The sequence below is a fragment of the Phaenicophaeus curvirostris genome, chromosome 9 (assembly GCF_032191515.1).
Source record: "Phaenicophaeus curvirostris isolate KB17595 chromosome 9, BPBGC_Pcur_1.0, whole genome shotgun sequence".
Taxonomy (NCBI): Eukaryota; Metazoa; Chordata; class Aves; order Cuculiformes; family Cuculidae; genus Phaenicophaeus; species Phaenicophaeus curvirostris.
Genome location: NC_091400.1, coordinates 33,608,044 through 33,749,255, shown reverse-complemented (window position 1 = coordinate 33,749,255; position 141,212 = coordinate 33,608,044). Strand labels below are relative to the sequence as shown.

At 45.5% G+C, this 141,212-nt stretch overlaps 3 protein-coding genes and 1 long non-coding RNA gene across 6 annotated transcripts; 2 read left to right on the top strand and 2 right to left on the bottom strand.

Annotated features, from left to right (window-relative positions):
- Window positions 1–20,277: 20,277 nt before the first annotated feature.
- LOC138723871 (microsomal triglyceride transfer protein-like) lies at window positions 20,278–32,483 on the bottom strand. The gene is made up of 18 exons (XM_069863307.1): window positions 32,314–32,483; window positions 31,019–31,200; window positions 30,673–30,816; window positions 30,059–30,166; window positions 29,318–29,434; window positions 27,563–27,702; window positions 27,118–27,271; window positions 26,254–26,411; window positions 25,569–25,734; window positions 25,016–25,123; window positions 24,677–24,889; window positions 24,347–24,561; window positions 23,616–23,713; window positions 22,428–22,549; window positions 21,792–22,019; window positions 21,374–21,498; window positions 20,903–21,073; window positions 20,278–20,634 (listed from the first exon to the last, which is right to left on the bottom strand). Exons 1-18 carry the CDS (start codon window positions 32,378–32,380, stop codon window positions 20,487–20,489), a joined length of 2,664 nt encoding a protein of 887 aa, XP_069719408.1. The 5' UTR covers window positions 32,381–32,483; the 3' UTR covers window positions 20,278–20,486.
- A 27,480-nt stretch (window positions 32,484–59,963) lies between these two features.
- SGPL1 (sphingosine-1-phosphate lyase 1) lies at window positions 59,964–83,822 on the top strand. The gene is made up of 13 exons (XM_069863434.1): window positions 59,964–60,162; window positions 62,275–62,342; window positions 64,301–64,448; window positions 66,080–66,159; window positions 67,654–67,782; window positions 74,765–74,853; window positions 76,329–76,434; window positions 76,917–77,015; window positions 78,067–78,216; window positions 78,463–78,701; window positions 79,338–79,484; window positions 80,514–80,634; window positions 80,731–83,822. Exons 1-13 carry the CDS (start codon window positions 60,030–60,032, stop codon window positions 80,869–80,871), a joined length of 1,650 nt encoding a protein of 549 aa, XP_069719535.1. The 5' UTR covers window positions 59,964–60,029; the 3' UTR covers window positions 80,872–83,822.
- Window positions 83,823–84,600: 778 nt separating this feature from the next.
- PCBD1 (pterin-4 alpha-carbinolamine dehydratase 1) lies at window positions 84,601–86,350 on the bottom strand. The gene is made up of 3 exons (XM_069863668.1): window positions 86,195–86,350; window positions 85,754–85,834; window positions 84,601–85,244 (listed from the first exon to the last, which is right to left on the bottom strand). Exons 2-3 carry the CDS (start codon window positions 85,820–85,822, stop codon window positions 85,146–85,148), a joined length of 168 nt encoding a protein of 55 aa, XP_069719769.1. The 5' UTR covers window positions 85,823–85,834; window positions 86,195–86,350; the 3' UTR covers window positions 84,601–85,145.
- Window positions 86,351–88,977: 2,627 nt separating this feature from the next.
- LOC138724023 (uncharacterized) lies at window positions 88,978–128,375 on the top strand. Of its 3 annotated transcripts, none has more exons than XR_011337962.1 (3): window positions 88,978–89,213; window positions 123,137–123,282; window positions 128,256–128,375. It is a non-coding gene; the product is annotated as an uncharacterized lncRNA (long non-coding RNA). The 3 variants fall into 3 exon arrangements; XR_011337963.1 differs by lacking the exon at window positions 88,978–89,213 and adding an exon at window positions 109,908–109,986; XR_011337964.1 differs by lacking the exon at window positions 88,978–89,213 and adding an exon at window positions 116,357–116,582.
- Window positions 128,376–141,212: the final 12,837 nt, after the last annotated feature.

The following is a 141,212-nucleotide window of genomic DNA, read 5'->3' as shown; positions in this document are numbered from 1 at the left end:
ATCGCCTCCCTCAACTGGCTAGCAGTGCAGGGCTTGGTGCCACCCTGGGCACAGTTGCCCCTCTTGGCTGCCAGGGCACTGTTGGCTCACGTTCAACCCCCAGATTCCTTTCCATGGGGCTGCTTTCCAGCCTCTTGCTCCCCAGTCTGTCTGCCCATCCAGGGTTGCCACGTCCCAGTTGCAACATCCAGCACTTACCTTTATTAAGCTTCATGTGGTTGGTGACTGTCCAGCTCTCCAATTTGTCCAGATCCCTCTGCAGGGCCTGTTTGCCTCCAAGAGTGTCAACAGCCTCCCCTCCGCTGAGTTCTGTGTCATCAGTGAATTTGGTTAGTAAACCTTCAAGTCCCGCATCCAGGTCATTTGTGAAGAACACTGGTCCTAAGATGGATCCCTGCAGAATCCTGCTGGTGGACTGGTCACCAGCCTGATGGAACCGCCTTCACTATGACCCCTTGAGCCCAATCCATCGGCCAAGTGTTCACCCACTGCATTATGTGTTTAACCAGCTGGATGCTGCTCAGGGTTTTTTAGGAGGATGCTGTGAAAGACAGTATCAAAGGCCTTGCTGAAATCCAGAAAGATTACGTCAACTGGTTTTCCTTGGTCTTCTAAGTGGGTAATCTTGTTGAAGGAAATTAAATCTGTCAGGCAGGACCTTCCCAGGCTGGCTGGGACCAATGACTGTGTTGTCTTTCAGGTGTTTTTTGGTAGCTCTCACAATGATCTTCTCCATAATCTCAGCAGGCACCGAAGTGAGAATGACAGGCCTGGAGTTACTGGTGTGATCCCTGCTGCCCTTCTTGAAGACTGGGACAACATTTGCCAGCTTCCAGTCAACTGATACCTCTGCGGATTCCCAAGGGCATTGAAAAATCATTGAGAGGTCTCGCTATGACATCAACCAGCTCTTTATGTACCTAGTGATGAATCCTGTCAGACCCCATTGACTTACAGGAATCCAGCTGGAGCAGCAAATCCCGCACAAGTTAAGGGTTAAGTGCAAGCTGCTGTAAAATTTATGGCAGGAAACCAAAGTCAGACTGAAGTTCTGGATACACTACTGTACCAAGGAGCAAGGAGTCTTTCTTGCACATGCAGGTGCTTTAATATAGTGTCAAAAGCCATAAATACCATTTAGAGGTGACAGTTTCCTCGCTGGGGTTCCAGAAAGCACCTGAAAGCTGTACTGAGCATACTCAGTAGCCGTGCACAGAGCTCAGCAGGTACAACCCAAACCTGAAGGCTTTGAGCGGGGAATGAGATTGATGTTTCCCTCAATATTCTTCCTTCCCCCTTCCAAAATACCTGTTCTTCCAGTATAAGGGGAAGTATTTTAAAAGTAGGGTACTTTTACTCTCCCAAAATTGCTTGAATGAACCTCACACAGGGATGGATATGCAATAACCAGAAAAGGCAATTTGGCATAAGAAATCACTTTCCTCCTCAACAAGGGCTGGTTCCTGAAATTCCAGCAATGACCCTCCCAACACAAAATTGTTCCAGACCTTACAGACTAACACAGATTTACCAAATGGGATAAATAAGCCTTAGATTTTTTCCACATAAGCTCAATGTGAGCCAGCAATGTGTGCCTGCAGCCCAGAAAGCCAACTGTGTCCTGGGATGCATTAAAAAAAGCGTGACCAGCAGGCTGAAGGAGGTGATGCTGCCCCTCTACTACGCTGTTGTGAGAGCTCACCTGCAGTACTGCAGCCTGTTCTGGAGTCCTCAGCACAGGAAAGACATGAATCTCTCAGAGGGAGTCCAGAGGAGGCCACAAAGATGGTCTGAGGTCTGGAGCATCGCCCATGAGGACAGGCTGAGAGACTTGGGGTTGTTGAGCCTGGAGAAGAGAAGGCTGCAGGGAGACCTCAAAACAGCCTTCCAGTACTGAAAGGAGTCCCACAGGAAAGCTGTGGAGAGGTTCTTGATCAGGGGGTGAGGTGACAGGATCAGGGGGAATATTTTTAAGCTGAAAGAAGGTAGATTTCGAACAGATGTGAGGAAGAAATGTTTTTCTGTGAGGGTGGTGAAGCACTGGAAGAGGTTGTTCACAGCATTGACGGAAGCCCCCATTGACTAACCCCATGGGTTAGTGTTTGCTGGGAATGGTTGGACTCGGTGATCCGGTGGGTCTCTTCCAACCTGGTTATTCTATGATTCTAAGCGCCACCTCTCGCTTGGAGGGAGAGCGGTGCAGGGGGGTGAGGTTCCCCGGCCGCGGAGGGCTCTGAGAACGGCCCTTCGGCCTCCGCCGTGCCCCTTAGCGCGGCCCCGCTGGGGCTCGGCCTGAGGGAAGGCGGCGGGCGCGGGCTGCGGAGCCCGGCAGCGGGGCCGGTTGTGCGGGCAGCGCCGCGGGAGCTGCTGCTCCGGCCGCTTCGGCGCCCGCCGGGGTCGATCCCGCAATGGGAGAAAACGGTAGAATTGGTGACCGCGGCAAAAACAGCCTCGCTCGGCTCGGGGCTGCCGCGGCGCGGCCGCGGAGCGATACCGGAGCGGCGGTTTAAAGAGCCGCCTCCCCACTCCTTTAAAAAGCCGCGCCTAATCCCGCCCCCTCCCGCTTTCTCATCCCATTGGCTGAGCCGCTCGTCCCTCAGAGAGCGCAGCCAATCAGCGCCGGCAGAGCGGGCCCCGAGGCGAGCGCTCCCATTGGATGCCCTCGGGAACGAGTGCGGCGGGGACTCAGTGCTGCCGCGCCGTGGCGGCGGGGAGGTACTGCAGCGCGGAGCAGGGCGGGCGCCGCGCAGGGGCCCCGTCGTTGACCATATATGGGCAAAGCGGGCAACCCGAGCATTGAAGCCACAGCCAATCAGAACACAGCATCGGCACCGAGGGGTCCAGGGCTGACCAATCAGAGCGTGGAGCACACAGCCAATCAGGACACACGGCTCCCATCCTTACACTGAGGCTCATGATTTATGAGCTGGGTTGTCTTTCTTCTGAAATGGGGATTTGTAAATGGTGGGATGGAGCTGTAATGTGTTAGAAACAAGATTAGCAACTGAGATAGCGACAAGGATCCTTATCTTTGTGTCCCCAGAGACATTGAGATTGGTCGCTCAGGTATGGCCACACCTTAACGGCTCTGAGCTCAGCTGGTTTCATTCCCCCTGGATATGCAATGAGGTTCCAGGAACAAGGATAATTGTCGTACCAGGGAAAGGCATGAATCTGAAAGCAAATTGTGACAATTGTGACATCGGTGACATTTGTGACATCTGTGACATCTGTGACATCAGTGACGTCTGTGAATATTGTGACATCAGTGAAATCTGTGACGTCTCTGACTATTTTGACATCAGTAACATCTCTGACATCTGTGACGATTGTGACATCAGTGACATCTGTGACGATTGTGGCATCGGTGACATCTGTGACGTCTCTGACTATTGTGACATCAGTGATATCTGTGGTGTCTGTGACTATAGTGACATCAGTGACACCTATGAAGTCTGTGATTATTGTGACATCACTGACATTTGTGTTGTCTGTGACTATTGTGACATCAGTGGCATCTGTGATGTCTGTGACGATTGTGACATTGATGACATCTACGACGTCTGTAATGATTGTGACACCAGTGGCATTTGTGATGTCTATTACTATTGTGACATCAGTGCAAACTGTGACTCTGACTATTTTGACATCAGTGACATCTATGATGTCTGTGATGATTTTGACATCAGTGACATCTCTGACGTCTGTGACAATTGTGAAATCACTGACGTCTGTGACATCAGTGACATCTGTGATGTCTGTGAAAATTATGACATCAGTGACATCTGTGATGTCTGTGACTTCTGACATCTTTGACATCTGTGACGTCTCTGACATCAGTGACACCAGTGACATCTGTGACATCTGTGACATCTTAGCCAAATGTGACATCAGTGACGTCTTTGGAGTCTGTGACATCTGTGACTATTGTGACATCAGTGACATCTATGACGTCTGTGATGATTGTGACATCAGTGACATTTGTGAAGGCACAGCTTCTGCTGGGTTAAGTACTGGCTGGATGGCTGTGCCCAGAGAGTGGTGGTAAATGTAGCTAAACCCAGTTGGAGGCCGGTCACAAGTGGCGTCCTCAGGGCTCAGTGCTGGCTCCAGGCCTGTTCGATATCTTTACCAGTGACCTGGATGAGGGGGATTGAATGTACCTTTAGTAAGTTTGTGGATGATACTAAGCTGGAAGGAAGTGTCGGTCTGCTTGAGGACAGGGATTCTCTGCAGAGGGATCTGAACAGGCTGGACCACTGGGCTGAGACCAATGGGCTGAGGTTTAACAAGGCCAAATGCCGGGTCCTGCACTTGGGGCACAACAACCCTGTGCAGCTACAGACTAGGAGAAGTCTGGCTGGAGAGCTGCCCGGAGGAGAAGGACCTGGGGGTGCTGGTTGACAGCGACTGAACATGAGCCAGCAGTGGCCCAGGTGGCCAAGAAGGCCAATGGCATCTTGGCTTGGATCAGAAACGGCGTCACCAGCAGGGCCAGGGTAGTGATTGCACCCCTGTACTCAGCACTGATGGGGCGGCAACTCAAATATTGTTTTTTCAGGTTTGGACCCCTTGCTGCAAGGAAGACATTGAGGTCCTGGACCATGTCAAGCAGAGTAACGTAGCTGGTGAAGGGGCGGGAGAACAATTCTTATGAGGAGCAGCTGAGGGAACTGGGGTTGTTTAGCCTTGAGAAAAGGAGGCTGTGAAGGGAACTTATCACCCACTGTCTACAACTACCTGAAAGGAGGTTGCAGCAAGGTGGGTGTTTTTCTCTTCTCCCAAGTGACAGGTGACAGGACGAGAGGGAATCATAGAATCATAGAATCATAGAATAACCAGGTTGGAAGAGACCCACCGGATCGAGTCCAACCATTCCTATCAAACACTAAACCATGCCCCTTAGCACCTCGTCCACCCGTCCCTTAAACCCCTCCAGGGAAAGGGACTCAACCCCCTCCCTGGGCAGCCTCTGCCAGTGCCCAATGACCCTTTCCGGGAAAAATTTTTTCCTAATGTCCAGCCTAAACCTCCCCTGGTGGAGCTTGAGGCCATTCCCTCTCGTCCTGTCCCCTGTGACTTGGGAGAAGAGCCCAGCTCCCTCCTCTCTACAACCTCCTTTCAGGTAGTTGTAGAGAGCAATGAGGTCTCCTGTCAGCCTCCTCTTCTCCAGGCTAAACAACCCCAGCTCTCTCAGCCACTTGAATGGCCTCAAGCTGCACCATGGGAGATTCATTTTAGACATTAAGGAAAATTTCTTCACTGAAAAGGTTATCATCGGGCACTAGCAGAGGCTGCGTAGGGAGGTGGTTGAGTTGCCATCCCTGGAGGTATTTAAAAGGCAGGGAGATGAAGTGCTTAGGGATATGATTTAGTAGTGGATAAGTATGGTTGGACTCAATGATCTCAAAGGTCTTTTCCAAACAAGTAGTTCTATTATTTTATTTTTATTTATTTCTCTCTGCAAGTAATTGCATGGAGCTCTGTGTTGCATGAGAGAGGGAACAGCAGTGTCACACACATCACCTCTGCCAGACCCTGGGGTGTTCAGGGAGTTCAGAAATCGAACTGGAGGATGAAGGTGCCGGCACAAAATAGAAATCACCCCATCCTCCTCTCTGGTTTTTGTTGCATTTTTTTCTCTTTTTTTTTTTTGGACGGCGTGCGATACAATTAATGAGAATTAAAACAAACCCAAAGAGGTTCCACTTATCTTTCATAGAGTATTTTTTTAAAAATGATTTCTTTCCAAATTCCTACTGGCATGTGTCTGTGGGGTCAGACAGGTGCATCCTTATTGCCCTTTTATCTAAAATTTGAAGAACTGAGAGAAAAATGGGGCAACTTGAGCCACACCATGGTCAGAAGCTAGGGACTCGACATCCCCTCATGCTAGGAGCATGTGGGATTGCAATGGGATGCTCAGAAGGGTTGGAGATGTCAGGAGGCAGGTGATGGATTTAGCAAGGGTTTTATTACAATTTAGGGAAAACAGCAAGATCTGCAGCGCTATGATAGTGTTTACAGAGAACAGGAAGGTTGAGATATCCAGGTTTGAAGGAAAGGTTGATCCATTGGTGCAAATTTTCAGAGGAAGTGATGGGGAGACACTGTGGACAAGTTAACCTGGCTGCATGTGATGGATAAATCCTTCCTATGGAGCATCTGATCACTGCCAGCAGTGGAGGGGTCCAACGTCCCCCCAGCTGATGGTGCTGAAAAGCTGATGCCTTCATTTGCCGTTTAATTGTACCTTAAAATGGAAAAGCAAACAAACACCAAACAGCTTCACAAAACAGAAATATTCCCTAAAACCACGTTCGGAGCTTTGAAACCACAGTAGGGGTTTTCTCCTTTGCCAAAGAGCAGTAATTTGGCTTTGACGAGATCGAAACATGGTAATATCCCCTGTAAATACAAATGACCCCACCATGTTAACACTGAAATGAAGAAAGAAAAAAGCATGGTGAGAACAAAACAGCCTCATCCCATCATAAACTATTAAATCCCTCTCCTCTCCCAACAGCTTAATTTTCCTTTTCTTATTTTGTTGTAAATAAAGACCAGAGAATACACATGAGCAAGCAAAACTAAGTAGCATCAGGCATAGGGAACTGTACTCTGCACGCCACTGATTCGTGACTACATTTTAAATTACTCATTTATTTGGTTTTAATTAACCTAGCTGCTGAAAATAAGAAAAGACATGGAAAGAAAACTTCTAAAAGTGCATTATCAGTGGGGCAGGGGCCTATGGCATAGGAAAAGGTTATTTCCCAGTGTAGCTTCATTTCCCTCTCCCCTTTTCACCTGTACCGCTTGGTGTTGATGAGCCAGTGCACAAAGTCCTTGGCCTTCATCCTGTCCAGGTAGCGGGTGAAGTCATTGGTGAAGGTGCCTTCTGAGTGTCGCTTGATGTTGGATGTGAAGCTTTGGGCACTTTGCAATTCATATGACTGCCACCTGCTTGAGAGAGAAAGTGGGCGATTCAAAACATGGTTTAATGGACATCCTGGATTCTCCCTGCATGAGGTCCTCCAGGTAGGGGCTATGTCTTCCAAAGTGCTTTACCATGTGAAACATTCTCTAGAAAAGTGACAATAATTCATAAAAATGATTTTCAGTTTCAGAGAGGGCTGTCAAGTCTGGCCAGGCTGGTTCCTGACATCAAATATATGCAATATCCTATCCCATGTTATTTGCCCTGAGTCTTGCTCGGCTCTACTGGGTTTGTGCCTCCGCCCTGGTATCTGCTTACTGCTCCTGGAGGGAGCGTGATGCTACCTCGAGGGTTAGATCTGCCTCCTCCAGCTACAGGAGATAGACCTGATGTTGAGGTTCATGACAGAAGGTCCTCAAAGGGTTTTCCTCTCACATGGCTACCAGTGTGGAGTGGGGCACAGCACCATGCCCAGATCATTGCCCCATCCTGACTCAGCCTATTTCTGGTCTGATACAGCTGAGAAATCATAGAATCATAGAATAACCAGGTTGGAAGAGACCCACCAGATCATCGAGTCTAACCATTCCTATCCTGGGGAAGGACATAGCTGTGGTCCTTTGTGGGCTAGTAGAGAGCCAGAATGGAGCTTGTCAGCATAATACAAAAGAAACAGTTATATCACGATAGCCCCAGAACTGGGGGAACTAGCAGCAGAGGTAACAGGGATGGCTGAGCTGCTCCATGCACCCCTAACCATGCCAGCTGTGTCCCCAGGCCAGCCCTGCCAATGCCCTGTACCTGGAGGTGTCATCCAAGTCCTTGGAAACCATTTGCCCCGCAGCTGGTATCAACATGGCAAACACCAGCCCGGAGAGGTACAGCCACCAGATGATCTGCATTTGTCTTTCTGGAAAAAAAAGAAGCTGTGAAACATCTGGGGCTGTAGCAGCCACTGATCCCCCAGCCTGAGTGGGAGCCCTGGCAGTGCAACATGGGACGGACTCAGTCTGGACAACCTCCTTCCCGCTCTGTTTTGGCAGCATTTTGATGGGTGCATGCAAAACTCAAATCCTCACAATTGGCTACTGGCATGCCTGCTGTTCATAGAATCATCGAATCATAGAATAACCAAGTTGGAAGAGACCCACCGGATCATCGAGTCCAACCATTCCTATCAAACACTAACCCATGTCCCTTAGCACCTGTTGCTTAGGTGCAGGCACACAGCCACGAGAATGGGTTTGTATAATCTAAAGATGTAATTCATTGCAATAAACGTTCTCACAAGCCTCCTGTTCTCTGTCTAGGAGCATTGTTTCTGCCTTGGATTTATCACCAGAGTGCTGGAGAACTTTCCCCACCATCAGCTGCTCAGAAAAGCAGCTTTCAGTAGAGTTGATTAGAGTTTTACATTTCTTATCTTTGCTGGATGCCTTAGCAGTTCAGGTGGATCAAAATGCCAACCCCGCATCCCTTATTTTCTGAAAACCAGACTTTTAGTTGACCACCGCAAAACACTTTAATTACTGTGCTTTAATTTCTTCAGAGATTGGTAGTAAAGAAGGAAAGAAAAGGCACTTACCTTCTCCAGAGACAACCGCTGCCCATGAAGCAAGATCTGATTTTCCTCTTTTGCGCTTGCTGTGGCTGAACTCTTCTCCTTCCCAGTGCTTTTAAGCTCGTTAGCAGGATTGCAGAAGCTGACGGGTAGGTCATCGGTACTCCTGGTTTTAGTTGAATGGGTCATTATGAGTCATTACAGGAATTTTTAAGCCGGACTGTTGCAAAAATAATCGTTGTTGCTATATTTTTTAGCTTACATCTTCAGCACAGGCTTTGTTGTTGTTGCTGTTGTTATTCTCTTTTCTGTTTTTTATCACTTCTTGGATCAAAGGAGCGACCTTTTGGTTTCTTCTGTTCGGGTGAGTTGGCCGCTCACTGTCACAGCACAAGTAGCATGGAGAAATTCTCTGCCTGCAAGGTTGACCTTTCCAACACCTTTAGTTTGAGTTAAAAAACTTTAAGAAAAAAGCAAAAGCAAAATTTTAAAAGAAGCATTTGCATACCCAAACCCTTGCTGCTGGCACCTGCAGAATATAATTCGTGTTCCAGCTGGACAGACTCCACTTCTGATCCAAGCCTGGTTTTGTCTCTCAAGGCCAGATCTGAAACTGGGATCCTTTAGCATAATTTTATTCATTTTGGGAATGATTGGAGTCACTTCAGGTAGCTGCAGATCTGAGTAAGCATTTTTCCCTATGGGACATCCAGGCTCAGCCCAGGAGCTAAGGGAACATCTGGAACTCATTGGGCCAAGGACAATAGTCTTGCAGAGGTATCTCCTGAGAACTGGGCTCACTTTTTAAAAAATCCTTGGGTCTACTGAAGGGAAAAAAAGGCTTAAGAAGACCAAAGCTGAGAGTAGATCCAGGTCTAGAGGGTGCTGACAGCTTTGGGTGGACACAGAGCAACACCCTCAGCCTCCTGAAGATTCAGTGAGGTCAGATGATCTTTGGAGGGCTGCTTCTTTGGAGGACTGATGGCAGGCTGTGTCCCTGGGGCAGCTTTGAGATGTTCAGGGAGCTCGTGGTGAAGGAAAGTCTGCAGTGCAGTGCTTGGGGGACTAAACGTGCCTTTTTCTCAGAGGTGTGGTCCATAGACAGGGAAAAGCAAGTCTTATGAAGCTGGGCCTTGCCAAACACCAGCCATACAAGAGGTGAGGACTCCAAGTCCTAATTTCTCTGCCATTTACTGTCCTAACCTCCTGGGACCTTTCTTCTTGTGGTTAGGTAATTATTATCATTCCAATAAAGAGACTTCTGTTATTATTACCACTGTCAAAATATGGCTGGTGTTCATGGGACACTCATCTTGAAAAGCCTTTTAATTAGGGCCAACAATGGCTTTATGAGAAAGCCTGACATCAGAGGAGGAAGGTGGGAGATTAATTAGCTTAACCTTCAGAGGAGAGGTCCAGATCTCGTACCCATCACTTGGATGACATGTTTATTAATGCCACCCAGCTGGCTCACAATATAACTGTTTGCGCTGTCCCCCTTGGCCCAGAGGACACACAAGTTATTGGCAGTGGTGAATGGCTCAGAAAATAAGAAATTCAGCTCCCTGTGTCTGAATATGTTGGAGAAACGTCCTACAGCACAAAGCATCTTTTTCAGGCAGACTTTGGAGCTGTGGGGCTACTTTATTTTCCCTTTACTTATTATTACTTTTTTTTTTTTAAATCGATGTCACCAACCAGCAGCATAATTATCTATTATATGAACCATCATTGGGCTTTGCTTGCTTTGAGGAGGGAGATTAGGAACAAATGGGCAGCAGTGAATCCCGGAAAGCAGAAGCCAAAAGTTTGATCAAGAGGAAAACCAGCTGCAGAATTGCAGTCCTGATGGAGCTGATAGAGAGCCTGTGGTCCCCATGTGCTGGAGAGGGAGGAAGCCTTGTTTTCACATGGGGTGCTGTGGCACATCTTTGGGGCAAGGAAGGTGGAAGCAAGAGTGTTTTTTATCCCCTCATTTGGACCTTTTCTGGTGAGGGTTCTCCTGGTTCCATGTCTGTCTCCGTGGAGCATCCTAACATTGGGTAGGAAGAGATGAAGGGACTGAAGCAAAGAAGCACCTTCAACCTACTAAAAACTGAGATAATGCCACTGGATCTTGTATTCTCCCCAAGTCTCTCCTTTCCTCGTTTCTACAGTGGTCCAGAAAGTTTGTGTTTCAGGGACTTTAAATGAGAGGGGCAAACTCTGCTGGAAGATCTCTGCTAGAGATCTTCCTTAAACGTATTGAAAGCCCTTAGATATGTAAAAAGACATAGGATACCTGGATTATCACAGCCTGTGAAAATAGTTGGGTTTTTCCTCTCCACCAGAAACAAAAGACAGTTTTGAGGCTGCGCACTAATTTCCTGCTAATGGAAGAAATACTCAGAGTGAGAACTAATCTGTGAAATTCCCTTAATGCAAGTAAATTGCTAATGGGCACGTTTAGGAAATAACTGTATTCCCCCTCTTCTTTATTGTGGCAAATATGTACAAGAATGATATGCTGAGGTGCTTTGGAGTAATAATTCCACTTGACGATATACCTCTAAAATAGGAGAAAAAAAATAGCTGGTAACCAAAGCACTAGTATAGTTCATTTTTATAACTAAAATCCTGCTGGATCTATATGCTGTAAGGAAGTATAGGCAGCAGTGTCAGTGTGGATCAGGTGTGTCGAGATAATGCTTTAGGAATGGAAACTCCATTTTCAGGGGTGAAGCTGGGAAAATGAGCGTGGCAGAGCTGGGACTGCGTAACTGTGCCCTACAGGTAAATCTTATACAAATGCACAGGGATTGTATCAGCCCTTTCGGTGCCTGCTGAAATAAGAGTGGGGTTTTTTCTGGTTTTTTTTTTTTCTGTTAAGGGAATGTTGAAAGGCTGGTGGTCAGCAATAATAATCTCACTGAAAACAGGGCCAAAGAAACTGGAATGTTTAAAAATGTTTGCATTTTTTATTAAACACTACTGCTTCCATTTCTGAGCTGGTGAGACCAGCAGGAGGACCTCAGGGTTTCCCAGATGCAACCTGGGCTCTGTCCCATGCCTGTCCTGGTGAAGATGAGGTCATGGCAATTGCTGAATGCCAGGATTTGGTCTGGATTAAAAGCATTCTCTGCCCGGGTTAAATGCAGCATGGGCCAGTGAAACCACGTGGGGAAGGGAAGGGTGTGTGTCACTAGCCTCACTCTGCTTGCTGGTGCATTAGACAGACCCATGTCTGGACACACCACAGGTTCTGTGGTTAGTCCTAATCCTCATCCTTCAAGTTCTCACTCTTCAAGAAACAGGGGATGCTTGACCTGTGTTCTTGCTGCTCCTTTCTGCAGCTCTCTGACTTGCCTATGTCAGGCTGAGGGATGATTTTTCAAGCTAAACTGAAGTATGCGTCAGCCTGCTCCTGGCTACACATGCACATTGTGTTCATGCCTGTAAACATCAGCTCTGAAACAGATTCAGAAAAAATAACATAAAATTACATAAAACAAATTCAGACAAAAAAAAATTTGTTTCCACTTGCAAACTTTTTGATATTTGCCCTTGAAAGTGTTTTTGGAGTTGAAAACTCCCTGGCAATTCAGGCAAATAACAGTCTCATCATTATTTGACTCATCATGAGTGCTGGGCAGAGAAGAGCTTATGCTACCTTATGCATATATTTCTACATGACAAGCCATGACCTAGATCTGAGGGGGTCCATCCAAGACAGCAGCTCTCTGCAGTGCAGGTCCCAAGCCCATCCAGGACAGAAGATCAGAGATGATCACACCTACAACTGCTCTCAGGCATTAGATGAAGGCGCTGAGCTGAGACACCATGTCCCCTGGGCCCTTGGCAGGAGGTGATGTGGGTGGGGGTCCCAGGAGAGGTTGGTCACAGCCAGTGAGACCTACGAGCATCCCCAGGACCCCAGAAGAAGCAGACCTGTGCTGCTTGTATACTCTCATTTAGACGTTTATTGTTGGCCACTTTGGAGACGCAGCCTTGGGCCAGACGGATCTTCACTCTGATGGAGCACTATTGCTCTCAGGCTCTCCTAGTTTAGCATGTTTTTCTAAGAGAAACAGCTCAGGCACTTCTAAACATGAGTTAAAAAATGCTGTGAATATTGTCAGGTACGAATTGTACGTTAGCAGCAAAGTGATGATAGGAAATATTTACTTCTTCAGTGGTTAAGTGGAGAAAGCCAGCAATAAAAAACCACAAGGCTTGACAGCAAACGTCTCTAAATCCCTGAAACAACGGGGGACTGCTGCCACCTCATGGGATGTAGAACAAAGACATGTCAATGCTACACTATAAAATATTTCTACTGCCGAGCACAAGTTTAGCATTTTAGATATAGAATAACCATAAATCTTGCGGGCTGGCTCAGTTGCCCATGGCTTCTTGTACATTCCATTATCCAGTTACTCCTAATTTTCTTACTTGACTTCTAAAAACTAGTTTAACATCATTTTATAAGTGCAGCACAATCATAATACTTTAATTTAAACTGTGGGGGAAGTGTCTATAAGCACTTCTTGCATTCTAATTCTGAGATGTTTCTCTGAGTAAGCGTACTTGCACAGTATAATGTCTTTCATTTATATGATGCTGATTGAAGTGGCTTGTCATGGTTCATAATTAAGGCTCACAGGGGCACTGTAGTAATAGAAACATATGTTAATGTTTGTATCATTAATTGTAATTAATTCTATTAAACACATCAGTAGATGTTTATATGATGCATTTAATAGCAACTTTATTGCATATTTCAGGCTTTTTCTGCTTTGTGAAGGACTCCAAGCAGAAAGACAGATTGCTTTATTTATTAATTTTTTAAAAAAACTCACTGTGTGTTCCATGTGCTGGTTTATCCTGCAAATCGATTGTGAAAAGTATGTCATATGAATTTAATAGAATGTAAGTTATGACTGGTTTGTCATGACTGACACTGAAAGATTTTTTGCTGTTTCCTCAAGCTGGCATGATTCACAGAAAATAAATATAGTTAGGACTCTTAATTCTTCTTGAGTGGTGTAAGACTCATTTAAAAAAAACCAACAAACTACAATCCCTGCCCAACTTAAGGTCTTGCATCGTCTCCTATTAGAATAGGCTGCTTAATGCATATAGCTTAGTATTGAAGGAATACGGTGTTTCTGCCTTCTCTCTTACTTTTATGTTAGCCTGTGGTGGAGGTCAACCTGGGATATTTTTGTCAGTTTGACCAAATTTTCTGCATTCTCTCTCCACTTCAGGTTGGACGTGTCCCAGCCAAAAATTTTGCTTGCCTCTTGGGCTTGTGAATAGGACTGTGAAAGCAAACAAAACCTCTTCAAAAATTCTGCCCATTAGGTGTGTGTGATAAGAAAAAAACTGCAGCTGCATAACCACAGCACAGCAAGATACACGAGATCTCAGGTGGTCGTTGGGACAGAGCTACAAAATGCATGTCAGGCAAGTTGTGTAACACTTGGCATCCTGCCTCGGGTTTATCTTTCCTGTTAATACTGGCCATCAATTTTGTTGCTCCTGGGGCTGACTGAAATTAATACCGTAAGGGAATAAAACATAAAAACTTGCTAGAAAGCCTACATTCTTAGGAGTGAAGCAGCAAGAGAGATGTCTGTGGGAGGCTTTTGGGCACAGAGGACAACTGTGGCAGAGTGCAATTGAGTGAGTAGGAAAAGCAGTGGTAGGAAACTACTGTTTTTATCCAAAGCTGGTGGAGTTAAATATGGTTATTTGCTTTTTCTGATGTACAGTGCCAGGTCCCTTCGGATGAGTGCTTGCTGCCAGGAATAGTCTCTCCCCAGGGGGGTGATCCTTGCAGCCCACCTGGCACCCCTCTGGCTGAGGAAGGCAGCAGCCTCTCCCAGTCCAGGGAGATGGGGCAGAGCAGGGACTTGCCCCTGTGGCCCCTTCCCTAGCCTTGTCCCATGCAGGAGCTGGGGATCTGGCTTTCCCAACACCTTTTGTGCTGCTAACCTCTTTTTCCTATATCACCACCTCCCTGCAGGGATGGAGCAGGGAGAACAGTTTCCTAGGAAAACTTCAACTTTTTCCCTTGGGTTTTAGCCTTGCTGTGCCTGAGGGTTTCATCCTGGCCATAGAATCATCATAGAATCATAGAATAACCAGGTTGGAAGAGACCCACCGGGTCATCGAGTCCAACCATTCCTATCAAACACTAACCCATGCCCCTCGGCACCTTGTCCACCTGTACCTTAAACCCCTCCAGGGAAGGTGAATCCACCACCTCCCTGGGGACCTCCATAGGGACCTGTTGCCTCAGCTCAGCTACTTCTTGCCTCTCCACCTGACTCACCAGCCCTGGCCTCCAGCTTTCTCCCACCCTTTTCTTGCAGATTTAACCTCAGAGCACAGCTGCCGTCGCTTGCCCAGCTGTACCCTGTTGCAGCTTTCTCCCTTCACTCCTCATCACTGGGCAGGTTATAGCAGCAACCAGCTGCAGTTCTTTGCATGCTCCAGTTTTGTAGTTTGCTTCAGAGTGACTTCATATGTGGTAGCACCCCCACAAGCACCTGTGTGCACGTCTAATGCTTGCAGGAAAGCCTTGCAGATCATAGAATCATAGAATAACCAGGTTGGAAGAGACCCACCGGATCATCTTTGATGGGAATGGTTGGACTCGATGATCCGGTGGGTCTCTTCCAACCTGGTTATTCTATGATTCTATGATTCTATGATCGAGTCCAACCATTCCTATCAAAAGTGTATGTGTGATGTGCGTGGCCCAAAACCCTTGCACGCTTGGTAGCAGGGGCTGGGGAGGTGCACTGTAGCCTGACTGCAGCTCTATGGGAGATCTGCCATTGCCAAACTTCTCTGTTCAGCGCTTCTTTGGTGCTTTTTTACAGTGCTTTTTTTTAGCAAGCTCCCCCAGCTCAGAGCAGTGAGGGTGTGATGTGGGTCAGCCCTGGTCCATCTCCTGCTGATGCAAAGTTCCCACAACCTTGGTACTGGTTGTGGGATGCCCCTGGGTGATGGGGCTGCTGTGTAGTTTCTGGCCTGACATCTCCATCAGGTTTGGCTGCAGCCACTGGAGGTCACTGCTGATCTGCAGCTCTACACGAAAAGCCACTTTTGGAGAGCCAGATGGTAACCCTTGCTCCCAAGTGCTCGCTGTGGGCTGCCCTGCCTTTAACCTCCCACAAAATCCCTGGGAGCTGGCTGGTTGCTGGCACGTAGGACCTCCAGTAGGAATAGGATCTGGTACCCTAGTCCTCCCCGGTTATGCTTGTCCCCTGATCCTGGATGGAAGTACCCACTGGGGACCCACCAACTCCAACTGCGCAGCTTAGTGTAGGGCTGCCTGGGAGGGATGCTAGCCCAGGGCACATCCTACAACCCCTGAGCAAGCAGCACTGCCAAATGTGAAATGCAAAGCCTGTAACTGGTGTTTTGGGAGGCGAAGGCAGAATTTCAGCAGCTAATTCTTCCCCTGTTGTTCTTGTCAAATGGTCAGTAATTAAATTAGCTAGCAGGAATAAACTCCATTTGAAGGAAGATGCTCTAATTTGTTTCTCCACATCCAGGCCTTGGCCTTTTCCTTCCCCTATTGATGGAGGTGGCTTGGTGTCCCATGCGGTGTTGGGTTCCGGCTGTGTGGGGACAACAGAGTCAGCGCTGGGCTGTTGGGGTTGTTGGGGAGGGTGCTGGGCTCTTCTCCCAAGTGACAGGGGACAGGACAAGAGGGAATGGCCTCAAGCTCCACCAGGGGAGGTTTAGGCTGGACATTAGGAAAAAATTTTTCACAGAAAGGGTCGTTGGGCACTGGAACAGGCTGCACAGGGAGGGGGTTGATTCACCTTCCCTGGAGGGGTTTAAGGGACAGGTGGACGAGGTGCTAAGGGGCATGGTTTAGTGTTTGATAGGAATGGTTGGACTCGATGATCCGGTGGGTCTCTTCCAACCTGGTTATTCTATGATTCTATGATTCTGTGATAAGTCCCTTCTAGGAGGGTGATTTTACAGAAATGCCCATGTTCCTTCACTGTCGTTTGTTGTTCAAGCATCGAACTAGAACTGGGAAAAGACCTCAAGAAGGCACTTGAGAAACTCTAGGGTTCATTGGCTCAGCAGGAGATCAGAACTTCCAGCAGCAATGCAAAATGGTAAAATCCCCATTGAAATATCCTCACCATTTTCAAGGGGGATGGACGCACCTTTCCAGCCCCAATCTCAGCTATAGCACCTGGCTCCTCTGGCAGGAGAAGTAGCATCCTTCAAGACTAGAAGTTCAGCCTGTTTAGGGTAAAGCTGTTGCTCAGCCTTTGAATACAACCTGGACTAAAATCTTCTGGGGTTCCCACACCCCTAGACACTGATGTCTCCTCATCTGCAGGTAGTGAGCAAAACCTCATCTATTTGTTTAGGGCAAAATTGATCTGCTCTCTGCTGTAAGAGCTCACTCATTGGCAATATTATCCTCTCCCCATCCCAAGGGGTAAAGGTGGCATTTTCTGCTTTAGACTGTGCAATGCAGACCTCAGCTGAATGATAAATCTGTCTCTCTAAATTACCTTTAGAAGAGGAGAAGGGTGAAAGAAAGCAATGGAAAAGGTCCTAAATAGCAGGTGGGTGCCTCCTGGCTTTGGCTGAGGAGCAAATGCTGAGGCTAAGAGGTTTGGGGTCCAATAAGTCCTCCCCAAAGACATAGTAGGGCAGCATGGTTTTGCATGGGGATTAAGGCTTGTGCAGGTCCATAGGTTGTTCCAGGGGTGGTGCCTGCCTGCAGAGGTTATAGCAACCCATCAGCATGTCTGAATCAGCTCAAATCCTCACTATGAGACAAGAGTGGGAAATGATAGGATGCTCCTGGTGAAATGGTGAAGATGGGGATCAAGTGGGACTCACTGCTACTATCAGCAGCTCAGCAGAAAGCTGAGCAATGCAACAAGAGAGATATGAGCTCCCTCCTCCCACGGACATGCAGGGATCCTCCCGTTCAGACCCAAGGGCAAGTCCCAGAGCAATTACTCTGTGTCCTTGAAGCCTTCTCGGAGTGAGACTGGTAATCAGCACAGCCTTGATGCAGGGGAAGTTCTGGTTCTAAGCTAAGTCTTGGATGGCCTCCAATACCTTCATAGCCTCTTTAGCCCCATGGGAACACTTTTGCAGGGCTGCTGTCATTCCTAACAGTGCTCTGGGGTTTTCAGGGAGCAGAGGTGGCCCTTACATTCCTGTCTTGAGGCCCTGATGAGGCATCTAGCTATGCATCTTTGAACACCCTAAATATGGACCTAGAAAAGAAGTCTCTGGGGAGCTTTGGCTGTGCTGTTCTTGCTGGAAGAGGTTATGCTATGGGAACTTCTCTCTGCCTCTTCTTCCCTACTGTATGTCCAGAAAAATTGAGCCCAACAGAGAAAATATAAAATTACATAGCCTTTATTGCTTGTAACTAGTGTTTGCAGAAGGAAAACCAGACAAATTTCCTCCTCCCAAACCAGGAGATACAAGTACATTGAAATGCTCATAATTTTTAAAAAATGCTCAATTTTCCTTTTTTTTCCCCTAAAAGGCATGTTTTATAATAAAAAAAAAAAAAAGAGGGGGGAAGAGGAACATGACATGGGGGACTAAAAATATCTCAAAGGCACATTCCTGTCAAGAAGGAATGAAGCAATACTGCTTTTTCCTTGTGAGCCTCCCTTCAGTGCTGAAGACGTGTTTGGTGGTTATGGCTAATAACAATCCAGCTTGAGAGGAGAATGCAAAATAGAACAATATTTACTTGAAGCTAATTGTAATTTTCACAAATGGTCATCAAAAGAGCCCAAATATCAGCAGAAAAGGGAAGCTACTGTATCTTTGTTGCTGGAATGCTGCCTTCCCTCCTGTAGGGTTGAGGCATCTTATCTCCATCTGCTGCCTCGATGAAAAGAGAAGGCAAAGCACTGTTCAGGCGATAAGAAAGCACTGTTCAGGCGATAAGAGAGGCCAGAGGCTTCTCCATTAATATGTAAACTTTGGATCAAAAAGGAAGATGAGACGCTTTAGGCAGAAGCCACCTCTCAGTAGATGGGTTTTGAATCTGCATGAACCAGCAAAAGTCACATCTAGTATGTGCTATCTTCTATACAGAGGTGGTAGGGGATGGGATGGAGGTGTGACCCCCACTGCTTAGCTTTTCCTGTTTGGGTTGAATAATGTCTGCCTGAATTAACATCTTTGTAATGTCTGGGCAAGCTCTCTGTGGCAGATTCTCAAATCCAGAAAGGAACATGTCAGTCAAACAAAATCTTTTGCCCTCCATGGCAACCAGCATCTGCATTTGCCCCATAAGATGGACTGAACCACCTCATTACAAAAATAATACCCAAGGGATGAAGACTCTTCCAAACACCTTGGCAGCTTGTGCCCATGATTTGAAATAATCTGATTCCCTGGATGAACATTACTGCCTTCAGATGCAGCCCTGCATGCCACCCCTACTAGAGCAGTAACTCCTCTATTTCCAGTGTCTTTGCCCCATGCTCAGAGTCCTTATAATCTCAAAACACCTTTTTAATCCACTCTCTCCAAACACGAAAATGCTTGTGCTCTTGTGGTTTCTAATTAACACGACATTTTCTATGACCTCAGATGATTCTTGCAGCTCTGCCTGTCTTAGAGGGAAAAATGTGGAAAAATTGATTGGAGCAGGAAGTAGTTGCTGAGTGTCAGCATCAGGGACATCATTTTCAGGACCAGGTTGGATGGGGCCTCGAGCAGCAGGTGTTGTCCCTTCCCATGGCAGGGAGGCTGGAGCAGGATGATCTTTAAGTTCCATTCCAACCCAAACCATTCTATGATCATGAGAGGGATATGCAAAGCTGTGATGAGATGCTTTAATTCCTTGGAGACACCAATGTCTCTTCCTTTCTTCCTTCAGCCAGGCCCTGCTTGAGTCTCCTCACATCTCCTTCCAGCTTCCCACAGCATCCAGTGGACATTTTTTTCTACGTTTTAAGCTCCATCCTCAATACAATCTCCCTGTTTCAAGATGAGTATTGAGACCGCTGGTTTCATATGGTCCCTCTTCAGGAGGGTCTTTTGCAATTTGCTGCACTCCCTTTTTTCTGTTTTAAGTTTGCCTACATTTTTCTATGTTTTGGGGAAAGGTCTGTAGGTTGCATTCCTCTGCCTTGCTCCTTTTTTTTTTGGCTCTGAGTATGAATCTGACCTCCACTGTAATAAAGGTCGTTCCCTCCCTGGCCTCATCCTTGCTGCCTGATGTGGAACCAACCACATCCCTGGCATCAGAGTGCAAATTCCCCCCCCTAGGAATAAGAAAATTGCACCAAGCTGCAAGGGAGCTAAGTTGCCTTCATATGCAAATAAATGCAAACACCTTCAATTAACCCAGAAAGAATATACAATAATTGACAACAGGTTAGGCAGCATTTTGCCTTGCTTCTCTTGTCTTCCTCCCAGAGTATTATTCTGAGGTAAACATCTCTGTGGTTTCATTTGAAAAATTATTTTGAACCATTGCATCTCCTCCAGAAATATTTTTTTCCCATGATCCTGGACAGTTTGGCAGTCACAAAACTGAACATTAAATGAGGGGCATTCACCCCTTCCATGGGGAACTTCCTCCTGCTCTCTCCTGACTGCTTTGATAAACAGGGAGGAAAAAATGGCATTTTGGGGCACAGGCTTGCAGAAAAGTTTCTTGGGCTCCGAGAAAATAATTCATTTGCAAAAGAAGGCTGTTTTCCACAAAGACTAGTTTGGCTTCCCATGGGCTTTCCCATGAAGAGGAAGAGTTTGAGCCAGGTTTGGCTCCTCCATCCCTAAGCATGGGGTGCCCCTGGCTGTCTTGCAGCAGTTCCTCTTGTGGTCTGTTCTGATGCCCTTATTGCAGCATTTTTCTTATTAAATAATTGTTAAAGATGGTTATGGAGGAGTTGAGCAGTGACCTTGACAGCTCAGCTGAGGTGTGTGGCAGGAGATGAGGCAGTTACCCAGTCCCAAATTGCTCCAACACCCCTATTCTCCTTCTGTGGTCAGCAAGAGGTTGCAGGTCTTGGAGTTGGCTTGGTGCAAGGCAAACTCCTGTCCGGGCATGGTGCCCTTCCTGCCTTTTCGAGTGGCGCTGCTGTGGTTCCCGGCAGATGTAGAAACTGTGAAGATTTCTCTGTGGGACAACGTGACAGCAAGATGGTCAGGAGGCTGAGGTGGTAGTGGACCCCATCCTTCTCCCAGACCATCTTCTGGTGGTCTGGGCGTGGTGCTTCCACCCATGTCATCATGAATTTTTGGTGCCCTTCTCCCATCCCTACTGGTTTTGACCTAACCCACTCAATAAAGGTAAACCCATTATTCCCTCCTCTCCTCAATAAGGCCTCCTTTATCTCAAGCACGTCATGATGCTTCTACAGTGTCTGGCCGTATCCAGAGTATACCTGTATGGGACCTGCTCCTGTCTCAGCTGCAGGCACATGAGCACTGGGCTGCTAGAAAATCTCAGCATGGTGTCAAAGTGGATTGAGGTCTCCACCTCCATCTGGCTTCTCATGGTGGCTTGCAGGAAAGGGGCATCTAATTCTGCCTGGAAATCAATGGCGAGGCTTCCCCTGCGAGAGAGAAGCACATGGGTCTGGTCACTGAGCAGGGGCCCCAGCCTGGGCACCATGTGCTGACACCAAATAACCACATAAGCATCTTAATTTTAGGTCTGACCATGGAAAAGGAGTGTGTAACCATTGCCCATCAGACTCCTACCCAATGTGTCTACCAGAAAGAGCTGGACCCAGCAGAAGAAAAGCAGAAGGCTATTGAAAGTCAGCCTAAGGTGGAGCATTCCTGGGCTCGCTGTGTGCTGAGCCTCCTCAGTACTCGCATCCTCAGAGCCAAGCAATTTCCCAACCACTGACCTTGAATTGATGCTGGTTTTCAGTTCCTGCTCCCAAATGCTCACATCCATGTCAGCTGAAATGTCAAGCCCCAGCCCGCCCTGGAGTTTGATGGCCACTTGGAGGCCAGACTGCAGAGAAATGACCTGGAAGATGGAGAAGGCAGAACTTACTGTGATCAGACACCGCTCTTGGCTGAGTAATCAATCCTTGGCTGCTGGGACTGTGCTAGGCTCACACGGGAGTAACTCAAACCGTGTGTGTTCCACAGCAGAGCCAAGCTATCCCACTGTTTTACCAATCCCAAGCGACCTCTGGCAGTGCCACCTTGCTCTTAGATGTGTGGCTGCAGTGAATAACATACCTAGAGGCCACTGATTCATGTTATGAGATTCGGTTGGGTTTGGCATGGAGGCAGATCACCCCCACCATGCAGTACCTGGTGATGGTCCATCAGCAGGAGGTTCCCTTTGACTATATTTGTGGGTTCTCCGCTGTTTAACAGGACCTTGGCCATTAAGTCTGTGTATCCATGGAAGAACACGACTGGCCGCAACTGAACATCGAAGAAGACGGCAGACATCCCAGCTGTGAGCTCTGGCTCCTCTTCCCCTTCCAAGATGTTCTCTCCCAGCATCGACTCCATCCCTTGAGCTTCAATAGTGACCTAAAACACAAAAGTAGAGATGTGCAAGCTGCACAGAGAAAAGCTGGAGAGTCCATTTCATGCCCTGCAATGCTATTTGAGTTGCTATATTTGTCCAGCCCTTGGACAGGCACCTTTTGAAGCAGGAGAATGGTGATGGAGTGGGCTGGATGAAGCATTCAAGCTGTCCCTGAGAACTGTGCAGCAGTGGTTTCGCATTCCCCATTTGTTTGTGTGGAGTGGGTGGTTCCCTTCTCCAGAACAGGTCTGTTTGGCTTCACATCAGTAATGGAGGAGGATGAATTAAGAGCTGTGAGCACTTATATATTTCTGACATGGGACAGGTTAGGATGGGGCAGACAGGGCAGTGGTCACCACTAGGTTAGTATTGTAAGCCCCCTATGCACACGTGCTCTCTTGCCAGCACACCTGAGCTGCACGAAGGCGCTGGCCACCGCTGAGCAGTGAGAAGTCAGAGACGCTCTTCCTCAGAAATCCACCCTCCAAAAATAGCAGGTCCAGCCCGAAGATGGAACGCAGGTCCTTGGTGACTGAAAGAGATTCTTGTAAGCATTCCCAGGCAATGCCTGGCACATGTCTTTTTGCAAATGAGTCAGTGAATGGTGGTGAACCACAAATGCCCTGAGAGCAGCAGCAGGGGATGAAGGCTGAAAAGAATATAGAGAGCCAATAGGTGGGATGTGTAAGACTGGGATCCCAACAAGCGTATTCCCTGTGCCCAGTGCCACCAAGTCAGTGCTCAGTGAGATAGGGTGGCTTCTTAGAAGAGCTGGTCTAGGTTGATTGTGAGAATGGGGAGGTCACTGCATACATCTAAAAGCAGGATCCTGAGACCTCCTTGATAATTTGAAAGCCTCCTCAACAGATTGTATGGCTACTCCTGTAGAGTTGTCCCATCTGTGGTCAGGGTGGCTGACCTGCACTGATCTCATATCAACCATTAAATATCTGATAAAGACAAATGATTCAGAGGTGAAAGCTTCTCTGCACAACCTCCTCAGTTCTTGCAATAACTGAAGGATTTAACGTAGCAATGTTTTTCTTCCAGGTGTTAGCTATCTTGCCTCTACCTCCACCCTACAAGGCTAGACTGAGCTAATTCAAAGAGAGACAAAAATGAGAGCTGAGGGGGAGATTTAAGCAGATATTTAGCAAGTGTCGCAGTGTGTTGCAGTGTCTCTGACATTTGATGATTTTTATATTCGTACAAGGATTCTCCTCTTTGAAAAGCTTATTAAAAATACCTAAGGAACTGAGGAATATCATGACTTATCAGGAAAAGCATAAAAAATCCCACCGGCAATCTACAATTGATTTAGTCTCCAGCTGAAGCTCCTCTTTCAAATTAGCAGGATTTGGGAAAAGTACATGGCACAGCCTAGCCCTCCTGCTGTAGGAGTGTCAGAGAAAGGTATCTATATTTCAGGATGTGGCAACTAGCCAGCCTCGGCTGGGTAGGCAGACGTGCTCAGAAACTTCACTTTGAGGTTTTGGGGCATTTCTATAAAGCTGTGTCCGCTTCTGAAAGCTTTCCCTACCAGCCTCTCCTTTAGCCATTAAAGGGGACCATGGGATCAGTCTCCTCTGTGGTGTCACCTGTCAGAGGTCCAGAGAAAGAAGACGAAATGCCAGCTTTGGAGAAGAAGTGGTAATTATTTATCCGTGGGTCTTTCATGATGTCTTTCATTATCTTCCTGGAAACAAGAGGGAAAGAGGATGTTAGCACCAGGAATCAAGGAAGTGACAATGTCAGTAGTCATCACAGGAGACTGTACAAAGAAGGAAACAGAAATTTCCAAATTACTTCCCTCAGTTGCCTAGAGAAGAGTAAGCAAAAAAAAAAAAAAAAAGCAGATGTGGGCTACCCTGGAATTACTCTCTCATCTGGTTTCTCCTCTGGTAGAAACCAGTCAGATATTTTTCTGCAGATTTTGCTTACCTCTGAAAAATATTAGTGCTCAGGCTCTTCTGTGCAGATAGGAGGATTAATGCAGTTACAAATTGTGCCCTGTCCTGTGAGCAAGAGCTTTGACCTCAAAGGTCTTTGCCAAAGCCACAAGCTTGGGTCCTGCTGCCACAGAGCAGGACAAGGAGAAACGCTGGGTTTTGGCTGGCTGGGTGTTATCAGCTTTATCAGCACTGCTGTTTAATTCCTTCCGCAACAGCAAACTTCCAGGCAGCCCCACTGGCAGCCCCAAGAAAGGATGCCAGCACTCTTGAAAGGCACACGGGGTCAAAAGCCACAGCTGGAGTATGGAGGAGGAGGGAAAAAAAAAAAAGTGATGTAGATGTATGGGGAAAAATGCAACCTTCCCCTCCAGACCCACCTTGCTGGGTGGTGGTCAGCATGTAGGCTGTGCTGGACCTTCAGCAGCAGAAATGTTGCTGTCTCCTCCTCCATCTCATTGGTGGCCAGCAGGATGTTAATGACATCCATGGGTGAGGGCTCATTATCTAGGAGGATTTCTGCAGCGGCCAGGCGACATGATTTTTCATAGTTCTTCCTCTTCTCATGGAAGATCCTCCTCATTGCTTGTTTCACCTGATAAAAGAGAGCAATTAAAATGATGCTGTTTGATCCGCAAATAGTGGCTCCATTTGCACCGTGATGGCTTCGCTTTGAATGGGAAGAGAAGCACCAAACCCTTGTTTTGTACCTTGCTGGAGATGTGCTGAGTGGGAAATCGGTGCAGGGCAGAGATGGCTGCAGTGGTGATGGCGGTGGGACCCTCTTCGACATGGTCCAGGAGCATGGGGATTGTTTCAGGGACCACTGCGTTCCCCAGGGCCAGTAGGTAAATGACCACCTCGGACTCCTCCTCAGCACCGCTTAGTCCCGCAAGGATGGTTTCCACCCCACGCTCCACCTCCTGCTTGGGGTTTGCAGGAGGGCAGAAGAGAAGGAGGATGAGGAGAGGGACAGGTGACGTTTTCAGCTCTTGCAAAGGAAGGAGGGGTCCAAAAAAGCCAAGCATGGAGGTTTGCAAAGGACCCACCTGCAGCCCACACAGCTTCTGCTGGCACAGCTTGCCAACCAGAGCGCCCACAGCAACTACCCCCGTCTCCCAGACCTCGGGTGCGAGTTGCTTTCCATCCAGCTTATCCTGGGCACCAGAGAAGGGTATTAGGAAACAAGGAAAACATTATGTGGGAAAAGACAGAGAAGGAGTATATTTTACCGATTATCTCAAAGTGTTTACAAAAAAAAAAGTAAGGAAAAAATAGATATCACCTGTCTTGAAGGAAGCCATGCGTGGTTTAATTGGATAAAATCCTGTTTTTTTCACAGAGGCTTTTAATTAAACTTTTATTATCTGTAATGCACTGACATAAATCACTTTCTGTGGAATGCTTTTCCTCTGAAGAGCATCTACACCTACCACATGTGTCCCATTAAAAGCACATAAAATAATCCCATAAGCAGGAAGATAGATTTTGACAGAAATATATTTTCTATTTTCAGGAAAATATGGTTGCTGTTCCCTCCTGATCAAAAGGGGATGAGGATCCATCCTGGAGTTGGGGAGGGAGAGAAATGTCTGTACTTACTAGCACCAGGTGGAGAAGCTCTCCTGAAGGACGGGGAGAGAAAGCTGCCGCATAAAGAAACTTCTCCAGCAGGGACTTGGGCTTCTTGCCAAAATCCAGGAAGTCCGAAATAGCTGCCAAGGATGCCACCGACTGTGCAGCCACTGCTGCCTCCACAACGAAGGGGCTGGAGCAAGAAGAGGGAGGTCATCAGTGACACAACCCACGGACAGAGCTGGAGAAGAAAATCAAAGTACCTTATTCAGACCCTCATCCCCCTTTCTCTTCTCCATGCTTTCCTCTGACTTTAAAAGTCACAGGAGCTTCAGTCATGGGTTAACAAAGCATAAAATGTTGCTTTGAACTCATCCACATCTATGCATTTCACTGCAGAGAGTAGTCTGGTCCCATCGTCCACACTGACAAGAGATGGAAGCTATGGGTCTAGGTGGATGGTCTGGAAATAACAGACCTCCAACCATATTTGCAGAAAGCCTTGCTGGACCTCCAAAGCCAGCAAAAAAAAAAAAAAAAGCCATGCATCATTTGTGCAGTATGGGCATTAAGAAAAACAGGGTACATTTGCATTAGTCAGGAGCTGCCTGGACCAGGTATGGTGCATGGACCAGCACCAAATGGCCCTTTGTGCCATGTTTCTACATGCACAGAAAGCCAGTATTGGCCACAGAGCTCCTGGGAATCTCACAGTATCTCCTCAGGCGCTTTCCTCAGCAGCTGCAGAACATCTCTCTTCTTGGCAGTGCGCAGCATCTGAATGAACCTCTGGAACTGTGATGTGGTTGCTGCCTTCGAGGTGTCCATTTTTACTCTCTGGCTGTTGAAAGCCTTCAGGTAGGCTCTCAGCTGCAAAGGTAAGGCTTCGTTATGTGGAATTTAGCCTCTCCCCTCCGCCCCCTCACCTGGTCCTGAATCATGGGACAATGTTTACACTCCAGAAATATTTAGGAGTGGGGGGGGCCTATGGGGGTCATGCAATTGCCTGCAGGCATCTACTGCAGCCTCCCACTTCCACCACTGAGAACTTGTGCTGAAGCCCAAATGCCTCAATTTGTGCTGTGTGCCAGGAAAAGTGCAGGAGAAACTTTGAGCATCACCAGTGCCTGAAAGCCATTGCAATTCCAGACTTCCTAGGTGAAAAGCCTGGAGGACATGAAGAGGCAGAAATAACCCCTCCTTTGTCCTTGCTAGCCTGGCCTGTGGTAGGAATGTTTCCTGACCCTCAGACCTGTGACAAGTCTAATCCAGCTGGAAGTACCAGGCGTGCACCAGGTTACTTCTCCAATCATGGAAACGCAGCTATATTTGGGGGGGACAGAGGGGTTCTTCCACCACGGGTAGCAACATTACAAAGTATTTAAGAGAAGTAACACGTCAGGCTGTTGCTCAACTGTGTTGCTGGGGCTGCATCCTGCCTCAACAGCAGTAATGAGCCCCTATAAAGGAACCACCATTGTTTAACTCCAAATCCTACCGCCTTCTCCTGCCTAGCCAGGTGGCCAGCTTCAGGGAGAGCACACGGTGAGTTTTGGGGGTAGGTAGCATCACTGACCGATGGGCAGCGGGTGCAGACCCTCCTGAAGGGCACGCTGGCCATGCCCAGGGGCTGGTGCTGTCCCTCTGTGCCAGCCAGCGCATCCTTGAGGCTTTTACCAGCCACCTCTGCTGGGCTGGGCGCTGGAGGAGACACTAGCTGGAGCTCCTGCCTGTGGAAGAAGAAAAAGCAATCGAGAAGCGCTTTGTCATTTACACCCTCCATGGCTCAGGGTCTGGTTGTGTTCATGCAGATTTGGAGAAGATGGAGACGGGGAGGAAAGCTGTCTAAAGGTGCCTGGTGTTCTCCTCACACCATGCCCCGTTCAGCTACACCCTGTCCTCCTTGCTGCCTACACCAGACTGTGCCAGCTAGGCTGGTGGGAGAGTAGCAAGCACCTTAGGTCCAACAGATCCCATGCTGGGCCGCCTGATTCAGGCAGTGGAATGAGAGCATCACTCACCTCGAACTGATTTTGATGCCAATGCTAGACCTCAGGGCTGGAGACAGCACATGGCTTTCTTCTACCAACACTGAATGGAGGAGGTTGCCTTTCACCACGTACTGGCTTCTGCTGGTGGGCTGCCACTCAACTCTAAAAATCTTGAAAATAGAAAAACAAGGATAAAAGCCACAACATTTCCTCTCTTACCCTCTCCCCAGGCGATTTCTCTCCTCTCTGTTAGGAGCAAAAGCGCTTTCCAGTCCACAGAGTCATTCACTTTGCTTGCAAAATGTAGGAAAGGAAAACAAAGAAGATCCCAGCCTCTTCCCAGTTGTGGGAGAAGGCAGCATCAGGTGATGACCACAGCATGAGGATGCTTTCACTCATGGCTGATGTAGGGAGACAGACTTGTGGCACCATGCAGACTTTCCTGACAAGACGATGTCACCCTCGCACAGCCACAGAAGAAAAGAGCAGCAGAGGGAGCAGGGCATGTTCCTGCCTGGTGTGGGTGATGCCTGGAGATCACGAACTGGAAATAAATGCCTTCCAAAGCATTGCCCGTCCTTCAAGCCCATTTGACAGCTCCATAACTCCCTCAACACAGCTGCAAGGCGTGGGAGGAGGTATGGCCCTTAATGCCAAAATGCCTCATCCTGATGAGCATCAGCAAGGACATCCTCTCCAAGAAAAAGAGAAGGCTAAGCAACAGCAGTTTCTTCCAGGCTCATGCCAAAAAATGTTTGGCTTCTCTGTTGTGCTGCATGATGATCTTGGGGAAGCTCTCTGGCTTTTTTCTTTCTGAAATAAATGGCGCACTTGCTGGGCTTCACCTCTACCTCATCTCCCTGCCCTAGTGAGGGGAGCATTGATCACACTGGGAGATATTATCGGAGCATCCGGGCTTGCACATGGCAGGTCTTGGGGAAGGGGAAGAGCTGGACTATGTGCAAGCGGTGTTTTTTGACAGCAAGTGGCATTAGCAAAAATAATATTGCTATTTTAATAGAGAAGTTTTTTTATCCATAGGCTTTGCCTTTTACAGGGCTGTGCAACGTTGTTATTTTGCTGTCACAGCTATAGATGCAGGCAAGGTCCAAGCAGCTGCCTAAGTCCATGTGGCTGAAAACCTCATTGCTAAAAATGTGCTGTGCCGAGTTTGTTACTTTCTTGGGTAAGTCTGCCAGGATTCGTACTCCAGAAAGCTTTTCTAATAAGAACACTCAGTGTGACTGCTGAAGCCTATGGACTCTCTGTGCAGTGATGTCTATTCTTATATTGATTGCAGTAGAATTTATATATTCGAAAACCCATCAATTTTAATTTTGGTGGGTATAACTTCATTAAGATCCACAGAGTTTCATCATTTATGTCAGGGCTTAACGTGGGCTACTGTTTGGAAGCAAACAAGCCTTTGGTCCTGTCAACCTAATCCCCAAGGTGATGAGACTGAGCTTTAGAAAACAATTCTGTATTTCCACCTTCCCAAGCAGAACTAGCTGACAGGTCAGCAGTGATAACAAGGATGGGGATGGGAAGACCCGGGGCATCTTTTCTGCTCCTACCCACCTCAGAATCGTGTATTCCTCATGAGGTATGTTGGTGCATTCCAATTTGGGTATGGGTCTAAGAACTGGATCCCCATTCCAAGTTGGTGCAGAAGGCTGAAGCCAGCTGGGTGTGGGACTCACAGCCCACCCGTAGGAAAATTTTGGGGACAACCTTGACCTACTTGATGTAAGCTGGGCCCACCACTGAGAGGAAGTGACTTGCTTTGTTTATGGAGGTGAATCCAAACTTGGGCTTTGCACATCTGAGGAGGTCTTTTGTCTTCAGGATGGAATCATTGGACATGGTGTACGTGACTTGGCATCTCCCAGAGACGTCCTCCTGAAATACAAATGTAAGTGACCATGGTTATGGGTGATAGACTTTAATCAAGCCTTAATAAAATGAACTGTGTAGAGAACAGATGCAAATTAATAAATAGAAAAATCAAAAAGGCAAGAAACTGAGTTATTTTTAGGGGTGTTGGAAAGATTCAAATCTATCTGGGCAGGAAACCTGCTCTTGCAGATTTAGGCTAACAGCAGCAGCAGCTTTGTGCCTGTATTTTGTGTTTTGATGTTGTTTGCAGGTCACTACAGCATCAGTTCACCCCTGGAGGAAGGGATTTCCCTTCTATTTGCAGGAGGCTGACTGGGCTCGGCAAATCAAATCAAACCAAATTCCAAATAAAACTTGGCAGAAATTTTTGTAGATTTTTTTCTTTATTTTTCCTGCTGTCCAGGGAAAGACGATGATTTTGTTATCATGCCTATTCCCGAGAATTGTCTTTTGTCTTTCCAACAGTTATTCTCGCTTATAGCCTCTGGAGCAGCAAAGCCCATGATGATAATCCTGAATTTTGCCTCTCATGAAGTAGGTGGCCTGGCTGTGCTTTGGGGCCAGCTCTCCTGCTGTGGTATTAGCCTCTGGCTTTCGAGCAGGGTCTGGCCCCAGCTCTGCACCTACCTCCACTGCGTTGCCAGCATGGGGCTGGAGCTGGAGCAGACTGATAACACCTCGTTTCAGGTTTGAGATCAGGATGCTTTCTGCTTCATCCCCATAGAAGGCTTTGACCTAGGAGGGTAAGAGGTGGTGTCAGCCTATGGGGATGGCTCTGGGGTCCCTGTGGGCTCCTTTGCTGCCTTCCCTGCTGAAAGGCATCTGCCCTGCAATCCAACTCAAAGATTTTTCAGAAGGACGACTGTATCCCTTGATAGCATGGGCTTTGTGGATGCATGCCCACAATTTTCCCCTGTTTTTCACCCAATAGCTTTCCCAAGCCTTAGAGGAGAAGGTCAGAGAGGAGCTCCTGTCCCAGAGTTAGGACCAAGGCCCTTTTCACATGGAATGCTGCAGGTCCAGCCAAGCCTGCAGCCCCTTTGGACAGTGGAGCTTCATCTAGGATCACACTGGACCCTGTGGGATACCTGTATTTGCCACCCTGTCCAGTTCCTTGTGCTCTAATATGAAATCAGAGGTGGAGCAAAAGTTTGTAAGGGCTTCGTTGCTAGGAAAGTCTGGGAAGTAGCCAGGAGTGCTTTACAAAGGGCATGAGCAAGCCTAGGAGGTGCCCAGCTGACCTTCCCACTGTTCCAGGAGATGAACACCGGCTGCTGGAGCTCTGCTCGTGCTTCCTGGCTCAATGCAATCTCTGCAGGGGAAGCTCCAGCACTGCCCTGGCTCCTTCCCTTTTCTGGATTGTGTTGGGCTTTCAGGTCGTGGATCTAGGACAGCAGAAGATGACAGAAAGCAATGAAGAAGCATGTCTTAACTCAGGCTGCTGTGCATTTTAGCTGCAGGTGATAGCTTGGTCAGAGGTGTCATTTTTCTTGTGGTTTGGGCTAGAAAAGGAAGGGGCTAAGGAAGGACAGCACCGCTGCTCCTGAGAGGAGTATCAGGCTGCAATGGCTTCAATACCTCACGCACCTGCACTTGGAGCAGCTCTTCCCCACCTTGGTCCTTCCATAGCTGCTGCAGGTGGACCAATGCCTCAGCCCGCAGCCAGGCTCCTTGCGGCGACAGCGTGGATGCATGGTCCAGCTGGATGTCCAGGGTATAGCGATACTGATACAGGGTCTTGGGCTGGAAAAAAAGCAGCTGCAAATCCCCTAAGGAAAGATGCAGATGTTGAAGGTCTGTGGTTGTGGACCACAGTCCCTCTGCTTACTGCAGCCAGCATCCTTCATCCTAGAGAGGCCTCAGACTTGCAAGGATGCTTGTGGCCTGCATTGCTTTGCCCCCTGGAAATAATGTTTTTACACCAAGCAGTAGGCATAGTTGACATATCTGGGGGAGAACATGGTAAGGTTTTAATGGGAAAATATTGATCCTGTGGTTTGGATATTGGGGTGTTCTCAGGGCACAACTGATTCCTGCTTGTGTTTCCAGTCCTACCTGAGAAATGATGGCCAGAGTGGGGACCCTTCTTGGGAACCCCAGGACGTTTTGAAAGTGCCAGGCAAGCACACTTTAACCCTAAAGTAAATTTTCCTGAGCATGCATGTAGACAGGAGGGATACCTCAAAGTGCCTTCTAAGCATTGTGCATTAACTGGGGCAAGGTTAGTGATTTTATTTAGGGGAGAAGAGGGACCATATTTGCATCAGAACTGCTATCTACTAGTTAAATCACTGGCTTTGTGATAGGGCAAAATGAAGTTTGTAGGGCAGCTTTAAATCAAACTTCCCCTTTGCTTTAATCTTACTTGTCTAGAATTATTTAATGCCCTTTCTCTTTTTCATATACAAATATGATTGGGAAGAGGGTTGCCTTTGCCAAGATATAACCAATCTAATCTATTTTCTGAAGTCACTTGAAATTCTCCTGCAAATCTGATGTACTTGTTGGGCTTCTGAAATGCATTACAGTTCGCTATTTTTGTTACAATGATAAGTTAATCGAGAGAAATCCATCTCACTCCCCAGGGCTTTCCTCCATGAGACAGACTGAGGAGTTTCTGTATTTCTGCAGTGTGTGCGGTGTGAAAAGCCCCAGCTCAGTTTCCCTCACCCCCTCAGGGAGGACTTCCACAGGGCCAAAGAAACTTCCCTGCCTCAGGAGATGCTCAGGCTGTTTGCAGCTCTTGTGGCAATAACGCTTCCCTCCCCAGCGTGCGTTATACGATGGCGCTGGGATGCTCTGTGCTCTAGGATGAGCATCCTATCTCTCATGGCATCCAACCCCGTCGTGTCCCTGGACCTGAGCGGCCCGAAATCTCTTACCTTTTGCCGTGCTCATGAAGGAAAAGCAAAGAAGGCAAACATATCCCCAAAGTGCCTGCGGATTCATGGTTAGCTCTGGCAGCAGCGCGGGAGATGGGGAAGGAAGGGGGTGGGAGAGGGACTATGCAACAGAAGAGGGCAAGATTTGCAGTGTTAGGCAACGGGGGCCCAGCCTTCTCCCTATCCCCGCCTCACACACCCAAGGAAAAGCAAATAATGAAACCTTTGCACCAACCCCCAGCAGCCACGGAGGGTTTGGAAATCAGCTGAGTTTTGCCAAAGACCAGTGGGAGGTTGGGAAAGCTGCAAAAAAGAGCTGCCAGCAGTATCGGGGCATGGAGAAATGGCCAATTCGCCTCAACGTGGGGGAGAAACGCTTAGAAAGCTTCTCCCTTCCTTGGTGAATTATGTCTTCCCTCCAAAAGGGAAAGGGAAAGAAATGGCTTTTTAAAAAAAAAAGACCCAAAAGGGGGATGGAGGAAAACTGTTTTTCCATCCTTTTAGTTAGAGACTGGGATTTGCAGCCCATGGGCTCAAGTTTCTTAAAGGGCCAGGCTGGAGGGAGGTGGGGAGGGCCTGCTGATGGCTCTGACCGTGAACATGGTTCCCCCCAAAAACAGCATGGGAAAAGGTTTAGGAGATGGATGCTTTGCTGATTGTGCTTCACACAGCCTGCTAACTCCTTGGCCCACCATCTGTGTATTTCTTTTTTCCACACGTGAGCTTCTTGATTGCTGAATTTAATTGGTTCCTAAAGGCATTATAGGCTGCGAAGAGCCAGAGTCCCTGCTGGATGGTGGTGGAGCGGCTCAGGGTTTTGTGAAGTCTTTTTGCCAAAACAGAGTGGGCAAACAGGAATGCCTGTGGCACATCACACCCTTTTTGTACAGGGATCTGAGAGGGAGACCGCTCCTCGAATCCTGTGTTCAGTTCTGGGCCCCTCGCCACAAGAAGGATGTTGAGGCTCTGGAGCGAGTCCAGGGAAGAGCGATGAAGCTGGTGAAGGGGCTGGAGAACAAGAGGAGCGGCTGAGAGAGCTGGGGGTGTTTAGCCTGGAGAAGAGGAGGATGAGGGGAGACCTCATTGCTCTCTACAACTACCTGAAAGGAGGTTGTGGAGAGGAGGGAGCTGGGCTCTTCTCCCAATTGACAGGGGACAGGACAAGAGGGAATGGCCTCAAGCTCCACCAGGGGAGATTTAGGCTGGACATTAGGAAAAATTTCTTCACCGAAAGGGTCGTTGGGCACTGGAAGAGTTTGCCCAGGGAGGGGGTTGATTCACCTTCCCTGGAGGGGTTTAAGGGACAGGTGGACAAGGTGCTAAGGGACATGGTTTAGTGTTTGATAGGAATGGCTGAACTTGATGATCTGGTGGGTCTTTTCCAACCTGGTGATTCTATGATTCTTATTCTCAGACTTGTATTCTACAGTTTCCTGTTAAATGATGACAGTTAGGGCTATCTTTGAGTTGGCTGCTCCAGATGTACCCCACAGGGTGTGACACCATTATTTAGGAGAGTCTGCCTATATTGGCTCCTCCTTTTGGGATACATGGACATGGGGGACTTCATTGTCAGTGCGCACGGTGTCACCAAAGCACACACAGGATGGATGGAAGCCCTGCTGAACACAGAAAACTTTAGCCCTTTAGCCAGGGTGGGGAAAAAGGAAATATTTAAAAGAACAAAGTGGCTGTTGAGGGCCTAAGTCCTGAAAATAGAGTCCTAGAGTTAGCTGGTTGCTCTTAAACACACTGGAGAGGAAAGGCAAACAGAAACAGGTTGTGAAAAAGACCTTGCTGATAAGGAGGCTTCAAACTGGGTCTGAGCTTTGTCAAGTTTGCTTCTTAGACATGGCTGCTGAGTGCCTCCAGGACTGGGGTGTGGGAAGCCAACAAGCTGCGATCTGCTTTTTCTACCCGCTGGGATGTCTGGAAGGCAAAACCGTGAGATGGCCACTCAGCAGTTTTCCCAGCAGTTCCAAGGAAAGGAGTTTATCCACTGCCTGTACTACTGGGGGTGAGTTGCTGAGCTTCCACACAAAATCTGCATGAGATATCTCTTGCTGTCATTTCTGGGTCACCTCTGTTATAATCTCATCCTCATGGCAGGGTGGCAGTGGGCAAGAAAAGCAGTCACGTAGCAGGAAAATCACCAGGGATGGGACATCTCTCTGGATTCTTAAATACGATCTCTAGACAACAAAAAATCCCAGATCCTTCCAAAGGCAGTGGAAAGAAAGAGGTACCTTTGGAGGATGCTGCATGCTGCTTATCTTGGGCACTGCCTTACTGTGACATTAATCCCCCTCTGAGCATATTTATTTAACTCCATCAGTTGTGGAAGAAATTTAATACCTAGCTCAGACCTCTTTAATTGTTTCACAGACACTATGCTGCTGTCTAATTATCTCATAAATATCTTGATAGCAAGATTTATGAACAGAATTGAGATGCCAAGTCCTCCACCCTGGTCCTTCAGCCTCATGCTCCAGTTGGTCCTCACTTTGCTGGCTGGCTGCAAGTGGCCACTGTCCACTTTGCATCAGGGAATCTGGCTGAAGGGCAGATTGTGGCAGCTCTGAAACAGGTTGGCAGGAGAACAGGGCAGAGAGGGTTAGTGTCACCGGGTCACTATGCCCCAGGGTTCAGAGAAGTACGCAGGGACCTCTCCACCCAGGTGTGATATCAGAGTGGACTTTGGCAAAAGGTGGTCATCCTACCCAGAAGTTGAATTGACCTAGATGAAAGCAGGATGGAAGAAATGGGGACTGCTGCATCAAAGCCTATTGACTGCAAGCTCTAACCTGTGGGTGTTTTCAGGGGATTTTCAGGTGCAGATTCTCATCAAAAAGCCCTGGAGGAAATAATAAGACCCTAACCCTCCTTACCCAAGGGAATACCACTACCAGTGCCAGCCTCTAGGCTTGGAAGCTACTGTCCTGGGTAGGTTGCTGCAATGTTTCAGAGATTTCCCAGCACAGATCTTGTCTGGCTGGGGAGTTTCCAGCTCTGTTTCCAGCATCTGATCACCCTGGAGCAGATGGGAGGCTGGAAGGAAAGACTCCCTAGGGGCTCTGTTTCTTTCCAAGTTTTTGCGCATGATCTTCAGTTACACACCCACTCCAACCTCTGATTATTCAGGAGTTTTGAGGACAGACCTGGAAGCAAGTAGAAAAAAATCCCACTGAGAAAACATGCAGATAGCCCAGAGCGGGAAGCAGAAGATAACAAAGAGAGCGTAACAGGCTCTGGGGGTAAATCTTTAGAGGATGACTCTGTGGCAAAAAGCAAAGGCTGCACTTCCAGACTGGGAAAAGAGTCATTCTTCTGAGAGACACCATGACTGCTGCTAACCAGGACACCTGACAGCAGAGCACCTTAGCAGTGAGGATGATTTATTGTGGAGCAAATCGCTGAGGGAATTGGGATGCTCCTTTCTTCAGTAACCTCAAAGACAGAGGAATGATTTTGCTGGAAGACATTCAGCAACACAAGGATAATCAAGAAGAATTCTTCAGCTCTGCTAAACATGGCAGATGATAATAACTTATAGCAGCTTATAGTGATCTAATAACTTACAGCAGCTTTAAATTCCATCTGGTGCCACTCATCTTTTCTACCGTGGATCAGAAGCTTGTGAAAGCAGGTCTTGCTGTGTGCAACACCTACCTCAGTGACAGCTTTTTTCAGCCACTCCAATTTCTTTTCCTTACCATGAGCTCTTCCTTCTGGAAGAGGAGAAAAATCCTGGTTCATCTTCAACGCCACCTGTCTCTGAGATGTCAGAGTTGGGACTGTGTTGACTCAGCTGTATGCTGAGGCAGAACTGCACTTGTGGAAGGCTTGGAAAACAACTGTGTCAAACTGGTTCTTGGTTTGTCTCAAGCCTCTTCATATTTGTTGCCAGAAGCACTGGCTTAGAGTAGTAAAGACAAGTCTCCAGCACAACAGGGAAGGGGTTCATAGAGCACCAGAGACTGAGTTTGTACATGACAAAGGGATGCATATTGTATAAGCTCAAGATTTGGGATGGGAAAATTCAAAGCTTGGACTGGGGACCAGGATTCATCTTGAGTGAGGTGCTCTTTTAAATTCCCTTTTTTCAAGGAAATTCCTAATGCCCCTTGAAGTCCTGAAACTACCCAAAAATCAGGATGTACAAATGTGATGGAGCAGCCTCCGAAAGAGTTTAATTAATTATTTTTTCCTTGTTGCATCCTCTATTTCAGAAAGGGTCATTGGGCACTGGCAGAGGCTGCCCAGGGAGGGGGTTGAGTCACCTTCCCTGGAGGGGTTTAAGGGACGGGTGGACGAGGTGCTAAGGGGCATGACTTAGTATTTGATAGGAATGGTTGGACTCGATGATCCGATGGGTCTCTTCCAACCTGGTTATTCTATGATTCTATGATTCTATGATTTCTTTCTTCCCTTGTAACCAACCTTCACCCACAAAGCTCCCTATTATGTCCCCCACAGCACCTTCTCTCACTTTGCCACCTCCCATTTTGTCCTTGCTGCAATAAAGAAAGCACTGACTCTGCCAGCAAAGCTCCCTCAGTTCTTCCCCCTAAAAGAACAGAGAAATACTGGAGATGCATGAGCAGTTCCCACATGATTGTACTGATGGCACTCAAAAGTCTCCAAAAGCCCTGAGCAGAGAGATTTCCTCTTGTTTTTCCCTCTCCCATCCTTCCACGCTGTCACACCCCCAGGATGGTGCCACATCAGAGCCAGGACCCAGGGGAGAAGCACTGTCTGATATTCTCACGTGAAACCAATCCCTTTCCTTGCTGGAGAAAGATCTGGGTAGAATGCTAAGCTTCCAACACAATGGTCTGGTGTGGGGAGTTAGGCAGCAGGCAGGGAGGACAGGAATTTCTTGAACTAACAATCCACCATGCTCCACTTAATTGGGGTGCTTCTAATCTTGTTGCTTGCAGCAGACCATAGTAAAGGCATGATGAAATGTGATGATGGTGTACCTAGTTTAATTTCCATGGTAACTGCACTTGATTAGGAAACATGCAGGTGATACAGCAGGTCTCAACCAGGATGATGTGACTTCCACTGCCGGTAGAAGGTGATGGACCTTTGCCCGTCATCAGTAGAGCCCTTCTCAAGATGCTCTCCCTGTCATGCAGCAGGAGACAAGTGATACCTCTGAAACCTGACAACATCTTTCTGTGGTTTGGAGCCATTTCAGCTCAAATAGGCAGGAAAAGTTACCAGATGGAAGAAGGAATCTGGTAGGCCCTGATTTCACCTTTATGGCCACGTTTCAAACGTGAACTCTGTGCTCCCTTGCATGGTGACCACGGATGGGTTGTTTACTTATGTAGCAGCTGAGCTGCTGTCTTGCAAACGTTGCCAACAACTCTTTAGAGGTAGATGCTCAAGCGTATAATGGGGAAGCTGAATTGTTCATTCCCTGTGTAAGCTATTGCCTCTCTACCCTGGACCATGCATTGCCTCTCTCCTCCAGGCTGGAGGTAACGTCTCCATGGGAAATCACGGAGACAACGGAGAAACCTTGAAGGACTATTTTCTGCAGCCCCTTGGAGCAGATTATGATGCTTTTCTCCAAAATCATGCAGCACTTTTAAACTGACCAGAGGTAAATACTGCCATGCAACAGTTTCCAAACACTCGTTCAGGAGCGCCTGATGGGTACTTCATTCGTGTTTTTCCAATTCTTGTGCCTATGAACGTGTGCAGAGTCTTTTCTTGGTAAAAGCTGTATTTTAACACAAAAGGAATCTTCTCTACAGTATCTTTTAGATGGAGAGGAGCAGATACGGTCCAGGTGCCCTCAGCCTTTTTGTCTCTTCCTCCAGCTGCCCTTTGCACAGATCGCTGAGGTAGGTGGGATGTATCCTGTGACTCTTTGCTTTGCAATATTTTTTTTGTTGGGCCAGCTAGATTGAGCACCTGACTCTGTTACATCTCATAGATGTTCATAGATGTTCATCTCATAGATGCAATGAGGTATCAGGAGCAAGGACAGGGAAATGTCTGACTGGTACCTGTGTTATCTGTCTTAAAAGCAAGCAATATTCAAAGACAAGTGTAAAAAAACCTCAAACACACTCAGGAAGCAACAGTAAATATTGGCTGTGAAAGCTATGGAGCTTTTTTATTTGTGAATCTATAGTTTGTTTTTTGCATCATACAGCTCTGATCTTGTACCGGCCCTTTATAAGACAGTTCATGTAAGCTGGCTTTGGCAGCCAGGAGTGCTCTCTTCCCAGCCTGTGTTTTAAGCAATTGCTTCCCAGAAAAAAAACCTGAGGTTGTGCTATGTGTGTGGAGGAAAACAGTCAATACCAGTGATGGGTTTGAGAGACAAAAAAAGCTGCTTGCCAGCAGCCCTGTGACTTACACCACTTTTCCCCCACACCCCTTCCAGTGTAAGGCACTGTCTGTGCACTTTTGTCCTTTATTGTAAAGGTTGCTAGGCTGCATTTCTGAGGGCAGCAGCAAAGACTGCCTCTTTTTTTGTTTTCTTTGTGTCTCCATCCTGCTGCCTGAAACAGCCTGTGAGATAACCCCCAGGTTTCACTCCTCATGATTTGTTGGTTGTGCCCCATAGCTACATCTTGGGGGAGCTCAAAAGATGGGGTCAAGACAGGTGCAAAGCCTGAGCACAGCAAAGTGATAGAAGTTGGGTTTAAATCGCAATCTGAAGTCTCCTGAGGTCTGATAAGCTGAAGGAAATAATTTGCTGTGATAATGCATGATGATAGTTTGTGCTCTTGTGGGAAAAACAGGGCTGGGACTTCAAGAGGTCACCTGGCCTCTCTTCCCTGTGGCCAGCTTTACCATGATGAATGAACGTCTGACCTCCTTGTAAAGAGTCTCTGCTGGTTGAGATTTCTCAGTTCCTATAGTGAATTTATCCCAGCGCTTTACTGCTATAAAGATGCTTCATCTTGCTGCAATTTTACCTTATTACTTCTAACCCTAGCCCCAGCTGACACAGAAAGTTGTTTCTTTTCTTATTTGAGAGGAGTCTGAAGGTATCTTGGCCACAATCCTATTTCCTTTCACTTCAAAGGTCCTGTTTTCCCAACCTCTGCTCTGCCCCCGTGAACACTTGGTAACCAGCTGAACTAGAGAGTCCCCCAGTTAAAACTCTGGCATTTGCTTGCTCTTTTGCCTTCTGGGTGCTGTGGATGAAGGTCTGGCTTTATGAAGCCCATTCTGCTCCTTTTGCTTAATCAACTGATCTTGCAGTTATTTTAATCTCCCTGTGGTGTTCTTGTTTTAGCCTTTGCACTGATGGGGGCTTCCTTAGGCTAGTGCAAAGCACTTGCTGAAATGAAAAATACCCAGTAAACTTTCCCTCTTTTAAGGTTATAATGCTTTCTACAAGTCTTTGAGACGTGACCATACTTGTTAAAAACCAACAGTGTGAATGCATGTGTCATCCCCCCCTCCCGGCCCCCGTGCTCCAGCTTCTTTCTGCATGGTTCATTAGTTTGTAATCTCAACAATTTCTAGGGGAACCTTTCTAATCTTGTCAATTGGCAATGCAACTGCTTTTTAATTTAGTTTCAAAATAGTTTTTTTCATCAGGCTATGTCTATGCTATTGATCTGAATTCTTGATTTAGTAAGTTGCTGCTTGACAAAATCTTTGCTACGCTTCTTTACTGCCCTTCTGCAAGGGTCAAAGAATAACATTTACAGGGAGGGAACAAGTGTTGCCCCATAGGTGTTTATAAATGTAGTGTATTAAGCTAGGTTTCTTTAAAAGCTGTTTTGTGTAACTTGCATTCAGTGAAATTAAAGCATTTAACTGCTTGAGAAAACATTCAATTTAGGATAGGTTTGCACTGTAAAGTGTGGACAGAAGCTGTTCACCTGATGTGGACTAGATGGTTGATGTGCCATTTGATTAATGTAGGACCGGTCCCCTCATGAAATGTGTCTGGCCTGAACTAAGCCCAGAAACAGAGGAAAAGGCACAAGTTGAGCTTTGCGTGCTGTACAAGCAGAATCACACTGATGTACCTGAAGCATGGTCCTTCCCAGCAGCTCTTCTTGTAGATAAATTAAAAAGACCTAATAGCTGATGCTCAGGACTTAGGAACCAACTACATAACTGCAGAGGTGATGAGCTCCCATATTTCAGGTTGGGTGGTGGAGCGTCTCTAGCCTGCACAAATTGCTTCTGCTGAAATTCAGTGAAAGCAAAAGGATGTCAGAGATGTTTCAAGTGGGAAGAAGTTAGGAGAATGGAAATCACTGGCGCAGGAATTGATATTTTACTGTTTCTCTTCTTTTAAAATATACACAACATTAACTGTTTGAGTGTTTCAGGAGGAAAGAAAAAAATTCACAATCCTACTGCCACATCCCCTGATCAATTTTAGTGGCCAGTTTTCTTCATTCCCATGCTTTATTCTTGTAATCAGATGTGTTCCTGAACTAAGGTCCCTTAAAGTGATCAAGCTTCAGAAAGTCAAGAGCCTTGTTCTGTCTGAGGGAATTTGGGTTTTTGATGACACAGGGACACGTTTTAGAAAATCTTTAGAATATTGTGCACCTTTTCAGCTCTGGTGGTTACTTCTTACTCTGATTAATGCCAGAGAAACAGATTGCTGTTGAGTGAGAGCTTTTCAGGAGCAACTCTGCTCAGTGGACACGTTTTCACAAATGCTGGGAGTAATTTCATAGCATTTAGTCCGCAAGACCTAACAAGGCAGCACTGACATTAGGCTTGCAGAAGTGAGAGTAACCAGGGGTCATAAAAAGCTTCGTGTCAGTGCACATGGAGGTCCTCAGCCACTTATTTTTAATGTGCATGGCACCATCAGCAATGTCTTTCTTTACATGCTAGGATGTAATTACTAGATTATCTTGGGCAACTCCATGTCCAAAGCAAGATATTCCATATATGTACTCTAAGCTGGCTCAATATACATTTGTATCAGGCCAGCTTAGATTACATATAGAATCAAAGAGCAGGCTTCATTAACAAACACCAAAGTGGCCAGACAGTTCAATGCTGGGATCGTCTTCCAGTTGCTCTTAAAGCCTTCTGCCACCAGCAGCCTGACTGTGTTGCATAGAAAGGATAGTGAATTAAGTCACGGGTGGTCCCATGGGGTCTCACTCTTTAACTGGTATTTAAACTGATATTCCTCAGACATAAGGAAACCATGGAGGCTTTCCTGGCTCTGACATATGTCTTGTTACTTGTCAAACTGCTGCTGTGCTCTGGTGTTGGACATGGCTCTGAGGAAGCCAGAACTTGCTTAGAATTAAAATGATGCTTGACAAGCCTCAAGCACAGCTGAAGAATCCACTTTTTGGAAGAGCTATGTGAGTCGTGAGGCATCAGGCCAACACTTGCTGCATTTTATTTACATTTTTACATTAAACAAGAGGTTGATAAGATTGGCAAAAAAGATATGCCTTAGTAGCTTGTTAGACAGCAACCTCTAAACTGTCTGAGTGATTTAAAGAACAGTAGGGCACAAAGACTGTTTTCCAGTGCAAGATTAGAGGAATCAATAACAGGCTCACTAACATAAAAATCACTTAAAAAAAATATCATTCATTGAAATGCAGAAGCTATAGTGTTTGACAAAGCGCCTGCGGAAAGATGGAGAATATCCCTGCCTGATTTTTCTCTTGTCCCAGCAAAAGCAATCAATCTTATTTAAGGAAGTGGTTTTTTTCCTCTGTGATCTCCTGTAGTTTGGGGGGAAAGCAGTACCCAGGGGCATTAATTATTTAATACACGGTGCCTTCTTCTGCATGTGAGGCCTGAGTATCATGCTGGGGAGTGGGGCCAGAATAAATTCTTGGCTGTGTATTGGGACTGGGAGCTTTAGTGCTTGATGTTTCTTTAGAGGTTAACACTGGAGACTCAGCTCCATCTATGGTCAAAAACGGGAGTGACACTTTCCTTCAGGGGGACTTTGAGTCCAAAGCATGCTCTTCCATAGTTGTGTATTCACCGTTCAGTGCCTCCTCCTAAAATTGTGATTCAAATCCCACCCAAGGTGGTAAATCTCCCAAGTGTATGAGCTGTGAAGTGAATACTATGGTGTGACAAGAGGTGCAAAAGCATTTGCAAATGAATATAGAATAATGAGGACTGGTATGGAAACACTGTTCTGCATTAAAAGACAATAGAACTTGAAATACCTTTGTATTGAAATGAAAATTTGGCAAGAAACTTACCGTGTTAGATACTCTTGGCTAGGGGATGCTGGAGGTGATGAGATGAAGCTAACAGCAAGTACACGGGTTTTCAGCCAAAAGCATGTGTGAATTTGCTGCAATTTTGAGACTGTGACTTATCAGACTATAGAAATCCCTTAAAGGATTGCAGAGACATGCAGACATAAGATTTTAGGTCTGCATCCTGAGCTTATGCAGGTTTGGAGTCTCCAGGTACTTCCTAGCAGAGCTGTAAAGTATGGCGCAGGCAGCAGTTCCTTCTCTGTTGCCTTAGTGGCTTAAATTATAAAGATCAGTTTAGTAGCTTGGTCACCTCTGAGATGCTCCTTGTGAGCAGGAGAGCATGGGACACCTCTAAAGGCAATGCAGTCCATTCATGGCGGGGAAGATCCTAATGCTGCGTCTTCTCTATAAGCTGCAGATAACACTGCGCAGGCACTTCAGTGAAGTGGGATAAATCCAGGCAGTGCTTTCTGTGCCACACAGATAGTGAGGAGCAATTAAAACAGTTTTCTTGGGCTAATTCCCACCATGCGGCTGTTGAGAGTAGTTTGCTGTCATTAGACTTTGGAAGGGGACCGTAAGAGCTATTACATATTTATGCACCAAATATAGCGGTTGCAGCTGTGGCTGGGTTATAGGAGCAGGCCCCTTGTGAGGCTTGGAGATAATGAATGGATATGCATGAGCACATGCAGATGATGCTGATGGAGCTTACTCCAAGATGGAGCTTACTGCTATAAAATATGGGGCTATTAGCTGACTTCCAGGTACCCATCTCGCAATGAACTTTCACTGTGCCAGGACTCAATTTGCTGTACAATATGGGATAGTAAGTATTTTATTTCCCTTTTACTGAATATTTTTGGTGTCAGCATGTGATAGCAAAGAAACAAATACAGAAATTCTTTGCCGTGTACATAACGTGAGAGACTCTGGCTCAGTTTGTTAAAAAGCATGGCTTGCTTCCTTGCATTGCAAAATGATGGGATTTCCATGTTGAAGGGAAAGGTTGTTGCTCCTTTCTCCCCTGCCTCCACAGAGAAGCTAGAAATGTTTTCACTGACGTGAAACTCTGAAGAAATCAGTGGGAAAACAATTGCAGCACTGAAAAAGCAAGTTGAAATTGCAGATATTACTCCAGCCACTCTGAAGCCAGGACCACGTGGTACTTGTTGCAGTAGTCCAGATCCTGCTGGAAAGGTGCCTCTGACAGGGAGCAATGCCTCTACCTAGTCCTTGGCAAGCAAGATTTTCTCTCAGTTCAAACAGCTGCTGCCAGAAAGGTGTTAGAAGCAGCCTCGTTTATGGTCTTAATTTTCTGGTCATTTGCTTTCCAGCCCAGGCTGAAGTTATTCTACCAACGGAGTGGTAAGAAGTTTGTATCCAAGTATTTTAATGTATATTGAGCTAATTCAGTCCGATAGTAAAACTATTGCCATTACACTAGGAATTGTTACCTTCTTGATTTTACAAGTCTGATTTATTTTTAACATTTGTCATGCAATTGCTAAGAACATTACCTGATATAATATTAAAACAAAACAAATCAAACCAAAAATTTCTGAGGTGATGCTAGTATGCTCTTTGGATGGCTGACCAAAATAAAATATGCTGCAGGGTTTGGTAATTCATAGAATTACTCCACACTGGGCTGGATTCTGTTGTTCAGGTTGGTGAAATGCTGTCAAAATGCTTGTGCAAGCACTAACTGTTAAAAGACACCTGAAAATGTGAGGATCTCATCCAGGCTTTGTCATATGTGCCATTACATGTACCTTGTGCTACGCAATTAAACCAGAATGTGATACAGTGATTCCCTAAGCTGTTTTAAGGGCATAGTGCTGGAAAGTATCTCACAGATGACTTAACCCAGACCTCTAAACTCTTGTAGCTGTGGAAGGAATTCCAAGGTCAGAACCTGAACTCTGCCAGTTCCTAGGTGCTCATAACCTGCTCCAAGGCAAGATCTGAGGACCAGCAGTGAGCGATGGGAAGAGAAGGGAGGATTTGTTAGGTGAAGTTCCCAGGTGACAAACACACACATACACACCTACCCCTGCTTTGCGTGAGGACTCTCAGCTTTCTGCACGCTGAGCATCCTCAATAGAGAAGGCAGCAATGCAGCACCAAAGAGCATGTGAGAATGCCAGGACCTGCCTCCTAGCAGCAATATGACCTTTAATTTTTTGGGTTGCCTCTCAGTGCACGTCTAGAGGCTTTCTTAGGGCAGCAGAGATGGGGCTTGATGATGAAATCATGTGCAAGACCAGGATAGGAACAAGGGCAGAGTCCCAGAACAACAGTCATTAGTAGGAGGGACAGGCTGTGGAGGACTAGAGGTGGCACTAGGACTTATCTGGAGTGCTGCAAGGAGGGTGTCACCTCCCAGCTGACACTTAAACGTCTCATCTGAGGGTGCTGACTGGGGCAGGAGGGGGCTGAGGGTCCTTCCAGCAGGGAAGCAATGTTTAAAATGTTCTTGCCGTAAACACTGTCAGAAAGGTCTGGTCTGGGAGTGCTGCTGCCAGCAATTGCAAGAAACCCTCAGGCTGGCCAGGGTGTTGCAATCTGCTACTCAGCTTCCTGGATTGCTTACAGAGTTGCATGCTTCCTGCTTTCAGCTTGTGCTAAATGGTGTCTGATGCTAATGGCTCTGGATTTATCTCTTTTTGTCTTTTTTCGTCGTTTGGGGAGCTACACGTAGGGCTGAATTTGGACAGGAAAAGGGGGAAAAACAGTCTTGTGCTGCGGTCGTTAAGCTTAGTATTTTCCTATGTTTCTATGTGGAAAGTGTTGAAAATGTATTACACCATGTTCTTCAACTTATGTGGAATTTATATAAAACCAGAGCTTTGTATTTATTTCTTAATAGATACACACAATGCATAACAAATATTTATTTCCAAGTGCTCATATTTCAGCACTTTGAGTAGCTTCTGTCCTGAACAGCTGGAATCAAGATAAGAAATGAGATTGCTTTTAATTCCACGAGTTCCAGTGTTATTTTCTATAAGATGAGAACCTATGCTACCTGCAAAACAGAAATATTGTACAGTTGTTTCAGGAGCTGAGCCCATATGTGAACAATATGAAGCTGCATCTGTGAAGATCACTGGAAAGAACTTTGCTAGTGTAGAAAGTAGCTACTGTGTTCAACCTGTTTAGTTATAAATCAAACAAATCAACTGGAGAATTCTGAGTTAACCAGAAAATGTTATTTTGGTTTGGGTTTTTTTTCGTTTTTTTGTTTTGCTGTTTTTTTTTTTTGTAAATCTGTGTTAGGCTTTCATTGTGAGGGCCCTTTGAGCTCATTTATTTTTATATTGCTTTTTAAATGTCTGTTCCTCTGGCTGATATGAGTTTTCTTGCAGTCCTTGTTCCTCAAAGGTACATAAATGTGTTTAATTTTATGTGCTGTAAATTTTCATTAAGTTCGTGCTGTAGTTTGGATTGAGGCATAAAGCATCCACTCAAGATCAGACTTGCCCCTGTAGGTCTTAAGGGTAAGCTGAGGGAAGAGTGCTTCTGCTGAACATCTAAATAACCACCTTTTCATGGAGCAGTCTGGCTTGGTGTAGTACACCTGGCTCAGCCTCTGCAACACATTGCACCCATGTGCATACTGGCATCATATGCCGCATGGCAAACAAATCTTACAAGGGCACTGATGCAGTTTTCCCTGATTGTAAGCAGCCTAAATCTGGGCTGTGCTTATAACAGCATCTCATAGTTTAGTTACAATTGTCCTGTCTTTGTAAATTCAGGATTATGTTTTGTTGTAAAGCTTGATCAATGGGTGCATGAATTGGGATCCAATGTGATGAGTTGCATCCCAGCAGCCACTAGGCTGATCTCTGTGGGCTTGCATGTACTATGGCCATCTGCCTGATGTGGAGTTGTGGAAGGGAAAAGGGGAGGAACGTGTTCCTCTTTACCATCAATCTCTTTTATCTTCTGCTCCCCGAGGCCTTGTACAGAACTACGCTAGCTAAAGAGACCAAATGACAAAAGAAGTGCGAATTGGGCTGTGTCAATATTGTGGATGTTTGGATGGAAATATGAATCTTGATTCACACAAGCCACTTGTGAGAAACACCACATTTACTTAATTTTGCTGCTTCTACTTTCTATTCCTAAATAGCGGTCATATTCTTTTCTTAAAATTAATCAGCTAACTATATTGCCAGTTTTTTATGAGAAAAAACCCTACTTGTTTAGCTGAAGGATGTCTTAGACTGCATCTACTCTGTACTTTTCTGAGTGTTCAGTGTAGTATTGGCCCTGCTGTTAGATTAGGTAGGGGAAGCCTGGATGGCATCTCATCCTTGGGGCTTTCACATCCTCCAAATGAAACTAGTCAGTGGACAATTTCTATTCCAACTCAAGCCTCAGCTAAAACAACATTAGCAGGCAATGCATGTGACTTTAATTTTATTGACCCTGCTTTCATACTTCAGAAGCTTGTCATCTTGAAAGCAAACAAAACAGCAGCTCTGCACTCCTGCTGTGCAGCTGTGAACTTCAGATCCTCACGTGAACTTGCTTGTGATTGTTTCCAGCAGGGTTGGGCCCCAGGGCTATGTGGGCTCCTCAGCTGCATGCTCTGGATTCCTGGCTGTGCAGCACAATGGATCAACTGTTGTAGGTCCAGATCTGCTGACTTGACAGCTACTTAGTGTTCTCGGTGTGGCTGGCGGCTGCTAGCTACTTCCCAGTGATGCACACTCTGGTCTTAGTCAGTCAGCAGGGAATATGTGGAAAGGAAATGAGTCTGGGGTGAGACAACACATACATCACGATCTAGTCTAAGAAGCCAATGTGTGATTCATTATTATCTCCTCCTACAAGCCATGGCTGGCTGGAGAAGAAACTGTAATTCCTGCCTGTTGCTGAAGTGGGGGGCACAGTTTCTTGTAGGAGTATAGGCTTATTGCACCTTCCTTATGTCTGAGAAGTACATCTGGAGGTTTGCTAATGGTTTACCTATTGATTCATTTCTTAATGTGAATTGGTGATGTGCTTAGGTAGGCAGCATTATACTGCTTGTAAATGGCAAATATGAATGATCATAAGTACTAAAGGATCAGAGAAAGTAAGTCAGTCTCTAAAAGGAGCCCTCTGATCTGATGTAGATTAAATCTACATTAAATCCTGTAACTTCTCAATGTCTTTTGAAAGTTAACCCATACCTTCTCTTCAGGATTGCCAGATCTAAGCTCCTCTTCCTCCCACACCCATGTATTTAGTGAGATGTTATTCCCCTCTACCTATGCTTTTATCCAGATTAAACAAACCAATCTCTTGGTTTTCTGGCATTGTGTGACGGTGTGTGTGAGGATTAGCAAGGCTTCCACTGATGGATCCTAAAAGGTTTGGGTTTTTTTTCAGGGAACTTCCTTTCACCTACTTGAGAGCAAATGTTATTTAGACATAAATGTTTAAGGATATTTACCAAATAGTGGTATTTTTCTGGAAGTTTAGGGTCCTCAGTGCTTATTGCAGAGGGTTTTTTTCCAATGAGAAAAGAGCATTTTTAGGGCTGTCTCAAATAGACGCTTTCTTGCTTGGCAAGCACATGGGAAGATGACCTACTTTGTGAGACTGATAGTGGGTTAGTGACAGATCTGTTTGTTCCCTTTTCTGCTAAAAAGAACACATGATATCTAAGAAGGCTTCTAAAAACAATTCCACGAGGGCAGTTTGCTTGAGATAAAAGTACTGCATGGTGATTTATGTAAGTTGCCATGTCCTGCGAGGAGACAGCTTGGATGGCATGGTGACAGCTGATGAAAACAGTTACCACTTGTGAATAAAACATTACATTAAATATTTGTACTAACAGCAAATGTCAAGAGCTGCTACTTGTATACTCATTTCAGAACACTGTGAAAACAAAAGCATGGAAGATTAAATGCAGTCATTTAAGAAGCCACACCTGAGTTTGTGTGAATGTACTGAAAATCTGTGAGTGTACAGATTTACAAGTTTTAAAACCAAATGTGGTCTGTAGTGACTGACCAGAAATCTTCAGTTTTAGTTTTAATGAACCTTAATGTCTTAATAGGTTTGGAAGCTTACAACAAGAAGGTGCCTCTCAAACATGTTGTGGATACAAGGGACCTCAAATAACTGCAGGTTTTGATTTGACTCTGGTAAAGACACTAAAGATTCATTAGGAACTGGTTTGAGTGTGGGCTTTGGACTCTGCTCTCCAGGAGTTCCTGTGCAGGCCCAGGTGAAGATGGGCATTTCTTCCTGCTCCTGTCTCCAAGGAGAGGGGCAGTAGCTCAAGGCTGGTGGCAGAGGCAGTGCTCAGTGACACTGAACTGCAGCTGCTACGTGCATTAATTTTGGGGCTGAAAACAAGCCAAATACTTGTGGCTTTTGTCCAGTTCACACCCTTTAACTGGCAACCAGAGCATCCACTTGTGTTTGCCCTCAGAACACACCTCTACCCAGAATCTCGGCTGTTTTGCTGTCACTCCACTAGAAATGTGAAATGTTTCATTTTCTTCTTGTTGTTGTCCATCTCTCTTCCTTTCAGGGTTGCTTTCAGTGTCCCAGAGGCAGCATCCCACCTCCATGCTCCTGTCCTGCTCCCTAGAGCTGTGAAAGGTGGCATGACTACCTCCCTGTTTGTAAACTGTATTCTACATAACTGGAAGCATCTTCTGAGGAGTGGCTGAGGACTCTGGTTTTGCCTAGTCTGGAGAAAAGGCAGCTGAGGGGTGACCTCACTGCTTTCTGCAGCTTCCTGAGGAGGGAACGATCCTGAGGAAGGTGCTGATCTCTTCTCCCTGGGATCTGCTGATGTGAGATGTGTGGGAATCGTTCAAGGCTGCATCAGGGGAGGTTCAGAACTGACATTAGGAAATATTTCTTTACCAAGAGGGTGAGCAGGTTTCCCGGAGAGGTCTTTGTTGCCCCATGCCTGACGGTTTTTAAGAGACATTTGGAGAATGGCCTTAATAACATGCTTCAGCTTGGGTCAGCCCTGAAGTGGTCAGGTAATTGGACTGGATGATCCTGTAAGTTCCTTTCTAGATGGAACTGTTTTGTAACACAGTTTCTTTTAAATGGTGCTCCCAAGAACTTAAATGCCCTTTGGATGTTTGCCAGGTGGTCTTTGCCCTGGATGCCTAAAAATTGTCATGACTGTAGGAGGCTGGGCCCAAACATAGAAACATAGAATAGTTTGGTTGCAAGGGACCTTAAAGATCATCCAGTTCCAACCCCCTGCTATGGGCAGAGACACCTCCCATGGGATCAGGTTGCTCATAGCCTCATCCAGCCTGGTCTTGAACATCTCCAGGGCTAGGGCATCTACTTCTTTGGGCAACCTGTTCCAGTGCCTCCCCACTGTCACAGGAAAAAAAAATTCTTCTAATCCAAATCTCCTCTCTTTCAGGTTAAAACAATTACCTATCATTGCACTCCTTGATAAAGAGCCCCTCCCTATCTTTCCAGCAGATCCCTTTTAAGGTACTTGAGGGCTGCACTAAGGTCTCCCCAGAGCCTTCTCTTCTTTAGGCTAAATAAACCCAACTCTCTTAATCTGTCCTCCTGTGGGAGGTGTTGCAGCCCTCTTATCACCTTTATGTCCCTCCTCTGGACTTATTTGAACAGCTCCATGTCTTTCATGTGCTGAGGACTCCAGAACTGAATGCAGAGCTCCAGGTGAGGTCGCATGAAAGAAAAGCAGAGGGGCAGAACTGCCTCCTGCGACCTGCTCTTTGAAACCCTTTGAAGGATGTTGAGGCTCTGGAGCGAGTCCAGAGAAGATCAACAAAGCTGGTGAGGGGAATGAAGAACAGGCCTTATGAGGAACGGCTGAGGGAGCTGGGGGTGTTTAGCCTGGAGAAGAGGAGGCTGAGGGGAGACCTCATTGCTCTCTACAACTCCCTGAAAGGAGGTTGTGGAGAGGAGGGAGCTGGGCTCTTCTCCCAAGTGACAGGGGACAGGACAAGAGGGAATGGCCTCAAGCTCCGCCAGGGGAGGGTCAGGCTGGACGTTAGGAAAAAATATTTCTCGGAAAGGGTGATTGGGCACTGGCAGAGGCTGCCCAGGGAGGGGGTTGAGTCACCTTCCCTGGAGGTGTTTAAGGCACGGGTGGACGAGGTGCTAAGGGACATGGTTTAGTGTTTGATAGGAATGGTTGGACTCGATGATCCGGTGGGCCCTTTCCAAGCTGCTGGTTCTGTGGTTCTATGATGCCCGGCCCGGCCCGGGACCGGCTGCCGCGGGCTCTGGGCCAAGAGGCGGCGTTTCCCGCGCTGAGCGGCACTGATTGCGGCCGCGGCCGCCCGGCAGGGGGCGCTGTGGGGCGGGGCGGGGCCCCGCGAGCGGCGGCGGCGGCGATGGCGGCGCTGGTGATGGTGAGAGGGGGCGCGGGGGGCCGGGGGCTCGCCCGGCCGAGGCCTGTTGGCCAGGGCCTGTCCCGGCGCCGGGGCTCGGGGCTGCCGGGCCCGGCCAGGCCGGAGCTGCCCTTCTTCGGCTTGCTCTGGGCTCTAGGGAAGGTGCCTGAGCTGCTGCTCGGAATTAGCCGGCGAATCCTGGAGCGGTTTGGGTGGGAAGTGGCCTCTTAAGGGTCATGGAGTGGCGGGATCGTTTCTTTGGAAGGGACCTTAAAGGTCATGGAATCACAGAATCATTTGGATTGGAAGGGGATATTAAGCCTAATAGAATCACAGATTCATTTGGGTTGGAAGGGATATTGAGGATAATAGAATCACAGATTCGTTTGGTTTAGAAGGGATCTTAAGGATCATAGAGTCACAGAATCGTTTAGGTTGGAGGGGACTTTAGGAGTCACAGAATCCTGGAATCATGTGGGTTGGAAGGGATCTTAAAGATCATAGTATCACAGAATCATTTGGGTTGGAAGGGACCTTAAGGGGCGTAGAAATCTGGAATCATTTGGGTTGGAAGGGACTCATAGAATCACTGAATCATTTGAGTTGGAAGGGATATTAAGGATCAATGATTCACAGAACCGTTTGGGTTGGGAGGGACTTTAAGAATCATAGAATCCTCGAATCACTTGGGTTGGAAGGGACTTTAAAGGTCATAGAATCCTGGAATCATTTGGGTTACAAGGGACCTTAAAGATCACAGAATCACAGTATCATTTGAGTTGGGTGGGATCTTAAGGATCATAGAATCACAGAATCATCTGGGTTGAAAGGGATCTTAAAGATCATAGAATCCTGGAATGGTTTGGTCCTGGAATGGTTTGGGTTGGAAGGGGCATTAAAGATTATAAAATGGTTTGAGTTGGGTCAAACCATTGAAGATCATCCAGTTCCACCCCCCTGCCCTGGGCAGGGACGCCTACCTCTGGGTGTCACTAATAGAGTCTTTGTTTACTTGTTTGTTGTATTTCTGTGGGTTTTTTTTGGCTAGAAGTACTTGAGAAGCAAACTCTTCAATCCTAACCAGGATTGCTTGAAATCTAGCTGGCTCTGGCTGGGCATATTCAAAGTGCTCTAACTTGGAGGGGGTCCTAACTTTCTTTCCCTCTACTCCAGGAAAATACCTTGCAATTGTGGCTGCTACTGGGTAGTAGATGAAATAGCATTATCTCTTTCTGACTGCCTTTTCCCACTCAGTCGTGGGGATCTGCTGGCCATGCCCAAACACTGAAGTCCTGCCTCTTCTTCCCACTCTGGCTTGGAACTCTGTCCTGGAACTCTACACAGCCACTGTGTCACCCCCTCCTCATGGAGGACAAAGGCAGGGCCCGTGGCATGCCTTGGTATCAGTGTGCATAGCCCAGGATGTCACTGAGAGGTTGCCTGGCTTATGTTTGGGTTGCCAACAGCTATCTCTTCTGGAACTGAGTAAATACTGCACAGCTTGTTCACGCTATGGTCTAGACTGACCTGGGGTTGCTGGAAGCATGCTGCGCGGTCAGGCTGTTCTCACCTTAGTGTATCTGTGCCAAGGCTTTATGGAGGAAACGGCTGCTTACTGTGTCTGCAAGACCTGCACAGGTTTACTGTTTTCCTCATTAGAGTACACAGCAGGTACTGCGCAGGGTTCCTGGCTTCTGGAAGAAAGTTGGGTGTATAGTCAGGGGCTGAAGCTTTCTCTGGAGAAACACTGTCTGAGTCTGCCATCCTTCCCATGCCCTTAGCAAAATGGATTGTGAGGCACTGGAAATGTTCTTACTTAGGTGAAGAAAAATCTTACTTCTCCTATGCACTGTGCCTAGTAAAAGTTTTCCACTATCTCACTACCCTTAGAAGGTATAGACAGATTGCCAGCTTGAGCAGGGGAGAATCTGCTGAGATGATGTCTTGTTCATTGCCTTTGATTTCTCCAGCGCATTCGCAGATGTTCTGCAGCATTTGATGGTGTCAAGATCAATCTGATTGCAGTGTTTGTAGCATGTGTGTGTTTTTTTGGTGTGGCAGTGAGCAAAACCTTCCTGTGGTTTTCTTGGCATTCAGTAGAGTCTGTTTCTGTGAATACGTGTTTTGAGGTGCTGCTTACCTCCTCTGCCAAACACACAGTGCTGCTAATAAAAAGATACAGTTTCTATCTGATCTCTTGCACCAGCTGTCTCCTGCTGCAGATCCTAGTGTGCACTGAGAGTTTCAGGAAGCTTGATGTGTTTACATGCTTTGGTTTTTGGAAGCAGAGTGATGCATTTTTGACCTAGAACTATTACTCTCGTTCCCTGTGTTCCAGGTAGTCAGAGACATTCTCTTGTAAGTATTAGTAGGCTTTCCTTCTGGAAATACTCTTAACTTCCTTCTGTAGTACCGAAATCTCTGTGTGCTGGCTAAAAGGCTATGGCCATTACTGTTTAGCACAGTGATACGGGCTTTGAAGAATGTTTCAGGACTGTCCTTAGAGTGTGATGTGTAACTGAGATTTGGATTCTGTCGGTTGCTGTTGCAGTAGCAGGTGTCTTGGCTCTTTGTAGTGGACTGTGGTGCTGCGGTATGATTTTCTTTAGTCTTTTCTAGGAAAAAAATGCATTTCCTAGAATTTTGCATGTAAAAGTTTCTAGGAAGCCCTTGTATTCCTAGTGTTTTGGTTTAGCTCATCCAGAGCCATTCATGCCACGTATCCGGAAGGGCATATGACTAGATATCACAGCAGCCAAAGAGCTGCTATTGATAAGATAGTCTTTGAGGTTCCTGTGGTGTGGTCAAAGCTGCCCAAGAACAGGGCCCTTAAGGTGTAATAGCGGCATTGATTTTGTGCTGATACTAGGGGTTTTGTTGAAGGCTTGCATAACCCTGCTAGGAAGCTGTGCCAGGTCTTGGTGCTGCCTTTGTTCATGGATGCCCATTCCCAGAACAATTGCCGTGCTATCGTCTGCTTTCAAACAGCTCCTGACGAGACTTTATGCTGCGTGTACCTCTGCATGGTGCTGAGATACTTGCAAAACATTTTGAGTAAATACCCATTTTCTTCTCCAGAAGGCATGCAAAAAGGACTACGTGATCTGCATCTGAGAGGACACAGAGTGGAGGAATGAACAAATGTGTCTGGATGAGTCCCAGCACACAGGGAGCATTGCTTTAATCCTAATTGTTGCAGATGGAGGAGAAGATATTTCCTTGCAGAAACTGCAGCTTCTTGTGGCTGGTAACCCACAAGGAGATGCATAACGGGTTCGCCTAGGGATCTGTTGAGTGAATCCTGTCTCATAAGAGATTTGAGATCTGTGTTACCTGGAGCATTCCTAGATGTTTGCAGAAACTTTGCTTTTATGACTAGTGAGCAGAATCACAATAGGTTACAACATCTTGTGCATGTTTTGGGTTAAGTGAAATTTGAAATTGCACCTAACTTTGAAAGTCTTTGGAAGTACACATTTTTTAAGCCTCAAATTAACCTTTTTCCATCTTGTTTTGATAGTTTTGCATTCCCTCCCTTCAGTGGAAGCCATGATGCTGCTGGTCCTTCTGTGAGTTGCTGCCTTGTTTGTTTTTATGCTGCAGCTGTAATTAGCCATTGTTAAGCCACTCCCCTTGGACTCTAGGGCTGGTGGGATAGTACACATATGTTGATTTTGCATGTGCAGTTGACACAAAAAAATTGGCATCCCTCTGGGGGAAGAAAAAAGGTTTCGTTATATAAGTGGTGGAAATAAATGCAATGCCGAAGCAGCTGGTGGTATCTGGGAGCTGTGGTAAGACGAGCGTGACCTGAATGTGTTTTTCTTTCACATAGTTCAGCGTGTACATCTAAAGATTCTTGGTTCTTTATGTCTGAGACATCCTGTGTCTGGTATCACTCAACGTGTCCACATCCTTCTGGGGGGAAGGGCAGCGTGCAGTCCAAACCTCTGGCTGTAATTAGAAGCTGACTAACAAATATTCTCTCCTTGGTGCTTATGTAAAGGTGTTTGTCATGCTAGGGGTGGCAGGGAGGGATGGAGGAGCAGATTCATTCCTGGGGTGCGAATCAAAGCACCGCAGGCACGCGCAGCAGCTAGCACCCTCCGAGGCTGAGGTGGCATTGCTCAGTCCTGTTCACTGGCTCTCTGGTAGGAAGCTGGCTGGCTGGCGGCTGTGAGTCCGGTCCTTACCTGTGGCTAGGCCAGTTATGCTGCGTAGTTACGCTCATCAGACACGTCTTTAGTGGCCAAAGCCTGTGCTGGCAACAAGATGTTAGCTAATTGAAGTCTTCCTTCTTCTTAGGAGCAGAATAAATAAAGGAAGCTGCTGTGTCCTTGCTGGTTTGGTGCGGTTTTTTTTCAGTCGGGAAGCCTACTCCTGGGAGTAACTTGTTGCATAGAAGCACACGCCTTAATTACAGTGGCAATACCTGTATTCCGTGTGTTACCCTAATCAGTGTTGACCTGGCTCAGGCAGCTGCCATGAGCAATATCCCTCTGCCTTGATTTACTACATGCTGAGTTGTGTGCTGCACCGCTTCGTTCATTGGCTCAGTTGGAGTGAGGGAAGACAAATGGCAGATGCAGACATTAAGGTTCAGGAAGTGGTCAGAGGGTCCCTGGTTTGGGAAAGTGTGTGGATTCAGGTGAAAGCTGAGGATGTGGTTGATCTTACCAGTTCCTACTTGCACAGTGAGCCTAAGACTCTTCCTGTTGCTTAAAATTAACTTTCCTTTAAAAGCTACTTTTATTCTATGGCTCACTTTAAGCAGTTCCCTGGGGAAAGGAAGGTTCTGTTGATAAAACCTCTTTTTCTACTCTTCCCACAGGTAAACTTTAATGGTGCTTCCACTTTATGGAGTCAGAAACAGGAGGCACTTCTAACAAAACTGTGAGGTCTTCCAGTTTATTGCCTTTCTGTTTCTCATGCTTGTTCTCTCTCTCTCTCTCTCTCTCTTTTTTTTTTGTTTTGTTTTTGTTTTTAAAGGCTTATTTGAGTCCCGAAACTCGCAGCTGAGAAAATGCTGTTCTGGCAAAATTGCAAAATGTGCTCTCGTTAGCTTTGGCATTTTTCCCCCCTCTTTTCTATCATCTGGGACAGAAGAGCATTACTGCTGTTAATTTGTCCTCTTTTGTAGTGGCATAAGTGCTATCCCTGGAACCAGCTCAGCTAGCTAATGGCTTTTAGAAATGAAGTACTAAGGATGTATTCCTAATCTGTGGAGCTAAAAATTCGATATGTAAACTGCTTGGTTTGCTGAGTGCATTAATGTTAATATTGGTACAAATGAAAACTGCAAGCCTTAATGATAGCAATTAGACCCAGGTATCAGATAAAATACTGTCTTAATGCTCTGAGAATTAAAAACAAATCCTCTAGTGGAGATTTTACCCCATGCTTTTTAGTGTGCTTGTAAATCAGGCTTTTAAACAGCTTCCAAAATAATCCTGTATCTTGTGAAGCTTTTGTGGGGGGATGGTTCTCTTAAGGAAATGAAACCAACTTATCTACTTCACTGTAATGGGAAGGGAAACCTTTATTTTTTTGATGCCTTCACAAATAAGCAGGTTATTGTCTTACATGAAATTCTGTCCTGTAGACAAGCTTAAAATCAGGCCAGCTTGTTGTCTTTAGGCCTGCTGGGGAAGTGGTAATAGCAGGGGCAAATGGATGCTGATCCTGCAAAGCTGGAAGTGCAGCCCTTCTTATTGCATGGGATGAATGTTTCTTTTGACTGCGGTTGATTGGAAAAAAACCCACTTTTTCACACTGTTACGAGCGGCTCCTTCGGGTCTACAGGGGAAGGGATTCAAATGGCTTGGCTGGAATGTAGGCAATGTATTTATTACCCCTGCCTCCTCCCGGTGAAATAAGGAATCAGTGTAAGGGCTGCAGCAATGAGGCTGTAATCAGATGATGTTGGGTGTAATAAAAACAGAGTGCATTCAAATGCAACCTTCTAAATGCCTTCTGGTTTCTCTAGGATTACGTTAGTAGTTCAGAAAGTAGAGGTGTTTCATATCTTGCTGGATTTTGGGGCAAAGAAGTGCTTTAAAAACAGTGAGTGTGTAGTTAGCCAGGGAGCTGAGTAATTGTGTTTCATTGCTGACTCATCTTCCATGCCAATTTTCACTGGGTTTTTAATCCCTCTTTTAATACCCTCCTAAATTGATTGACTTCATCCTTTTTTAAGTGTGAAATGACTGAAGAAGGAGAAAGCAAGAAATGCAGAGAAAACTTCACCCCATCAAGCTGTATTATTTGTTGAATGATTTCTGATTGTTTTTTACAGCAAGAAAGTTAAAGAAATTCTTCAATGGCTTAGAGTTAACATGAAAATCTTCCACTTGTTCACAGCATGGACACCCCATTGAGTCACCACCTATCAGTGCTGGTGTCCATGCTTCTAGCTTGGGGTAAACTTAGGGTAAGATTTTGTCTTGCATCTCAGTGTAATGGAAGAGTGAGTGAAGGCAGAAACTTGTATATACGGTAGGCTGACAGCAGAAGGGTAGGTGTTACTCATTTACCTATGCTGTCTTCGTTATGCATCTGAGGTTTTTTTTACTGGTAATGTGGCTGAGAATATACTGTCCTGCAGCAGCACGCTGGGGTTGCTGTGGTGTCATGCCTTGCAGATGTCCTGCCTGCACTTGTCTTGAGTTCACCTGAAGTTCTGAGTCGAGCAGTCTGAATTGAGAGACCTGAGCGCTGGTTTGATGGGCTCTCGGAAAAGGGCTTTTCTGAAGGTTTGCTTATCCCTGGATAGGGTGCAAGATTTGCCGCTGGTATTCATTGCTTCTAGAAAAGCTTATTTTTTCCTCCTGTCCCAGTGGAGAGACAATGTACTGCCAAACACAGTGGTTTCAGTGGGGAGTGGGTGATTTGACAACAAAATGTGCCATTGGCTGGGGTCTTCTCTTTAGAGCTTTCTCCAAGAGCGAGATCAATCCCTTGCCAGTTCATTTCTTTTAATTTGGCCATTGATATTCTTGACTGCTCTCTAGAAGGTCATGTTCAGTTTTGATTTTGGGCTTATAGCTTACACTGTACTCCATCTTCAGGAAGAAAAACACAACCCACTTTATATGTGATGCTGCAGCATTTTCTTGCCATCAGTTGAGAAACAGCTATAGAGACTCTAGCATATTAGTGGCTCCATTTCCATCCTTTAAGTGCAGTTCCAAAACTGGATGATATCCCAGTGTTATAGCTCCTAGGCAAAGAACCAAAGTCGTCATTGTTGGTTAAACATGCCTTTCCAGGGATTTTTCAGAGGACATTGTGCAAACTCAATGAAACTTAAGTGCTAACTCTGGTTAGTTGGAAAAGTTAGCTCTGCCCTTAAATTCTAGGGTTAAAACAGCTTTGTGGTGACTGGATTGAAGGACTGGACATTAGCTAAGACATTGCCTAATTGCAGCGGTTTCTGCGGCTGTCTTGTTTTTGAGGCTGAAGTAGCTGGTGTGTTTTTAAATTGCCCTTTGCCAAGCAAAAGGGTGATAATTTGACTTCTGATAGCTGAGTGATGCTCCTTATGAGGAGACCTGGCTCTCCCCAGTTCAGTCCATGTCCCTTCAGCCCGTGCTGGGACATGGGCTCCATGTTGATGTTACTCCCCTGTCATTGGGTTGACACTTGTTTTACTGGAATTTTTTGGCTTTATATTGAGGTTGCTTAAATATTTTTAAACTCTTTGGGGTTGTTTGCGTTTTACTGCTTTTTTAAAGTAGCAAAAATTCAGTAGGTTTTTTTTTTTTTGGCGAGGAAAGTGGGTTTTTGATCTTCCTCCATTATTTGAAATAACTTGTTTTTTAAAAGGCTGTCTCTAGCCCCACCAGTTGTGTTGGAATGATGTGTTGCCTCTAAAGGTGACTTAAAATAACTATTAAATGCTACTTCTGTTGTTCTCTTGACTCAGAAGTGAGATCTGTAAAGGGTGCTGAGAAGAGAAATTCTAGCAGCTTTTAATGTAGTGGTTTAATTATATCCATCTTCGTAAGCCACTCTCGCCCCACCAGAAGTATGGCAGCATGGGTGTCAAGGATATATTCTTTCCATGATTTATTAACAAGTCTTTTGAAAGGCCCCGTACGCTGTCTCTGTTGTTTGGAAGATGAAGCTTTGTGATGCTGGAGGTCCTTCCAGAAAGCTCTCCAGCAAAACTGGGGAAAATGAGGCGTGATGGTAGGTTAAAAGGGGACAAGGGCTAGGGAGGCTTGCTCTGGAGGTGGCAGCTGAAGAAGCTTTAAAAACAGTGAAGTAAAAAGAACAGGCTTTTGTCTGTGATATGCAACAAACTCCTCAAATGGTTATTTTTGGTCTCTTAATAGTTATTTTTGGAGCTAAGATCCAAACAAGGTGCTGTTACCTGGGTTCTTATCTCTAGAAATCTTTTTCCAGACAACTGTCACGAAGACCCCTTTTTTGTGGAAAATGGCTTTTTCCCTTTGTGTACATCCATATTTTCTCTCTCCTTTATTCTGAGAGTGTGCTTTGAAGCTATTGATTAGGTACTTGGGCTCTGTCCTGATAGTAATTGCCAGTTTGACATTATAATTGTTATTGCATCACAGTTTTCTGGTTTATATTTGGCAGCAGCAGTGTTGTTTGTCTCTTCCATCCTCCCTTTGTATGGAATGTACTAATTAGATCTTGAACTTGAGTTGCTGAATACCTACATCTTTAAAAATCCAGCCCTGGGTGGACGTGTTTTGGTGGTACCTGATAGATGGTGGCTTCTCTGATGGGAGTATTGTAATAGTTCAGTCTTCACTTGCCACCTGATGATTCCTTGGAAAAAATATTATGATTAACACAGCTGCTTCTCTCAGGCTATGGTCTTGACGTGGTGATGAGTCTTGGGACTGTGAGGCTTGCTCATCTTACTCATGTGCCCTTGCTCCTTCTCGCTGTATATTTGGAATCTCTTGAGATGTGGTTTTTATTGGTAGCTCTTGACTGGATATGAATATCAACTGTCTCCTACCTGTTCTGTTTACAGGATTTAAGAAAAAGTTTGGGCTGCATACTGAAAAGCACCTTGTAATAGATTCATAGACTTTCTGTTGCCCTATTTGTTTGTTTTTTAACTTTTTTTTCAATAGCATTCTTGTTTTCCTCTGTGCAGGATGCAATTATTCCCTACAAGGAGATTCTCCACATGTATTGGGAGAAAGCAACAAGCTTTGTGAATGCCCAGTGTGATGGATTGGAACCCTGGCAACTGGTTGTGCTGACATTTTCTTCTACACTTTTAAGTGTATGGCTGCATGGCTTCCTCGTCCAGTCCGAAAGTAAGTACTTGAAATGGGGTTTCTTATGTTTTGAGAAAAGGGAGAGGGGACACAGTTGTCCTTTAATGAAGGGAAAGAGGGCAATCCAAGGCCAAACATTTGTTAAAACGGACCTTCTGCTGTCAGCTAGAATTAACAAAACCCTCTTCCAAATTAAGGTCAAGGCCTGTTTGGTCAATGCGATGCCCCCATTCCTTCAGGGGGTGTGGTAGGCAAGCATGGAATGAGCCTGTATCTCCTTCTCTTCCTCTCATCTCCTTTTTGCTTCTGGCTAAACCATTTTCTTGTTGCAGTACTCTTCTTGCTCAAAACATGGGGAAATTTATCCAAGAGCTGAGTCCTTGTGAGCTTAGTCACTGGTGAAAAGTGTCTGGATAACTCTTGCTCTTGATTGTTTCCTTCCTGTTGGAGGAGGAGATGTGGCATTGATTCGGTGTTGGAGGCATGTTTCATCCTCAGGACGTTCAAGATAATTACCTGTGGTACTGGTTGAGTGGATTCATTTTTTGTTTCTTATGTTTTTTCTGGAGTAGCTTCCTGTCTTCAGCAGTTTTGGATATTGACAGTTCTTCAGTGAGATTTTGATGAACCTGCAGTTTTTTCTGGCTGTGTAGTGGTCAGCAAAAACTACCTTGTCCTGAGAGGAGAACATGGTGCTTTGTGGTTCCTGCAGGATTTAAGGTTACACGCCAGTGGCAGTGTGTTAAAAATAGCTGAGTTTTTAACTTGATTTTTACTTCTGTGCCTCTCTGTACCTCAACCAGCCTTTTTTTTTCTTTTTAAAGCCAGGAGTAGCTGAGTAGTGGGAATGTCTCTGGAGGGAACAAAGGGTATGGAACTTTTGCTCATTGCAGGGTTGTGTTAGGTTCTCGGCTAGTGTTTGTACTATTGCACAGTATTCTTTTTAAAGTATTGACTCACTGTTATGAGATCTGATTAGAGCGTCTGAATTTCTCAGGAGTTTGCAGTCTTCTCTCACTATGGAGGTTAATGATGAAACAGTGTGCACACGGAAATGTTCAGTAGAAATGTTATTGTCAGAGCGTTAACAAGTATGTGCTACAGAATGTACCAATCTGCAATTACTGTAGCTTTTCAAAATATATAGGAAGTGAAATATATATGAAATGGTGGGGCAAATGTAGATAAAACCGTCAAGTCCTAAAATAGTTGATTTAAAAAGTTTTAGTTATTTTATGGCGCAAGTGTTTTGTGCTCTAGTGAAATGCCTGTAGGACTCCAGAGGCATTTTTGGTGCCTATAAAGCATCTGTGTTATCCTGCCCTCAATCCTGCCTTTAGGGCTACCCTGGGAGTTTTCCAGTGTTTGTTATCAGTGGCTTCTCTCACTTCAGTATTTGGACTGTGGTGGAATTTCTACTTTTCCTTCTGTCTGTCCCCTTCCTCTGAGTTGCTTCCCTTTGCGTCATGTGTTTCCTGTATTGGATGGCCAGAGATGGGGTCAGTCCTTTGTCACGTTATGGGCTGAACTCCTGTGGTCGGTTTCCCATTGCTGAGTGTTTTCGTGTGGCTGTACTATTCTGGTTTGAAAATGCAGAAAATAATTTCAAGTAGTGTATTCTCTTGTTACTGGAGACTTTGCCTTTAGAATCATAGAATGATTTGGGCTGGAAGAGAGCTTAAGTTCATACAGTTCCAACCCCCTGCAACGGACAAGGGTCACCTTCCACTGGATCAGGTTGCTCAAAGCCTCCTGAAACTTGGCCTTGAACATTTCCTGGGATGGGGCATCCACAGCTTCTCTGGGCAGCCTGTGCCAAGGCCTCACCACCCTCATGTTTTAGGAAATCCCAGAGTCCCTCTTTTCTCTGTAGAATTCCACATATGGATATAAATTCCCATATAAGTAAGAAAACAAGTCAAATTACTGATTCCTATAGATGGCTGCTGTGCTGCAAGCCAGATGTTTCTGTAGCTGTGTCCATTTCTGAGCTCTTTAATCATCCTAACCTGTCTCATCGTGTCCCCTTTGTCACTGTTATTTTAGCCTGGATCAGAAATACTGAGCCCTGTAATCAGAAGTGTTGTGCTCCCGGTCCATTTTTTTGTTTGTTGAGTCATATTAGGTTAATTTCTGTCTTTTGTCTTTCAGGTTTAGCATCCCGAACTAAAAAACAGTTCTTTAAACTACTGAGAAAAATGCCATTTGTTGGGGCTATAGTAAGTATTTGAACAACTTTGCTTAGTATTGTCCCAGGTCCTGTTTCTGCCTGCAGAGAGCTCTCTGGGCCGTGTCAGTTCCATGAGTCTTTGCTGTCACGGTGCTGTGATCATAATGATCCAGGGATACAAGTCTGGAAGGTCTTCTGTTAACGCCTTGTTAATGAAAGCTATCATTTCTACCTACCTAGTCTTTTTGTCATAATATCACTCTCCTAAAATGGGGTGGCACCTTTCTTTTCTTTTTTTTTTTTTTTAAACAAGAATCAGTTAGTGCATTTACTGACTTTTCCTGTAATTATCGACTTCATCAGTAACATTTCCTCACTGTTAGATTTTCAGAAAATAATTTTATTTATGGAAGAAGGGGACAGGATTGAACTTGAGTTGTTCTTCTGTAACAATGTCTTATTCTTGAGCAACTGTGAGATAGCTGGGTGTTTGTTGTGCAACACAGAGGTAATTTTTTTAATCAGATGACTGTCTGTGATTAAGTTTAGAGCTCAGATACCTGTTAGCAATGGTTAGCATTATAGCATGAAGATACTAGCAGTTTGTGTAATCATTAAAATGAGGCAAGCTTTAGTGTTTGAGAGGGTTGGGGTTTTTCTGCATAAAAATCTGTAACTACAAATGTCAACATGTTTGGGATGTTGATGGCTTAATGATGGAGCACAGCTTGGTTTATTTTACCTGGTAAATGATGGTACCATGCTTTATGATTGCCTTGCATTCTGCTAAATGTATTGACAGATTTACTTATCGGTTCAGGGGTCATGTCTGTTACAGACAATTTCGTCAAACGAAAATAGCAAAGAAGAACTTTTTCCTTTTACCAGGAACATGTAAACAGTTTCTACCCCAGCACGCTGGAAGGAACTAGCATCGCCTCTTTGTCATGTTAAGTGCCCCAGCTTCCACCTTCTGACTTGAGTAGCCTTTGAAGAAATGAATTAATGACTTGCTCTCTTCTGCTTGTATTTATTATCTGCCTGTTAGAAGAGGGCTCCTTCTACCCCCACTGTATACACAATCTCTGTTTTGTCCAGAGTTACCTTCTCAGGGCTAGCGCTGTGAAGCGCTCGGGTGTCAGAGGACTCTTTGTGTGTCCTGTCTATGTACTCTTTCTGCTCTTTGGTAGGCTGATATCTGATAATATATCAGGTGCTTACAGAAGGCCTTGACTTTGAGGGATTCCAAGGTCCAAAAGTCTTTAAAGCTGGTGATATCCCAACATTTATGTTGCCTGGAAGAAGAGTCTCTACATTGGAATGTGTTGGGAGAAGAAGTCTAGGCCCCCTGATTGTAAGGTGTGGGTAGGAAGAAGGAAATCTCCTAATTGCATCTGTAGTTCCTCTCTATTGTCACGAGTTTCTAAACTCTGTGTGTGTTGGAGAGGAGACAAGGTACAAAATAGAATGTACCTGAAGGTTTCTACATATTAAAAACTGTGACTTAAAAAGGTTTGGTGGATAAAAATGCCATATTTTTGCCTTGAGCTTTGTTTTTCTTAGGAAGGGGCTCAAGGCTCCTACTGCCCGTTGGTGCCCAGTAAGGAACATACTCTGAATGTTGTGGTGGTGCTGTTTGTCTTACTAAACGAAACACAGCGGAGCAGTGGCCCAAGTGCTGCTCTGCAATTGCCTGTACTGGTTATTTGGCACACTTCTGGGCTGTGCGAGAAGCCGTTCTCACAGGCAATTCCCAGTGTGGTTTAGGGACTAGTGAATGCTAGTTCTCTTCTCCAGGCAACTTCTTGTTGGAGGGAGCGGTTGGTAGAAGGAGGAATTGAACTGTGTGGCTGTAAACTCTGCTGTGCTTTTTGGTCGTGGAGCTGAAACAGTTCCTATCCTGCTCAATAATGTGGCTGTAGGTAGGGAGTCCAGTCTCATGTGCACTCAACAATTATTTATGATATGGCCAGTGCCATCGCTGATAGGGTTTTCCTTTCTTTTCAGATTCAAAAGAAGATTGATGAAGCATTGAATGATGTCACTTCCAGTTTATCCTTCCTGAAAGATGAAAAAGATTATATCAGAGCGCTGCCAGAACAAGGCATGAGCCAGCCTGAAGTACTAGAGAAGATGAAAGAGTACAGCTCAAAAGGTATGAGCGTGAGTCTGTTCTGCAGCAGAGGTGGATCTGTTTTAGACCTAACATTAGACTTACTCTCTTAAATGATTTCTAATGACTCCTGCTCATGGTTTCATCTAAAATATTTCTTCCTTGATATTCTTTGATCACAAATTTTTGTCTTTTTTTCCTATGGAAGGGACTAGGATCAGTATCCATGGCTTCTAATACTGTATTTGGGTATTTACCCTGAAATTCTGTGCCTTCCCCAAGAGTTCTAGGTTGATGATGGGAGAGCTGAGGAGAAAGGAAATATGGAGGAAATTATTTAAATGTTGTTTTGGTGACATTTCTGAGCAATTGCCTTGATGTTCAACTTTTACCAGAAATGTGTTTGCTGTGAAGCCACAGGGAATACTCATAATAATAATACTAATTAAAAAAACCCCTAACTTCCAAGCAGGATTTTTAGGGAGTTTCCAATACTGTCTCTCTTAGTCGAAGTCATAATGGTTTGCACCTTGAAAATCCTATTTAAAGACAGCAAAGCCATGATGATGTTCTACTGGCTTGAGTCCACATAATCAGTGTCTGAAACTTAATTTGGGTGGCCTCACTAATTTAAGTATCTCCACCCTGATTCATGAACCTATTACTTCTAATGAACAAATCTGGGTGCTGTGCTGAGGAGGTGGTGTGACTGCCCTGCTCCAATCCACTGAGAAATGCCTTGAATTTTCTGCTAGCACAGTGCATCCACTCCAAAGTCAGAAACCAATGGTTTTGCAGTCAAGTATTCTATAAAAACTTCTTTCTTTTCTACTTTTACCTGGTTTATGTCTGTGTTTTCCCTCAAACGATTATTCCTTTCCTTCACTGGGTGGTTCTTTCCTTTCTTCTTTTTCTATGGCTCCCTCCTTCCCACACACATGCACTCACCTTTGGAAGTTGCTTGGAAATGAGGGTTGGATTGTGACTATGAAGCTGAGCCATGAGTTTTATGAAGAAGGCTAACAGTTAGGAGAGGGAGCAAATAACCAAAGTAGGAATACACTGCTGGGGTGTTTGGAGGCAGAAGGTGACTTGATTAAGTAGCATGATGTTGGACAGTGGGCTGTAACACTTCACAACAGTGTGTGCTGCTGATGCTGTTCCATCTGCCTGCTCTCATTTGTTAAAGCTATTGTTTTAGGTGAAATATAATTGAGACACCCAGCACTGTAGGTTTTAGCAATATAAGCTTGGCCTTTCTATTGCTTCTCGGTGTACAGTGGTGATGGGTGCCCTTTGAAAGGGGCTTTAACTTTAGCCACTTTAGAGTTCAGTTGGCTGGACAGCAGTTTGGGGAGACGTGAGTGGGATCAAGTGGATTATACATTAATGTAACTGCTTGCAGCAGCTAGATCTTGTTTATGTGCTGACTCTTTAGTCATCATTTACTTGCAGTTTGCTTAATTCATGGGATGTGTGTGGTGCCAGAGGCTTTAGCATCACACACAGCTATCTCTGTGGTACAAAAATTGTACTTGTTCCTCATCAGTGGAGTCTCAAAAGCTGAGTCTTCGTCTGCAGAACACGGGGGGGGACACTTTCTGTGGGCTTCTCCGTGCTTTCTGAGAATGGCTGTGATTGCAAGCAGTATGCTCTTCCTCCTTCTCTTTCAGGAGACGTACGTTGGCAGGATGGGAAAGTCTCTGGGACCGTGTACAGTGGTGAAGAGAAACTCACCCATCTGCTAGTGAAGGTAAAGAGCAAGCAGTTTAACTTTGCATCTTAGCAGATATCCTTAGCATCTCCAGGGTGACCAGAAACCACTCAACACTGTTGCAGCATCTTTCAAAATAAATGGGGAAGATGTAAAGCTGAGTGTTCCCAACTATGAAGACAGAGCCTAGGGTAAATGTGGGTGCAAGGAGGATTATTAGCAAAGCATTTGGGCAGTGTAAAGCTGGTCAAATGACTGTCCCTGTGAAAATACCATTTTGAGAGAACTTGGGTCCAATCAGATAAGTTGTGTTGAATAAGAAAGAAGCTAGTTACAAGTGAACTGGAAAATTGTACTGACCTTTTAGTTCAGGGAATGGTAGGAGGCGTAAAATTGCTGTAGGTCAGCTTCAGTGAGCCCCCCTACAGGTCTGCATTTGCTGCAGGCTGAAGTCAAAGCATCCTTGGCTGTCCTGTTACTGGGAGCCTGTGGGATGCTGCTCTGGTACAGCTTCACTGAGCAAAACTGGATTCCTCTTGGTTTAAGCAAAACAAAAGTTTGTGAAATTTTTTTGCCTTTACTGTGTGGTCCAAGTCTTACAACAATGGAGCATTGGCATGCTTCAGTAACGTCTTTGTTAAATCTGTTTACCTACTCAGGAACTTTACCCTTTGAGGAGGTTGGGGAAAAAAAATAAATAGCCCAGGGGTCTGTTCTTAAATATATCTAGTTCAAGGGGGTTTTTTTGCTAGAAAAGGAAGTCTAGCCTTCTTGCTCCTAGGAACAGCTTTTGTAACAGCTGTAATGAGCTCTGTTTTGTGGTTGCTGCTGTTTTCTTGTGCCTTGACATTTTCTTTGCCACTTCTAGGGAAACATAAAGCTCAGAGCAGCCTTTCTAGAATGACCTCAGCTTGAATTGAATGTTGTGGAAACATTCCCTCTTTGTGCTGATTATTTGCTGGTTTTTCTTCTGTATTTGTTTCAACATCCCTACAGTTGCTTTTTGATCTCAACTGCAGGATGTTGTAACTGGCCTGTTCCAGCCTTATCCCATGAGCCCTCAGTTGCAGAACGAGCGTGAAATATTGGCTTTCATGGAGTTTTGTTGTGGTGTGGGTGGGCAGTTATACTTTTCTAGCTGCCTCAGAACTCCCCTTTAATATTAAACTTCAAACTAGTTCTGCAAAGTATGGATTTTGGCCTGCTTTGTGTAAAGCAATTATAGGGTGCATATTTTGTTCTTTTTTAAAAATAGCTAAACAATGAAAGCTTTCTTTACAAAAAGAAACATTGTGATGTTATAGAATTACTCCAGGGGACAGAGTGCCTTAGAAAAACAACTGAGTTTTCCCTCCTCCCTCAGCCATATCTTCCCAGCTTGCAGTACTTATTTGCAGCAGGAGTTAAGTCTGAGGAGATCTGCAGTATTGTTATCGCTAAATCCAGCTAACTGCGTATGGTGAGTTTCCAAACTTGCACGGATAATCCAGTGCTTCATCTGCAAGGCTAACTTTCTGTCTTGATTTTCTGAAGGTGTATGAAGAGTTTGCCTGGAGTAATCCTCTTCATCCCGATATATTCCCTGGTTTGAGGAAGATGGAAGCGGAAGTAGTGAGGATTGCCTGCACGCTCTTCAATGGAGGCCCCAACTCTTGTGGTGCTGTAAGTGATGTGTCTTCACAGGATATTTCTGGCTTTGATTTGAGTGCAAATGCACCTTCTGCTATGCAACCAAGGTAGAGGTCAAGCTCAGTGCAGTGTATGCAGTGCCAGTGTAGCTTTACAGAAGAAAGTTGCTAACTGCTCTTCTTGGTGAAGCTTTATGAGAGAGAATTTAACTTTGGGAAGTAGTAATCTAGACAGGACCATTTACTTCCGCTCTTTTTTTTACACCCTAAAATGACAGAGGTTTAGAAAAGAGAACTAGCATAATGTAGCCTGGCTGGTTGTCAGTGGGGGATGATGAGCAGAGCAGTATCTCTTTGAGCACTTCCCCTCAGTTTTTAATTTCTTGATTTGCAAATCTGTGAGCCTGCCAGAATACTCAGGTTGAGGACAAGGCCAGTGGGCTGGCTGGTCGCCAACAAGCAGCTAGAGGTACTGGTGATCAAGCCGGCATGGCATGTATTGTCATCTGTCCAGTTGGAAAGCTGTCTTTCCAGGCTTATGTGGCTTTCTAGTGTGCTAGGTTGGAAACCAGATTTAAAGCCTCAATAGAGTTCCTAGCAGGAGTCCTGATCTGTGTCCTTAATATCATAGAATAACCAGGTTGGAAGAGACCCACCGGATCATCGAGTCCAACCATTCCTATCAAACACTAACCCATGTCCCTCAGCACCTCGTCCACCCGTACCTTAAACCCTTCCAGAGAAGGGGACTCAACCACCTTCCTGGGTAGCCTGTTCCAGTGCCCAGTGACCCTTTCTGTGAAGAATTTTTTCCTAATGTCCGGCCTAAATCTCCCCTGGCGGAGCTTGAGGCCGTTCCCTCTTGTCCTGTCCCCCGTCACTTGGGAGAAGAGGCCAGCACCCTCCTCTCCACAACCTCCTTTCAGGTAGTTGTAGAGAGCAATGAAGTCTCCCTCATTGATGATTTGATGATTTCAGTGCTGGTCTAAGAGCAAAAGTTATGAACTTGCATAGTGAACCTTTGTTCCAAAAATGCTCTCCTCTCTTGCTTTAACTTCTTGGTAGAAGGATCCTGAATTCCTTAGACCAAATTCTCTCCCTGTTTACATGGTACATGGGACACCTAGGTCTTACCTCCCAGCATGGTGGTCAGGTGCAGCTGTAATACAAACAGGATCTTTAATGACTTACAGAGAAACAGGTCCTTTTGTGAGAAGAATCCAGGTGGGATTTTTCAGGCTGAGCATGAGGTGACTGTCTGTAAATAGGCTGGGTAGGTCAGAACTGGCTGAAGATCAGTGTAGGAAGGCAGCGTTGGCATAAGAGCTTGTGAGATGAACTGGCCTTGAATGGGTGTAATCTGATGGTTGGAGGCTTGGTTGTGTTAAGGAGGAAAGTACTGGAGTAGCCTTCTAGTAGTAGGTGTAGTTGGGACCAAACTCCAACTGGATTGAAGGTGAAACTTGGCTGTGCAGTATCTGGCAGTATAAGATGTGATTGCCTTTGATAACAGGTCACACCCTGTGACCTGACTGGCCTTGGGACTGTATTGCTTGTGCAACCTTCAGGCTTAGGTTAGGAACATACCTCTTCGCTTATAGAAAGCATTTCACCTCACCTCATCTCTTTCCTGGTTTGCTGTGCTGAGGTCGTGGTGAGGTTATCACTGAGTGAGGAAGAGGCTAGGTCTAAAGCTGTTGAAACTCATCTTTGTCAGCAGCTGAGGTGCCAGTTGATACAACAGTCAGGTAGCTCTGGGACACTTGTATGCTTGGAGAACTTTGCTTGCTGAAGCTTGCAGTGTGTCTGTTCAGTTTTGTTACGCAAAGCACGCGTTGTAAAAGTGTCAACCTTGGCTCTGTGTGCTCTTTCACTGACATTGAAAACTAGAATTGCCTAAGATGAGAGGTTCAGAGCAGGTAAAAAACTGCTCCAAAACGATCAGATGGTGATCACAGCCCATGTGAGACCTCCATAGATGCTCTCTGGGAAATCCTACTTTTCCCTCTGCTCCTTTCTTCTTCCCCTCCCTTCCAAGGATTGTGCTGCAAAGCTGCAGCTGAGGTTCTGGCAGAAGCAAGGGAAATGGAGAAGCATGCAACCTGCCATGGAGTTACGTTCTGGTTGGTTGAACAGTCACAGTTGCAGGGTGAGAGGGAGGGTTGAAAAGTTGGTTGGCCGGAAACAGAAGATTAATTGCATCCCCATAATTATCTTGTCCAAACGAGTCTCTCCAGTGCACTTGGTCTTCCTCACATGTTGCTCTTCCTGACTGTGAAGTGTCCGGAGTTGCTACTCATCGATGGAGAGATGTGGGTGGATTTATGGAGGTCACATGCTCTTTGAGTAGTTGGGCTCAAAGACTTTTCTTATTTTCATTTCCCCAAAACAGAATTAACATTTTTGAATTATTTCTGGAGGCTTGGGCAGTGACAGACCCATTTAAGAAGAGCACTTTTTCAAACTGATGCTATGTTGTCTGTCTCTGGGAGGCCCCGCCGTAGCTGGTCACTCAAACTGCCGCAGTGACACTTCAGTAACCAAGAGGCTGTAAAACAGAGCGATGGCTAAGCCAGGAAGGGTGCAAAGCTGTGAGTTATCTTTAAATTGATCTGTTCAGGAGATGCTGCTGGCTTTTTTCTACTGAGGTTTGTGGTTTACTCGATTCAGTTTGTGCAGTGTTGAAAACAAAAACAAATACTTTTTTTTCCTGGATTTCATCACTGCTGTCTCTGAGAAGCAACGTGTGTCTTAGTGCCAGGTTCCTGTCCACTGGGTACCTTTTGCTCCCATTTCCATGACACATTGCAGAGCAGTGCTTTATGGGGCTAATACTCCGCAGCGTAGTTTAGGAGAAGCAGCATGGTGACACATTTGTGCTGTTCCCAGGGCTTTCAGTAGCGTGAGGATCCCTGTGTGGTCCTGCCCTGTGTCACTGGGACGTCTTCCTAAGCAAAATGTATGGAAAAGGAGTTCCCTGCTGCTTCTTAGAAGTTTTTTTTGGTGTGCTTAATAAACGCTTAAATGAAACACATCTTTTTATGTTTCAGAATGTTAAATCAGATGAGCAGCTTGTGTTATTTATAGCAGTTGCCTTTATTTGAGACATGGGCGCTGTATTTCTCCTTAGTTTAAATGTGGGCATAAACACACTGACAATGCTCTTGTGGGGAGGGGATGTGCAGGCATGCTTTTTGCCTTAGTTTGCACTGAGATATGTTCCAGGTTTTTAAGCAGTTTTTAAAAGTAATCACTTTCAGCAGCGGATGGATGCTTCCTATTTCTCGCTAATTGCTACTTTTGTTCTTCTTTTAATTGCGTTACACAAGAGCAAAGAGACAGGAATTGGTGGGTTTTGGCTCCCAGGAGAGTCTAATCGCATTCTTGCAATGATTTAGAAGGACAAATTAGGCTCAAGACACAGGGGAGGAATGGGGAGAGTTTGTTTTTGTCTGATGTGTGCATGTGTTCCTGTTCACGAGGTGCTTTGTTTTGCAGTGCTGGTTCTGTGGATTTCCCCTCTAATTTGGGGAGAAATCATCACTTCTATGCAAGCTTCAGTGATTTTTTTTAGTAGTTTTTTTGAAGTTTAAAAAGAAAAGGCAGCTTTGAAGTACAGGGGAAAACTGGGCAGGGGGTGGGGTGGCGTGTGCATGGATGTGTATTTGATGTCAATCTCTCTATGAATTCTTTTTTGCAGTTACTCTGCAGTTGAGGACAGGAGAGAGAGGCAAAATCAGCAGATGCAGACTGCTTCCTATAGGAGCTGGCTTGTCTCTTCCTCCCAAATTCTGGGGCTTCCAAACTTTGTCGCAGAGCTGGCTGCACGTTTGAAATAGGACTTTAACAGTGAAATGTGACTGGTGTGTCTTGTGGGGGCTTAAACTCTGCGGACCTGTCAGATTTAGTCTGTAGTGATGAGCAGGTCACCTTGAGAGAGACAAGTAGTGGCATTTACATCTGCAGGTGTACAGGGATTTTATGAGTCTGCCATCACATTATGACCATGCAGTGATGTGGTGTATTTTCACACTGATACTTTCTTAGGAATAAATTGTAGTTTGCTTTATTATTCATGAAGTAGTTTGGCTCAGGGAAATTTTTGTTCAGCTTTGTCTCCAGGGTCTGAGTGGGCATGTTTCCTGAGGTGAAAATGCAAGCAAAACTTTGGAGACCAGGAACCAAAGTGGTTCTTTCACGTCTGACAGTTTGCAAGCCAAAGAAATCCTAGAACAGGGATTATACCTCTTTTTGCTGTTCTAATGTTGAGGTTCCAGAGCACCAGGATTTGGAGGGAGGGAGTGACAGAAGGAATATAGCAAATTTAGAAGGCAGGAGGGGTATTTTTTCCCCTCCCATTTGGAAAATAATAAGTCAAGAACAAAGAAGTCTGTCTGCTTGCCCTTTTGCATACACTTTGTGTGGCTTTTGAAGATAGCGTAGGGTTGGAAAGCTGCTTAGACCTATGCATTTCCAGCCCCTTTTCCCCATGGCATTGCTTGAGCCTGTGGACTTCAATTTAGAGTAGAGAAAAAAATATTTGTGCAAGCCATTGGCAAGTGCTGAATCACAGCTTGTTGGCCAGCTGCCGGTGTGCCGCAGGCAGTGAGGAAGCTGTATCCTGTGACAGTGATTCAAGGCCTGGCTGTAGCAGAACGAGTTTGCTGTTGATAGCTGAGCTGACAGCCTGTTCTAAAGGAGCAGACTCCCTCTGCAGGTACTGTGTGGACCAAAAGGGTGTTTGCTGCTGTAGCTGCACCACACTAAAGGTGCGTCTGTAGAGCAAGCTGCTCTGGCATGTCTCTGTGGTGTAGACTCATGTTGGTATTGATGTGCTGACTGTGGGCTAATTTAAGAAGCTGATCTGTCTGAGATACAGGTTTTTGGGTGGTTTTTCAACTGCCTGAACAGGCTTTCTGTGTGCTCATCTGCCTGCCATCCATCTCCCCGGTTGGTGCTGGGGAGGAGGATCCGTCCTGGACGCTGTTCTTTTAACTTACATCTGACCAACTGCCAAAAAGCGTTGGCTCTGACCTCTGCAATACTGTGTGTGGCTCAGCATTTGCATGCAGGTGATAAGGCAGACTTTGTAGGAAGGTTTGTCGTATATAAGGGCAAGATGGGAGTAAGACTGTACAGAGGCTGCTCTTTGAAGAGCAGATCTAGAGGAGAGTAGAGGTGGGGAGTCATCAAGGAGCAGACCCTGTATTCAGCAAGGTGAATCCCAAGATACCCAGCTCCTGCCTACCAAAATTTTCACAATCATTGCAGTATTGTAATCGGTGTTGCACATGTGCAGTAATCCCATTCCTCTTCTCCCACCTGGTAGTAGGCAATCCCTGTTACACCAGCTGAGTTTTTCTTCCCCGAAGATAATAGCTGGCAATTTCAGAGATCTTTTCATATGAAGGGTTGGGAAGTGAATGACACAGCCCATAAAATGCTTAGGACATTGTGTTCCTGCTGCCATCTATTTGCTTCACAATGATTGCAATGATTTCTGTATCCAGGGTGAGGCTCTGTTAGAGTTTTTCTGTGACAGCTGTTGCTTTACAAACTACCAAAAAAGCAGGAATTGTCTGTAGTGTAACAGTCACTTCCATGCTGCCTGTGGTGGCAGCTGCTGCTGGCTTGGATCATGTTAGGAACTAATGTGGCAGGCTGTTCTATGTGCCTGTGAACTTTGTTCCTTATCTCTGTACTTAATGTTTAGTCATTGTCACGCAGTCACACTTCTTCTTTGCATTTTGGGGGTTTGCAGCTATGTCAGCTGGGAAAAACCAAAGGAAAATCCAGACTAGCAGATGTGGTAAGGCATACGAATGTGACTGCATCTTTTTTCATGTTTATTTTTATGGGGGAAGAGGTGAAAAGTGGAAATTGCAGTTGATTTAGCAGATCTGGGGATCAAAATCAGTCCTCAGTAAGTGCTGTAAGTAGCTTTTGTTTCCTCTCTTTCACCTGCACTTTTGTTTACCTGATCCAAATACCAGCCATCCTCAAGCTAAGGCTTACCTAGCTCAGCGGTCAGTCAATCCAGCTTGAAAAAGCAACCTTGCATTTTACTAGGTTAAAATTTTACTTTGAAAGGTTTGTGCCCACACACTTTTGTGTCTCCTGTGTATCAGAACTCATAAAGACTGGCCAACAAGAGAAAGCCCTTCCACTTGAGGAATTTCTTCCTGTGAAGAGTTTAATTTATTTATATGCAACAGCTCTTGAGTCGTGGTATACAATAATACACCTGATGGAACAGCTTGTGCCTGTGCCTTCCTGTCTTCTAATTCCTGATGCAAACCCCTTTGTTTTCCTGTGGTCAGGCTAAAGAGGGCTGGAACAGCATGGGTTGTGTGGATACTGAGGGAGTTACTGAGGAGTGTGATGAAGAAATTCTTCATCGTCTAAAATTTCTTGGGTCTTTGAAGATGTAGATGCTCTGACCTGGTGTTGACCAGACCTAGACTGGCCTCTGCCCAGAGCAGGTGGGAGAGGGCTCTGCACTTTGCAGAGCTGTAGGGTTTGGGAAGGTCTTGTAACTCAGGAGTAGTGCTGAACTTGAGCTGGCTCTGTGCCTTAGCGTGGCAGTGCTCCAGACCTAATAAACCCTGCTGGACTTTAGTTAACTCAATATAGAATCAACTTTGTTGTTTTTGTATACGTGGCATAATTAATCTGTAATCCAGAGAAATAATCCCCAGGGAATCAAGAGCTAAGTATGCATTATACTCATCAGGCTTTTGAGTTGGGTATTTTTTTGGTTTCCCTTTCCCTCTCCCTCTTTAAATAGAGAAGTCAACATTTACTTAAGTGTGCAATTTCAAGCTGAATGTCAGAAAGCTGCCTTGTGCTGTTCAGTGGCTTCTGCTGCCCTTGAAAAGGTGAGCTGGTCCTGTGCATCTCTTCCCTCTGAAACATCTTTGGGCAGGGATGCTGCGGCAGCATCCCTTTTTTGCTTTTCTCCTCTGCAACATCCATGTAAGTGGTTGCTTATTGTTTGCTTCTTTTCTGCACGACAGATGACATCTGGAGGGACCGAGAGCATTCTGATGGCCTGCAAGGCGTACCGAGACCTGGCTTATGAGAGAGGCATCAAACAGCCAGAAATGTGAGTGATACAATACCTCCATGGCTCTGTTTCCCTTTGCATCTTGTGGGAGATGGCTGTTAGATCCCTATTTTCCTTCATTTCGTAGCTCATTACCACCTCCTCCTTGTCCATCTGTGTCTGAAGGAGAGAAACTTGGGTCAAGTGGTGCAAATGCACAGGAACCTTTAAGCAGCCTTGGGGGCATGAATTTTGCTAGGGGGCTGCACTAGCTATGTGATGCAGATGCATTATGGCCATACCTGTGTGCTACTCTAGTCTAATGCCTGCTTACATCTGCTTTGCGCCCCTCTTGAGCAGAGATTTTCAGGCCCTTTGAAGTGCTTACTGCATTTGATTTATTTAGATAAAAGAAGATTTAGCCTGAAAACTCTGGGACTAGAGTTGGAGCTGAAATGGGGAATTGTGCTAATCGTTACAGGGCTAATAGAGGATTTGCTCTCTCTAATGTGCTGCATTTTTCTGGATGGTGCATCAAAAATGTTTCTCTGGTTAATTGCTTACAAGGGGAAAATGCAAAAAGAGACGAAACACTGTAGTGTTCATCTGCTGCTGAATTCCTGCAGCTCTGTTTTTCACTTTCTAACATTTTGGCGTGCTGTTAAAGGCCGTAATAAAGATATTCCTCAGAAATCAAGCTTAATTAAGGCTGTTCAACCACTGCTGTTCAAGATGGGAAGTAACAAATGTTATGTTCATTTGGTATACTTAGGCTGCTCTTTCCCTTTTGTATCATCTCATATGCCTCTCTCAGGGAGGGGAGATGGTGCAGTGTTCTTTGATAGGACAAGAAATTAGCTTTCTTGGGAGTTCATGGACTCATAGGATTATCAAGGTTGAAAAATGCCTCTATGATCATCAAGTCCAACCATCAGCCCAACCCCCCTATGTCTACTAAACCATGTCCCCAGATGCCACATCTGCATGTTTTTTGAATGCCTCCAGGGATGGTGACTCCCCGACTTCCCTGGGCAGCCTGTTCCAGCAGATGGTGAACTGGCTGACACTGTTTACTGAAAGAAATTTTTCGTTGTATCCAATCTAAACCTCCCCTGCTGCAGCTTGAGGCTATTTCCTCTCATCCTATCACTTCTTATCTGGGAGAAGAGACCAGCACCCACCTACAATCTCCTTTCAAGTAGTTGTAGAAAGTGATACAGTATCCCCTCAGCCTTTTCTTCTCCAGACTAAACAATCCTGCTTCCCTCAGGCACTCCTCATGACTTGTTCTCCAGGAGTTCTTCTTCCCATCATTTAATTCAGCATACGGCTTCTATTCTGTCCCCGAGAGTATTTTCCCCAACTTTTTTCAGTCAGCATGGTTTTTGGCTATTTGAAACATGGAGGTGACCTGTTTGTGACCTGTCTGTCCACAGAAATATTGACAAGTTGAAGTTTTTTGCTCTTTCCCCTCCTGTTCACGGTGAGGCTTAGGTGCTGCCTGAGCTGACATACACTATCTTTTACTTCTCTAGATTGGTCCCGGTGAGTGCTCATGCAGCATTTGACAAGGCAGCACACTACTTTGGACTGAAGTTGATTCACATCCCATTGACCAAGGCTATGGAAGTGGATGTTCAGGTATTACTTTAGGCAGCAGAGCACTCTGTGGGGAAATTAGCATTGTATAGCGAATGGGAAGAAATCTACCTATCCAGGTAGCAAGTTAATGGATAGAGAGGGTTGAATGCTTCCTGGAAAAAAGGAAGAATGGCAGGAGTAAGTGTCTGTCATTGCAGATAAGATTTTGTTTGAAATACCTAATTGTAAACCATACTTTTGACTCGTGTGATTAATTTGGAATGAAATAATTTGTTTTTCAGAAATAGCTCCAGATTTCAGATGAGGGCGAGCAAAAGTGTTATAGTATCTCCAAGTGGATAAATTAAATGACTCAGCTGATGTGTTGCTGATGCTTTTAGCTCATTGCTTTGCTTTCTGTAGGCTTTTGTGTGTTGGTTTTTAAGACCAGACGCTGCATGTTTTCACTTTTTATCTTTTTTGGCAGGGTGGCACTTTACCGGTAAATGGAATGTGAGCATCTTCTCTCTTTAAATCTTCAGGCAATGAGGAGAGCTATCTCAAAGAACACAGCCATGCTGGTCTGTTCCGCTCCCCAGTTCCCGCATGGAATTATGGACCCAATTGAAGAGGTGGCAGAGGTAGGGTGCCTCTGGGTCTCGTGGGCTCTGTAGCAATAAAACCAGCATGTCCTTCTGTACAAGAAGGGCAGAGGAGTTCCAGGATGCCAACCAGTGAATCTGCTGTGAAGAGCAAACTGGTCGGGAGGGTGTTACTGTCCTCAAATCAGGTGTTAGCCAACAGTAGGGTGTGTAGGACACAATTTGTAAGTGAGGAAGAACATGAGACTTTTTTTTTTTGCACTCTTAACTGCTGTGAGAAAGAGGGTTTTAAAAATTAGAATACCTTTGGGCAATGCCTTAAAGCTTTTTGCATGGGGTTGGATTTCAGAATTGAGCTGGTGCATGCAGTGTGTCTTATCAAGGCAAAGCAGTGAGCCTTTTGCATGTGTTTTGTCTCCCAACTCTCAAGTCTGTGCCATAAACTTCTGCTGTAACTGAATGTATGTATTGTGTACGTGACTTGGAGCTCTGCTGCACCTGCTATGAGACAAACCAGAAGGGCTCATCTTTGATATCTGATAGAAAATAACAGCAAAATAGTCTGCCTTGTAAAAAGGCTTTGATTTGGGGTCTACTGGTTTTAGGAAGCTTGGTGCAGAAGTCTGAGGAATGCGTGGAGGGGAGTAGGAGTCAGAGAGCTAGGATCTTATTTTTCAAACACACCTCTTGATTTTTCTCTCTGTGTTCCAGTTATTTATTTTGTATGTAACCAGCCAAGGCCTCTGAGTGTTTTTTCATTTGGATCACACCCTTACACTTTATTGCGGATACTCCTTTCGGACCATCTTGTCACGTGGCTTTGGCAAATACAGTGAACTGCCAAAACGCAATGTTGTTTTTCCTCTTGCTGGCAATCTTCAAATATGTGGAAGGCAAAACAAGGCATCTCACAAGCAGCCAGCCCTTCCAGATCTCCTCAATGGCTTGAGAGTGGCATGGTGCTCAGGAAGGGTCAGGGAATTTATTGTGAAATGCAGAGTACCCTTTGGTGACTGACTGCTGGGTGCCCTGACATCATTGTTTTCCTGCCCAATTGTGTTACTCACCAGAATCTCTTCTTCACACACAGCTTGCGGTGAAGTACAAAATCCCCTTCCACGTTGATGCCTGCTTGGGTGGTTTTCTTATTGCTTTCATGGACAAGGCAGGGTTCCCTCTAAAGCGTCCATTTGACTTCCGTGTAAAAGGCGTGACCAGCATTTCTGCAGATACCCACAAGGTAAGAAGAAGGGGAGAAAAGTGTTCCAGTGCTTTCATTTCTGGGGAACAATTCCCAATGCCATCCATGTCTTCAGACATTCCTGCTCTGCTCTGTGAAGGGGTGCTGAAGGGCAGGGGTGAGGGCTGCCCTATTGAGATGCTCTGTGCAATGTGCTAAAGTACGGGCAGATGGGATCTTGGTGAATGCATGAATGTGTTCCTGTGCGTTCCTGCAGCTTTTTAATGCTTTCTGTGCCACTTGCAGTATGGCTACGCTCCCAAGGGTTCCTCAGTGGTGCTGTACAGCAACAAGAAGTACAGAAGCTACCAGTTCTTTGTAGCACCTGACTGGCAAGGGGGCATATATGCCTCCCCCTCCATAGCAGGCTCCAGGCCTGGTGGAATCATAGCTGCATGCTGGGCAACTCTCATGCACATAGGAGAAGCAGGCTACGTTGAGGCTACAAAGAAGATCATTAAAACGACTCGTTTCCTTGAATCAGAGTAAGTGCCTTAGTGTTTTGAATCACATTCTTTAACCCCACTCTGGACTCCCTTCTCCCAAACTGCTTTTGTTTCTCTTGCAATGTTTATCCTCCTTCCTGGAGAAGCTATAAGGTGTTACCCACTGGTTGGGGATCCACTGGGCAGTTATGCGAGAAGATGCTTTGTTTATGCTGTCCTGTGCCAGGTAGCTGAAAGGCACAGAAAGGAGGGATGCAGGCATCTTTTATTTAGCTGACTTTGCTCTGAAAGTTTCTTCTGCCTCAGCTCTGGCTGACTGGCATCTGGAAGGACTTACTGAAGACAATGAAAGAAGAGTTATACTCTCTTTTGTTGGGGTGTTTGTGTTGCTATGTGATCTGATAAGCTGATCTTCTCTGCTACTGTCTTCCCTTTTGTCTCTGTCCTCCCTCTTTTCCATTTTTCCTGAGTGTACTTGCCTTTAGGGCCTCTAACGACCTGAGTGCTCTTGCAAGTCCCAATGGTTTGGGCTGCTTGGGTGATTTTTTTGGTAGGGTAGGTGCTATCATCTGTTCCCTTCTGCAGCTTTTCTTTTAACCACTCTAGGTAGATGGACAGAATGTCTGGCCCTTGTAATCCTGGTCAGTCACTTCTTTTCTCCTTTTTCTTTTTAAGGTTGAGAAAAATAGACAGCATCTTCATTTTTGGAAAACCTGAGGTGTCTGTCCTCTCTATTGGTTCGAACACTTTCGACATTTACAGATTATCTAATTTCTTAGCTGCAAAAGGGTGGAATTTAAATGTCCTACAGTTCCCATCAAGGTAAGTTTGTGGAGATCAGTGGAGTGAGGTGCACAGCCAAGGTATGCAAGATGATTGTCTTCAGGCTATGTAGACATCTTGATGTACTGAGTGATGTTGCCTGTATCTGATAAATTGTATATAGACTTTTTCTTGCAGAGAGGAATTAGTTTTGTAATTACTGATATGCAGCAGTTACTGCAGTGAGGATAAGGGAATAGGAATTTTAATGAGCCTGGCAGAGGACATATCTGAGGCTTCTTTTCAATTTACCTCTGTGTAATACAAGCAGAAAAATATAAATAGCCAGGGCCTTATATCATGATAGCTAACTGGGGGTTTGTAGATTTATCTGTTTGTTTATTTATTTTTAGTGTAGCCTTCATCTGAAGATTAAGGTAGTCAAAAGAACAGCAAAGGGCTGATCATTTTCAGTGATCTTTCCAGCCCGATGTTTGTTTGTTAGAGTTTTCTTGGGTGGGCAGCTGTTGGTTTTCTGTGGGTGAAAGGGGAAAATGATCTTGGATGCGGCTGCGCTGAAAAAGTTTTGGACTTGCAGTTAGCACAAAGCGAAGTCTAGAGAGTCTGAAGTGGTAGCTCAGAGGTGTGTGTAGCCCTTTTTCTTCTGGTGGATGCTAAGTTCCATGCTGTGGGTGGCTGATGGCTTCTTTAAGATGCAGGGGAAGGGGAGGGAAATGATGGCAAGGATTACTGTGCTTGCAGGCAGCTGCATTTTTCTCTCCAGAAGTACCTAGAATGGTGAGAAAATTATAGGCCTTATGGTGATGTCGAGAAGGAAGGAGGAGTTGCTAGTCTGCAAAAGAGGAGCTGAACCCTCCAAAGCTTGATTTTAGCAAGTATTTTGCAGGAAGTTACCTTTAATTGGAAGGGAGTGGATCATCTTCTCCCATTATATTGCTGAAATGCTGTTTTTCGGAGATAGATGGTTTTCAGTGGCCAGGAAAGGACTAAATTGCCAGGTTACTCAGCAAGTCTGGAATTGTATGTACTTGAGGTCATTAATCTCTCCTCTCTCCCCTGCCTGCCCAGCATTCACCTCTGCATTACGCAGTTGCACACGAAGTCTGGTGTTGCTGAACAGTTCCTGAAAGATGTCAAAGACAGCATTGAGGAGATCATGAAGGACCTCAATGCCAAGACCACAGGCATGGTAAGGAGGCTGGTGTACAGTGAGGGTGTATTTTGGGGTGAACATGTTTGTCTGATGGCATTAATGATTCTGTGTAATGATCTTTTCTCTGCACAGGGAGCAGTCTATGGAATGGCCCAGTCCGTCCCAGACAGGAGCTTGGTAGCAGAAATTTCTCAGGCATACTTGGATGGCCTCTACAGCACAGAAGTTCTTTGCAATGAAAAGCACATGAACGGCTCTCCCGGCCACCACTGACTGTTACGCAACAATCAGTGCCTTGCCAACTAGCACTGGGGTGGTTCTGAAGGTTTCCTAGGGAAGAGGTTGCAGTAAGCCTTTATTCCGACAATTGCAGGTCTGATGGCGGCTCGATCTTGAAAACTTCTTTCCCTGTCTTGTCTGTTCTGAAATCTGTGTTATTTTCATGCCTGAGTTTAGTTTTAGGGCTTTCCTTCCATCCCCCCCTGACTATTTTCATCATGACTATTGATGATGAACTGAATATCCATTCCACAACTCCAAATTCCTCAGGTATTTTGCGTGTCACTTCATTCCTTGCTGTTTCTTCTCCTCAGACCTAGTATTCAGCCGGTGTCCAGCCAAGTGTTAGATTTGAGTTCTCATGTTGTGTTCCAAAGCTTCAATCTTACCAGAAGTTGAAGGTAGAAAATAAATGGAATATTTTGTTTTCTATTGAGTATTCCTCCAAGCTACTGCATTTAACAAGACTGTGCTGGGAGCCTTATATCAATGTAATGCAGAGCTGATAAATCAGCAAAGGAGAGATGGTCATGTACTCATTTTGAAATCTCCTCTGGAGATCTCAGTGAGACTACAATCAATATCTGCTGAGGGAAAGAAAACCCAACACAAAATCCTTTTCTGCTATCTCCTGGTTTGAATAACAGCAGAAATAGAAACGAACAGGGTGGTGTAGGGAGAGTAACTGGATGGTACTGAAAATCCTAGGTACATAGTAACTCTTTTGCTTCCCGGCCTCTCCTAGCAGACATGCATTTACCACCTAGAGTGCTTGCTGTACCTTGCACAATTCTGGAGGGATGTGCAAAACAGTGATTTTACTGTTCATAACTAGAAGGTTTTGCACTATCTCATGATGCTGTACTAGAGTCAGTCAGGCCCTGGCTTGTGTCACGGCTGGGGACTTTGCATGCAAACGGATGGCGCCAAAGCTGACCTTTTTTTTTTACCACGATCTTATACTATGAAAAGGTGAATTTTGTAATAGTAGTGATATCTGCTCTTTGCACTGATTCTTTTAAGGCACATCCTCAAAAGGGCATTCACCATTGTGCCTTGATGCTTCTCTGGCTTTCTTTGTGAGATGCCAGGGAGGGTTTAGGGTTTAGCTGTTGACTGCAGCGTTTGCTGCTGTCATTTCTTTATGGTACTATACTGAAAAATAACCTCAAAGGCAGACTGGCCTCAGAGAAAGTATGCTTTCCTCTAAGGTGACATAATAGTTGTATTGAGCCAAGTCCCTTCACAATGTTACAAAGATACTGGTATAGCTCTGAGAGTTGGATGATGGGATGCAGCAAGTTGGAGGTATTCGAGCCTTGGGCATGAGGCTCACCCTTCCTACTTTTCTCCACTGTTTTTAGGGTGAGAGACTTTTCCCAGTGCAACTTGCGAGGCAGTTGTGGCCTTAAGGACAAGCTAGAATCTCTTGAGTTACTAAACAGTGCTGGAGTCACTCCTTTGGGACTTTCCATTGTATTTTCTCTTGGCTTTTTGTATGCTATGGAGAGTTTCCTGGGTAGAGTTCAACACTTGGTAGAAGACTTCGTGCCATGTCTGCAGAGTCTTGTGCAGGGCATCTGAAGGCATCTGTCTGCTATAAGGGGGTTGTTAGCCCTAAGCTGACCTTCACTGGCTTAGCACAGCTGAAGCGTGCACTTGCACAGTAGTTATACTGAATGAGAAGGTTACTTAGCCGCTGCACAAACCAGTGCAGCCTTGGTCCCAGTGACTGTGGGAAGAATACTTGCTCTTTTAACAGGTTTAGTCTCAGTGCTAGGAGACAAAATTATTTTGGCCATCTGCCTTTAAATTGATGGCTTTATGCACGTCTCTGAGCTCTTTTGAAAACATAACATTTTAATTGCCTCGATGGTGTTACCAGCTCTGGCAGACAGCATTGACATTGGACCTATTTATTCTGTTAACCTCTTGCCAATGTGACCATTACTGCCTCTCTGAATTGGGTGTACTTTGGGGACCGTCTTATGTGTCTGGCTACTGTGATGGTTCTCTTTTGAATCGACATTTAGAAAACAAAACAAAAAAGGGAGGTATTCTGTTTTTCTTTCCACTTTAAAAGAAAGGGGAGATGGATTGGGGTGGGGTTAAGAAGCAAAAAACTCCCTTCTCTTCCCGGTTTGCACTCTCCTCCAAGGAAATAGATGGATCTAACAGATCAGTGCTCCATTTCATGTTTTTGGATGTGTTTGAAGGTGTTATTTGTACATCAGTGTATTCCATTCTGGGCTTCACTTACTAATAATATTTGTGGGTTTAATTATTTTATGTGTATTTGTTCTATATTGTAAATGTAATCTTCTGGTCTGGAATAGGCTACTGTAATTTACTGGTGTGTAGTCATTATATTCATCCTTGTTCTCTAACATGTAATCTGCATCTCCTTTATCATGCCAAATGGCCTTAGGAAAATGGTTCGATTAACAGGCTGTGTAATTACTTAAAAGATTGAGAAGAAGAATTTTATGGACTGGATTATGATCTGAAACTGGATGGTACTTTAAAACTGGAGGGATCTTCGTGACTATTAACTCCTGCAAGATTTCGGAGTGTCAGGTTTTCCAAGCGAGGCACTGAATTTGTTGCTTGTACAAAGCACTCCCAAGGGATTTGCGTGCTCTTAGGTACTAGACTGAAGAATATCCAGTGGAGTGGACCAAGAAGATATGTGTGTCTCATGCCATGGATTTCACCTGCACTTTTCTGATGACTCTGGGGGAGGGGGGAATGGAAGGGTTGCATACAACACAATAATATCTTTCCCAATAAATAGACACTGACACTTTTTAAAGGACAAATTGGATGAGTTAATTCGATGACAGTATTCTGTTTGCTCTAATTTGCCACTGTACAACTGTATGTTGAAATAGCTGGAAAGATGGTGAAAACAGGCCTAGTTTGTATTAAAATGGTGCATTTAGCTATCTAGCCTCATTGGACTCCTTTTATTCTCTTTCAGTGATCATTGGAATGGATTGGAACCTGTTGCTCCCGGTCTTTGCCCACGTGCAGCCCAGTTTGTGCAGGGAGAGTGGTTTAAGAATCTGACTAATGCTGCCTGAGGGCTGCTTTTTCATTCCAGAGAAAAGGTGTCATCTGTAGCTTCTTACTTGTGTGTGATGATCTAGGGTGATGAAAATTGTCATTGAAGAGCTAAGGATTTTCTCTTAATACTTACAACATTTAAAGGGTTGAAAAACAAAGACAACCTGAATTGGGTGTTTGCAGGGTTTCTCCCAGACTTGCTGAGAGCAACTACTGTTTGTTTCACAGCAAACTGTGCCTGTCAGTGAATGCAGAGATCCTTGTGTCAGTGGAGCGAAGATGGAAGTGGAGGACCAAAACCACCTGCATTGGGAGGCATCCCACAATAAGCAGCCCCTTGTGCGCTGCTGGACTGCTTTTGTGCCTTCCCTGTGTTTGTGCATTGGTTATGGTACCCTTCTGGTTTTAGGAGAGGCAGTTTCTATCTCACCTACTGTGGCTTTGATAATCTCCTTCTCTTTCAGACCTTGTTCACTTTGAGGTGCAGGCGTATGAAGGTGTGTGCTATTTCTCCACATTGCTATTTCTCTGCATTGCTCACAAAGCTTTTCCATGGCAGAAGCACCTCCTCGCAAGCAGTGACACCAGTACCTGCCTTGGGAAAACCTGTTGACTGAATTTTGACAGCGAGGCCTCCTTCCACACTGGCATCAGGTTAATCAAGACCTTTATTGTAAACATTTTCAGCTGGTATTCTACAGAAGACTGGTTACAGTAGGGATGTGATCACATGCCTGCTTATAATACTGCTAAAGAGAGGTTACAGCACTAACCAAACTGCACATCACAATTGCTGGTACGTTACAGATGGTTCACATACCATTTTCTAGTAGGTAAGAAGCAGTAACATGGTGACTGGATGGGGTCAGGCTCTGGAAAGATTTACTGGTGCAATTGTGTAACATGACTCCTAGTAAAAGGGCAAATCTGCGGAAAGCATGGGAGGCTCAGCAGTTTGTAGCGCACAGCTAACAAAGGGTTTAGCAATGGAAGCGGCAAGATCAGAGATTGGTATATACATGGTGCCCAAATAGTGCCTCCATCCATCTGAGCTGCAGTGGGCAGTTTGGAATGACGTTTGGCAGTCTGGATCCAGGAACTAGCTTGAAAGTTGGGAGAAGGCTCTAGGTGCAGCTGTCCAGGCAAGATGCAGGTTGTGGCAGTGGCAGAGTTGATTTTTGGCTTCACATGTGTGTCTTCAGTCAGGAGAGAGAAGCTGCAACCTGCTCGATGAAGCTCGCCAAGTTGATGTCTCGCTCTGATAAGCCTCCACACTCGTGAGTGCTCAAGGTGATGTGAACCTAAACCAGACAAACAGACTGACCAAGTGTTGCTGGCAGAAAAAGTAGGGACAGTTTCCCCGAGTGCTGCAGACAGTTTACATCTGATGAGGCTATTACTTCTCTGGGATCGTTAACAAAATTTTCTGAGGTGGGAGAGGTGGTCTGATGTTTTGCCTGGTTTTCTCCTTCCTACTGCTCATCCTGCCTTGGTCACAGCATCCAGCTGTGCCTGTGTTTCAACTTGCCTTTATCCAAAAGCTTTTCTCCTTGCTGCTACCTCTGATATTGACTTTAAAGGAAGCCCTGGTGTCAGCCTACAGGCAGATACTGCTCAGCTGGACAAGTAAAAAAGGGGGAGGAAAGGATCTCCAGGTGATTGTTTGTAGACTGGTTGTGATATGCTAAGGGAATTGCATCGGAAAAAAGCAGCACTGATCCAACAGCACTTGTGGCTGCTATTTTACACCTCACAAAAGGGATGTGTTCCCTGGAGAGCTCTGGTTGTCCCCACTGTCCCACCTTCTTACCTTATTGTACACATTGAACCATTCAGGGTGATGATCCAATTTTTCTGCCTGTAGAGCCACTCTGGTCATGAAGCCAAAGGCCTGCCCAGAGGAGTGAGAAGAAAAGTTAGCTCTGAACCACTTACCCTATGATATATTGGTTTTCACCCCACTGCTATTAATTTCACACCACTTGTTTCTAGGTAATCCAACCCAAGGCAGAGCCTGGGATATTCTGTATGTCTGTTTGGGGCTTCTAAGTGTTTTCCTCTTTTTGGGGACCTTTCCCAGACAAACCACGTGCTGGATCAAACACTTCGGTGTCTTGGGGAAGTTATCTTGACCAGCCATTGCATTTCAGGAGGAACAGAGAGATTTCTTTGGCTGAGTCTTGCAGATGGGGCTCCCTGCTCTGCAAACCAGGTCTCCCACATTGTAAAACTGTACTGCTGATGCTCATACCCGATTGAAGTCCTTGAAGTGGAACTCTTTGAAGATGGCATCTCTGCCTTCCACCTCGTTCCACCCCACGGCTCTGAGGTTTGGCAGCAGCTGCTCCCTCTCCTCTGCGCTCAGCCTGTGGGCTTTTCCTGCCTGACACCAGAGAAAGGAAAAGGAAGAGGAGCAGATCAGTGTGGCAGAGGTAGGATCATGGATTCATATAATGGTTTGAGTTGGAAGGGACCTTAAAGATCGTCTAATTCCAACACCCCTGCCATGGGCAGGGACACCTCCCACTGGATCAGGCTGCTCGAGGACTCATCCAACCTGGCCTTGAACACCTCCAGGGATGGAGCAGCCACAGCTTCCCTGGGCAACCTGTGCCAGTGTGTCACCACCATCATTGTGAAGAATATCCTCCTCATGTCTAGTCTAAATCTGCCTCTCTCCAATTTATAGCCATTCCCCATAGTCCTATCACTACATGATGGGATGAAGCAGATGTTCCAAGCAGCAAGGCAGCGCATGGGTTGTGGAGTTACAGGTCCATGGAAGCAGCTGCAGACTGAGTGGGAGGACTGGAATGTGGGTGCAGACCTGAACTGGGGGGGTGCTGATGATAGAGGATATCAATGCTGTCCCCTGTCCCCTGCTCCTTGCCCTGGGTAAGTCCTGCATGTGCCAGTGCTAAGTCCAGCTTGTCACTTCCAGCCTCTGACCTGCAACAGCCACTGCTTTACCAATGTACATGTGTATTCATTATAATATGAGGCACTAAGAGACAATGGCTGTGGGAGGTTAAGCTTCCAAATACAGTACATATCATTTTCTGGGAAAAAAAACCCAAAACAAACAACAATAAAATTCTGTGACAGCTTCCATAATTGAGAATTAATTCCTTGTTTTTGAGGTTCACAAATTACCTTCCCAAAGCTGAAAGGCTTTATTTGCAGGTCATCCACAGTGGAAGCCTGCTTTAGAGGAGAAAGAAGTGGTGTGAATCAGAGAGATGATTCACACCAAACTGCAGTCCAGCTCCTTTTCCCTTTCAATCTCCCTTATGGATTTTAAGAAGTATTTCTTTCTGTGAGTAACAAAGGGTGGGGGTTGGTGGTGGTTGTGGTTTAGCATTGTCTTCTGCTCTTGAGCAGAGCTGTTATTTGTTTTTTAGAGTGGGAAAATTTCTTCTTGGCTTTGGGGAGTGAATATGGGCAAATATGAAACTAGAATGGGAGTTCTTGGGGATGTGGGCTACCAAACCAGTGTATCTTCTGGTTCAGTGGGGAAGGCAGGAGTGAGTGTGAAGGGGTACTGCTCTATTTGAAAGATGATGTTCTGACAACTAAAATTCTTTCTTAGTGGGTGACCTGATGTTTGGAGTTGGTGAGGATTGTTTCTCAATGACAAAGACAAACATCTCCTTGCAATTGGCTTTCCTTTATGTGCAGCAGGGCAAAGTGTGCCAGGTTAGACCTGAGTCCCAATAAGTATAGCCCACTGTTTCTCATAGGTATTTGCTCAGCTGTTTAAGATGCTACTTCTAAACATCAATGCCCAAGTGAAGTGTCTTGAGGGACTGCTGATCAAAGAAGGCAAATAATCCTTTCCTGTTGCTCACCTGCTCACAGGCTGTATAAAACCAAAGAGGCAGCCATGGAACTGATGTTTTGTTGGATTATTCTTTGGTTTTGCATGCCTTGAGGGAGATTCAAAAAACTATGTCCTATTCCTGTGTTACTGGATCTCCTGAGCCATCAGGCCGTGTGGGTACCTGGCTGCAGAGCTGTGACCCTTGCGCTCAGAGAGAAAGGTCAGATGCAGAGCACTTGATGAAATGGAGAGTCAAGGGGCACGGTGACCCTTAGCTCAGAGGTGGCTGGGGTGGGATGGTTCCCATCTCTCTGCCACTGGGGCTGCATGCTCTCCCTTTCATACAATGTTTGGGGAAAGCCTTTCTCACCTGTGCATGCTTCGGCATCTCTGCTAGCATGCAAACCACCTGTGCCACCCTTCAGTTTGTGTGAAGTTTTGGACTGAGCCCCTGTCAGCCCCAGCTCCACCACTTCCCCGCTAATTCAACCTCATCCCTTCCCAAGTTCTGCGTTTGGAGGGAAGGTACTGAGTAAACACGGCTCAGTGCAATAAACCCTCGGCTGTTGCCCTTCTGCGCTGATGGCGTGATAAGCCAGGCGCGGGTAGCTTAGCAACTGTATAACGTGGGGACAGAGGCTGGCTCTGTGTGGGGCCGCTGGCAGGGGATCTCTGATGGAAGTGGGGTAAGGGCTGTGCCTGGTTTCAGGACCAGGGGCTCCTGCTCGTGTACCAGTCCTAAGGAGAGGAAAGGCTGCGTAAAGCCAGAGCTGTTGCTTTCCTGGAGCAGAAGGACAAGGACGCAGGGGCCTGGGTGCTGAGCCAGCCTCCCCCAGGCAGAGTGAGAAACCAGGCTGCTTGGAAGAGGCATGGTTTAATTGTTCTCCGAACCCTTTTCTGTGTTGCGACTACATGGCAGGATGGGCCCCAGGGCTTTTTCCAGGCCCAGCTCCAGTCTGAGAGCCCAGCGCCAGCAGGAGGCATGGCCAGGCTGAGGTTTGACCAACAGACCACACAGAAGTCAGCTCCTCCGGCTGTGTCTTGTGGTGGTGAACCCACTACCTGGGCGCTCAACCCCAAGCCCTCCACCACACTCCTTTTCCTTTTCCTGTCGACCCCAGCACATTGGCCAGCCTGCTGGTTTTGTCAGTATAGCATGTTAATGCTTTCATGTGCACTTAATCCTTTAAAACACACTCTTCTCATTAGGGAAATTTAATTATTTCATTTTCATTTGCTGGTTCTCAACTGCCAAGGCATTGTTTTTCTTTTTTTTTAGCTTTTTTTTTTTTGTTTTTCCACCAGGAAATAAAGTATATGCATTGTGCAACTGAGGCAAAGGAACCAGCATGGGAAAATGAGAGAACTGGAGGCTTTCTGGAGGTGGAACAACCCTCTGTGCTCAAACTAACATCTTCCCTTTCAAGGGTGGCTTGTCCCCTAGGAGAAGGTAAAGGGGACGTGGCGTGAGCAGGACCTGCGGGCAGGGCTGGAAGGAGCTATGCTGTGATAAAAGGGATGGTTGTGTGCCCTGTGCAGGCGTGGGGGTCACCCTTGTCGTGCGATATTGGAGCGAGGGTCGTGCCTGCAGGACAGCCCTGCTAAGAGACTCTTTCTCCCCCCCTTCAGAGAGCAGCCAAGCTTGGAGAGCCCCGGCTTTGGTGAATCATAGAATCACCAGGCTAGAAAAGACCCACCGGATCATGGAGTCCAACCATTCCTATCAAACACTAACCCATGTCCCTCAGCACCTCGTCCACCCGTGCCTTAAACCCCTCCAGGGAAGGGGACTCAACCCCCTCCCTGGGCAGCCTCTGCCAGTGCCCAGTGACCCTTTCCGGGAAAATTTTTTCCCTAATGTCCAGCCTGAACCTCCCCTGGCGGAGCTTGAGGCCATTCCCTCTCGTCCTGTCCCTTGGGAGAAGAGCCCAGCTCCCTCCTCTCCACAACCTCCTTTCAGGCAGTTGGAGAGAGCAATGAGGTCTCCCCCCAGCAGCCAGCGGAGCTCCCCGCGTTACTTATTAACCACCGCACAGAGCCCGGCTCCTTCCTCCCGTGCCTCCCGCTGCTTCTCCGAGGCCGCGGCCGCCGCTCGAAGCCCGAACCCGACCCCCCCCGGCAGGACTCACCATGGCCCGCGGCTCCCCGCCGGCCGCCCCGCGCTGCCCCCGCGGCCCGGCTGGTGGGGCGGGAGGCGCGGCCAGAGGCCGGCTCCGCCCACGGGGACTCGCCCAGCGCTGCGCGCAGCGGCCGCTCTGGCAACGCTCGAGGAGAGTCTGTTTGAGCCCCGGGCCAAACCTGCCCGCCTGCCCCTCCCCTGCACGGCCGCTTTTCTTTAACCTGTTGCACGAGTGGAGAACAGGCCTTATGAGGAACGGCTGAGGGGGCTGGGGGTGTTTAGCCTGGAGAAGAGGAGGCTGAGGGGAGACCTCATTGCTCTCTCCAACTCCCTGAAAGGAGGTTGTGGAGAGGAGGGAGCTGGGCTCTTCTCCCAAGGGACAGGACGAGAGGGAATGGCCTCAAGCTCCGCCAGGGGAGGTTTAGGCTGGACATTAGGAAAAAATTCTTCACAGAAAGGGTCATTGGTCCCTGGCAGAGGCTGCCCAGGGAGGGGTTGAGTCCCCTTCCCTGGAGGGGTTTAAGGTGCAGGTGGACGAGGTGCTGAGGGACATGGTTTAGTGTTTGATAGGAATGGTTGGACTCGATGATCCGGTGGATCTCTTCCAACCTGGTTATTCTGTGATTCTAGGAGGAAAAGGCGGAATGGGATGCGGAGAGGGGAAGTTGGAGCTGGTGCTGCTGGATGCTGCTGGCAAAGTGTGTGATGAATGGGACAGGGGGAGGACAAGAGAGCTATGAGGGGGCTTTTGGCAAAGGCACAGAGTGACAGGACGAGGGGAATGGCTATAAACTGTAGAGGGGAAGATTTAGATTAGATATAAGGAGGAATTTCTTCACTATGAGGGTGGGGAGGCCCTGGCCCAGGTTGCCCAGGGAAGCTGTGGCTGCCCCATCCCTGGAGGTGTCCAAGGCCAGGCTGGATGGGGCTTTTGGCAGCCTGATCCAGTGGGAGGTGTCCCTGCCCATGGCAGAGGGGTTGGAATTAGACGATCTTCAGGGTCCCTTCCAACTCAAACTATTCTATGATTCTGAGTGAGCATATGTGTGCCTGGCAGCCCTTTGAGCTTTGTGCCGTGGTGATCGTGAGCTGAGGGCTGCCTTATCTGTGGACAGCCTGAATTATGTCGCAGTCCATGCACCAAGAGCCAGGGTGACGGGGTGAGTGTATGCGACTCAATACTTCTAAGCATTTTAAGGTGTTTTCTCCTGTTGCCGAGGGAACTGTGTCTGCATGGATGCCACGTGCTGCTCCCCAGGCCTGCTGGATTTGTGCCCATGTCCTGCAGGTCGTTGACAGCTAAACCCACTCATGTGATGGGCAATTTTCCAGTGCTGACAACGATTTTGTACAATGCTGATATAAGTGGTAGACAGAAATCCAGCATCTTGCTGTGCCCTCGTGGCTTTCTTTACCCTTGAAGCAACTGATTCTGGATTTTTTTTTCATATAGTGTGACATACATCATTTGTAGTGCACATTTTGTTTTCTGCTGTTAGAGTTTGTGTATGCCACAGAGATGATTTGTTTCTCCAGCAGGCAAGCTAGAAGGAAGCAAATTCTTCCTTTCCTTTTTTTTTTTTTCTTTCTATAGATATGCTTGCCGCTGTAATGAAAAGGAAAAATGAGCATCTTTTGCGTCCTGGGAGACCCTGGATTTCTGTCAGGGGACTGGAGACTTGGATGGCAATGCAACACCTGAGAAGAAAATAATTGTGTGCAGATATGAAGCTGGAAGCTTTGACATGGATGGGAAGGGAAAGGGTGCTGTGTGGTTTCCAGCAATGAAATCAGGAGGTGGAACTTTTTGTAAGGTTGGGAAAGACTGGATGAATATTTTCTTGGCGTAAGTTTGAATTCCAGGACTAGCAGTTTCATCAGCACAGCCCAGCAGAAGCGCCCCTGTAAATAGTGTCATAAGCAGGAGGTAAAGAAAGGATTATTGTCGTGAATTTGCAGGTGGATATATGGGTGCTGCGGGTAACAGCTACATTCAGGGAATCTCAGCAGCAGTTTTCTCAAGAAAAGGCAGTGGCTGTTTTGATGGTGACTTGTCAGGGCCTTGAATGCAACTTGGCTAGGTGACAGTGCCTCTGTTGGCCTCCCTATTGATTTGGAGGTGGGGAGGAAGCCAATACCCCATTTCTCATGATACCCTGTTTTCCCTCTGTTGGATTTTGTTCCAGCATGGCTGGGAACTGATCCTATTTACCTTGCCAATATACATGCTGCCAGTACAGAACGACTAATGGACACCTCAGCTCATCAAAGGTGAGAATTTCTGCGGTTGGAGAACATCAGGAGCAAACCGGTTAATTATATGGCATCTGCTGATTACCCAGCTCCTTTGTAATGGTGTTTTCTCTCCTAGGTTATAAATCAAGTCTTAACTGCCAGCCCTATGTGTGAGAGAGATCTTGCAGAAGGATGTGCTTTTGCTGAAAAATGTCAACAGTGCAGTTGTGATTTTCCTCAATCTGTGGTGTGAAATTGTGGCTGACTTTGACACCTGAACCCTTAGGTGCATTAAATTCCCCCTCCGCAAAGCTTTAATTTCTTTTTCTGAGATGGGGCTCTAGATTTGCTTTTAATGATTAATTGAGTCATGTTGGGCAAGGTGTTTGCTCAGAGCAGTTTGCAGCCCCATGCAAGGGGTGTGCTTGTTTACTGGCAACAGGTTTTTTTTCTTTTTTTTCTTCCCTTGTTGTTTAGTTTAGAGCTGTGCTTCTTCGGGCTAGGTCAATGGCAGCTAAACTTACATATGTGCTCCCTCCTGTATTTGGAGGGAGCTCTTTGCTCGCCTGCTTTTATTATTTTTATTTTGCCAATACCTCTTTAACAAAATGTTCCTGACCCTGAAAGCTGCTTTGGTTGAGATCTGTGTGCTAACTCCCATCTCAAAATTTGCTCCTTGAATTTCCCCCTTTCTCATTTCACATTCTCTGAAACAATTTAATGGTCCCTTTGAGGGAAGAGGGTTACTAGCTTCCTTCCCTGAGAGTCCTGGCTGCAATATGTGGCTGCTTGTAATCACATAAATGTGGAGAGCATGATCCTCACTCCTTCCAGGAGAGGGAGGTTTCCTGCAGAAGCTTAGGACACTACAACATAGCAACAAGCAGCTTTTTTTTGGTGGATTTTCCACACTCCTCTGATGTGGTTTGATTTTTTATTTTTTTTCTTTTTAATTTCCCCACGGTATGTGGTGGCTTCTCACTTAACAGTATTGAAAATGTGCTTAATGTCAGGGTCCTGCAGGTGTGCTTTTCACATTCTGTAGGAACAGTTGACCTCTGGGGTTAGCATTAGCAAGGTTCAAGTAATGGTAAATTCATTCTGGCTTTGCATCTCGGGCCCTCTCAGGAGGCAAATGGGATTAACCAGCAAAGCAAGCGGTGGCATCTGTCATCATTTGCTGCAATGCAAGTTTGCATTGGATGGAGTGTTAGCAGTGCTGCTGAGCCAGCAGTGGGATGTTTGCTGATGACACTGGCTGACAGAGGCTTTATCTCAAGCAAGGCGCAGTTATAGGGCTGGGTGTTTGTTTTATATTGTACTTGGGAAGAAGAGTAGGTGTCCTCCAGCCCTACAGGGGAGAGGTTTGTCTGTCACAACCAGGAGGGGAAAACACATATTCTGTGAATGTTTCCCAGGCTGAAAGTAGGTGAGGACAGAAACAGAAGAAGCTTTATTTGTTCTTGCTCTGTTCTTACATTTCCCAGGTCCACTTCTGGCTGCAGCTGGAGGCAGACTGTGAACAAGATCCGCTGTTAGGAAGGCCCTGCTCCTTAAAGAAAGTCCTTTAGAAAATCCCGAGTGTGCTGTTAGCCTGCTTCATCTTGGCTTTTCTTCAGGGCTGGTAACATCTGCCATTCCTTCTTCCCACCTTTTCAGAAGGGAGAAGGGCTTGCTTGCTATGCGTCACCTCTTTTCCCTCAGTAGGGAGACCCAGGACAGGAGGACTGTGAGTAACCCATGAGATGGTGGAGCAGATTTTTGCCTGGTGGGTACAGAATTATCCATGCATTTATGACTTTGAGGTTGCTCAGCTGATGAGACTGAAACTCATTTGTTGTGGGCAAGGGAGGACAATTGCTTAGACAGCAGAGGAACAATTAACCAACTGCAGTGCCTCAGGAATTCACTGTGAATACATTTTCAAGGCTTGCATCCATGCAAATGGAATTTGTGCAAGCAGCTTAGGACAGGGTCACAATCTCCTGGTGAACCACAGTCCCCAGAAGGTGCTTTAAGCCAGGGTGGGACAAACTCTTCTATCAAACTCTGCTGGTATCTGAAGCATTGCTCTTGTGGCACAATAGATTTAATTAAAGAGTTTGTTTAGCACTGGAGGGGATTTATGGCAGTTGTGACAAGTTTAAGTCGACAAAAGGGCCCAATAAATAGAGATGAATCATTAATTATTCCTATGTGAGACTTCTTCTCGTAGCATCATTTTATCAAAGTCAGCGAGGGCTGAGAATTGGTCTCAGCACAATGAATAAAATAAATCAGCAGCTGGTACAAATCTGAGCTTCTCTATTCTGCTCACACAATGCTTTAGGTAAAGAGCCGTGATGTCAGATACCCCTGGGGAAGGGTAGATTGAAAACAATGGCAATAAAATTGCCATAACCGCTTCTAGTGTGTAGAAAACATGAACGCCAAAGTGGGAGACAGCTGTGTGCAAGATGATGGAGTATCATAACATCTGGGTGTGAAGAAATGTGGCATTGAAGGGATGTTTGCCAGAGAAGGAGGATGATACAAACCTGAGTCCAAAGTACAGAAGTGGACCTTGTCTTGTGTCAAACTAGTGCTGGAAGAGATGACTCATTACTAGGTGATGCACGGAGAAGCCTGGCCTGGATTAGATTTGACAACTCAAGAGCTGGGCTGGAATAATCCTGCTTTGACTCTGTGTTTGTCCTTGAAACCAAGTGGCATGACAAAAGCAAGGCCTATGGGGCCTGGTAGCTAATGTACTTCTATGTCACAAATCTTGTCCTTGAGGTCCCCAGGAGTTTGCTCCGTGGTCCTGTGGTGGACGGCGGTGAGATCATGCAGTTCGCTGCCCTGCCAAGGTCGCTCCACTCCCTGCAACAGGATGCGTTTGCCCTGGGGGAAGGTAATAAATCAAAACTGCTTTCTCCCCACCTCTTGCTTTGTCCAGTCTGCTGATGGATTAATCACATAACCCAGCTTCCCTGGGCACAGTTGGAGCCCCGTGCAAGGGGAACTTCTTGTATTCGGCTTGCTCCCTGGCTGTTGTTCTGAATTTGAGTTTCTTTGCTAAACAGATTGGACTTCCTGGCAAGTGTGCAGGGGTTGCAGAGGGTGAGCGTCTTGACAGATCTGGAAGTTTTTCTCCCATCTGAAGGAGTGAGTTTTGTGCCTTGTTTATGCTGGCTGAGTTGGGTGCTGCAAGTGAAGCGGCTGCTGTACAGCCGTGTCTTGTCACTAGGGGTCAGGAAAACGCTGAGGAATGGCAGAGCTCCCTGCAGCTGCAGTCCCTGGCAGGAGGGAGCAGGATGGGGGCTTTCAGAAACCCATATGAAACCCCAAAATCAGGTTGTTGATGTTATCAGCTCTGCTAAAGAAAGGCTGCACTCAGCAATGCAACTTTTCAGCTGGACCTTCGTGGCCAAAGTATTTCTCACAAGAAGCGCCTCTAGATCCTTTGGTGTCCCCCAAGGAACTCCTGGGGCATGCTTCACTGTAGGCAGCAAAGCATTGAGGATGTCTCTCCAGCTAGATTGCTAGAGGTCTTTGGTTACTATTGCTGTTTTTAAGTACTGGAAGTCCTTGAGTTTTATTTCCAGCTTCCTGATGGCAGGCCTTGCACTAAGCTGCCTTGAGGGAGGGACAAGGAGAAGGGTCCTGGGTGTAAAGGCGAGATCTGTCTGTATGAACCTTTTATTAGGGAGGATTAGAGAAGGTAGGCAAGCTTTTGGGCATGGCATACAAGCTCTGCTTCGATTAGAACTGGAAACAGCAGGCTTCAAAATAGTTGAAAACTCAGAGATTTGTTAGCTATTTAATACCTGTGGCTGCTTTAAAAGGAAGGAGTGACTGATGTACTGAAGATGATGCCAGGTGAGTGGAGAAAAAAAATGTGCTAAGCTGGTGATTTCCTTGGAGACAGACAGGTATCGTATGGGCCATGGCACATGGTGAGCCTGGTATAGGGCACAGTGGCCAATTCCTGTTTTGCTTTGCAGCAGGTATGTAAATTTTATTTCCTAGGTCTGCCTTTGGGAGGTGTTTCATAGTAGTAGTATACTTTTTTTTTCTTAGATCGGGGCTGAGAGAGCAGAGGGATTGATTTATTTGGTTTTGGTGGTATATGGTCCCCCAGTGGCTGCTGGGTGTGCTTGTCTTGCAGATTGTCTGCAGGAGCCTGCTCTGGTGCTCAGCTTCATCTCCAGCCATCCCAGATGGGCGGTTGGTGAGCTGGATGAAGCATCTCACAGTGCTGGAAGCATAGTGGGGATATGCAGGCACAGAGCATGGTGTAGGAGGAACTGCTATAGATACACAGGCAAGTTTTGAATTTTTTGTTGTGCATAATCTGATAGCAGAAACTTACGTGTGAAATTCATGTCAGGTGCAGTGCTGATTTTTTTTTCCTTGTTAGCATTAAACATACTCTCTTGATGAGGTTGCTCTCTTATTTATATTACCACCTCTATTTCTCCCCAGCCTAATGAGTTTGTACTGCTTCTTACAAACTGAATTCCTCTGCCCTGCTCCTTCTTGCTATTAGTGCGAATGACCACTGGACCATGCTGTTTGTTTGAAGCAGGGGAAAAATTGGAGGGGAAAATAGTGTACACAGCAATCTTAAGAAACCCAAATGCCTCAGTGCCTCACCCATTGGGGGTAGCAAATTAAATAACGTAGCAGCTCCCTTCAAAGTCTGAGGATAAAGAGTTCCTGTAGCAAGCATGGCAAGGGGGGAAGAGATGAAATACTGCAAACTGTCACTGATTCACAGCCTGGGCTGGAATTTGCTGATGTGTTAGAGCAAAATGGAGCTGTGTTTAATTCCAGCTGCATCTGCTCCCTCCTGTGACAGCAGCATCTTGGAGGGACTTTGGGCTCAAAAGGAGGGACCTGTTACTTTTAATGGTTTACCTGAGCTCTAAGACCTCTGCTTACATCCCTCTCAGATGCTGTTGAAGGTTGGCTGAATAGTACCCTGAAGTGGTCTTGGAAATTGCTGCTTGATGTAGGCTGGGTTTATGACCTTGCAAAGGCAAAGTGTTGAAGCTGGTGGGGAGGAAGGAGAAAGGGAGGTGGTTGTTTCTGATGTGTAGAGGAAAATTACTGGTGCTGTGAACTCCTGGAATATGTTGGTTGGTGGCACCAGCTGCCCTGTGTTGTTATCTCAGAGAAAATGTCCTGTGGCAAGATAGCTTTCCCTGGGTGTTGCTGCAGTCTGCTTGAGGCGCCATGAAGAGCTGAGACATTGGTGACAGTGTTGTAATGCTGGAAAAGAGGGTTTTGATGGGAGACCTGACTGTTTTTTTGGAAGGAGGACGTCTTGCTCTGAACCATGGGGCCTCTAAAAGATCCTAGCGAGAGCTTGGTCCTCACACTGATCACACAAAGGGAAGATGAGGAAAGGGTCATTGGGAACTGGCAGAGGCTGCCCAGGGAGGTGGTTGATTCACCTTCCCTGGAGGTGTTTAAGGCACGGGTGGACGAGGTGCTAAGGGGCATGGGTTAGTGTTTGATAGGAATGGTTGGACTCGATGATCCGGTGGGTCTCTTCCAACCTGGTGCTTCTATGATTCTATGAGGCTGCCCCATGATGGGGAGAAAATGTTTGTTCCTGGGATGGGAGAAACTCTGGTTTCCAGTACCAGAGTTTGTTGGGGAATCCACCTCTGACATATCATCAGGCTCAGGAGTGCTCATATATTGGTGCTTTCCCCTCCTCAGCCAGGGTGGTGGCTTTGGACAAACTGCCTGCACATTAAAGGAAGAGTCAATGGCCAAGGATAGAATAAGAGGGAGAGCAAACCAGGAATTTTTCTCCCCAAACTCCTATTCTTGGATCAAGCAAGTCATGTTAGTAAAAAGGAACAACAGTTCCAGAACAACTGGGAAGGTGTGATATTGCTTCCCATGGCAGCAAGGACATAAGTCAGCAGGATCAAAAAGCAACCTCTGTGCACTAGCAGCAGCATTGCTCACCTGGCAGGGTTTCTCTCCAGGAACCAGCACTTGATCAGCAGTTTACAGTGAATGCCCAGCATGTAGATAAATACAGGTACTGTGGTGGTGCTGCAGACTTGAGGCCTGCAATCACTCTGTCATTCAAGCCTGGTTACTGCAGCTAATCTGCCTTCTTCTGCAAGTACTTAGTAGCTCATATGACTGACAGGAGTCTTAAATCAGCTGGGATACTTGGTGAAGTATCTGATGAATGTACTTCACCCCACTAGATGCTTGGGAATCCGGTCTTGCTTCAGTATAAGGAGGAAAGGAGGACTGTGATTTCTAAAACCACTTTTGTTTTTGGGTACCCTCCTGGTGCCACTGCATTTCTCCGGTGCTCAGACGTGACTTTTGTGGGTGAAAGGGTGAGAGCCCATCCAGTGGGAAATCAGATGTGTCTTACCCGTTTTGCACAGTAGAATTTGGGATCTGAATTCTTCCTTCTGGAGTTTGGATGTAGACTGCAGATTAATGTTCCCATTTTGCTTAGTAATGCTTAGCTTTCATAAAGTAGTGCTGGTGTTACGAGCTATGAACCAGAAAAATCAGACCGTAGTGGTTCTGGGTCACGTTTTGCATGAGGCTCATTGATAAAAGTAACCAGCCAGCAGGGATGAGTTGCATAGAAGGCTTTTTACTGTCTTTGTGGTACCATCTTCTGATGAAATTTGAAATTGAGTTCTGTTCCACATTTAGTTTAAGAGGAAGAAATAGTATACTAGTAAACATTTCACTGTCTTTCATTTATACTACTGGAAGATTTAGCTACACTTTACAGCATGAGATTGTGTTTTTTCCTTATAGAGCCACAGAAAGGGTATTTTAGAGCTTGGAAGAAACTTCAACAAACTGGAGAATGGGATATTTTCCCTCTTTGCCCTGTGCCACTATCTTCCTTGGTAGGAAGTATGGTGCAAACAGCACCTGTCTTATTTTCCAAATTGCTGTAGCCGGTGATCAAGTCTGACATGTCAACAAAAAGCATTGAGACCTCTGTTTTCTGCTGATGCAGAATGATAATTTGTGACTCAGGCATTACTGAGATGTTAGACACCAAAATTATGACCACTCTGTCAGGTTGGCTGGATAATTTTTACTCCTAAGCCTTCCACCAAGATGATTTTCAGTGCTTGGAAATCAGTCTTACTCTGCAGAGCTGTCAGTGTCTCCCAGCTGTGTCACTATGTACTCTAACAAATGTGTGTACATATGATATAGCTATTTCATCATCATTCTCTGCACTCCTCCAGACACCTGGGAAGCTTATCTTCAGTGCAGCTCTCCTCTCCCAGGAGTCGCTTCTGTTAATTTTTTGATTTGTTTTCCAGTAGTGTTGAAAAGCCCTAGAACAAGCTTCTTTTTTTTTTTTTTTTCAGGCCCTGTAGACATAAAGGGAGAGAGATTTTGTGCTGTGAGTTGGTTATGCTTGAAATAGATGGGGGAAGGCTTTTATTTGGACAGGCAGGAAACAGAGGCAAGGGGAAATCACAGCTTCAGCATGTTAAAGACCAAATTCTCAATTAAATTTTGTATCCTCAAAAGGTAGAAGGCAAAAAATTGTTGTGTAGAGAGGCTGTGCTGAGGTCTCTTGGGCAGGTCTGAAGGGGTTGCAGGTCTCCTTGCAGAAGGGGAAAAACAGTGCTTAAAACAGCAAATCCTCTAGAAACAGAGTGCTCATCCACTGATCTTCTCCACTGCTGATCTGCAGCCATGCTCTTGGGTTGGCAGGGAAAGGCAACCTCCATACCGTGGGCACTGTTCCTTCCTGAGGGCACTTGGCCCCGTAGCAACTCCTCCTGGGCACATCCTTTCTTAGAAGGAGGTGGGAGGTGCAAACAAGCTTTCTGGAAGAGTTTCTGCCTTTGTTGCCTTTGGTGAAGCGAGGGGATTAATCACACGGACTTCAATCTGATGGGTCGAAAACATTTTATTGAGTTAGCTGTTTCTTTATATACCCTTTTTAGTTACATAACTGGGTGCCCACGAGGGTATCTGCAGTGTATTATTGGCTAAAGATAGGTGGCCATAAAGCTATTACTAACATATTACTGGCTAAACTACTGCACATGCTAGAAAACCAAGTTACACTAAAATTAACTATGTTGATATTTCTCTTCCATTATTTTCCTTTCAGTTGGTACTTGTTCCCACTGAACTTATTCTTGTATTCCTTTCAGTGGGCCTTTGTTTATCTTTCAGTTCTCTGTTTCAAGGCCTTGTTAGAATTGCTTGGTATCAATCAGTCCCACAGCATCCAGGCCTTCTTCTCTGTAAAATGTCTCCACAGTGAAGGTGAGCTGCGAGTCTACAGTTGCCTTGTCTTCCTTTTGGATTCAGTCCCTAGCTGATTTGGGCTCTATTATTAGCAGCTGACGTGCTGGTAGAGTCACTCTCCTCCTAGTTCTGCTAATGAATCAATGCAGCCCGTGACAGCTCTTGACTATTAAATACTTTTCATTAGTATCCAGACCCCAACAGCATGGACGAACCCATCTATCTTCATTAGCTCTCGGAATTCACATCAAGAAGAGGAACCAAAAGTGACAGTAAAAGGGCAGTGTCCTGTCCAATCTCTTCCTCACCCAAGTGGAAACTGATCTTGTTGGTATTTTTCTTTCTTTTCTCTTCCCTCCTTTGTTAGTTGAAGGAAAAGATGGGCAGTGACTTCAGCTCCTCTCCTTCTTATCCTAAGTGATTACCCTTGGGAAAAAAGTGGACAGGATCCTCTTTAAAGGTAGATAACTAGTGTATGATTATTCTAATTTTGTAGGTAATATGAGAATTTCTCTCAGGTCAGTGAGGAAAGAAAGTGAAGATTAATACTTATTGATGTCTAAATTACCTTCCTCCATGCTAAAAATTTTGTTCTCCAGTGGTGTAGCTGCGTTCTGCACACAGATAGCCCTAAACTGACCATAGCTGAATGTACAACCTTGAAACCAGGGAGGAGGAGTTACACTTCTTGGAAGTATTTCCTGACCTCACTGAACTTCTGGTGTTTTCCTGGAAATGATGAGAAGACACTGCTGTACACTCAACCCTTGTTCTCCAGAGCAAGAGGGCATCGCTGTCCTTGCTCATCTGCGAGGTGATTTCCTGAACACTGGTGTACCATGGCAAATTCTCGTTCATGTTAGGAAGTCATGTAATTTCCTTCCTGCCAGTTGAATTTGCACTGAGGCAATTCCCCCTTTTGTCAGATTAACATGATTTAGATTAAACAATGAAAAGGACCTCCTGAGATACTCTAGAGAGGCTTCCTGCAATACTGAACTTTGTCCCCAGGGTGGTCCTCCAGTCCTTGAATGTCATGGGGGTAGGGGGTTTGGCCCATATAAACCACTTTTCTTTCTTCTAAAGCATGTCCTCTCCTGTTGGGGAGAAAAAGAACAGAATAAAGGCCAAGCTTTGAAGAACTGAGCTGGCTGAGCAAGCTTTGAAGAACTGAGCTGGGTGAGCAGCTTTGCTACTCCCATCAGGTGCTGTACACCACGGTGGGGGGTGTACTCCGTGCTGCCCAAAGACCCATTTGGCCATCCCAAATGGAGGTGGTCTGTGAGGCAGGGAGCACTAACCCCTCTGTTTTCACCAAGAGCTGCAGGAATAAAAAGCCCACTTGACTTTGCATGAGGCTCATCAAACCAAGAGGAGGTGGTTTGTACATAGCCGTGCTGCTTATGGGGTGAGTTGCCAGGGTGTTTCGTGTGCTTAGGGTGTTTTATCAGGCTCAAAATGAGAGCTCCTGGAGGCTGCTGGAAATCTCATGAGGCAGAGCTCCAAAAAAGTGCATTTTGTGTACAAGGAAATTTCTGCATGCACCTTTGGCCTTTTGTGGCATCTATATGATGTCCTGTGGATGGCCCAAGGAGGGTTCATGCAGTGGATAATTGCACTGCATCCTGCAGGCCCATTTGGGCCTCTCTCCATCCTGCACTGTGGGTGCCAGAGATGAAAACCAGACGTTACTCTTACTGCTTGCTCCTCCCAGGCTTGAGTTTTCATAGTTTGCTCTCTGTTTTCCCAGTAATGTTTCTGGGTTTATCTTTCCTCCTCTTCCTGTAGAACGTACTTGGAGCTGCCTCCACTGATACATGTCTGTACCTGCTGAGGACCCTTCTATCAGTTGTTAACTCAAAGCTACCACTGTAAGCTATTTATGCAATGATTAGTTAAAGCTTCAGATATTTAGTACAACCTTTAAATCACACACCTACCATCAGCTATTTGTCACATAAAATTTCATTGAGCAGTATCTGTCACATACTGTTTTTCTCAATGTGTGCATGTATTTAATTTTCTATGGACCTCTCCTGCGGCTATTTTCTGCTGAGTAAGTAGTAAATCAAGGGACTTATAAAACTATTTTGTTGCGTTGCAGTGAGTGAATTACTTGTAAATAGAATACGTACTATAAAAATTCCTCTTGCAAAAAAGTTGCCTTATTGTATGGATTCTAGCTCTCTATGTTAAAACAAAATCAAACCTTAAAATGAATATTTTTTTCACAATGTATGTAGCCAGTAAGGACTCCTCCAACCAGCTAGCTTTGAATAATCAGCTTTGTTGGGATAACTTCTGTTCTTTGCCTCTTCTGCTTCAGCTTGTGGGACAATATCTGCCTTGTACTTCGTGGGTCTCTTCCGACTTGGTGATTCTATGATTCTATGATACTAGGGGTTCAAAACTGTATATGTAAGTGCTTGAATTAAAAGATACAGTCAAAATTTAACATTTTTAAGTTGGCTCAGAGAGCCAAGATTTTGGTCTTACCAAAGGAAATGAAACTCGGGAGAAATATTGGTAGAAAATGTAAATAGGAAGTATAATGAAACAAACGTTGGTTTTGGAACGAACAGTAATTAAAAGAAGTGAAACAAGGTTATGTCTGCGTCTGCCAGTGGAGTAGCAGCTGAGCCCCTGCCAGCATAGATCCTGACGTGAAGCATGTGGGTACATAATCTCACCCCATGGTCAAGAGAGGTGGCTTGGATGAATCCCAAGGGGTGATTCAGATCCTGGGTGCATTGAACTGTTCCACGAGTGTCTGTCCACGATCCTAGTTAAACTCAGCAGTGGCTGGGATGGGGAGCAAGGAACCTGGAATTGGTTAGCTTGCCAGTCTACAGATTCAAGTCCTTCTGTGTAACTGTGATACATATCTTCCTTTTCAGGTACATAGGTCAGTTTGCAGAGCTACACTCAATTTGTGCCCTCAGCTTGGAATTTGGGGGTCATTGTTTTATTGTGCATTTGAAAACATTGCAGTTCAGATCGTCTGGAGTCAAACATTGCAATATGTGTATGTGATGTGGTTATGACCAGCTTATACAGCTTTGAGTGAACAATTCTCTCCCTTTCTGTGTGTTTGGTGAAGAAAGAAGGCAGCCAGGGACACTGAAGGGGAAAAAGGCTCAAGTTCTCCCCAGCTCTGTGTTTTAGAGACCTGCCAGCCCTCCCTGCCATTGCAGAGCTGCCTCGATAGCCCTACAGCTACCTCATAAGTGGGATGTCCTCGTGCATCCCTGCTCCTTCTGTCACAGCCTGCAGATGGAAGGGAAAGAGAAAGTTGCTTGTGGGTATAGTGCAGAAACAAGTACAGCCTCACGTTGGAACAGACCTTCCCCAGCCCAAATATGGGGCCAGCGACTCCTTTCTTCTGATTTAACCTGGTTATAAGGAGCAGAGGAAGTGAACAGGAGAGAATTAATGGAGAAGCTGAGGTTGGGACATGCCAGGAGAGGTCTCTTGGTGGGCAGCGTGGATGGGTGTGTTGCCTGCCTCACCCTCACCAAGGCTGATGTTTTTTCCAACTCCTGACTGCTCACTGCAATTCATTGATTGATTCTGCACAGCAAAAAGGAAAACAGTACTTACTGAGTGAAGTGAAACTGTGTATTTTAAACTGCCCTCCTGGATCCCAGCATGATTTCCATCACCCTTTTTGGAGCTGGTTGCTATGTCGGTACCCTGTAGTTCTGCATTCACCTTGTCCAAGGTTTATTGGATGCTGAGGGTCTCATCATTGGCTAATAACTCGGATTTCACTTATCCTAGAGACAAAGTTGCCACTCATTCCTGTGGCAAATAAACTTCAGGCAGAGTTAGCTACAGCAAAGGCCTTGTCTTAGTCTGTGCTGTAATTAAAGAGCTCTGAATATTGCCTCTCCCCCTTTTTTGAAATAAGGATGGAGTCAGACTTGTGTTTGGCCAAACTGGTGGGAGTGGGTAATAAAGACACCGTGGCAGGCAAATGCAGGTGATAGAAAGTCCTACCTATGTGTCTTGTCACATGGATGAGTACTCTGCTCCAAGCTTCATTATAAATAGGGGCTTGACCTCTTTTTAACTCCAGTTAAAAGCAGAGTAGCCCCTTCCCAGCATTACATAGTATGGCACCAGGAAAGGGAAAAAAGCCTCCATGGACTTTATTGGACCCTTCCCAGGTGTAAGGGAGCTCCTCCTGTATTTAAAGATCAGAGCCAAAGATGATCTTTCAATACATTGATTTAACTTTGTCCAATTCCGTTCCCTTTTTCTGCAGTGATAAACCCACAATTGCTCTTTCATTTCTCCCCCTTTCTTCCTGAGTAGTTTCTGTGAAAATGGTGTTTTGGGGTAGTAAATCACAACACGGAAGCATGCATTCATAAAATTCTTAATGCTTCCCTCCATCAATATTTCAATGTGCAACACAGACACCAACATTTCATTTTAATTATGCTGCAAATTTCCTTGTTGAGGAAGCAAGCTGAACTCTGCAAGGCAGCCCAGCCCCATCCCCTCCTTGCCAAGGGAGCGCTGCAACATCCAATTATCCATGTCTTTTGTTCAGCTGAGTCACAGGGCTGCATGCGTGCCCGGTGTGCCTCTCTCCTGCTGGAGGAAGACTTCCAGCTGGGCTGAATCTGGCTTGGCTCATCCTTTTCTTACCACAGGGTGAAGAGAGATCTTGAAACCATTTGTAGAAGTATCTCCAGGAGCTGGTATGTTGCCTGGAGCCCTCCAGCAGGCAGGAAGGGCGATCCAGTACAAACAGAAGGTTTTGGAAGAGAGGCTCTGACAGTGATTAGAGACAAGGAAAGGCTTCCCTGCTATGACGAGCATCACATTTTGTTTAAAGCTGTTCTTTCCGAGGTTGCATTAGTTGCTAGGACTGTTTCTGTTCACAGGAGAAGAGGGAACATGACTGAGGTTTGTGAGCCACTGAACAACACAGGCAAGGTTTAGGCTGGACATTAGGAAAAAATTCTTCACAGAAAGGGTCATTGGGCACTGGCAGAGGCTGCCCAGGGAGGGGGTTGAGTCACCTTCCCTGGAGGGGTTTAAGGCACGGGTGGATGAGGTGCTGAGGGACATGGTTTAATGTTTGATAGGAATGGTTGGACTCGATGATCCGGTGGGTCTCTTCCAACCTGGTTATTCTATGATTCTATGATAAGTCAGCCTGTGTCCTTGCTTAGCTCTTTCTAGGAGTTTTAGGAGACCATCACTTGCAACTGAGTGGCAATACAGGAGTCAATACGTTGCACACCCAGTAAATGTGCTAACCTGTAAAAATTCTTGCTAAAAGATGCTGCTGAGCAGCCCCTTCCCTCCAAAAAAAAAAAAAAAAAAAACACAAACCAACCCAAAAGCAAACAGCAGAATTTTCTCAAAATACAACATTCACATGTGAGCTAGGATTAAAAATATGCATGACAATGCCTAAGGAAATGAGGGGGTCCCCTAACGCAAAGAAAGTCTGTCCCTCGTGGTGGTGCTGTTCCATCATTGTCAATTATAAGGAATGTTAAATGTTCCTCTGTAGCAGCTGGTGTGGACTATTATTGTAGAGAGGGCATTAAATTAGATGGGTTATCAGTGTAATTCGATATGACAATTTCTGTGGTCATATCCTGAAGACAGTGGAGAAGGTGGGGAGGGGGAGCAGCACTGTGACACACACAAATGCTAACTAGAAGGGAAAGAAGCATTCATTTCTTGTTAGCACATGCAAATGGAAACGTACTGATTTATGTAACTTCCCAAAGCTTAGCTGCTTGCTGCCTGAAGAAACACTCTTAAAACACATATCCAAATTAAGATGTCATGTAGGAGATAAATTGCTCTGTGTAGAAACTTTGTTTGCAAGGTCAACATCTTTCCAACAACCTTTTTAAAGTCCTTAAAAAACACAGAACAAATATCTGTATGTTGCTTTTATCAAGGTCCAGGAGATGGTTTTGAGTCCAAGCATGTCAGAGGAAGCTAGTGTCACAGGCAGTCTTGGGTGGACAAGTATTGACATCTTTGGATATAGACTTATTAAAATTAATTCAAGCCCAAACAGCACTAAAGAAATAATTTAACTAATGGATCCCCTTATTTTGACCTGCCTGAACACAGCAATTTGGGATTCTGTAATGGAGGGGTACAGGTTTCAAATTGATATTGGGAGTGTGGGATGTGTCATGCTTCATTCAACTTCTTAATGCAGGATTTCCTCTGTGAGGGAAGGTGTGAGAAGTAAAGTTAAAGCTGTGGGTTTTTTTGGTTTTTTTTTGTTTTTATTTTTTTCCTCTTCCTAGGACGTGTGTCTCCCTTTTACTCAGAGCTACACAAGAGGAGCATTCAGGTAGCATTATCCATGGCGCAATGGGAGGTATGTATACTTAATAATGAACGTACAATGCCTAAACAAAGTTAAGACAAGAATAGTTACTATTTTGGAGAAACTTTCCTAGGACCTCCTTGAAGTTCCTCCGAAAAGAGCTCTCCAGGAGCCCCGCTTATGCAATGATTAATCTGATGTCTGTAAAGACAGAAGGTGTGGAGGTACATACGAGGCAGAGGGCCCTAAAATAAAAGTTGGTTTGCAGAAAGATCAATAGGCAATGGGCTTCATCTGCAAGCCTGGAGAGAGTCAGGTGAGCTGAGAGCTGTTAAGAGGGATGTGTAGTGGGGTGAAAGCTGGGCACACCACCAAAAAGCATTTCTGAAGAGAAAGGACTGGCAGTCTTGGTCAGGGCATGCCAGGTGGGTCACTGCATGCTTTAACAAGGAAGATTCCCTTGCATGGTCTTCAGATGACACAAGTCATCCTGACAGCCCTTGGTCTTGAACAAGAGAGTTTAAAAAGAGCTGGAATTTATCTGTCTTCATATGAAAGGACTGCTGGCAGGTTTGGGTTGATCTACAAGGGAAAAAAGCAGTCTAGGTGGGAAGAGTTGTTTGCCAGGTTGATTTGCCTCCCAGAATGGTGCAGCGGTCGCTGTATGTCAGTCTTAAAGACCCTGTGGCTTACGTACATGTCCTTCTAGTCAGCAAGGTTTTTTGAGGCAAGACCTTTTTATCTGGACCTTGAACAACAGGATTATTGAAGAGCAGGAAGCAGGAAAAAAAGAGCGGTAGTGTTTTCTTAGTGTCCCCTCCCCAAACACATGTTGGCACATCCCCATGCAGCACAGAAATAAGCAGAAGGGATCTATATTTATGTGGTTATGGCTTTGCTGTCCTCGGATCCTGTTTGAATATACTCCGTGCCAGAGTTATTTTGAATTTCACCAGGGAGTCTTTTGTCTAAAGGGCATCGCTGCTACAGCAAAGTGGAGCGTGTTCCTACCCCTGCTTTCTCCAGTGGATATCACATTTCATTACCCTGATGAGCTTGAGCGAATTCTCCTAGTTGTGTTAATTTGCCCACAAGCCAGTCTGTGTCACGTCCGCAAGAAGGCTGTGACATTTTCTAGGCTCCCCCATCCTTCCCTGTTTCAATACCTTGAATAACAATCACAGCCTTGTCCCTTTTTCTATGTGTGTCTTCTGAAATAGAGGGGTGTGGGGGTGGATGGGCTGAGACACCCCCTTCTCATCTGAGCCTCAAAGCGAGTGGATGTGGTCAGCCCCAAGCTGGGCAAGCGTAGGTTGTGTCCACCTCTCGGGGATGTGCATGTTCCCAGTGTGCTACAAGGGCCTGGGGCAGGGGGATAAGAGGAAGTGCCTTTGCATGACCTCATGTGGTTTGGAGCTCATCAGTGAAATGGAAAATGGGTGGTGTGGCTGTTTCAGCGTAATCCTGGCATTTGGGGCTGCTGTGGTTTGGGAAATGGAGTTGAGCACTTGATGCCTTCACCAATGCTTTTATAAGCATGAAGGAATTGCTAGGGAGAGGACCGTGTGGCACTGGACAACAAATGCTTTAAACCCATGATCTGAATGCTGCGTTTCAGAGTGCCCTGCATGCAAGGCACAGAGGAAGGATTTAAAATTAGATGCATGGAGGCAGGTGAGAACTAAACTATTTGTGTTCTCAGTGTGGTGTTGCTACTTCCCCATGTCTTCAGATTAACCCCTTATTTTAGACTGGATTGATAGTACCAGTGAGTTGGGGATGTTTTCCAAAATGCTGGTATTTGAATGTGAAGTGAGGTGTGCTTCTGCATGTATTGCAAACATTATTCTTGCCTTATTTTTTAACTTTAAATAATGGAATTTGTGCTTTAACTAACAATACCTTTAAATGATGATAATTTTACTGTTCTAGCAGCTCTGAAGTTGAGCCATTGAAAAATCAGTGGTGCTTGTATCAGCCTAACCTTAAGAACAGGTATTAATTTCTCAAGAAGTCAAACAGTCTCTAATAGGACAGAGAAAATTAGCTACTGATTATTGGTACTTTAAGAGTGATGAAGACACTCTTTTGAAGACTTCTTCTGTGATTGTGTCCCTCATCAAGCCATCCCAGGAAGGCAATTCAATGCTCTGTGAGGCTTAGCAGCACCTCAAACTCTCAACTGGTTATTAGGCCTTTTGGATAACCATTGTTCTCTGTATTCACGTTTCCCAGAAGAAAGGTTAATGCACATTGGCTCATAAACATCACTCTGAATGTCCTGAGGTACTTTGTACTGAGTGCCTGAGAGCCTTGGTCACATGCAAAGAGAAGTTAATTGAACATGGAGAACTGGCAAGTGGTTGGAAAAGAGTTTCAGGCTAAGTGCATGGAGGGGCCTTTGAATGGATTTGGCTTAAACACAAAGCTGTTGCTGGAGAGCTGTTTGGCAGAAGGAGAGAGGCTCCAACTAAAAACGGGTTGTGTGTTGTATCGAAGATGAGGGATCAGAGATTGGAGTAAGTGGAGGACAGCAAATGGATCAGAGGGCAGGATACAGAAACTAAAGCGAAAGAAAATGACAGGTTAGAGAGATTGCTAATGAAACTTGAAGCCCTGAGCACTTAAAACATGGTAAAGGATCTCCAGGAGCTTCACTCAGCCCTTAAAATACCTGGACAGGTTAGAGCTGACCTGTGATGTGTGAGGTGGGAGAGAGCGGTAGTCTGGGTGGCCAAGAACTGCAAGAATGCTGAGAAGGTTACTGTTTTGAGTAGTGTGGATGTAGGATGCATGCCCCTCCTCAGACCCACTTCGTAAGCAAAATCCTTGATTTTTCCAAGAAAGGAAAGGCTACGACTTCCAGGCAAGCTAGGTGACTGCTTGGAGGCTCCCTATGCACCAAAACTGTTGTTACCACTCTTTGCACATCTTGGTTCCTGCATGGGGACAGATACACAGCACCATCTATCCTGAGGATGTTGCTTCTGATTTATGTTAACCATTTCACTTAAAAACAAAGCGATGGGAAGGTTTCAAGTAGAGTTGGGGGGAAATAAGTAACTGAGAAGGATATTCAGGGTGTCCTGAATGAATGAAACACATTCTGAGGTGTCTGCTTCTCCCTCCAGGAACCTGTGGTCCTAACCTAACCCCTTTACCAGGTGCTTAACATCTGGGGGCATCAACATACCTTCCTGGGACAAAATAATGTGTACCGTGAGCTGAGCAGAAGCAAATGATCCAGACCATCTCCACACACTCTTGGCCAGGCTAGAAGCTGTGGTGGTGAGTGATGTCTAGCCCAAAGAGGAATTTCTTCTCTCAGCATCCCTCTGAGACATTTTTCTTTGCCCTGAAAGGATTCCTCCCTGCGTGTTGACTCAAGCTTGAAGAAGTGCTTGTTAAATAAGTACTTCTCAGCTTTGCTTAAAACAAATGAAGTTGATTTAACAGGGCTATAGAATGGCCAGGTATCTATGTTATTTAAGAGTATTGGCACTTTGAAGGCCAAGCGCTAAAAGCACTTCATTTTTATTTCAACTGTTAATTGAAAATCAGCTGGTTTGTCTTGTTCTTTCTGCTACTGCTCCTTCTCCTCTGCTCCCTGCTCTCATCTCCCCCATCCGCCTGCGATAGGATAACAGCTGTTAATGCAACATCCCTGCACAACGTGCTAGTAAAAATGTGGCACAAGGCCAGGCTTTCACTTGTGGTTTATTGGTTTAATTAACCAGGGTCTTGCAAATACTTCGTTGTGAGGCAGAAATAAGAGAATCTAATGTTTCTTGGGCTGGATCCTTACATCATTTTTAGGCACCTGGCAAAAGCACCAAGGTAAAAACTTGGCTTCTCTGATTAACCTTGACTGAATTCAATAATACCTTGGAGTCACATTATTGCTGACCTTGTGTTTTGCTACCTTCTCATCTTTCTAATTTGTCTTTTCTTCCTGCCTTTGCAATAACAGTCAGAAGTGTTAAAAAAATCCCCTGCTCTGTCGTGAGAGAGCTCTTCTACTTGCTGTGATTCTTTTTCTTAACTTTCAGTACAGTTCTTGTTGCTTGTGTTTCTCTTTCACTTAAACACACAAATGTTTGCATGAGAATAGCTACTTAAGGGTTGTGTGGAAGTGAGTGTCATAACCCAGACCCATAAGCCACACGCTCATGTCCGGCTCTGACTGGGGGGAAATTGGATTCTTTTGTCTGTGTGGCGATCTGGAGGCCAATAAGGTCACTCCCAGGGTGAATATCAACAGCAGTATTTATTTCTGGCTCCAGCAAGCATGAACACACCAAGATACTGGGGCGCACAACAAAGACATTGGATGCAACCACCCAAAGTTGCAGAAATGAATCCCCGAAAACAACCCAGGTCCCTCAGATCCGATCCAACACGCACACCATAAGGTAATGGGAGAGAAAGAGAGAGAAGGAAAGAAATCACCACATGGAAGGCAGCAGATGATCTTGGGCACACGTGGTCCAGGCTGGTCTGATCGAAGTGTGTGAGTGAGAGCGAGGATGGAGGTAAGAGTGAGGCTGCCCCCCTGGTTCCCTGAGAGTCCTTTTATATGGGCAGCCTGACCCCCCATCCTCCTGTGTCTTTTTTGGAGCCCCAGAAGCCAGCAGGTGGGGAGGCAGCTGGGGCAGCAGCAACGGCTGCATCCCCTCCCTGCACCGAAGCCAGCTCTGGGGCCGACTTCACCCCAGCGAGGGAGAGCTGTGCCTGCTCCTGCACTGCCCCCCCCGAACCTCAGCACCACAGACAAGCTGGTGCCACAAGTGGGTATTCCTCAAACAAAATGTTTAAGGCAAAGAGATAAACATAGTCTGACTTTACAGTGAGCTTGTAATTTTCAATGAATTTGTGATGACGTGCAGAATACTGCCAGCCATCAAGATCATTTGGCATTTGCTCATGCAGAAAAGAAATTTTTCCTATGTGCCGTTGTAGGACATGAGCTTTTCAATGTTTGTGAGAAAAGCTGAATTGAAGCTGGTGTGTCCACAAATTAAAATCGAGATGCTGTGTCATTTGCTATTTTTTTTTTTTCGTTTTCACTCCAGGTTCCTGCTGATGTGATGTTCTCTCATAATAATTATCTCTGTTGCCAAAGGTGTATGTGTTAATTGGGTGAGGTGTGAAACAGAGGATCTGAGCACTCATAGTTATCTGTAAATCCTCTGGCATTCGTTTAGAATAAACTCCAGGGTCTTGTTCAGGGCTACATGTGTGGGTGCAGCAGAAGATCGAGGGAGAGTAAGGCCAGATTTTAAAATCCTGTAAGGATTTTGAACACTCTGGCCCTGTTGCAATTCCATTTCTGGGCTAAATACCATTTACCCTTCCCTCTTGAACTTTCTTTCTCTCCTTTGATTCCTTTACACAATTCCTGTGGTCCTCCAGAGAAGGTGGCGGCAGTGATACTTTCTTAGTACTTTCTAATAATCTTAAGGGGAATAGTTGCTTTAGAGATAATATTGATTATTGTTCTTTGTGACAGATCTCCCTCTTGCTCGGATCTCTGCAAATCAAGCCTACGGCAGGCCACATTCCCATGGGGTCTCCAAAGCATGCTGTTAATTCCTGGAAACATCTGATGGGGTGAGAGAATAGATTATTAAGGTTTGCATTGCCACAGTGATTTGTCCGTTGGAGTTGAAGGAGAAGCATCTCCTTTACTAGGAACTTTGAAGCAGAAATGTGAAAGTCAGTTCAAGACTTCAGCAAGCAAAATATTTGCAAAACACCCCAAATTGATACAGCCCTCAGTGGTGTCTGGTCTGCAAGACCCAGGTTCAGGTAAGTGGGAGTGCATGAAGCTCTCACCCTCAGCAGAGCATCGTGTGAAGGTGCTTGTGACCTGAGATGTCAAATAGACTGCAGGGTCTCTCTGGAATTTTTAATAATGTAGCCCTGTATATATTGTGTTTGCCTTTCTCTCGGTGTTCTTGTGGAAATCCAACATTCTGATTCTGTGATTCATGGGCAATTGAAATAACATGATCATCTGCTTCATGGGTGATAAAAGGTAGATAGATTGCAGCTAGGAAAGCTGTATTGTGCTCTGTCCCCTCCTCTCACCTCCTGTAACTGCTCTGACACCACTCGAGTACCTGCAGTCAGTTTGCCCACCCAATGGTGGTGACAGAGCCAAGTATGAGGAAATGACCAAAGTTGCCTTTTCTGGAGTTTGTGGTTAGGGCACGTAGTTGGTGTTTCTCCTTTGGTTCTGCTTCTTGAAGTGATGCAGCTGGATGATTCATCACTATGATAATCTGTCTGACAGAGGTTTGCTCAGGATGTCCTTGCTTTTAGATGCAGGCAGATGGGACTGGATGGACCAAGTCATTGGCTCCAGCTCCCTGTATTTGTGGGTAACTTGAGAAGGTGTTGAGTCCAGTAGGGCCCAGGGAGCTTCTGTTGTCCAAAGCCATTGCACAGGCACTGGAACCTAGGCAGGCTGCAAGCTGAGACCTGTCCTTGCATATCCCAACATCCAGCATTGGGAGCTATCTCTTTGCAAGGCTGCACTTGAAACACTCTCCAAAATGCCAGGAAGTATAAAATACAGTAACTGCATTGCTTTTTTTTTTTTTTTTTTCCTCTGGACCCTGCTGAAATGCCAACTGTCCTGGATACCACCTAGCGAGATTTAAGTGCAGCAATCTTGAGTGAGGTGGTTGCTGGTTACTCAAAAAGATCATCTCTTTGCCTGTGTAACACTTTCCCTCTGCAAATCACAGTCTTGGTAGGGTCCATTGTATGGAGGATTCGCAAACGAACTTTTCATTTGGAAACAGATTTCATCTCTTGGCTAACAGTTTCCTGATTCATCAGATGCATCATAGGCTGCAGCCATTTCTCTGGGACTTTGGGAAAGCAGCGCTTACCAGATGGGTTGTTTCATCTTTATTTAGGGGAATGGGTTTAGTCCAAGAATATAACAATATAGAATTTTCTGCTTGTAGGTCAAAAGAAATTCTACCTGTGTGACAGAAACACAGACAGTCAAACCATTAAATTCTTTTGTCTTTGCTTTAATAAAAGTGCTCCTTGCCTTTAGAGAATGATAATGGCACTAGATTAATGTATCTAGGAGCACCATTGTGAGTGGCAGCTGGAGAATGAAAACTTGATGGGATCTAAAATGAAAGAAAAATATTTGCAATCAGTTTTGTGCTTCGTTCTCCTCTTACCCCAGCTACCTGAGATGTTCAACACATAATTCTACAATTATGTGGTGTTTTTTCTAAAGAAAGGTATTGTAAGTCTTCTGTAAGAAGCTCTCAAGATGCTATTTTCATGCAAATAGCTTTGTGTGCTAAATTGGGGAACCCGAGAACCACAAAAAATTATAGGAAATGTGGGCAGAATGCATTCAAAATATTCAAGTTTTCTGGGAGTTGTCAACAGCTCTTTAAGAAGTCTGTTACCTGCAGCTTTCAGCAGCTTCTCTTTGTGATTGCTGTGGGGGAAAAAACCAACAATTACCAAACTGAAAAGATTGCACGTAGTTGTTGCACCGAGGAACAACTCTCCAGAAGCGATAATGGAGCAGAACAATGTTCTGCACTTCGCCTTTCTGGCTTTGATGAAAATCGAGAAGACAACAATGTCCCAGTTATTTTCCTAGTTCTCAAGCTTAAAGTAAGAGGATACCCAGTTTTCTAGGTGGCTTTTTCTTAAGAGTTCTGACACGTGTCCTCATACCTTTGCCTTTCCTTCTGTGGCATCCCTAGCAAAGAAACCTGAGTTTCCCTGTGGAAAGATCTTTATCGCTCACACAGACTCACACTGAAGATGAGTGTGTAAGCTTTTATTCTTCAGGGCAAAACCAGCATGGAAAGCATCCTCTCAAAATTGAGTGTGGTATGAATAAAGCAAGTGACTTTTCCGCACCACAAAGATAAGTACTTTCTACTTCACTGCTGTGGATGATTAAGGAAAACAATTTCTTTCTGACAATATGCATTGACATTTTTAAATGAAAAAGAAAGGAAGAACAGATTCTGGGAGGCATGCCATTAATGATAATGGATTTCCCTGAATGGGAGGCTCTTGGAAAGCCTGATTCTGTTGGTTTTTTTTTTTTTTTTTATAATGTTGTCTAGAACAGGCAATCCTGCCAACAGAGGACAACTAGTGGGTCAAAGAAGTTCAGGGGGTAATCTGGGGAACCTTTTTCAAAATGTAAGGAATAAAAAGGCTTTACACACACAGTCATGAGCCCACATAAAGCCAAACAAGAGAAATGCCTGTGAGAGCAAAGAGGGGAGGGGAAGCTGGGTTAATGCTGATAAATGAATATTTGTCGTTTAAGTTCAACTTTCATTTGCTTGCAAATGAAAACTATTGTGTTAAATCTGCAGGAGATGGTCCATGCATGTGTTTGGGCTTTTATCCCCCAAAGGTTAATTCTTCTTTGATTAAAAAAGAAGCAATCAACATTGGCTTTAAATGATAGGCAAACACACATAGTGCCTCCCTGGAAGTGTGTTCTGCCTGTTGACAGCACAACCCCACTCAAGCATCTGGCTGGGGGCTGTAGTCTACATGCTAACACAGCATTGAAGGGAGTGCTTCCTAGACAGCTCTAAAACCCAGTTAAGTTAGCCATTTTGCTATAGGAACTTTTTTGCTCCTTGTGATATTAGTTTTCCACTGTGGAGTTGAAACCGGGGTGTTTACAGCTGCATCTTTTTATAGGCACCATGTGATAGGTAATTTTATGTGAAAAATCTATTTAGTCCTCTGATGGAAGAAGTAAACTTAGGTGAGACTCATTCTCCCGTGAATTCTTGGCATGCCATAAAAAAATGTTGCAGTTCTCCAAAATATTAGCTGTAAAACTTGTGCCTTGTTAAAATTACAATCAGAAGATGTAATAAACGGATTATTTAAGCATACATTACTATGTAATGTTCTTCTTGGGGCACTTGTATCTTGACTTTGCAGTATAGTGCTTTACCTGGCAATCTCATGGTGGCTGCTGGGGTGGAAAACACGAACCCTCCTTTAAATAATGCATCCCTTCCCTGCTGTTTCTCTCCTCTGGTTCAAAGATAGTCCCCCTTTAAATTTTAATCAGTAGTTTTATCATTGCTTGTAGGCAAAAGTTACCGATCCAAAAAAAAATACCCCACAAAAGTGCCTTGGGATGGAGAAGTTGAACACTGGATGGAATTGAACCTTTCCCTCCGCTCCTACTGGTTTTAATTGTTTCTTCTGAACAGTGTGTGCTTACTTGGATTGTGTGGCCCTGGGAGAGCTACGGGAGTTTGCAAGTGAAGATTTCTATGGCAGACATCTACACCTCTGCTGAACACAGCCACGGGGGAACCAAGCTCTTGGGAAGTCTGTGCTGAAGCACAGCAAGAGACAGGTAGTACCTTGGGTGTTTGGTTAGGTTGCTTTCCCGAGGCAGCTCTCCCAGAACTGTTTCTGCTCTTGCAAATTGCCTTTTGGCTGTTTTGTTTTTTGTTTTGTGGTTTTTTTTTTTTTATCTGTCACCTATCGATGCTCCTCAAACACTAAAGGAGTAGATGTGGCACAGTACTGTAACTGAAAGGTAGATGTGCTATGGTGGATATGGTGCTTTCTCAAAACTCATGATGTTAATTATTTAAGGAGGATAATAACAATCTCTTGATATATTGACATCAGAGGACAAGGTTAATGTTAACTCTTTCTTCTTCTTGCTTCTCTTTGTGGGAACACCCATAGAGTTGGTCGTCTGCCAGGTGGAAAGAAGAGAGTGCATCTCCCTCCTGTTTGAAAGACCAGCAGTGTGGCCAGCCTGCCGTTCCAGGATCTGTGGGAATCCCCTTCAATCCATCCCAGCAAAGAGGATGCACAGGCATATGCTGCAATATTATGTAAGTTCTTGCTACTGTTGTTTTCTCTCTGAGACCCCCGCAAAGCCAGTATGGAGTACAAGGCTTGTTTCTAACCCTAAATCACCAGCATTCTCTGGAGTCTCCTACAAGCCTAAATTTGATTTACAAAGCTGGCAAAACCAATTCAGTTCAAGCCAATTCACACAGAGAATGCTATTGGTTTTGCTTAGCAGGTCATGCCTTGGCCCTTGGTCTTTTTTGCTTTTCCACCAAACACCTTTCTTGGTGAGTCTTGCTGCCACTTTAGATCTCTAGTTATTCCTGTGCTGCTTTTCTGCTAGAAGAAAGATGCAAGACAATCACCCTGTAACAACCAGGACTGTGAGACATTTCCAGCCTTTGAATAATCTTTATACGATTTTAACTCTTTTTTTTTTTTTTCTTCCGTCATTGCTGTCTGGGCAGGTAAAGCCAGGCCCAGCAAATGCTGATAATTTGAGAAAATGCATGGCATTTAGGACTTGCAGTGTTATGTATGAGGAGGAAAAGAGGTATTTAGTACTGCTTTGCAGTGATTGATACGGAGATGGGAGCAGAGAAATCTCTGACATGGGTTTTTCTCAGGAGCTTGGTGCAGAATTTTTATGCATGGCTTCCTGAATAGCTGCACAGGTATTTATCCACTATATAAATAGGAGGTAGGCATCTTTATAGATCTATTCTGAATGTGTTCTCAGCTCAAGGTCACAATTTTCTTTGTTTCTGGTGTGTAGCTCATTTGCTGCTTCTCTCCATGCCTTACACTTGCACTGGGACTGGCAACCCATGCCGTGAACTCTCCCATCTCTCATACTTCAGGTCCTGTCTTGCTGTCTTTTGTCTGCAGGGATTTTTCCAGTGAGCCATAATGTGATTATACATTTTGTTGTTGCTATTGGTGCTTTATAGATAACATTTAAATGTACAATTTTTCAAAATTGTGTAGATTTGAAGTTGTGTCCTCCCCAGAATGTAATAAGTTTGATGGTTTTACTCTTTGTGGAAAAGCACTGAAAGTCTTTTTTTGTTCCTTTTAACCGTGTTCCCTGTTTAATAGGATAAGTTATTTATGAAACTAGCTGGGTTGTTACTTCTTTTAGCCTAAGCTTTAGGCCCAAATCATGTCAGGTTGCTTGAAGCATCACAGAAACTTAATTGCCCCCTCACGCACCATGGGTTGCTTGCTTACCTTTTTGGGTTTTGTTTCCATTTCAAAGCCAAAGGCTTCTCTGCTGTCTCTGAGGCCCTTTGAAGACAGGGATCTGCAGCTCTGCCCTCCAGAAAGCAGTGCTTCTGCAGGAGCTGTGGTCTTCTTGTGCAATGGGAAGAAGCATCCCACAGAAGCCATTCCTCGTGGGGCAATGAATTCTAGTTTGGTTTCTTCTCCACCGGGAAATAAGGGAAGGTGGCTCCAGGCAGGCAGGGACATCCAGGTGAGCCCTTTCTGCGGGAAGCTCTAGACAGTTGTTGGTGTGTTTGTTGGGCATATACCTTGGTTCAATTTATGGGATGAATTTTTTTACTTTCTCTAGGTAAAATGTTTTTGAGATAGCCACAGTTTCCACATGCTCCCATTTGTGATTATTTGCAAGACAATGTTTTTTGCCTGTAGATTCCAAAGCAGTGTAAGCCTTTGATATTCAAAACTTGTAATTAGAGAGGTGAATAATTTTGCAAGGACATACCAATTGTGCGTTCCCTGATTTAGAGGAGTAACTTTTTTTGGAGTGACGTTTGTATCACAAATGTCCCCTTCTGTCAAGTCACATTTAATTTTGCAAATGTTCTCTAATATTCCTGTAAAATTCAGTTTCAGCAAATGTTCCTTCTGGAAACTTCAGCTGCTGAACCATGCAGAGACTGAACACAGAAAAAGTATGGGCTGGAGCAGAGAATTTATGTATATTGCTAAAAGGCATTCTTGGGAAGCTTCATTCAGCATTTCCCTGTGGAATTATACCAAGGAACCCAAACCGCTTGGCTTTCTAAGCTATTTAATAGGAATTTCATGCAGCTCCAAGACTTGTCACCTTCCCTGCTTTCCCAACCTCCACCTGCTTCTCCCCACCATGCCGAGCCTACTAGCTTCCCTCACATCCCTGAGCGATATCCTTCCCATCTAACCTTCAAGACTTTCTCAACGGCAGAAATTCCTGCAGATGGAGCTGGAATGACATCCTGCTGCTGGAATAAGTTACGAAGCATCAGTTGTCATGGAGTAATTGCTTCTCTGTCGTTCCCGATTCTCGTGCTTGCTCTTGATATGCCTGTACGTGCAGCCACCTAGACAGAGCATCCTGTGTGCTGGACATCCTTGTGGTCCACGGGCAGTCTGAGCAGTGGATGGCCAGTCTGCCATTCAGCCCTTGCTAAATTGTGATGGTTTGACCACCTCTGGATCACAAAACAGTAATATCAAAGGGTAATGTAAAGCAGTTGGGTTTATTTTCTTGTAATAGACATTCTGATGGGAGGAAACCTTACTCCACTGCTTGTCCCCCAAGGGCCAGGCATGGTTTACAGTGGAAAAAATTCTTGCTGGATTCAGTCACATCAATATTATCCATGGTAAGTTTGTCCTCACCCTGGCTTTGCAGTGATTTATATAGAAAGGCCTCTTAGCTTTCTCAGATGCTGGGTGGCTTGAGGGTATGTGAGAACAGCAACCAAATCAGGTACTGGCTGTGCTATTGGTGGCTAATTCTCCTGTTGACTGTTATCTGCAGGTGGCTGTTGCCTCTAAATCTCCAAGTGGGGATGTGAGCTACTGGTTTGGATCCCACTGCACCTTCCCTGTGCTGTTAGATCCCACCAGCAGAGTGTCTCCCAGGCTAAGAAATAACAGCTAAAGCTCAGGAGAGCCCCAAAAGGTTTGGAACGTGCTAAAAACACCAGAAAATAGATCTGTACAGGATTTCAGCTATGGACGCCAATATAAAAGGATGGAAGCTTGTGGAAGAGAAAGGAGGCAGGTTGGGTTGTGTGAGAAGGCTGAAATTAATTGTAGGAGGGCTGGGACACTTTCACTGCAAATTGTTCATCATCCTGAAAGAAAGTGGTATGTCCACTCTGGGAAGGCTGTCTTGAAGGCCATGCTCCTTACTTCTGCGCACAATTGTAATGCTGTCTCTTGGGTGTGTCAAAGGACAAGATGTTCAGTGTGGGATCTCCTCTGTGTCTGCCCCTAGTTACCTGCTGCAGGTGATAAAGGGGTCCTGGATATGGGTTGGTATAGCTCTCTGTGGGTCACCCCTGAAGGGGACATACTTCTTGGGACTGTACCAGCAGCCTCACAGCACCTGCACTGGCAACATGTGGCCATCAGCTGCTTTACTTACAGGTGGTGCAAAACATTGTATGTGCCGAGTTCCTTGCCGTCTCTCCAGTGAGAGCCAGGATCTGATGACTTGCCTAAGAAATATGCTGTGCCCTTGTCTTGCTTCCTCCCAGACTGGGGCATTTTGCAGCTTCAGGGCATCCTGAGCTGGAAGTTAATCTGTAACATGGTGTGTAATAGTCCTTGATGGATTCCTGCCAGTTTGCTTAAACATTTGTGGTTTGGGCCCTTCACATGCTCTGCTGCAAGGACCTCTGTAGTTCATGCCTTGCGTGATAGACCTGCAGATGTGTTTCAGTCTTTGTTTTTCCTGGTATGTTGAGTTTTTGCAGTTACCTCTAGGGCCTCCTGGTTTCCCTAACCTTTCTCTGGCAGGGGCAGCACCTTGCGGTCCTACTTCTGATGTCTCTTCTTCTGTGAAGGGTTTTGGAGAGGGTGGTCTGCTACCGTGGAGGGCAGCAGGCCAGGGCTGGGGGAGCTGCTCTGCAAGCTGTTGAGCTAGCCTTGAGGTTTGGCTCGAGTCCTACACAGCTCTGCCTAAAAAAATGTACGTTCTCAGCTCTGTCCAAAACACAGGGCTCAGCCAAAATAGCTGAGCTAAGTCAACCAAGACACTCCCCTCACTTTCCACTGATCTGCTTTTACTATGTTTCCCTGTAAATACCTGCTGGAAGACCTCACATATGTCCCATCTCAATGTCTACGTTACATGTCCATGCCTCTCGTGTGCAGAGCTGATGTTCACACAGTTCTGTCTCCCCTGGGTGTTTTCTCTTCTTTTTTTTTTTTTTAATCATTTTTTCCTTCCTGCAGTTCAAGAGCCCAGGTTATTTTAGCACAGTAAACATTTTTTTTTGACAGTTAGTGACATGAATAAATCCTTTCTCTCTCCTCCCCCACTTTATTATTTAAGGGGAGAATATGATGAGATCCAACAGAGCTGATTTGAATTCTCTTTTAGCAGGAAGAGGGCGGCCGATGGGGGTCTGTCAAGCTGCAGAGTTTGCATTCATCAGCATCTTGGGAGAAAGAGAGATGCCAGCTGCTTCAAAACATCTGGTTTTGGTTGTTCTCCCTCCGCCCCCACCTTTGCTTTTATTTCTTTCTCTGATTTTGGACAGTTTAGCATTGCTGAATCTAAATGTTAGACCTAGTGGGGTGAGAGCTTGGTTTCTCCTCTTCTACTGGAGTACCAGAGCCCTGCCTAGGTACTGGGTTGAAGTCCAAACAAGGGTCAGCCAAAGCAGTAAAAAACCTACTGTCTGGTTGTTGGTTTCCGAAGGAGAAGCTCTTTCTGTTTGGGGCTGGACTCTGCGCACCCAAGGACCTGGTCTCTAGTTGATGTAATGCCAGCATGAAACAGAGAGGGAAAGCTAGGGGCCCTCTGTGCAAAGGGAGAAAGTGTTTTCCTAACTTCGGTGGCATGGAAACACCGGCAGTTAGAGTGAAAGAAGCCCCGGTAGAGTTAATTAAACATTGCATTTAAAAGGTAGAATGGAACGGAATTACTTTGCATTTACTGAAGTTTGCTTTTCCCACTTTTGAAGGCTGGGCAAAAATTGAGTACCTATGCTGTTTGGAATGAGAAGGCAATTTGGAGCAGTGAATTAATGTGGACTTGGCTGTGGGATTGAGAGTGCAATTGTGATCTCTGAGCAGCATTTTTGCTCACCAGAAAGACCTTAGCCTGCCCTGCGGAGGCAGTGCACTGTATGTATAGTCAGGACAGATGCAGGGGTGGAGGGTCCCTTCCTCTCTATCCGCTTTCCCATCATTTTGACTATGCATCTATAAAAACGATACCCACCAAAGACTGAACTAATGAGGCTGGTGCATCTGTAGAGCAGAGTGTCATCCTGTGCTCAGGTCCTGCTATGTCATCTACCTGTGGTGCTCATCCTGGCTAATTTAACAGGGGCTAAATAACCCAGGCAGTGCTCCGTGCTGATGTGGTCAACCAGCTCGCTATTGGCTTGGGTTCTCCATCAGTCACAGGAATTGGTGGCTGCACAGTGCAGATATCCCCTAGAGGCTGTGGTCACTGGGATTAGGAACTGGCTTCTTGAAATCATCAGTGCTGTTACCTGTGGTTTGGATCCCATCGAGACTGGATAATTCAAAGTAATCTTGTTTGGTGTCTGCCCGCACCTTGCTAGAGGGAAGTTCTGTTCCACTAAAAAATATGCAGCAAATTTGTGCCAAAATGAGCCATTTAATGTATGAAGCAGAGCAGACGCCTTCTCTCAGCACTGAAACGGAGCTCCTAGCCTCACCTGATCTCATCCTACACTGCCAATATTTTTGTGGGATAGATTATGTCTCATGATATTTGGGCAATAGAGGATGACTTGCAATATTTCAGGTTTTCTTGAGGTTGTCCTTTCACCTGTCTTTCATTTCCCTTCAGTCTTCTGTGCTTCTGATAACTGACTTTATTATCTTTGCTATTTCTAACCCTCTTCTTGGTCCCCATTGGAGCTTGATTTCTGCTGGGGGGAAGATGGAAAAGGTCAGACTCTCACTAGTGAAGCTCATTTAATTTGTTTGCTGCGTCTATGGGCAGAGTTGCATGCATGTTGCTAGGAAGAACTACCAGGACCTTCCTGGACACATGGGCCCCGTGGTTGCTTATTTTTTTACCTTTACTCCTTCTCTGTTTTTCTTTCTCCCATCTGGCCGAGTACTCTCACTTTTACCTCACCAACAAAAGAAAAGCTTAGTGGACTCCAAACAGTAAATAAACCTGACATTTGCAGCAGTCAATCTGATACAACAGGACTGGGATGCAGCACTACTTCTTTGTTTGGGCTCGTTTCCACTCTTTTTTTAAAACCTTTTTAATCAGGAGCTAATGACAACTTTCGTTTGGGAGAGCTGATGCACAGGAAAAAACCCAGTTTGCATTCAAAATAATGCAAACTGTTATAAATAGGAAGATCTGCAAGGATATAATCAAGCTAAATTGCCCATTGTTACTTTCACCATAGATGATTTCTTGTCTCTGCTCTCTGGGTTGTGTTCTTGTCTGGGTTTAGGGAAAAATATATTCTCTCTTTATTCCAGTTATAAACCTATGCAGCAGCAGCTGCTCATTGCAAGACTGAGGTTTGCTCTGGTTTTTGTGCGAATAAAGAAGATATTTTGGTAGATTGGATATTGCCATTCAAATTACCTCCTGGAAATTGCCTCACAGGTTTCTGCCACTCTCTTTCTGCAGATAAAATGACCCCTTAAGTTGGACCGAACTCCTTAGGGAGAGTGTTGCAGACAGATGTGAAGAAGTCTTGCAACAGGTCAAAGCAGCAGCCTGTCAGGAAAACAGCTACGACTTGGGAATAGAGAAACTTTCTTTGCCTGCAGATGGTAGGCAATAAGCTCTGGATTTTAATGACATGGTGCAATTTATCCTATTGAAAGTAGCTGAGGCTGTAAAGAATTGGTAGCTGATGCTGAAGTCTCCAAACACATCGTAATGCATTTAATACTTGGGTGGGTTTTTTTTGTTCTAATTTTCCTCAACTGTGTTGTGCATGAATGCAACATAAAAGCTTCACACTTTTTCAGGCTTTTATTGAAATAGTGTATTGTGGAGATGGCTTATAAATTGCACTACAGTATTCTACCCTTCTGATTTTTCTGCTAAATGATATTTTTTAGTTTTTAAATGATTCTGTTGGTTGTTTTTTCACTGGACTGTGCTCTGAGAAGTGCAGGTATCTTCAGCTATGGCATCAACAGGGGAAAAAATTCTTCATTCAAAGGCTTGTCTAGCACTGGAACAGGCTGCCCAGGGAAGTAGTGGAGTCACCATCCCTGGAGGTGTTTAAAAGATGTGTAGATATGGTGGTTAGGGATGTGGGACTGGGACCAGTGCTGTTTAATATCTTCATCAATGATACTGACAGCAAGATTGAGTGCACCCTCAGCAAGTTTGCAGATGACACCAGGCTGAGTGGTGCAATTGCCACATCGGAAGGACGGGATGTCATCCAGAGGGACCTGGACAGGCTGGAGAAGTGGGGCTGTGAGAACCTCATGAGGTTCAACAAGGCCAACTGCAAGGTTCTACACGGGGGTCGGGGCTATCTTTGATTTCAATACAGGACAGGGGATGATGTGATTGAGAGCTGCCGTGCAGAGAAGGACTTGGGGGTGCTAGTCGATGAGAAGCTTGACTTGAGCTGGCAATGTGCACTTGTAGCCCAGAAAGCCAACCGTATCCTGGGCTGAATCAAAAGCAACGTGGCCAGCCGGGCGAGGGAGAGGATTCTGTCCTTCTGTTCCTCTCTTGTGAGACCTCATCTGGAGTACTGTGTCTAGTTCTGGAATCCTCAGTGTAAGAAGGGCATGGAACTGTTGGAATGGGTCCAGAGGGGGGCTGTGAAGCTGATCAGAGGGCTGGAGCACCTTCCATATAAGGACAAGCTGATAGAATTGGGGTTGTTCAGCCTGGAGAAGAGAAAGCTCTGAGGAGACCTTATAGCCACCTTTCAGTACCTGAAGGAGGCTAAAAGAAAGCTGGAGAGGGACTGTTCACGAAGGCTTGTAGTGGTAGGACGAGGGGCAATGGGTATAAACTGGAGAGGGGCAGATTTAGTCTAGACAAGAGGAGGAATTTCTTCACCATGGGAGTGTTGAGGCCCTGGCCCAGGTTGCCCAGGGAAGCTGTGGCTGCCCCATCCCTGGAGGTGTTCAAGGCCAAGTTGGATGGGCCTTGGGCAGCCTGGCCTGGTGGGAGGTGTCCCTGCCCATGGCATGGGGGTTGGAACTAGATAATCTTTAAGGTCTCTTCCAACCTAAACAGTTCTATGATTCTATGGTTTAGAGGCAGACTTGGAAGGCTTAGGTTAATGGTTGGACTCAATGATATTCAAGGTCTTTTCCAAACTAAGTGATTCTCCAATTCTATGACAGTGAAGCTCACCATGAAAATATCACAACAAAGCCTTCATGGTTGTGGAAGGCAGATGTTGGCTGATGATATAACTTTTGTCCCAAAACACAGGCTTTTACTCATTTATTCTTCACATGTCTTTCTCTTAAAGGTTTTCCTCCTTCGGTTCATTGCGTGCAGAACAACCTTTGCTGAAGAATGCTAGTGTCCTGAGGGTTAAGTGACATAATTTCATCTGTGCTGCTTTCTTCTTTCTAACCTCAGAAGGCAGAGACCCTGAACTGAAAAGTATATAAAAAGATTCTAATTAGCACAAGACAAATAGTACAATAAGGCCTCGCTTGAAAAGGGTTTTGCTTTTAATTTTCTAAATTAACAAAAGGGTGGAGGTAGACCAAACCGCAAGTGTGGCACCTGCTTCAATGCTCCATAGTATCCCTGTTTTTTTCCTTTTGGCCTAGTTCTTAGTAGGAAGGCAAGCTCCTGGATGGAGTTATAGCCTTGATCAAAGAGTTGCTGTGTTTGGACATGTTGATGAGACACTGATGTCCTTCTCAGCTGTAAATATCAACATAACTGTCAGAAGACAGCTATGTATGAGAGAGGTGAAAGTGTCTGATCTCACCTCCTGCCTCCTCGTGTGGCCCATCTGTGACAGGCAGGAAAATCATGCTTTGATGAGCAGCTGGGGAGGCCACTGGCTCATGGCTGTGCATGACGTTGAGTCTTCAGGGGTGCAAAGAGGTTACCTCAAACCCTTCCTCATCATGAGCTTGCTGAGAAGGTTCCATGAGGAGAACCTGCCTTCAGCTTTTCTTCCATAGAAGGCAGGCACTCCTGGAAAGGTGATTTTGGAGTAGCCAGCACTGAAGGGCTCTTGGAAAAAAGCTCTGTGCATCTGGGATAAGCCTCTAAGACATCACATCTTGTACCATCTTTGTCCAAATACCTGGTGAGCTTTTGCCAAGAGGAAGAGATTTTTTGCGAGAAAGAGATTTGCTGGATGCTTGGGGAACTCTTGTCTCTGCCTGCAATTGAAGGGCTGAACCTTCATTCATTATTATTGCTGTTTTTCCAATTCCTCTCTGGGCTCCTAATGACAGCGATTATACCAAGTGCAGCACACTTCATGTACTCTGGAAATTATTTTCAGGCCCATCTCTCTCTTTCAGTGCTTAGAGGATCGTTAGAAATCCTGCTTTTTAAGAAGTAAGGTTTCCTATCCTTCCTACTCTAATTCCAGTCCTGTGTTAACCTGCAAAGTAGTAAAATCACTGACTTTATTATGTTGCATTAATTAATTATCTCTATAGCAACATGCACTGATGTCATAAATATGGGAATTCAGCAGCACAGTTGGATGGAAGAAGAGCTAATAGATAAATGGGGATAAAGGCTTTTTTTAATATACTCAAATATCTGCAGTAGTTAAGTAAACAGAAGATTAGTAGTAAAGTAATATTTTGCAGGATTTCTCTTCTGCTGCTCCGTTCCCCTTCTGACTGAACCTTCTCCATTATATTGGTTCTGCATGTTCCTACCCAAGAGGTTTTCCAAGCTGCTGGGCTGCCTCTCCACCTGCTCAAAGCACTGGGGGATCCACTCCTTGCTTTTACACTGATATGTGGAAATGTAAGCAGCAGGACTTCTTCTTGTAGGAGGAATCCCTTTGGCTTCAGAAAAGCCACCCTGCTAAGGATGGTTCTCCAAGGGGAAGGAAGGGTATGGATCTTGAGAAGGGAAAACAGTTAATTTTGGCACTGTGGGAAGATGGCACAGTGTGAGACAGGAGTTGTAAAGAGGCAGAGGCGCTGGAAGAAGTGAATTTTGGCTCTGAGAAGGCTTCAATGTTCTGCTTAACATATATGCCAGTAGTCATGACTTGTCCTGGCTGTGCTGTACTGCTGACTTTCCCTTGTCTTAGTGCTCCTGTCTTGCATAGAAGGCAGCAGGGAGGCATCTGAATGAACAGTGCCTGTGCATCCTGCTTGCACTGAGCCCTCTGCAATGGGGCCTGGAAAGGGACTCAGTCTCTCCCTGTTTTCCAGGAATTTGTAGCAGATGTGGTGTACTAAAAATACAGCAGCAATTGTTTGTGATGATACCTGTGAAACTGGGCTGGGAAGAGGGCAAAGTACTTGTTTCAAGGGAAGAAATTTAAGAAGAAGAGACTATATTGCACTGCAGGTCTAAAGCTGCCTGGAGGTTGAGACCTGGTGCTTTCCTAGCTCTTTTTTTTTTGTCAGGTACTCACTGAACAACTTTGTTTTGCTATTTGTTTGCCACCATTGACTGTGAAGCTGATCAATTATTAGCAGTCCAGCATGGTGCTTGAAGAGTAATGGCACTCTCCTTTGAATAATTTATTCAGTTAATCTATTTTGATTTTTGGCATTTGACAGGTCTCATGCCGGGTATGGTGTGTCTGTGTGGAGGAGTCTTGGTAAGTGATGCTGCTATTTATACAGCATCCTGGCTTCGGGAAGCACTGCACCGGTGTGCTTGGTGATCTCAGAGAAAGTGTTTTAGGGTGTGAGACACTCTGTGCTCGTCTTCATACAGAAGGGAAAGACTTTGGGATGTTTGCTTAGTTTTACAGTGAGTTAAAGCAGAGAAAATGTGTGGCAGGGATGTGATGGGCACTGATAGGCGAGCAGTTGGGCAGTCCTTTGGGCTGAAGATGTTGAGGGTTAAAACCCTTATATGGGCCATCCCACATCATTTACCACACAGCATCTGCTGGGGGAAGAAGGCTTAAAATAGAATCATGGAATCATAGAATGGTTTGAATTGGAAGGGACCTTAAAGATCATTTAGTTCCAACCCCCTTGCCATGGGCAGGAACTCCTCCCACCAGACCAGGCTGCTCAAAGCCCCATCCAACCTGGCCTTGAACACCTCCAGGGATGGGGCAGCCACAGCTTCCCTGGGCAACCTGGGCCAGGGCCTCCCCACCCTCATAGTGAAGAAATTCCTCCTTATGTCTAGTCTAAATCTTCCCCTCTCTAGTTTATAGCTGCCCTCCTCTCATCCTGTCACTCCAAGCCTTTGTGAACAGTCCCTCCCCAGCTTTCTTTTAGCCCCCTTCAGGTACTAGAAGGTTGCTATAAGGTCTCCTCTGAGCCTTCAGTTCTCCAAATATCGCTTGTCTGCTCTGTATTTAATTACCTGCCATACCCAAGTTAGGGAGGGTTTTATGCCTGATTGCAAGCCAGTGCTGCCTTCCTGGGATAGGTGCAGAAAGGGTTAAGCTGTAAAACAATCTGCCCTTTTCTATATGAATTAAAAAAACTGTTAACATGTTAATAATTTCTGTAGAAAAGTGTTTATTTTGGTAGCAGAGTTTCAGCTATTCTAAAACACTGAGATTTCACAGCCAAGCTTTCATGTTCCCAGCAGAGAAGGAGGTGAGATACTCAAAGAATCTCTGTTCTTATTTCAGCACTGCACTTGCCAGCCAAATTTTCAAAAGAGCCCAGTTTGCTGACATAAATGGGGTTGCTGATGTGCCGAAAGAGAAGGAAATGCCGGAGAACGTATTCCTTACTGGGTCCAAGTCTTTCCCATTTTATCTTTCTCTTCCATATGTTTTCCCTGTAATGAGAGGAATTATTTATCATTAAAGTGATATATAATTTAAAAAATTAAAGTTAAAATTAATGAATGCTTAAATTAATTTACTGACAAAAATAAATGTCTATCCTTCAGATCCTATAATTTTAATTGGAGTGCATTACAGCTTAATTAACATGTATTGACTGTAGTCCTGGTCGCATCTATAGGTGGGTGGACTGTGTAGCAGTGCTGGGAGAAATCCTTCTTGCAGATGAAGGTGTGTTAAGATTTACTGGTAATGTTTTGAATAATTGTCTTATGAAGAGACAGAAAAGTCTTTGGTCTCAAGCTGTTTTCTCCTGAAAGCTTAAGACAAAATATGTTGATTAAAATCGGGGCTAAGAATTGGCACGGCTACTTTATAGATGGGAAGAGAATTCTGCTCCAAACATATTAATTATCTGAATCATTAATTAGATGCACGAAGAATACAGAAAATTGGAAGGAAGTTGGAGCAAATAAAGAAGTTGATGCCACTGGAAATTTTTGGGAAAAAAGGTAGGCTTCAGTTGGGTCTTGGCTCCCTACCCTCTTCCACCTGAGCGGGTGTCCCCTGTTTCGTGGTGGGTGATGGTGGTGAGGAGGAGGAGGAGGGTTACTCACAGGGTGTCATTTTAGGGGAGGTGTTGGCAGATTGGATTGCAGAGGACCATTTGCTTTGGGCCAGTGGAAGGAGATGATACCCTGAGGCCCCTCCAGCCCAAGACGCGAGCAGGAGCCTGTAGGGCAAGAAGAGAGAAGGGAATCTGCGCTCCCTGATGCAAAACCCTCTGCCTGATGCTGAAGACTCTTTGTCTGATCTGTTCTGCACAGCAAAGGACCCTCTCCCAACCTTTACAAATCAGTCTCTTTAAAAAGAACTCTGTATTCTCTGGAATTAATATTTTATGTTTTGTCAATACTATGAATTAAGAGAATGGAAGATGTGCTGCATCTCACCTTGCAGCTGCAGCCTGCAAGCCTGGCCTCCTCTAAATGATTCAGGGTACTTTTCCCCAGGGACCCTCTGCTATACGTACCCACAGGAGCCTCTTGGCACTTTGGGGCAGGTTTTGTTGTGCAAAACCATCCTGTTAGAGGAAGGCTTTGAGTAGCACAAGCCCCATAGCAACTGGGGAAAGGCTCTGGCAGTGTCTTTCACACCTAACCCTATGGATGCAGGGATGCCTGGAAAAGGGGGTTGTGTCTGGGTGTTCTGTGGATCCTGGGAGCATAGGAGACTATAAACCTGCTGCAAAAGGCAAGGTGATGTGCCCGGCTATCAAAAGAGGCTTCCTGCGCTGAGCAGGCAGCACTGTTTGCTACCTTGCCCTCCTCAGTAGAAGTCAGAGGAGATGGAGTGGGTGTGGAGGGGGTTCAGGGTACCTTTGATCTCCTGCACCCAGCACCTAACTCTGCTTGGCACTTTAGGCACTTGGCACTTTGCTGAACACTGGCGATGCCTCAGGACTTTGCACCACAACAGGACCCAGTGACAAGGTGCAGATCCCTATCTTTTTCCCTCTGTTGGTTTCCATGGTTGTGCTGGGCTCTGAGGGCTCCTGGGCGCATGGTGGCATGAGCTGGAGGTTAGCCAAAGTCAGCCTTTGGCAGGACTCTTCGTAGGATGGTGAGCTCAGAGCTGGCTGCTGGCAATCGACTCTTGGATGTGTGCCCTCAGCGCTGTCTGCAAGGGAGAAACGCTGGTAAGTGTACGTGTTCACTCAGCATTGGGTTTGAACCGTGTTTCTTTCCATAGCACAAACCCCACTTTCTCCAGACAGGTGTGGTGTTTTTTTTTTTTATTTAATTGAATCATATTGGTGAAAAGAAAAAAAAAATCCCTCTAGTCTTGACTCACAGCAAAATGTTTGTAAGGATGCAGAGGCAATGCATAAAATAAAGGAAGAGAGGGTTTTTTTAGGGCTTGTGGAGTCCCATCTCCCCTGAGCTGGAAGAGCCTGACAGCCACCTTATGTCACTGGATTCTGTGCAGGGGATGGGGAAGGAGCGATGATGCTTTGGGGAGTCCTCCATCTCCTCTTTTGCACCTAAATAAAGCTTTCAACTCAACGTGCTGTTTCTTGCCTTGCAATGGGGCAGAGGTGTTATAAAAGCTGCCGCAAACTTATAAAGTAATTAAGTGTTTGATGTACGAGTTAGGTATGAGCCACTGGCCCCTCATACCTGGGAAGTCCCTTCACTGCTGGAGCACTGGTCTTTTCCACAACCACACATCCTCTGACCTATATCACTTCATAAAGTGGGAGATCCTGTAAGTGATTACCCACTGCTTCTGGGTACAATGCCATGCACACTGCTTTATGTACTACACGCAACAGGAGATGGGTTAGCCCTCAATTTTCTTGAGTTTCTGAGTATTTTCAAGCAGGCTTAGTATTTTATCCATGTTTTTTCATATTTCACACAGTATGATCTGTTGCTGCATGGGTTAAGATTGTCCTTGCTCTTGTTAAATTTTGTTAATTAAAGTTTTCCCATGGTCTACATTGCTCTGTTCATCCAGCAGAGTTGAGTAAATGGAGACTCCTCTATCCCTTGCAATTCCCTTTTTTTTAATGCAGTGCACAGACAATGCCTTCCTGTAGATTTTTTTTCCTCCGATATATTGAATAAATTCTACATCAGGAAGGAAAGTAACTTGCAATAATGAACCATCAGTGGGTATTTAAGATTGCTTTAATGGGTCACATTGATGTAATCTACAGTTTTTCCTGGGAAGATCATACCAAGCCATAACTTTAATTCATATTTATGTCAAAAGAAAATAGATGGTAGAGATGGCTCAGAAAGAGCATTTCCCTACTAAGCAGCCAGTTATAAATGTACAGACTTGCTAGAAATATGCCAGGGTTTGGAGGGGAAGCAATGTCGGTTGTTTAGGACATTCTGCCTTGCATAGATAAATTCCTCAAAAACTGGTTTCTCGTCCCAGGATGTAAGCCAAGAAGGGGTGTGCTCGTGGGCCCAGAAGTGTGCAAGGGCATGCAACTTTAAGACTACCTTTAAGAGCATCATTATGATATTTGTCTTTTTTTCAGTGCTTTGCTTTTCATGCGGCTTAAGGAGACATGTGGGCATGAGAGATGCCTGGAGGTAGTTTGGCTGGTTTAAAAAAAAAAAAAAAAGAAGGCAATCATTGGAAGTAAATATAATCAATAAGATTTGACCTTTCAGTCATGCTGTTATGTCCATTATTCCTTGTTGGTCAGACCCCTCTGAAGGCTAAGAGCTAGCCTGGACATTAGTATCATTTAGGTTGTCCGCAAGAGAAAAAGATGAAAATTGTATTGAAACCCATTCCTCTCAGCTAGGACAAGCAGTTCTGTCTTGATCCGCCACTGCAGGACAATGACATAAAGTTGTAAGTTCACTTGGTCAAGATAGATGAGAGTATGGGGAAGGCAATGAAAACAATACAAATTACTGGAGCTGTCTCCGTGAGGCTGGAAGGAAGGGACAAACATGACTAATGCTGCATGAATGATTTGCAGAAAATGATTTCTTCAACAAACTTTGCCTTTATAGAGGTAAGCTGTCAAAGGCCACAATGCAAGTTTTCTGATGTGTTCATGAGTCAGAATTATTTAACGAGGAAGTGAGGCAGCCGTCCCCCAGGCCTTCGAGCTGGGCTCCCCAGGGGACTAATGCTCCTCTCGGCAAGAAAGAAACTCGAACATTGGCTCTGAGTGAAGAGTGCTTGTTCTTGAGGTCACTCCGAGCTCTTCCAGATAAAATTAGGCTTCTTAATTTGAGACTTTTGGATTGCAGAGAGGTACGTATGCAGTGCCATGAGATGTGAAACCTAAATGCAAAAAGGGGGTTGGTAGACAAGCATTCAACTATATATTGACACTGGTGCTCTGTTTCTATAAATATTTCTAGTGGTTGGTATCTATACACATTTTATACTTCTCCATTTCTGATACAACATCTTACTGGTTTTGTTCTTTCCCTCAGCCCTTTTGATACACCTGTGAGAAGGATCATTTATTTAGCAATTTGTTCGTTGTGATTATCTCTAACAGAAAGCTAACAACTAAAAATTAGTGGTTTTGCACAAATACAGGCTAAAGAAGCAGACTTTCTTTCTTTTTTAAAGCATCCATGAATGCATTTGTTGAAAAATAGGGCTTCAGGTCAGCTGAAAAATTATTTGTGTTGAACTCAGATAAAAATCACAGTAGAAAGTAGCAATTCAAAAAAAATTAAACCATTTCTTTGTGTGTTTTTAAAACGAGATGCTTTGATTTCTACTTTTTGAAGTGATGTTTGGCGCCAAAATGAAGCTAATGCTAACTTAAAAAAAAAAATTGGTGCTTCCCTAGTGAACTTCTGCTCCTGTTTTCTCCTTGCTTTACATTTTGTTTAGGAAGAAGTAAGCAAAACTTTGTCTTGAGCTGCCTCAGAATGACGCCATCCCCCTGATCCCCCTTCTCTCCCCGAAAAATAATAAAAATCCTTGAATTACATGGTTATTAACTGGGTGAAGCCCCCAATGAAAAGAAACACCAGGCAAAAGGAAAGCTGCCAAGTGTTTGACATTTTCATTCTAGCAAATATTTGCTTTTTTCATTTGGTTGCCCAAGCTCTGCTTCAGGAAGACGTTACTTGCATGCTTAATGATGAGTACACACTGAAATCCCTTTGGCTTCTCTGCTTTCAGGTGAGTTGGGCCACCTCTTCCCCTGAACTAGGGATGCTCAAAGGCTTCTTCATGGAGGCCACTTAACCTAGGGTCTGCTGGAGTCCCTGGGTGAAATCCAGCTTGGGAAGTCCTCCTGTCTCAGGTGTCCATCCCCTCTGGCTCTCAGGTGCCTGCACAGATGTTCCATGTCATGACCATTTCGGGGGGGGAAGCATCCGTGAAGTGTCACTTGAATTTTTGCTGCTCTGGATATGGAGAATAATGCACCAGTGCAAACCAGGAGAAATGGGAAAGCTAGTGACATCTGAGCAGTCCCCAGGCTGTCCTAGTCCAGAAGAGAAATGCCTTAAAATAACTCCTACCAGCATAGCAGGGCCTGGAGGTATCTTGGATCCCTTTTTGCATGGCTGGGGACACAAAAAAAAAAAGGATGCCACAGGGGCTTCTGGTGGAAGAGCACTTGGAAGGGAGGGGACATGTAGCCTGAGCTGCAGGATGGGTACCAGGGACCTGGATTTTGCTGCACCTGTGCTATGAGAAGGTTTTGAAGCCTCCTTCCTGCCCAATGCACAGTTATAACTACTGTTAGTGTGTTCTGGGAGCAGGGAACAGGCTCATGCTTGTATGGAAACTGCTGATTTGAAGAATTAAGTGGAAGAATATTGCGTTTTCCCTCTCTTTCCCAACCAGGGGATTCATGAGTTGACTGGGTGAGTTTGAGGGAGCTTGCAGTCTTTTCATCATATTGATGGGTTGATGGATTTTGTTTCTTGGAGTATAAGTCTTTAATTAAATCAGGAGTACACCCTCTGCAATGGTTCCCTGCTGCTTATCAGCCTCTTAAGGCCTTAATTCATTACTCAGTATGATTTTTTCAGCCTAAAATAAGCTTTAAAGACTTGTTATTGGAAAGATTAAAGTTATAACATAAACAAACACATATGCATGTTGTTTTCACATGGAAGATGCTTTTAGTATCGTATCTAATGTTGCAAACAAAACCATTGCTTATAGCGAGCTTTGCAGCCTGGATGCCTTTGAAAGGGTAGATATGGACCCCGTTTGATCTTGTGCTATTTGGGGCTTTTTATTTGCATTTTGTGGCTCTTATCTTGTAAACAAAGACTCCTTTAAATGTCTGTAGATCAGGATGTCACCCACAGAGCTCTGCAGAAATGGGAGATGCATCCAGAGGGTGCAAGACAGGGACAAATGGAAATCAGGGATGCAAGAGCATTTTCACTTCGAGGTTTAGTTCATTGCAGAAAGACTAGTGGTAACTGCTTTGCTTTTCCCACGTGCCATTTGATCTTGAAGCAGTTCCAGGCTGTGCTCAGCAGGCTGGAGGGGGCTGAAGCCACTGCCAGCATGGTTGTTGCTGTTGAATTTGCCACCCATTTACAATTACCTTACCTGCAATGCAGAGAGGTGCAATAGCTGCCCCTCAAGTGAAAACCTGCTTGGAAGTGTGGAGCAGGCTGTTCTGTGTGGATCCCTCATACTCAACTAACTTCAGCTGTGCATCAGAGTGCAGGGGAGGAGAGAAAAGAGAGTGGCAGAGAAGAGAGCTTGCTCATTCGTTTTCTCAGGGGATGCATCATGCTTGGATCTGCAGGTCAGATGGGGGCTGTTGTTGGGGGAAGACTCTCAGTTGATTGCAGGCTCAGTCTTGGTGTGCAATGACCTGAGCCATTGGAAAGCTCATGGCTGAGAGCTACCTGGGAGGTTTTCTGCTGGTGGCCAATGCCTGCTGGAGAGGAAAAGCCAAGTGGAGTAATGGGGAGGCTCTAAGGGTCCTGCTGCACAAGCAGCTTTGTCTTGTGCCATCAAGTACTTTCCTGGGGCACGTGGCAACTGGTCCTGAGTCCTTGAGCACCACTGCCCTGTGGGATAGGAGACAGGTCCTCTGAAAGGCAAACCTGCTAAAAAGCCACACCCCAAATCCACACACCTCCGAAGACCCCTTGCAAGGTGGCAGTGCTCTTTTGTGAGGCTCACAGTGGCATCCGGAGCATCAGCCCTTTTGGCACATTTTCACAAATGGGAGGGGGTAGGAATGAATCAGGCAGTTGCTGCTGTTGTGCGTGAGCAAGTTTTGCTAATGTACTTATCTCTTCCTTCTGTAAAGGTTATAAAAGTAAATAATCCTGCTATAACACAGTGTCCTCGCAGTCCCTGCATAGCTTCGTGGATAACTCTTGCTGAGGCTGACTTGTGGTGATTAATACGCTACAGTGGGAAATTATTTTTTACTAAAGCGAGCAAAGAACTAAAGCTGAGAATGTGCCTTGAAGAAACTTGTACCCTTCATCTCCCCTCTGCTTAAGGCTTTTGCTTTTTTCTGCAGACTTAATTGGGGGAACTGCTGCTCCCCTGCAACGTTGATCCCCAGAAGTGCGAGGATTAGCAAGTGGCCAAATGCGTCAGGAGGTGACCTTGTGGTGCTGTAAGATCCCTCTTAATGGGCCTGGACTGCATGGGGAGCAGGCGGCATCCCCACAAGCCAGGTGAGCAACGTCAAGCCTCATTCTGCACCCCATGTAATGCCTGGGGAGTCTGGAGAAGGACCAAGGGCAGGGATGGGGGGTTGTGAGTGGCAGTGAAGGACAGAGGGGGGCAGGAGGGGGCAGAAATGGGCACAGGCTCTGTGCAAAAAGGGCAGAAATGTATCACTGCCTCCTTTCCTTGCAGCTGTGCAGTGCTGTGCTGCATTAGTGTTTATTCTGGACCTGTAATGGTCCTTTTAGCGCTGTTCCAGAGCACTTATTGGGAGTGTCTTGGGCTGTAGCTAAGAAATGGGGAGACCAGTGGGAACTAGGTTGGTGCTGCCCGGTGTTTCTCTGAACAGTGTGGCAGGGTAACAAGTACTTGTAATACAGCTACCAGGCATCTTGTGTCCTACACGCATAACAAAATGCACCTCTGTAATGTTCAGATGCAGTTAGCTGGTTAGCACCAGCGTTGTCTTCACAGAGTGAGGCAGATATCTGTTTTGCAAAAATAAGGAGAATAATGAAAACTGTCCCTTTTCCTTGAAAAGTTCTTCATGTTGCACCCTCCTCTGCCCCATATGCATAAGTTATCTCGTGTGAGATTGAAGTTCTCCAGTCTTGTGTTCCCTAATTTACCAGAAATTCTCCATCTTTGTGGACCTCAAAGGTTCCCCTTAGCCATCCAGCTCTATTTGCTCCCCACAGATGCAGCTTCTCCAAAGCTCTCGAGTTAGTGGTCACATCTCACTTGACCTTTGAAAGCTTAGATTTGGGATCCCAGGGTCGGTGCTGCTCCCTGCATGGGGATGCTGCAAAATAAATTCCGCCGTGAGGAAGGGAGAAGCATCTAATCTTCCTGCACACTAGATTTAGCTGTGGCATTAGCTGGACCCTGCACATAAAGCTAATTTTGTAATTTGTAAATGTAGCTGAGTGGATTTTATAGAGGAATGTCGAGAAGTGATGAAATACCTTCAATAGATTCGTAAAGAAGTTTAATGCATAAAGCTCTCTCCTGCCCTCGTCCCTCACCTTCTGTCTTGGAGTTGCATACAACAGAAAACACGGCCACGGTAAGGGCTTTGTGGCCAGCATTCAAGCCTTTAATTTTGCTTTTATAAGACAGTTTTACAATGTCAAGAAGAATGCAGAAGCTGCAAGGCGTGCATTCTCAAGATGCTCCTGGAAAGCTTTGGATGGGCTCCAGGCAATGTTCGTTGGCAAAGAAATAGGAAAGTCTTGGAAAGAAGAAAAAAAAAAGTAATCAGCCAAATCCTCATCCCACAATCTACCCATTCCTGTGAGCTGGGAATGTCTTAGGAGCCCAGGAAGGACAGGAAACCCTCATTTCTGCAACATCCCATGTCTCTGTTAATCTCTCTGGAGTTTAACAAGGGAAAAGTTCCCAATTGCTGACATTGTCTGAATCAGGAAAATGTCCCCTCTGTCTGCTTTCACCAGGGAGGATGACATTTGTGGTACCCAGTGATGATTTTTTGGAAAAAAACTCTTCCCTTCTTTTTGGATGTAGTCAAAATGTACTAACAGATTCAGAAATGGTTAGTGAAGGGGCAGGCAGACAGATGATCTGACCGCGTGTGCTCCATTCCCTTAGCAAACTGGGCTAGCAAGTGTGCCTGGATGCGTTGCGAAACACCCAGAACACGAGCGTGTGCCTCAAACAGCGCTGGCCCTGCAAGAGGACTTTATGGGGTCAGGCAGAGGGTTTTGGACTTAGAGACCTGGATTAGCAAGCTGGGGCCAGGCAGATAATCAGCATTCATAGAGCAGCCTTATCATAACCGGCAGCAGCCTTCCGCTCCCTCCTCTTTATCACCCAAGGACTGAGCAAATGCATTGGCCAGCTCTCCTCCTTAGCTTTCCCTGGGAATTATCAGAAGATCTTGCCCGGTGTGGAGGAGATTCCTCCCAGGCCAGCTTGCCCATCTTGCAGTTTAATCTCTGCATTAAGACCTTACATACCTGAAAAGTGACAAAGGGTGGCTCAGAGCTGGGAGGATCACTTGAGTATATTTTTCCACTCCACCTCTCTGTTTTGGTTGTATTTTTGTGTTTTCTTTTAATGATTCCGAGCTTGGACTTTTCTCTGATTGTTGTCTTTTTTTTTCTTACTGTCTTTCTATTGAACATTGATGGAAAAGGAGAGTGCTTTTCCTCTTTTCCTCCTGCCTACTTAAATCTTTGGCTGAACAGTCTCACTTACTGCAGCTCCCAAAGCCTTCGAATCATCAGGGGAGAGGGGAGGAGGGAGTTGTGAAGGGGGGGAAATAATTTGTATAAGCGTAGAGTGAAGAATCACCTTCCTTTAAAATCGTGATCTATCTGTGTTCATACAGATTGCTGTCTCTAATCTTTTTTTCTCTGCCTAATATCTCTTTTCTGTTATCTTTCCTCTGTCTTTGCTGTCGGATCTGTGGTGTGTCCCTTTTGGCTGGGACATCTTGCTCCCAGGAGAGTTTGAGTAAGGACATTGGGACTTGAAGATCCAGTTTATTGACAAGAAATCATTACTAAAACCTTTTAATGCATCTTCTGTAATTGATACAGCAAGGGGGGGAGGGCATTTTTTTCCTGTAGATGCAGGATTTTCCCCCCTCCTAATGTATTTAAAAGCACTGAGTGTAGTGTCCTCCAACCATTTCCTGGTGGGTTAAAATATGTTGGTGCCAGATGCTTTGAGGGCTGTAAATATTGCCCTATTTGCTGCTCAAAGATGAATCCAGTTTCCAGGAAGCAGATGGGGTCCAAAATACTGAGCAGTAGAAGGCACTTAGGGGCAGGGAGCTCACTTGCAGCTAAGCACCATCCCATGCATAATTTTGGCATCTTCTGTGGCCCTATTGCCCCAGGTTAAGCTCTGTGGATCCTACAGGGGAGGCAGCAAGAGAGGTGCTCTGAGCAGGGCTGAAAACACCCAAACCTGTTACCTGGGCCATTGGTGGCAAAAAAACAGCCTGGCTAGCTTGCAGGTGATTGTGTTGGTGTCTGTAAGGAGCCAAGGAGGGGTGGGATGGGAGTCCATCGGGGTGAGACTTGGCAAAACCCCCATTTCCTCAACCAAGACCATCTTCTGACGATCTCTCTTGGCTTTTTTGCTGGCATCTGTTGCTAGGAGATAGAAAGCACTGTCCTTTTTTGAAGCATCTTCAGCTGCCCTATGCCTTCCTGGAGAGCTACAGCTTTGCTCAGTCTCCCCCTCCTTTCTTCTGCTTAGGCTCATCCCTTTCATCTCCTCTTGCCTCCATGCACCAGTCAGGAAGAGCTCACGCCTGGTGCACCATGGTGCCACGCTCGCCATAGGGTGCTTGCTCCAAATGGTGCTGTGAGCCCGTTCCCCAAACCCACTTATTTTAATTAGCATGGGATTCAGCAGCAGCCACCTATCTGCAAACTGCACTGAACTCCTGTGCCTGATGTTCGTGTTCCAGGAATAAGAAAAAGCAGCCCCTCTGGCATGTGTGTGACTCCTTCTGCATGTAGATATGGGCTGCAAAGGGAAACCTACCTCCTTTGTGACACTCTGCAGGCATTTCTTTGCTTAGTGGGCTTTGTTTGGGCATCAGCTTTGAGTAAAAGCTTTATGGTGCTGCTGATAGAAAGCTAGACGCCAGGCAGAATTTCCCTTATAGGGTTAAAATAAAAAGGGAGGTGAAGGATCTCGCAGAGGCACAGATGACAACGAGGATGAGTATGTGGGTAGGGACGTTTGCCCCAGTTTCGGGCTCTCAATCACTCTGCGTGCCTTTAACAAAAAATTGAGCAAAATGTATTAAAAAGGAGAAACCTGTTCTCAGTCTTACAGACGCGCTTGCAGCCTGCTCCCGCAGCCGCAGAGCTGCATACGTGGAGCAGGTGGTCACTTAGGGCAGCAAAATGTTTAGTGATTGCCTAGCGAGTAAGTGACATTTTCCAGCTTGCCTAAGGATGCAAGAAAAATGCATACGTGTCTCCACCGGGCCCATGAGCCAGCACTGACCTATATCCACGCGCAATTATACACACAGGCAGATGCCCACTTCCCCACCTCGGAGCGAGGGGCTGAGCCTCCCATGGCCATATGTCAGGACAAAAACTAGCCAGTGTAGAGTTTTTCCTGAGAAACTCCCTAGATCCAGCGATGTCAGCAGGGGGCAAGCGCTCAGCAGGAGCTCAGCACCTTTGGAGTTAACGTGTTTAGCTAAGCTCCTGTTTGCCTTTGCAGTAAGTGATGCAGCTGGTTTGGGGGAAGCAATGAAAAATTCAGCCAGTGTCCCCTCTCTGCACCCATTAATGCCTGCTGAGCAAGGGGCTCCCTGCTACGTCCAGCAACCTGCCTTGAAGGCAACAGTGCTGGTACCCCTCTGGTGCTCTCTCCTCCTCCTGTCCATGCTGATTTACCATTTCCCATATTCTCACATTCATCACACTATAGGTTTCACAGCATGATGGTTGGTGCCTTTGTTTGAGTTCCAAAAAACCTCTCCTTGAGCCACCAAACCCCAAGGCAAATCACTTTTAACTTACCTTTAAAGCTGAGATTGCAGGATAATTTTCCATAGGAAGAGGAAGTATTTTTAGTGATTTCTTAATCTTCCCCTTTGCATCCTCACACTAAGATTTGGTTTCAACATTACAGGCATTGAGAATGCTTTCTTTTGGAGTGATAGCAATATGGAAATGAAAAATAAGGATTGATCTCAAGAGCCAAGCTGAGCTGTGTAACTTAGAAAGAAACTTCTATGGGAACTTTTTCTTTTGGGCCAGGCTCTGTGTGTGTTAACTCAGGGCAGCTGGTGGCAACTTGGAGGCATATCTTGCTTTATCACAAAGAGGTCCTTTTGCTCAGCCACACCTGGACAGCACCAGGTGTCTGAGCCTTAATTTCACCTGTGCTTCATATTTGGGAAGGGGAAAGCTCATTGTAGAAGGAACAACAATAAGAACCAATTTATTCTATGAAGAAGAGCTCATCCTACCTGGCTTCTCAGCTGTGATGTGACATGCAGCCCTTCCACAAATGCATTAAGCTCCATGCTAGAAGCAGCAAGGGCTTTCAGCTCCTCTACACCTCCTCCTGCCCACTGTCACGATGGGAACATGTTGCTTGCATCGAACTTGAGCGAGACAAAGTGCTCCCTCCTCACCCTTTCTCTGGGCTGCCGTTGGCTGTGCAGCAATGCTTCCATCCCACTTAACCACTCAGGCTAATGAAGGAAATCAATCACACCACCCTGGGGCTGGCCATCCGTCTCCACCAGCCCTGCCACCTCCTCAGCAGCGCTGGAGGGGCTGCGGGAAGCTTGGCCACCCCTATGGCACAGAGGACAGCCTGAGCTTAGGTTCCTTCCTAGTGTCTTGCGGGAGAAGGGCGCAGGTTATAGGGAATGGCAATGATGCAATTAAAAACTAATATTGCAAAAGTGCTGGATGCTTTGCAGTTGCTCTCTTGGTATTAATAATCTTTCTTTAGCTAGGGAGTGCTTGTGCTAGATCTGTTTGTTTCTAGCTGAAAGAAACCCCATTACAAGACCATCTTGAGTCCTCTGCAGCGGGCACTTCTCTCTTAGCAGAAATTATTGGCTCAGAAAAGCGTCAGCAACCCAGAAGTGTAAAATCACAAATGAAATGAATTGTGTTGGAGCAT

What these genes read in the sequence shown, in the direction of transcription:
- SGPL1 (XM_069863434.1), top strand. Translation starts at nt 60,030, where the DNA reads ATGTATTGGGAGAAAGCAACAAGCTTTGTGAATGCCCAGTGTGATGGA. An exon ending in CTTCCTCGTCCAGTCCGAAA is followed by an intron (nt 60,163 to 62,274) that starts GTAAGTACTTGA and finishes TTTGTCTTTCAG; the next exon opens with GTTTAGCATCCCGAACTAAA. An exon ending in CAATTGAAGAGGTGGCAGAG is followed by an intron (nt 77,016 to 78,066) that starts GTAGGGTGCCTC and finishes CTTCACACACAG; the next exon opens with CTTGCGGTGAAGTACAAAAT.
- PCBD1 (XM_069863668.1), bottom strand. Translation starts at nt 85,822, where the DNA reads ATGACCAGAGTGGCTCTACAGGCAGAAAAATTGGATCATCACCCTGAA. An exon ending in GGTTCAATGTGTACAATAAG is followed by an intron (nt 85,245 to 85,753) that starts GTAAGAAGGTGG and finishes TGTCTGGTTTAG; the next exon opens with GTTCACATCACCTTGAGCAC.
- LOC138723871 (XM_069863307.1), bottom strand. Translation starts at nt 32,380, where the DNA reads ATGAATCCGCAGGCACTTTGGGGATATGTTTGCCTTCTTTGCTTTTCC. An exon ending in ATGCTGGCAACGCAGTGGAG is followed by an intron (nt 29,435 to 30,058) that starts GTAGGTGCAGAG and finishes TTTGTATTTCAG; the next exon opens with GAGGACGTCTCTGGGAGATG. An exon ending in AGCTTCTCCACCTGGTGCTA is followed by an intron (nt 25,124 to 25,568) that starts GTAAGTACAGAC and finishes TCTGGTGCCCAG; the next exon opens with GATAAGCTGGATGGAAAGCA.